Consider the following 103,660-nt stretch of genomic DNA (forward strand, 5'->3'; position numbering starts at 1 on the left):
GCTACTCACTCCTCACACCTTAACACAATATTCAGAATAACTGCAAAAGGGGCTGGTATCACAAACTAAAGGTTCCATGGCAGCATTAGCGTTTCTCCTTTGCACAGCTGCCGTGTTGTTTTTGGTTTCTGTATACTTCAATTACAGTGGCTGCTGGAAGCAGCCACTGTAATTAAGACTGAAAAATAGTTTCTATTATAACTTTGTTTTCGGATGGGAACATGAAATTTGACACACAATAGCCCCAACATCTCTGGGGAAAGAACACATGACGTTAAATCATTGAGGAAAATCTGAACATGCTCAGTGACATTACTACGTGTTCCTTCCATAAAGCCAGGCTTAAAGGCTGCTGCTCTGAGGTAACTTCCTTCCTACAAACTATCCAGGCTGTAAAGTGTCTGAGGGTGTGTCTACACTGCCAGCATTATTTCGGAACAATTGACATTATTCCGAAATAACGTGGTGTGCATCTACACAGCAAGCCTATATTTAAAAATGGAGAGCTGGAGGACTTCTTACTCCAATTCATGGTAACCCTCTTTTCTTGCTCCTTGTGAAATGTTGAAGGAAGAATGCTCTTCCTTTGACTTCCAGCTCTGTTGACAGCACCTAAAGTCGAGTTAAGCTATTTTGACTTCAACTAAGTAATCAGCACAGCTGAAGATGCGTAGCTTAATTTGACTTTAGACCTGCTGTGTAGATGTACCCTGACTGACACAGCTGAATCCTTTCCTGATGCCCTTAAAATACTAGTGGTTTTCAAGCTGTCTGCATCTGAGAGATTCTTTATAAAAAAGTTGATGAATTTTCACTTCATACAGCTTAATTCAATGCTTTGCATGGTAACAAGTCTCATGCGACTAGCTTGTTTTTGCAGATAGACTAATATGGGTACCCCTCTGAAACAAGGGTTTCAAAAGAATTTATGCAATGTTAATTTGAGAAACAATAGTGTAATTAAAGGCTGTGCTTTACATACATATGCACAAAAAGAGGAGTTTAAGTCTGAACATTCTACCTTGACTTGTCATTTCCTAGCTTAAAAAGCTTGATTTTCCCCAGTGCAGATTTTTTTTTAAATGAAGCACTGCATGGATATTGTAGCAAAGTTGACAATAATAGGGGGGAGCCAGCTTTTTAGTTAAATATTTCGCTTTTAAGCTACGATCCCCACTACAGTTGCTAACCCCTCTGGATTGTCTTGGGCTCCAGGAATTAAAGTTTAATCTTTTTTTAATTAAAAATTGTCATGTGATGAAGCCTCCAGAAAAAGGTGCAACCAAAATGGACAACCCTATAAACACTGCTTTAAGGTACTACCTTCTCACATTTCACAGAAGAATGTAGTTAAACTCAGCCATTGTATCATTTTAGTGAGAGAGAGAGAATGAATTACAAGTGAATACAGTAATAGTTGCTACCAATTGAATAACATTCATTTTGTGATCAATACCAGCTGCTTTTTGTTTGCTCATTATTGAGTTTGTTAGCTCACTGTTAACATGTGAAGTAAAGAGGAAAAAACATGCCCAGAGCTGTATGTCGAACAACTTTGTGCTTTTATCTTGCTATGGTAAAATGAAGCACTCTCACTTGCCTCCCTCTGGGCTAAGCAGCAGAAAAAGACTGGACGCTCTTTTGGGCAGGGGACTATCTTTTGTTTGTGTTTTGTAGAGCACCAACACTTCGAAGGCTCTGCCCTTTAATTGACGCACTGTAATATAAACAGTACTAGGTTACACCCAGAGGATGTCCTCGAGACACTTTAGCATAAAAACGAGGCACCTTTCAGCACTGCAATAACAATAGCTAATAGATCTGAATGCTTCCCACTGCCAGCCATTCTCCCCCCACTCACCATGTCACCCTCATCAGACATAGGCAGAGGGATGGAGTGCAGGGTCAGTCTCCAAGACTAGAGTCCTTTCTGTACACAGGCGGCTGACAACATGGTGTAATGGCAGAAAAGTGTGTGTGGGCAGAATGAAGAATCGAATCACTCCACATTTAAGGTCTTAATCTTTATTAAGTATCAAACTGTCTCCAACATAAATTACATCCTGATTATGATAAGTTTCAAGAAACAGATGGCCACTTAAGGACAAATTGTTTTATGTACAATATCTTTGACTTTAGTCTAAAATATAGTATCTTTTATCATTGGATTTATTTTAAACTTTGTAAACATAAAAAGCAGTAAGTAAAACATCAATACCAAATAAAGCATTAAAAAGGTAACAAATATATAATTTTAGAATGCGTTAAGAATGCTAACATTAGTGACAGCCATTTCTAGAATGCAGAGATCTTCTTTGTTAAATCCCTTAGACCATTTCTCGGTTTCTGCGGACAGCACAGCAGAGTATCATACTGAAGATCATGCCAAAGATCTGGAAGAGGAAAGCAGACTCATTTCGCATATTATAAGTTTTTGGGAGCTTTGAAGCACCAGAAAGCCAAAGTGCAGGTGCTCTTGTTTTCCCTAGCCCATGAGCCAAATTACTTCCATAGGGCATGTTCGTTTTTGTAGCTATTTAAACAAGACACCCCCCATTATAAAAGTCACCACCATGACCTCTCTGATCTTAAAGACAAGGGAGGCAAAGAACACTCCTCAGAGAGGAACAGATAGACTGAGGTGCCCTCTGTTAAAATTAAGGTCCTCACCCCATTCTTGGGCAGCAGTGTGTGAAGCAGGTTGTGCAGGTCCACCAACAGGAATTTCGGGCCCCAGGACAAAACACATTCTTCCACTCCCCCATCTCCCTCCCTTGGAGGGAGCCACAAGCCACCCCCACCCCAACGGAGCATGATGCCTCAGAGGACCCTCTGATCAGTCACTGTCCATATCCCACCCGCCTGAAGGTGCCCCTCTCATCCTCCTTCCCCTAACTTCTCCCCCCATTCAGCTTAGCCCCCCCTTTTTCCCAGCTGTCCCTACCTACCCCTATCTGCACCCTTTTGCTCTTTTGCATTCCTAGCCCAGTTCCTCTGTCCCCCTTGACACTTGCTCCCACTTCCTCTTCCCCGCCAGGCTTCCACTGCTCCCCTGTTCCCAGCCCAGCTCTCTCTGCCCCGCTCCCTCTGTCCCACTCCCTCCACCCTGCTGCTCTGTGGACCCGGATGGGGCCTCAAAACTCCAGGGAGGTCCTGCCACCACTCAGCTGACTTGAGCGGGACTTATAAAGCAGCAGAGAGCTCCACTCTCTCTGCCTTACTGCTCTGCAGATCTGAACTCTGGGGCTCCCCACAGCTACTGCTACAGCAGCACTATTTAAAAGGCATGGGTCAGAGTTGCCCCCCCTTCATTCCACTGGGCCCCTGGGCTGTTGTCCCCTGCATCCTCCTCTTCCAGCCTGGGTGGGCCTGAGGTTGTGTATGGAAGTGCTGTTGTTCCACCAGTTTCAATAAAACCCTGCATACGGTCTCCAAAGAGTGATAAAGAACAGTTGTTCTTCGAACAGCTTAGCCTCGTTCTCTGCCTGGCACAGATTTACAAGTGCCTGAGCATGATGCTGGCAGGGAGAGAGGCAAGATACTCCAACTTCACACTAATTTTATTTTATATTTTTAAGTAATTTTCTTAGCTCAGGTTTCGGGATGTAACTGGTTGGGTATGTGAACAGCTGGCAAGAAAGGGAACAAACTAGTCTCACTTTTCTCTGGGGTGAGGTGGGAGAGGAAAAAGATGCAGTTTGACTAGAATACAAATATCAGTTTTCAGGGCAAATATAAACGGGAAATTTTTGCTCTTGGATCACAATTCTAGAGAGTCTTTAGAATGAAAGCCGAAAGTACCAAAGCACAGTTGTAAATACCATTTGCTCAGATGGCTGACTACACCGTTTAAATCAATACAAAGCACACTGTGTTGTCCTGAAGTCATAGAGGCAGGATTGTTCTTGATGGCATTTGTGTGTGGGGAAGCATGAGAGGATTGGCTAATGATCATATCACATCTTACATGGAAAAGGCCAATTGCAATCCCCCCCCCCCCCTCAGATGCCATTGACCTAAAGGATCCCAGGAACTTACCATTACCACAGCAATGCCAATACCAACTGCTCCAATAACATTCAATTTAGAATTAAAGACATCCTCAATGGCTGCAGGGCATGACTGGAAAAAAAAAGGGGGGATGGGGTGGGAGAGCAGATAAGCTTATATTTGAAACGGTATTTTAAGATAGGCAGTTTGGGCTTACAAGATTCTGTGGCACTATGAACAGCACTCCACCCTGACCTGATCAGACAGCAAATGTTAAGCCTGATCCAATTACAATACACGCAAACATTTATCTCCTGAAAGTGGCCTGCCAAGAACGGGAAAGGGAAGATGGGTTGCCTTTAAAAACAGATGCACAATTCTCTCCACCCCCTCTTCTTTTGTATACTAGAACTTTCAGGTTTTTTCTATGGGGTGGGAGAGCCTTATCTGGGGTAGGCTTTTCCCATGCTAGAATTTCCAGTCACTACCCTCAGTCAATGGAATGTGTATACATTACCAGCAGCTACTAAAGTTTTAGCTGCCACTTTTCCTAACCCTGTTTAGAGCAGGCCTCTATAGCATGGTGGTTAAAACTATAGCGGCTGACCTTTGCTAGCACCTGAACTGTTACATTTTAAAACGCTAATATTTTGTGTACATATAACTGCCACCAGGCAGATTGGAACTTAGGGCCTCTGGAGCTTAGAGTAGGAGGAACTACAGCTTAATCTGTAAAGCCAGCTGGTTTTATAGCTCAAGCTTATACCTTTCAGGTATAAGCTTGAGCTCCTACACTAAGCTCCAGAGGCCCAGGTTCAAGTCTGCCTCGTGGCAGTTACAAGCAGGGGCTCATCCAGGATCTTAGCTGGTGGGGGTTACCTCTCATGGCAACTGGAGAATCAGTGAAACCAATATTGCAAATGACAAAGCCAAGCAACTGTGGTCTTATCTGTATTCAGTGTTGCATCAAACTAAATGTTAAACTAATTAAACCAATGCAAAGCCTTATGTGGAGTCTCTCTAATAAGCTAAAGCTATTTAGTTTCAAAATTTAGGATTGAAAGCTCATTTCCCACAGTGATTGGTCCTGTTTTAGGCCAAAAGTTATGCTGAATTAAGGATGCAGTAGTGCGAGTTTCTGTAATCTTTTAAACAAAACCAAACCCCCCCCCCAAACAATAGCCACTCCACCTGCCCCCCACAAGAAGCTTTTCCAAGACATCCAATCGACTGCCATTAGCTAGCTCCGACTTTTGACCTGTTTGGCACCAGTGACCCTACCAGGAGATGTGGTCCCACCAGCATAGCTCTCATTTTATAGGGAAGTCTTACCCTTCAAATTAAACATCAGCTATTTACCACACTAGGGAAAGTTAGTCTTACAATATGATGCTGAAAGTTGGAGACATAAGACCCTACCATTTAAACTCCCAAGTTTTCATAAAAAGCTATCTTGGACAACTCCTCAATATCATATGGGCATAAAAAAAATTCACACATTAAATAACTCTAGTAAAAGACAGGAAACAACCAAATGGAAATGAGTAGGACATACATTTAGGTAACACCCGCACATCATAAAACAGGCATTAGTCTGAAACTCTCAGGAAAAAAGAAAGGATGAGGTGGGCCCTGGATAAAATGGAAATGCACCACAGACCGTTACCAGAATTACAGAGGAAGAAGCTAAAACTTCAACAGAAGACTGGAAAAGATGGAAGTCAGTGGTGCATGGAATACAGATGCATAAAGGGGGTGGGGGTGGGGAAGGAGAAAGAAAAGAGGCCTGATATTTCAACTTCCTTAGAAACTGGAGAATGTTGCACTCAGATATAATTCATACACAAAAATAATTGTACTATTAGTAGAAGCAGACATCAGAGCATGCAATTGTTCAGTCAGTGGAATGCTTATAAGATTTTAAATTCTCTAGTGAGGTCTAAACACTGAGGCGTAAAGAGGAAAAGTTACTTGCTTCTTATTTACAAACACTCTTGCTAATACATCCCAGAATGATGTTTCGAAGTACTCCTGTCCCATTTTGTATATGTTAACTGACTATTCCTTCTCAAGTACTTTGTGTTTGTCCTTTTAGAATTTCATCCTATTTACCTCAGACCATTTCTGCAACTTGCCCAGACCATTTTGAATGATGACCCCATCCCTGAAAGTACTTGCAAGCCCTCCCAGTTTGGTACGGTCCACAAACTTTTAAGCGCATTCTTTATGCCATGATCTAAATTGTTGAAGACACTATTGAACAGAACCAGACCCAGAACTGATCCCTGCAGAATCCCACTTGTTACACCCTTCCGGCATGACTGCTAAGTAGGGATGTAAAATCCCATTCAATGAGTCAACTGGTTAAGTATTTAAATTTTAACCAATTAACTGATTACATGGTGGCTGCTTCAGCCTGGCTGCTTCCAGTGGGCTAGAGCAGACTGCCGCCTGCAGTTGCTCCCTGGGTACAAGGTAACCGTTAAAGTCTCATGAAGCACCGCTAACTACTCTCTGGGAACAGTTATCCAACCAATTATGCACCCACTTTATAGTAGGTCCATCTAGGTTGCATTTCCCTAGCTTGTTAAGGAGAAGTCTCCCTGAAGTCTAGATATACCACTAGCTCGATCAGGGAGGATGAAGACTTCCTCGATATCCTGTCAGAGAAAGCCATCAGTTTGGCTTGACATGATTTGCTCTTGACAGATCCCATACTGACTATTTCTTAGTCACCTTATCTTCTAGGTGTTTGCAAATCGATTCCTTAAATTACTTGCTCTGTCATCTTTCCTGGTACAGAAGTTAAGCTGACTAGTCAAGCTTACTAAGCTGACTAGTCATTCCCTGGATTGTCCTTATTTATCTTTTTATAGATGGGCACTATATTTGCCATTTTCTAGTTTTCTGGAATCTCTCCTGTCCACCAGGACTTTTCAAACATAATAGCTAAAGGCTCAGGTCTCCCTCGGTCAACTCCCTGAGTTTTCCAGTATGTATTTCATCAGGCTCCAGTGACTTTAAGACATTTAACTAGCTTAAGTAATTTTTATCTTGTTCTTTTCCTATTTTAAACTTCTGATCCTACCCCATTTTCACTGGAATTCACTGTTAGGCAGCTGATAGCCAGCAACCTTCTTGTTGAAAACCAAAACAAAGAAGTCATTAGGAAAAGCTTCCTAGCTGTCAGGGTGGGAAACCACTGGAATAAACTGCATGAGGAAGTTGTGTAACCTTCATCACTGGAGATTTAAGAGATGGGTAAACACTGGCTACAGATGAAGCTGGTATTTGTTCTGCTAGGAGTGCAGGGGACAGGACTTGGTGACTTTTTGAGGTTCCTTCCAGTCCTATGATTCTATGCTTTGCCATTACCAGACTAGTTGAGCCTCCCTACAGTTAGCAGAGATGCAGAGTCACTTGTATTTATCTGGATACTTGTATGTATAAAAAGTAAAATAACCTGGGGGACGGGAGAAGAAGGGAGTTGTTAGGGAAGGGGATTATTTGGCTCATAGTTCATTATTCACATGCGTACCTCTAGTCTGTTCCCTGTCAAATGTAGGTGTAATGGCAGGGAGACACTACATGCAATGAGTTCAGTCTTCAGTTACCTTAGTTGTAAGAGTCTCAAGTAAGTCCTTTTTGGGGCAAGTGTCCAGGAATGTCTGTTCAAGAACTCCTGTGAGACCACAACAGTTTAGCTACAAGAGAAAATAAAAAAAATCTTTAAGACCTTTGAGATTTTAGATTATCTAAAACAAACACAGGTTACTCAAATAGGAGCGTTTCAAATATTTAAAGTACATCAATAATTTTGATTATGCCACTAAATGCTTTATATTAACATAATATCTTTGTTAGCCTTACAGTAAGAGAATTTGAACAAGTCAGGAAGTAAAGAGTTTTTTAACACTAAAAATTACTGAATTCACATGTACCACCAAAAAAAAAAAAAAAAAAAAAAAAAAAAAACACCCCTCATCAAAACCATTGTATAAGTGACAACATTGCTACAGGAACCTTAATTTCTAATGTTCCGTTTACATTTTTAAAATTTTTTAAAAGAGCTTGTTCAATAATTTGGTTGGCTTGTGTAGTTCCACATTAGTGCAAAAATGGCACCAGACTGTTTACACATCCTGTTCCATAGCACTATGGATACGCATCTAATGTAACAGAGTCATTGCATTGTACCCAACAATTATATGCATCTTGTCAGCAAAAATTGCAAAATTGGGCTCAAAGATAATCCTGTAATCTAAAACATGATTTATGTTTTTTTCTTCCCAGTCTTAGCCGTGAAACTTCCTCTGAGAATCAGTGCCAAATTTTTAGATTAAAGATGTGTGAACAGTTTTGTTTTTTTTTTTTTAAACAAAAAGTAAGTTTCTCAAATGGTAATGGCTCAAATGTAAAGAAACACATTAATTTGGGCCAAGACCAAGTATATGAGGGATCCTTAATTCCTGACCCAAAGGAAAAAGTTTTCAGATGTTCACCAAAAAATGTAGGGACCGTGAGGGCATGTTTACACCAGGCAATTATTTCGAAGTAGTTCTTACGGGAGTTATTTCTTCAAAATAAGTTATTTTGAAATATTGTGTCCACACTACAGCGAAGCCTTGTAATTAGTCTGAGGCAGGCTCCCTTAATGTGGACATACTACCTTGACTTAAGAGCCCCAGGAAGAACCGGGGAGTAAATACTCTGAATGACTCTGGGGAGTATTTATTTCAAAATAGCAGCTGTGGAGTGTCCACATTAACACTATTATTTCAAAATAAGTGTTATTCCTTGAGGAAAGCAGGTGTTATAATATCAAAATAACCAGCCCTTTATTTCAAAATAATGGTCTAGGTAGTGTGGACGCTCCGCTCATTATTTCAAAGTAACTCCTTAGTGTAGACCAGGGCTTAGAGTTAAAATCTTTTTAACCTTCACTATACAGTCTTTGCTACCAGGTACACCATGATTAGGAGACTACCCACACAATGCAGTTTTTTTTTTAAACTTGGTTTCTTTTCAAAGTCTGCCATCTCTCTGTAGACCAAACTTGCTGAAACTGAAGGTTAGACATCATAAATAAGATGGGATATTTCACTTCATTCTTAATGTATTGTCTGGCTTTTAAAAATAGACATTGTATGCATTTAAAAGAAATAAGTGTGATTGTACACTTACCGCATGTTGAAATGCTCTCAAGGTTTCTCTAGCTGCTGGCTGGCTCCTCTTATCATAGGTTTCTTTGTAAAATTTCTTGACTTCGTCAATAATCTATCAAAATACAGCAAAGCTATAATCCTGTTTTAATCTTGATTTATGGTATTTATTTTTTGTCCTGAAGAAGTTTTTTATACTTAAATCTGCTATTTTACAGTTTAAATGTTCCATCCCATGAAGAAGTAATCACCCTCCTAAAAACTCAGTCCTATGCACCTCTAAAAATATGCATGAACCTTAGAAAAGCAAGGAGATAACTAAAGGAGGAATTGAGAGGATAGGTATAGCAAGATAAGAGTTACAACAGTGAAAGATTGTTATGGATACATCATGCAGTTCTTCCAGGTTCTGTTTTTTCTCCAATATTTGACTAAGTAAGAAGATACCCGCTTTAGAGTGTACCTCTAAATCTTGAGGGAATTTGAGGGGGCTGAAAACATGCCTCCATAGATACTTACATCTTTAGGCCCATATCATGCAAGCACGTATGTGCCTGCTTACCTCTGTGCATTTGAGTACTCCTGTTGAAGTTAATAGACCTACTTACAGGCCTAAAGGGCATGGCTACACAACCTGTTGCAGCTAGCCTTTGAGCCTGGATCAACAGACTTGGGCAAGCAGGGTTCACACCAGTGGGCTAAAAATAGCTGAGTATATGTTGCATCTTAGGTTGCATTTTGGGCTCTGAAGCTTAGTTAGATGGATGGACATCAAATCCTGAGCCACAACTTAAAAGCACTGATGACCCAGCTACTTTTAGGGTATGTCTAGATTACATGCCTCTGCCGACAGAGGCATGTAAAATAGGCTACCTGACATAGTCAATGAAGTCGGGATTTAAATATCCCCGGCTTCATTAAAATAAAAATGGCCACAATGCTGCATTGGCTCAGTTGATTGTTGGCACAGCGCGGCAGCCATTTTTATTTTAATGAAGCCGGGGATATTTAAATATGTCAGCAGAGGCATGTAATCTAGACATACCCTTAGAGTGCCACTGCTCTGTTGACCCAGGCTGGGAGACTTGCTCCTTTATAGAAAAAGGCTGAGAAACACTGATCTAAAGTACCCCTTTAAAAAAAAAAAAAAGTCTAAGTATAGTAGAGTCCCAATTATCCTACCTAAACGGGACCGACAGGTGGTCAGATTACCGAAAATGTCAGATAATAGGGAGTGCAGGGAAGAAGGGATAGCTGCCAGCGCCGCTTGCTCCCCATCCCTGCAGCTCCCAGGCACAGGGACATTCTCTCGGCCCACAGCCGGGAGCTGCAGGGAGGGAAGGGGCCAGGCAGGGATGGGGACCAAGCCGCGTCGGGAGGAGGCTCCAACCCGTGGGAGGCTGCTGGAGCCTCTTCAGCCAGGGAGGCTGCATGCGGCATAGCAATCCAGGGCGGCTGGCCTTGAGGGCCGCATACTTGCTCTGCGCTCGGCTGACAATGGTCCCTCAGCTATGTCAGAGAAAGCAGAATGTCGGATTACCAAAGGTCGGATAACCTGGACTCTACTGTACCCCCAGTACCTACAGTTTTCGGACACAATTTTTGTTCTACCATTGCAACACATTTGTTTAAACAACTTAAGCGTAGCCGGGCAGGTGATGAAATTTTTGGTGTAAAAAGTACAAAACTAAAGCATTGTAAAATTTGAAGAAAAAAAAAAAATCAGTTCTCTCCAAATTTCAGTTGTGTTGATGTACCCGCCAGACTTTTCTCGAGTACTCCTAAGGGTACTTGCACCACTGGTTAAGCAACAATGCTTTAGATGTATCTTAAAGTGTTCGCAGGATTGGGACTAAAGTCAATTGCTGTTCAAGGATTCATTCTAGTAAAACAGAACCTTGCTAATTTGGCCCAATGCGTGGAAGTTCAGTGCCAAAAGCTTGTAAAATTCAAAACCTACCGTGTCTTTATTTGCAAATCCCCAGATGGCAACAGCTACTTCAATGGCAAAAATTACAAGAAGAAAGACAAAGAACTGGAAGAGAAGAGAGATTTGAAATAATTAAGTCAAGGTTGTTTATTGTAACTATTTTTCAATTACCAGTTTTTTTTTCAAATTAGTTGATTCAAAATCCTAAATATCCTCTCTAAAATACAATTACTATCATATCAAATCATGTGATATTTTAATGCATGAATTGTGAAGATTTTCTGGAATAAAGTAAATGTCATGGAAGAAAGGAGGAAATAAAACTATACTTTGTTCCTAATGGTTTTTATTTTGGGGTGTGGTATTACTTTAAAGCCACTTCCAAGACCTTTACTTCAGTGGTGGATTTAAGTGGTGCTGGAGACACGTTTTCCCTTTAATTTGGCTCTGCAGTATGAATGGAAAAGTAGTAAGGATGATGGCAGAGAAAGATTTTATAGGCAACACATTTGTATGCTGAATGAGAGAAGCCAGTTTTGGTCACTCCGGGTATGTCTACACTACACAGTTAATTCGAACTAACAGACGTTAGTTCGAATTAACTTTGATAGGCGCTACACTAGCAAACCGCTAGTTCAAACTTAATTCGAACTAGCGGAGCGCTTAATTCGAACTAGGTAAACCTCATTCTACGAAGACTAGCGCCTAGTTCGAATTAAGTAGTTCGAAGTAAGGGCTGTGTAGCCACTTAATTCGAACTAGTGGGAGGCTAGCCCTCCCCAGCTTGCCCTGGTGGCCACTCTGGGCACCATCAGGGAAACTCTTCTGCCCCCCTCCCGGCCCCGGGAGCCGTTAAAGGGGCACGGGCTGGCTACGGTGCCCGTGCCAGGTGCAAGCCTGGCAGCACCTGGCACAGCTCGACCCTGCACCTGGCACAGCTCGAGCCAGCCACCCGCTGCCACCCAGCCCTCTGCCTCTTCCCGGGACCAGGCTGGCGGCTCCCGGGAGCCTGCCCAGGTCCGCAAGAGGCGGGCGCCCGCCTGGTCTAGTGCGGACATCATGGACCTCATCCACGACCTCCTCACTAGGCACAGGAAAGTGGCCGTCTAGGGCAGGTATGCATGAAAATCAAGGTGGTCCAGTGAGACCCCCGACCCTGAGCTTACAATGGCCGTACTGGGTCAGACCAAAGGTCCATCTAGCCCAGTAGCCTGTCTGCCGACAGCGGCCAACACTAGGTACCCTGAAGGGGATGGACCGAAGACAATGACCAAGCCATTTGTCTCGTGCCATCCATCTCCAGCCTTCCACTCCATGGACCCAACCTCCAGGCTGATGGAAGAATTCTCCCACTGATTTAGCTACTGCCACTCAGGGAGGTGGATTAACTACAGCAATATGAGAAGCACTTCCATAGCTGTAGAAACTATAATTAATGGCTCAGAGGTCGAGCCCCAAGTGGGTGTACCACTCTACTATACACACAGCCTAAAGCTATATCCTCCAATAGTGTGTGTGTGGGGGGGGGCGGGGGACGGACACCCTGATGCACACAGCTATTCTGACATCCTCAAGTAGATGGAGCTATGTCAACAGAGCTGCAGCGAGGGTAGCCCCCTCCCCATCACGGGCAGTCCGGCTCCTCCTACATTTAAAGTGTAGAGCCGCAGTGGGTGTAGCCCTAGACACAGCGCAAGCCAGGACAGGGCACCTTCCCTTATCGACTAATCGTGTAGTCAATACAAATTGTATCGACTACACGATTAGCCAGTGACCTGCCTGTTAACATCCTTAGTCACTACCACTCTCAGACCCATCATCTCTGATAATTTTAGGCAATAAAAGTTGCACTTTGGGACGTTACAGGACCTTAAGAAGTCAGGAGCTATATACTGCATTTCACATAAAAGGAAGTCTGGGTGTTCAACTACTAGGGAGAATCAAATTGCTGCTAGCATTTAAAAGCATTAAAGACAGGAGCAGAGGGAGGAATTACATTGTCCAAGAGCTAACACGTATCACTTGACTCTTCTGAAAATGAATTTCTTCCTTGACACAACAAACAATGAGCTGTTCTTTCCTCCAGATGCAACTGCATATCAATACAGACTGCCATTCATCTTGTGATGATGGACAGAAGACTTTATGCCCAGATATTTAATTATGAGGCAGAGATGCTTGGAGGATGTACTGCTTTTGTATATAGAAGAGTAATGTTTGCCCATAACTCACTCTCAAAGAGTGAGACATACCCCCAACTGGTAACTCTAAGGGTACGTCTACACTGCACAGTTATTTCAGGATACCAGAGGTATCCCGAAATAGCTACCCTGCATCTTCACAAACCACCCATTATTTCAAAATATTTTTCGAAATAATGGGTGTGGTATTTCAGCATCCCAGTAAACCTTGTTCCACGAGGGATAAGGGATAGCTCGAAATAGCCAATTTCAAAATTTAATTAAAATAAGATACAAAATTTGTGCTATGCAAATTGAGTATCTAATTTTGCGTTTAGGGTGCTGTGTAGACGTACCCTAACAGTCCTTCTACTGGTTCTTAGGGTAGAGGCCTGTGCTTTTGAAGATGAAAAGCCAACATTCTAATCCCATGTACACAATTGACATAATCGCCTGTTGTCTGCATCACATGCACTGCATAATAGTGCAGTTGTTAACATGGTGTATCTGGTCTGAATTCACACATCCCTCATCCAGTCTTTTACCCTTTGAACGTTGTGGCACATGTCAATATTTTATTCTGCTAGGACGAAGCACACTATGATTGATGGGGAAGAGAGTGAAAGTTGACTTAAAATGCTGGTGATTTACATTATTATGGTACACACATCTATATTAAAAAAAAGTGAAGTAAAGCTCCAAAACAAGTGATAGCCAGAGTGAAACTGAGCTAGAATCTGCTGCCCATTGTTCTTATTGCATGCCTGACATTCTCACCCTCTCCTTATTAAAATGCTTGAAGGTCCCATTTGGGTTAGGCTGGGATGTGTAAGATCAAATATTACAGTAAACAAAAACACTTACCAGGCCGAGCATGCACTGCGACTCTTGCACTGCACCACAACATCCCAAGAAACCAACTAACATCATGAGTGCGCCAGCTCCAATTAGAATGTAAACCCCTGGGGGGGTAAAGAGAAAACAAAGCTGGTCAAGTACCCACCAATAAGGGACTGTAAAATTGCAAGTTAGTTTTTAATAGATTCCTCAGGGCAATAGCATTCGTAAGTGGGTTTGCCTTGGAATTGGTTTAACTTACTATGGCTGAAATTTTCAAGGCAGTGTGCAGGGGTTTATTCTTTAGAGTGGATATTTCTAAACTTGCCGCAAAAGGGTAGTAAGGAAGCAAATGTTTCTCTTCAAAGAAGCAATGAGATGGAGAACTCGTTTTCATAAATCATTAAGGCCAGAGTTTGTTTAGGCTTGGTAACAGTAAATGTAAAAAGAGACTGATGTCAGTAAATATGATTTCAGAACGCACGCACCTCTCGCAATAATGGCAAAATATCCACTGGTAACAGCTGGTGTGAATACAGCCTCTATGCCAGGGGTCTCCAACCTTTTTAAGCATGAGATCACCTTTTGACTTGAAGTGCAATCCAAGATCTACCTCAAATATAAATAACCTTGCCCTGACTCCTTCCTGCCCCTTCTCTGAGGCCCCACCCCTGCTCACTCCATCCCCCCTCTCTTGCCCATCCTCACTCACTTTCATTAGGCTGGAGCAGAGGGTTGGGGCGCAGGTTCTGGTCTTGGATTAAGGAATCTGGGGTATGAGAGGGGCTCTGAGCTGCTCTTGGGACAGGCTGTTGAGATGCCAAAGGGAGTTGTAGGTGCAGGCTCTGAGAGGGCGTTTGGATGCAGAGATGCTTGGGGCTACGGCAGGGGTCTAGGGTGTAGGAGGGGGTTCATGAACTGGGGTAGGAGTTTGGCATGTGGGCTCCAGCTGGGCCCTGCTACCTCGGGTGGCTCCTGGGTGGTGGTGCAGTGGGGCTAAGGTAGGCTCACCCCTATCCTGGCCCTGAAGCACTCCCTAAAGCAGCCAGCCAACTCCATCCCAAGTCCTGTTGTGCCCCCTCTCTGCTTCCCTCTCCTGCCCTGCACAGAAAGCAGGAGGCTCCCAGGGAGGGGCAGCTCCAAGGCAAAGGGCCAGAGATGAACAGCAGTGTGGGGACGGGCAGCTGAAGTGCAGGCACTTGATAGTCATGGGGCCAAACCAGTCAGGATCACCTGTCAGAGGCTCCAAGATCTACCAGCAGATCCCAACCTACTGGTTGGTGACCACTGCCTATGCCCTCATGCACACACTCTGCCTGCAGAGACTGGTTGTCACTGGCCATGAAGCACCATCACAGGAGTGAGCAAGAGGGACTATGGCAGTGAAGCTGCAGAGGGCTTCCTGCCTGGTTACCAGGCCCACACCACACTGCTCCCTGCAAGTACAAAATGTGGAGAAGACCGGCATGCTGATGGGGTGGGGGAGAGCAAAATGTTCCAGCAAGAGCTGTAAGAGGAAGCCGCCCTGCTGTGGTAGCTTCCTTCATGACAAGACTCACTAGCATCCTCCTTGAAGCTGTGGCTCCTGGCCACACAGGATGCCCCTTGAAGCTCCAACCTAACCTCCCCCACAACTGTAAAAGTAACATACTGTGGTCAAGAATGCAAAGCCAAAAATCAACCAAAAAAAAACACCTACCCAAACTAGTTCTGCCAAGCCTATTAGGCAAGATATCATAGGGGTGCAAATTGTCTCGTCCCAGGTCTGGGTCTCCAAACCCAGACAGGGAGAAGTTGGAATTTATGCCAGAACTAAATCCTGCAAATTGTTCTTTGTAAAACCACAGGGTGTGCTCCACTTGTTCTGATTGAAGGCAGATGAGGATGGCAATTTACCTTCAGCTGAGGGTTTACTGCATGGGTTCCCAAACTGGGGGGGGGGGGGGGGGGGGGGGGGGGGGGGGGGGGGAGTGAGGTGATCCAGCCTCCCATCAATGTCCCCCAAAGAAAAAGCCCGGTCCATCTGTCCACTTGGGTGTCTGCCGGACCACACGCAACTCAGACTGGCTGGGGCAGACTTCAAAATGGCCACCTTAAAAGGGAGCAATGCCTGCTCTGCTCTCAAAAGGGCAATCTTTTTTTGTTTTTTCTCAACAAGTTTTGCTGCTATTTTGGAGGCGGGGGGAGGGGAACATGAGGGTTTCTCAAAAATCAAAAAGGGGGCCTGATGCTGAAAAGTTTGGGAACCACTGGTTTACTGGCTCCACAAGAATGTGGGTGGAAGGAAAAAGGAGCCATAGCTGTCTGGTATAGAGCTTAAGAGTTGTTTTTCCTTTTTTATATGAACGATTGCCTTCTGAAATCCTCTAGACACATGAGCAGAACAACAACAACGACAATTTAACTAGCTGAATTGGCATTCTTTCCAACCACAGCAAATTCAGCCTCCTCTGCCTTTTAAAGAGAAGAGAAAAAAAGTTTCAGACACCCACGCACAATGAGAATCAGGTGACTGAGTAAACCAAGTATGATGCTGTCTGACTTAGGAAATGGCTACTTGAAAGGAAGGAGATTATCCCTGTTCCAGAGTAGGGGACCCTCCAGTAAAGACTTCTTACTCCCAGGACCTGATATACTGATCATTTTCAGGTAGTACTGTGTAAGTACTGTAGTTGATGAACAACAGCATACTTGCCATTAATAAGGGGTAGAGACAGCTAGGGAAATCTATGCCTTATACATATACAAAAGTTTATATAAAAGATATAAAAAATTGTGCGCTATGAGGGGGGGGGGGGCATATTTCAGACCTAGAAATGGAGATGGCATCCCAAAACAAATGAAATATTTAGAGTTGGTTTGAAAACAGGTACTGTAAACACTGATAGAGCCAAGCCATAACTTCTTCAAAACAATCCCTGGGATATGTTAAAAACAACAAAACAAAACAAAAACCCCACATATCTGGATTTCAAAATTGGTGGTGATGGAGAGTCCATCATGACCCTTGGTAAATTATTCAAAGGTTGATTACCCTCATTGTGAAACAATTACACCTTATTTCCAGTCTGAATTGCCGAGCTTGTATTTCCAGCATTGGATCATGTTATATGTCTGCTGCACCATGTCGGGCTCCACGCAATATTTCAAAGCGGCAGTATCTCATGCAGTCCAGGGTAATCGAGAAGTCCCCAGCTGCATGCAAAATTTCAAAGCGGCACTGCCTCTTCTCCCGGCCAACCCTTGCTGCCTCTAATAGAGGCAGCAAGGGGGGTGGGAAGCAACTAGCTAACTACCCTGTCGACTAGTTGTTCACATCCCTATCCCTGGTAGGTACATATAGGTTGTAAATCAAGCCATCCCTTACCCTTCTTTTTGATAAGCTATACAGATTAAGCTCTTTTGAGTCTTGCTCTACAAGCAAGGATAAGATAATGTCATGGAAGCATCAGATTCCATGACTTCCAGGAACCTCCACAATTTTGTGTGTATTGACTCCCATAAAGGGGCCCCAGATTGCTAAGTTCCCATGGGATGGCAAATGCTGGCTTCCCTTTCCCTCCCACCAGGCTTAAGCTCTTATCTCCTCTCCTGCCCACCATCACCTCGTTCAGTCATCCTGTCAACTTCCTTCCTCTGTTTTTAGCAAGAGTCACAGACAGGTCACAGGTGTCTATGAATTTTTTTTTAAATTGCTTATGACTTGCTTGTGACTTACTAAAAATAAGGGACCATAACTAGAAGGCATGTTTTCTAATCCTTTAATCATTCCTATGATTCTTCTCTGAATCTGCCCTAATTTACAAACATTGTTTTGGTGGGCACCTGAATTGGATGCAGTATTTTAGCAGCAGTCAGAGCAGTGTCAACTACAGAGGTAAAATAATCTCTTTATTCCTACATGAGCTTCCCCTTTCTATGCATTTTGTGGGCTGGATCTGGCTCCCAGCTTAATTTGATCTAACCTGTGGCAAGTCTCCATGCCATGGGCCAGCAGCCCTGAGCCTTAGCACCACCCTGGAACAGGCAAGTGTTGGGGGGTAGGGGTGGTGCGCGATTTGCTTGTGTTGTCTCTCAATGGCTTTTTGTGGGAGTCAGTGGCACCTGACACAGAACAGGTGTGGAGAACCTTTTTACGAAGTATATGTGAGGGATGTAAAAATCCCAATTAATCAGTTAACCTATTAAATGTTAGGTGAGCCTAACGTTTAACTGGTTAACCGATTAAGTGGAATCCTGAGCTGGGGAACACTCCAGGCTGGCTGAAGCAGTCCCAATGTGCGGGGCCCACGCTGCCAGCCACTGCATGGGAACTGGAGCTTGCTGGCAAGGCCAACTCCCAGCCCCCTCCCACGCTGGAGCAGTCGTCCTGGCAATCGGTTACCTATTCACATTCCCAGTACGCACTTACATTTAGCGGTATTAAAACCCACGTATTTTGTTTGCCCCCAGTTTACCAAACAATCCAAAAGGTTAACATTGCAACTGACAGATAAGAAGTCTCAGAACAGTTCAGAAGGACTGAATACTTTAACCAGCTCTAGTTCTTGTCCCCATCCCCTTTGTGAATCCACAGTTAACAGAAATGTGAGTAGAGGAATTGGGGATTTTTCCTACTAGCAGCAGCAAAATGGTCCTTCAGCTCCCTTCAAACCAGTTTGTAACAACAGGATGCAATGAATCTGTGAGCTTATGAACAAGTATGTCAGGTTCTATGAAGGCTGCCTCATGTAAATGTGTGCCAAGGCTATCAAACATATTATTGCTACAGTGAGGCCCAATATGCATGCTCCTTGCTGAGACTTTCTGGTTCTGGAGCATCTTCTGTGCCTAATCACTAAGGACAAACAAAGAGGCAAAACTGATCTATTAGGGCTCCTCTTCTATCGGATATTTTAGATCTCCATCACATGCTGTGTACATGTAGGAATCCCCTCAGTACAAAGCACATAGCTAGGTGGTTCCCTGAAAAAAGTGTGTTTATTCCATATTCACCATATTTACATGAATATATCTTAAAATCTCAAACAAATGAATATTGCACGTTGGCAAGTCTTTGTGAAAGTTAAGGAAGAGAGAACCTTCTAGGTACAAAGAGAATTTATAGCACTCAAATATTTTACTTCACCACTTACCAGTATAGAAGTTTGAATTGTTGGATTCCATGTCAAAGATACTTTTTGTCTGTGTATCAAACCGAAGCCATAGTCCAATGGCGAGGACTGCAGTTCCTGCAAGCTATACAGAGTAAAAAGAGAAATGTTCAGAAATAAATAAGCATTATGCTGTTACAAATGTAGGTGTGGATGATAATTTTACATGTTTTAGAAACAATGAGTACCTTAGAGACTAACAAACTTGTATCTCTCAAACTTTTGTGACCAAAACCCACTTCCTCAGGTAAGCCCATCTGAGGAAGTGGGTTTTGTTAGTCTCTAAGATGCTACAGGACTACTTGTTTTTAAAATTACAGACTAACACAGCTACCCCTCATTTAATTTCCAAAACTAACTTATTTTCACTTTGACAAATTTACATTCCAAGTCAGTCCTGCATTAGTCTCCAGTTTTGTACATATTTAGTAGGACATTTCACAACTTTTACCACATCGTAATTTACAGATCAAGCTGAATGTCCTTCTTGTTTCATACTGAAGACATGTTATGTATTGGACTGTGTCAACTTGCTGTTCTGTATATTTCCACTTATCCCTGAACCCCACACAGTTTTACAGAGGAACTATTGTAATCAGGTTGAATACTGCAGCGTACCGAATAAAGACAACCTTGTAATGTGTTTAAGACAATGCTATGTAGACAGTTTCTTGGCTTCCTATATGAAGGCCCACTAGAATAGTGGTCACCAACCAGCAGATCGGGATTTACGGGTAGAGCTTGGAACCTTTGACAGGTGATCCTAACAGCTTCTTGGCAAAACCTATCAAGTGCTAGCAATTCATCTGTCCCTCCCAGCACTGTCATGTTGCTCCTGCCCTCTGCCTTGGAAGTGCCCCTCGCCCCCCCTGGAGCCTCCTGCTTCCTGTGCAGTGCACAGGAGGAGGAGGAGGTGGTGCTGATGTCAGGGAGCCCTTTCCCTCACTCTGCCCCATCTCTACAGAGCAGATGTGGGGCAGGGATGAAAAGAGTTTGCTGGCTGCTTTTGGGAGTGGTGCAAGCCCAGAGCAAGGGTGAGCCTGTCTTAGCCCCACTGCACCACCACCCAGAAGCCAACTGGTAAGTGGTGCCCAGCTAGAGCCTGCATTCCAAACCCCAGCCCCAGTCCTGAACCCCTCCTGCACCTTAATCCCCTGCCCTAGCCCTGAGTCCCACCCACGGCTGGATTAAGGGGTGGGCTAGCTGGGCAGCTGCACAGGGTTCCAACCTACGGGGGACTCCCGGCGGGCTGCAGCAGCCGCCTGGGGCAGGGGCCATGTTAAGCCCTGCAGCACCGGCCAACAGCGCCCTTCCCCCCGTTGCCGCAAGGCCCTGCACAGCCAGGCGCAGCCCTGCCCAGGCTGCGCGCCATCGGCGGTGGCCGGGCTGACTGGGCACTGCATGCACCATGCGTCCACCCATGTGCCCTGGGGGCGGGCCCACACATGTGCTGTGCGCCCGGAGATGGGGCCATGCGTCCGGGGTGCTAAAATGGCTCGGGCCGGCCCTGGTCCCACCTGCACCCAAACTCCCTCCCAGAGCCTGCACCCTGAACCCCCTCCTGCACAGGGTTCCCTGCCCCAGGCTCAGCTCAGAACCACACTCCAACTCCTTTAGCCCAAGATCAGGGTCTGTATCCTCCTCTCCCACACCCTAACCCTCTACCCCCTGCCTGATAAAAGTGAGTGAGGATGGGGGAGGGAGGATGGAGTGAGCAGGGCCTCGGAGAAGGAGCAGGAAGGAGATGGGGCAAGGATGTTTGGGTTTGAGGTAGATTCTGCATTGCACTTAAATTCGGAAAGTTATCTTATGCTTAAAAAGGTTTGGAAACCAGTTCACTAGAAATTTCACTAAACTAAGGGAATAGCCAGATTAACGCCTGGTAATATTCACTGTTTGTGCACTGTGGTTAAACAACAACAACAACAACAACAAAAATAATCCACTCTTCATATGTCTGCTGCACTCATCAATCCAAGTCTTCCCACCATACAATAGAAGCTAAGCAAAGGGGATATATGGACACATTGGAGAAGGGTAGAAAATACAAAAAGCAGTAACAGGAACATTGATGTATCCTAATCTGAAGTTCTGCACCCAAAAGTGGACCAAAAATGGTGATCTGCAAACAAAAACAAGTTTGTGGTACCCAAGGATCCAGCCAGCCTGGCTATTCACAGATTAAGATCTGGAACAGTCATTTTGTCTCCAAAACAAGGGATTAGAAAGTAGATTTAAGAGAATTAGGGGCTATCTACACAAACACGGTTTGCAGCAAGCTGGCACGTGACACTAATTGTCTGTCTAGACCCTTTTGCCATGCCCTGAAAGTTCAGTACCAGGTTATACCTCCAAGAAGCCAGCACTCTCTGATCCAGCAATGTCTGTCGTCTGGCAGGATCGCAGATGCTCCTGGACCAGAGAGCCTGGGAGCCTGAGGGCAGGAGGGCCAGCCAGGGCCTGGGCAACAAGTTCAGTAGCTGGCTGGGAACAGAGCTCTGCAGCAGCCCCACAGCTATCCGCTGGAGCAGGCAGCTGGGGCCAGAGTCTGTGTTGCCTAAGGAGCTGGCAGTAGCTGGGCAAGCAGTCCAGCCAGTCTGGGGTGAGGGAGAGCGAGGCAGCAGGCGATGGGCTTAGGGGCAGCATAGATGAAAACAGACAACAGGCTGGACCTCGTTTGGTCCAACAAATTCTCTCATTCGGGATTGGTCAGGTCCCGAGGGTGCTAGATCAGGGGGGACGGGTCCATCCTTGGTGTGTTTTCACCTATGCTGCTTTGAAATTGGAACAGATCAGTGCACACTAGGAAACTCAGCAGCAGCAGGGTCCACAAGGACACCAAGAGCATGCGAGGTTAACGCAGAATAGATTTACACCCCAGCTTGCCACATACTAAATGCTTGGGTAGCCAGCCCATTCGCTATTGCCTAACACAGAGGTGGGAAACTGTTTTTGGGTTGGGGGCCCTGGACTCACAGAAAAATCAGTTGGGGGCCGCACACAAGTGAGAAGCAAAAAAGAAAAAACAAACCCTCACTGACGTGGCCTCTCAACTGAGAAGGAGGAAGAAACTCCTCACATTTCCTTTGCACACCAGAGCCTAGGAGGACCAAGGCTAATAGATTTTGTGTGCTTCCATCCCACAGTGAGACAACAGTGGTCTCCCCAGAGCTGTGGGGGTGGAGTCCCAAGCCTCGGGCGGCTGGATCCAGGCACCGGGGGCCGGATGGCTCTCCACCATGGCCTTAAAGTTTCCTAGGGAAAGCAAGCAATGGGAAGTATAACCAGTTAGCCTTGAACACACCCAAGGAGCCCAGTCAGTCACTTACCCTCCTAACATTGTTCATTTTCTGTGGGGTGTGTCTGTTACAAAACAGGCACTGTTATAAGAAAGTTGGCAAGTCAGGTTAGTAGGAGCTGAGATTTTTCATTCTCGAAAACCAGTGATTTCAAGGACAGCCAAAGTAATGCCAGGAAACGCTCAGTGGGAAGGGAGAGATGTAAAGTTAACAGCAACAGAACAGAGTGCTGACGAAGAGAAGTTTGGAGCAGTTGACTCAAACTAGCAACAGTTAGGCCTAAGGTTTGAGAAGTGCCAGGGAAGGGTTAAGCTAGCTGAAACACATGAGCCAAGAGAGAACAGATCCTTTCCAGAACAGAGTGGCATTCACAGACTTCTGTACCCAAGAGAGACTGTTACAAAGGCTCAAATTCTTGTCCCCTCTGCAGACAGTTGAGACAACCCGCCCCCACTGATCTCCATAGCTGTGCATGATTCCCTCTAATCACATCATACCCTATTCTCCTGGACCCCAGTGAAGTCCTGCACTGAACACATGCACAGAGAGAGGGAGCAAAAGACCTCTCTTCTTCCTGTGTATTACAATATAGGCATTTCTTGGAGTCAAAGGAAACTTTTTCCAATTTCCTCTTCCCTGGTCTCTCCTCCCAAAATGATGGAAGTGTATGGAGTTCCTTGAAGGAACCCTACATGGGGTGAGTTAGGAAGTCACTAACAGGGGTCAATGTTTGGCTTTTATTTCTAATAGTTTAGAGATTATTTGCAATTTAAAATAGTCTCATCTTAGTAGAGACTGTCCTTAAATGAGGGTTTAAAATACTTTAGGAGGCAGGAAAAGGGGGCATTGAAAAATGACCCAGCCAAAGACTGGAATAACCTGATCAGAGAAAACCACCCATACCTTTAAAGCAAGCATCTGAATAGACCAGCGGTTCCCGACCTTTTCCAGATGGGGACCCATTTTGATAATTCAGGAAGACTTGGTGACCCAGGGCAATTAAAAAAAAAAAAGTGTGAATGGCTTCTTAAGAGCCACCTGAGGAGACACTTGGCAACCCTTTTAAAGTGTTTGGCGACCCATATTTGGGTCCCCACCCAGAGGTTGGGAAACCCTTGAATAGGCTAATCAAAGAAGAGCCTAAAGGTTTAGCTGGAATGCACCATTACACATTAGTTTGTTCTCTGACCAGGACCAGTCACAACCAGACTCCCAATCCAACCAAAGATACATTAAGAAGTCTTGACACCTCAGAGTTAAAGTGCAAAGAGACAATCTTCTTCAGTTTGTACCTCATCTGAATAAGGGTAAGGCCTGGTCTACACCTAAAGAGATTTACTGGTAGAACTATGTTAACGCAGGGTACAATTTTACCCCCCACTAATATAATTGCCAGAAAAACCCTACTGCAGATGCAATTGTAACAGCAAAAGGTGCTTTATACCAGCACAGTTTATTCTGCGTTGCTGATTGGCAATTAGCTGTACTAGTATAACTGCATTCCACAAGGGATGGGGGAGGAGGAGAGTTTGTGGTATAGTTAAAGCAGTGGAAAATTTTAAGTGCGAGTAGAGGTCAATATGATTTGACTATGTTGACGTTCATAGGGTTATAAAAGAAAGGATGTCCAGTAGATAATGCTATTCTACTCCAGCACGTGCAGGCAGCAAGAGTCATAATTAGAGGACTTTTAGCAAGAGTCATGATCTCTTCCAGGCTCAGGAAATTTTCTTCTTACTTTTTTTGCCCACCATATCCTAAATGGGCATAGGGTTGCCAGATGTCCAGTTTTGAACCAGACAGTCCAGTATTTGAGCTCTCTGTTCAGGAAACAAATGGAGAAAATATAAATGTCTGGTATTTTCTAAATAAGATGTAATGTAGATTGTGATGTAATGTCAAGTATGTCCGGTATTTTTGTTGAAACCATCTGGCAACCCTAAATGGGCAAAGAAGCAACGTGGAGTTTTCAAGGAGTGACTCTCATCCATCAGCAAGCATTCAGGACTACTCACTCATTTCCGCATATACAGGGTTCTTATTAAGGTTGATTTTAAAATGGCTCGTGTATTAATAGAAGTTCCAAACCTGTTACAGACCCAGCTAATGTGTATTGTAGAGTTATAACCTTGCCAGTGGACGGTGTTCTAGAGTTACCCACCATAATCACTCCTAGTCGTATTTTGTAACTACTCCACACTGGCTGGAAGGGGTTAAAGCAGGCTGGAGGGAGCAGCCCTGTATGTAAGGAGCTGCCCAGCAGACAGAGTCAGTTGGGTCCTGACCAGAGAAGGGGCAGAACCTGGTTTTCACAGAAGTGCCTTTGGGAGACCAGTACTGGGCACGCTTGGGGGTGAGAAAAAGGCAGTCTCTAGCTTGATCCCTACCAAGCTGCAAGCCTTGCTACAAAGAGCAAAGGGTCACAGGGGAAGTGGCCCAGGGAGCTACAAGCAGTAAAGGAGAGTAGAGGAGGGCAGGACAAAGCTACTACCAGAAGATCCTCTGCTTCCCTCTTGCATCAGAGTGGAAGTCACCTCAGGGGCAAGCCACAGTGTGTAAGGGGCTAGCCTTTGGGGCTACAGTTGGTCACAGTGGCAGGTGAAACTGAGTACTGGTGATACCCTCTTGGGAAGAGGGTGTGGCCCATACAGACTGTGGCTTGACCCTGAGACAGAGGGGCTAGGCTTAGCGGCAACAATTGGCCACAGTGGCAGCAGAGAGTCAAGATTGCTGATAAACCCCCAGAAGGGGGCGAGAGATCATTGAATGGGCACCGCCAGAGGGCAGTGTCCTGAAGAGGATGCTGGTGTTGGGGGTCCAGAGTCTAAGTGTGAACAGAGCAGAGCGATGGGAGAAACACCAGCCAGGAGGAGGCGGCCAGCTGACAAAAGAACTACATTCCCTGGAGCTACCAGCAGGTGGTGTCATAGTGGAGTCAACCAGGTAACAGTGATCTACTGACTAGGGAAGTTAAATATTGGTTAATTGAATAGTCGATTAACCTCATGAATTCTTATTGGTTAGTCGACTAGTCTATAGTTCCCAGAGGTGGGGCTGGCAGCCAGTGCACCCTAGCCCCACTCCCAGGGAGCCCCCTGCCATGCCGCACTGCTGCCGCTCTATCAGAGGGAGCAGCACAGGGTGCCAGGCGGGAGAGGATTCATGAGGGGGGCTAGTTTAAAAAACAACCCCCCTTGCAGATCAACTGCCTACCACCCCACACTGCAGCAACCCCTGTCCGGGGGTGGGGTCTGAGCTCCTGGACCTAGCTGCCTGCCCACCTGGCTCCTAATACACTTTAAATGCAGAGATACAGTGGTGGGTAGGTCCCAGACCCAGTACAAGCCAGGACTGAGCAATGCGGCTGGCCAGCCTGCTAAAAAAATCCAGGTAGGGGGAAGAGAGATTGATTGTGTGTGGTCTATATCATTAACCTATACGTTTTGCTTATCGGTTAATCAACTACACTATTACATCCCTACTACTGACCAGTTGGACTGTAACCAATTAATAAACAATTAATGTTGTAATAAATGGTTCTGTGTTAGTGTACCCTTAGTATAATCTTTGAGCAGATTAAAGTTGTTGACCTACAACACCCCAGCTCTTCAATGCAATGACATCTACCTGCTTGGTTCCCAAGGCTAAATATTGCTGTTTGGTTTTCAGGAACCCTCAAGCCTTTTGTGACTAAAATGACTGAAGGCACAGACTGAACATTCAACAGCCTTCCAATAGAGATGGGCTCTTACCATCGAGTTGCCAACTTTCTGACTGCTGAAAAACTCAACACTCTGCTCCTACCACTCCCCATTCCTCAGGGCCCCACCCTACCCTATAGTCCTGCCCCAGCTCACCCCATCTCCCCTTACCTCCATCACTTCCTCTCCCCCACATTTTCCACTAGGCTGAGGCAGGGGGCTGGAGTGAGGGCTTCGGCTGGATACAAGGGAGCTAAGATACTGGAGAGGGCACCAAGGAGTTTGGCATGTGGGAGAGGGCGAAGGCGCTGGCTGGGGATGCAGGCTCCAGGCTGAGGCCAAGGATGAGTGGTTTAGAGAGCAGGAGTGGGTGCCAGCCTGGGGTAGGAGGCTGGGTTGAGTGAGAGGGTGTGGGCTTTGGGCAGCACTTACCTCAAACATGTCCCAGGAAGAAAGAGGCAGCCAATCTCACTGGTTCCTAGGTACCGGGTTGGCCAGGGAGTGCTATATGCTGCCTCCATCCGCAGGTGCCAACCCTGCAGCTCCCATTAGCCGTGGTTCCCAGTCAATGGGCTCTGCAGAGTTGGCATTCAGGGCGGTGCCTATGTCCTGGGCAGGGGCAGCATGTGGAGTCAAAAAGACAAGCCAGCTGCTTCCAGGAGCCGTGACTGGCCTTTTAGTGGCAGAGTCACCAGGGTCCCTTTTTTGACAAGGCATTCCAGTCCAAAACTGGACACCTGGCATCCGTACTTACCAGTATTTTTCTAATTCCAATCCAAGACAAGGAGACAATTTGGCCTTATCTTTCAAACTAGAGCAGAGCAGAAGAGTCTGTCTCCATTTTTAGCTTTGTGTCAGAAAGGGAAGCTAGACAATAGTTTTGGTCTATAAAAAGAGTTGACTGCTACAAAATCCAAGGCCAATTTAAAAAACAAACAAAGTTTGGTTTTTTGTAACCACGTTCTTCTCAAACCAAAAGGATGCTATTGACTTTTGTCTGGCTACCACAATGCTGTAAAACTCCACCTTAAAGAAAAATCAGTGATAATTTAAGCTACTTTATGGAGTGGCATGTTTTCTGCCTTGGAGTAACTATAAAAATGGCATGACAGAGCTCTAAGCTTACTTACTACCTTTCAGTGACTACATATCAGAAGACGCTCAATTTATAAGTAAAATGGATCATCAGTAATAAAAATGCAACATTTAGAACATACTTGATGATCACCAAGAATCTAAGCTCTCTCACACAGACGTTATAGGACAAAAATAAAAAGGAGATTTTGAGAGGTGTTTTGTTGCTGTCAGAAGGTTAAGCAGATATATCTGAAGGCGGCAGATATTATATTTTGTGTCCTTTTTTGACCATAATTTCCTGTTTTTACTTTGCAACACAAGATTACTAAACATGAACAATAAGCTTATAATTTAAGCTCGTCGATATGCACAAGAAAACAACATGTAGAGTTATTCAGTTGATAATCCTAGTTTGACCGCTCAGTTCCATCATTTCCTCAACAATGCAATTGTTCAAATTGACTGGTTGAATCCAGAGATGATAAAGAAATGCAAAGTGAACATATATTTATAAAAGTGATTGTTGAAATAAAGATCGTAAGCTGAAAGCCATTGTACTGGCAGAACCTGGACAGATCTTATTATGTGAACAGGCCTATCACAGACACTGTTTCAGGTCTACACAAAAATGGAAGTTAAAAACGGATATCCAACCTGATGGATGAAAGAATTCCAATTTCTAAAGAGGACTCTAGTAATGGCAGGAACTTAACTTTAAGACTTCTCTTCTTTGCCATTTATATTAAGGCTTCTAAGCATCCTATTGCTTTCTCCAAAGTCATCCCTTATCATATTTCACTTCTTAGAACAGCAGCTTCATCCTACAGAACTCACATCACTCCTCTATCCAAACAAATTAGCTATGGTTTGTTTCCAGGCATGTTTCTCTTACTACATCAGATCTTCCTATTAATTCCTGCATGGGCTTCTAGTCATATTCTGTATCAAGTGCAAACTCGCCTTTGTGGCTTTGTATACTGCGCCCAGTATACAGGCAGTCCCCGAGTTACGCGGATCCGACTTATGTCGGATCCGCAGTTACGAACGGGGATTTCTCGCCCCGGAGGACTGGAGCGGCGGGACGCCTGGTCCCGCCGCCCGCCTCCTCCGGGGCGAGAAAAGCTGCTCCCCGTCTCCCTGGTCTGCTGGGGGAGCCAGCAGACCAGGGAGACGGGGAGCAAAGCGGCGGAGGACCCGGGGCCGGACCCGCGGCCGCTTCCAGATCAGCTGGAAGCGCTGCGGGTCCGGCCGGGTCCTCAGCGGCTTTGCTCAGCGTCTCCCTGGTCTGCTGGGGGGGGGGGATGCAGCTAGTGCCCCCCCAGCAGACCAGGGAGACGTGGAGCAAAGCCGGGGGCCTGTGGTAGAGCAGGTGGGGCACTGCCGGTTGGTCCCGCAGCACCGCTCCTTGGCGCTACTGGACCAACCCAGCAGCACCCCAGCTGCTCTGCCCTAGGCGTCCAAGTCAGCCGTTGCTGAAACTGACCAGCGGCTGACTACAGGAAGCCCGAGACAGAGTTGCTCTGCCCTGGGCTTCCTGGAATCAGCTGCTGATCAGTTTCAGCAGCAGCTGACTTGGGGACGCCTGGGGTTCTTAAGTTGAATCTGTATGTAAGTGGAACTGGCATCCAGATTCAGCCGCTGTTGAAACTGATCAGTTTCAGCAGCGGCTGATGCCAGTTCCGACTTACATACGGATTCAACTTAAGAACAAACCTACAGTCCCTATCTTGTACGTAACCCGGGGACTGCCTGCATTCCGAAATGTCCCTAAATCCTTGTAGAACGAGGTTTACTGGGACATTAGGCTATAGTGAGCCCATTATTCTGAAAGATATTTCGAAATAACAGGCTTGTTCAAAGACAAGGAATAGCTATTTCAGGATACCGAAGGCATCCCGAAATAGCGCCACAGTGTAGATGTAACCAGAGTGGGGTGTTCAGCACTTTCTGAAAATCAAGGTCTTTTGAGGTGTTTCATGTTAGGTATCCAAAATCACTTGTTCATGAAAAAACACTAATCACTTGTGAACATTTTGACAGATTTCACTGATTCGTAGATGTTCAGTTCCAAAGGGACCATTAGATTATTTAATCTGACTTCAGAATATCACAGGCCATGGAATTTCACCTCATTACCCCTGTACTAAACCTAATGATTTGTGTTTGACTGAAGCATATCTTCCCCAAAAGCATTCTCTCTGGTTTCTCCACCCAAGTGCCCCTTTATGCTAATTCTGGTAATTTTCTGAACAGTGAATGAACTATAGAATAATTTGGGGATGTGGCCAGGTTTCTGTAGGGAAATTGATGGATAGCAAGGGAGGGGAAGATTTGTGTTAGTTTTCAGATGGGAAAGAATGATACTTCAGCTTCTCTTTATTATTACCAGAAATGATTTAAAAGGGGGCATCAAATGAGGGCTTTAGCCATTGTGCATCACAAAAGACTTATGGTTCTGTGTGAAGACAGTACTCCTCAAGAAGGGAGTTGTAATATCAACAACAGAGTTTGTTCCTTGCTTTAGTCTCTGATTATCAATTGTTGAGGTATAGTTGCTATCTGGGACCTGGGCAGTAATGCTGGGTCAAGATTTTCCATGCATATTGTATAACCATCTCTGTTCTAGGACTGGTGTAAATTCAACAAATTACACGTACAATATAACCATTAGAAAACACTGTCTCCTGTGTGCAATAAGCACAGCGGAGAAGTATTCTGAATTAGAACAATAAAGAGAGGCAGAGACCATCTAGCAGCCAAATTATGTTTCATCTTAATCAGTTGTGGTAAAGTAGAAATTAGTTAAGTGGGAAATCAAATCAAATCAAAGATGTTTTAGCGGGAATTATTGCATAGGCTTTCAGCATAAATAACTGAAAACTATTGCATTCTCTACTGAATAGCCTCTATTGTCTTCATTAAAAACTCACTTAAAAAGCAATGTTCCCTTTAATAATTTCCATTCATGTGTAGATTTTTTCCATTCTTGCGTGGAATAAATTTTTATGTGCATCAAGGCATGTGTGAATGTACATCACCAGTAGAAACAAAAAACCTATCAGGTGGGAGGCATCTGAATCTCTTCTGAGAGTCCCCACAAGTGCACAGCTTATAGGGAACTCTGTTTATAGGTAACAATTTACATTATGAAATAACAGACTTTGGTTTGAGAAAATATAAGGCATGAGAACATAAAACCCTCTGTTATACACTCCCTTTTCAGTTTCTCAGTTTTCAGCCTCTGTAAGAACAAAGTTTGCAGGGAAAAGTTGTTAGGATATTTAATTACATCTTGAGCAATCCTCTTCACTGTTTTAAGTTCCAGCTCAAATAAAGACATGTACAGGCAGTCCCCGAGTTACACGGATCCGACTTAAGTCGGATCCGCAGTTACAAACGGGGTTTGCTGCCCGTCTCCCTGGTCTGCTGGAGACCAGCAGACCAGGGAGACGGGAAGCAAAGCCTCTGAGGACGCCGGCAGCGGGACAGCCGCGGCGCGTCTGGGCTGTCCGCTGCCCGCGTGCTCTGCGGCTTTGCTCCACATCTCCCCAGACCAGGGAGACGGGGAGCAAAGCTGGGGAGCACGCGGGCAGCGGACAGCCCAGACGCGCTGCGGCTGTCCCGCTGCCGGTGTGCTCCGTGGCTTTGCTCCCTGTCTCCCTGGTCTGCTGGTCTCCAGCAGACCAGGGAGACGGGGAGCAAAGCCTTGGGGGACCCGGGCGGCGGGACCGCGATGCGTCTCGGTCCCCCGCCCGCTTCTCCCTGGTCTGCTGGGGGGGGAGGGGCGACGGCACAGCTAGTACGCCCTCCCCCCGCCCCAGCAGACCAGGCTTTTCTCCGGACGCCTGTGGTAGAGAGCTGGGGCGCTGCCGGTTGGTCCCGCAGCGCCGCTCCTAGCGCTACTGGACCAACCCGGCAGCACCCCAGCTGCTCTGCCCCAGGCGTCCCCAAGTCAGCCGCTGCTGAAACTGACCAGCGCTGACTACAGGAAGCCCGAGGCAGAGCTGCTCTGCCCCGGGCTTCCTAGAATCAGCTGCTGATCAGTTTCAGCAGCAGCTGACTTGGGGACGCCTGGGGTTCTTAAGTTGAATCTGTATGTAAGTCGGAACTGGTGTCCAGATTCAGCCTGTTGAAACTGATCAGAGGCTGATTCCAGGAAGCTCGGGGCAGAGCAACTCTGCCTTGGGCTTCTTGTAGTCAGCCGCTGGTCAGTTTCAGCAGTGGCTGAATCTGGACACCAGTTCCGACTTACATACAGATTCAACTTAAGAACAAAACTACAGTCCCTATCTTGTACGTAACCCGGGGACTGCCTGTATCTATTCTTGTCTCCTACTATGGCTCACATCGTGCCCTTTCTTCTCTCAACTGCATGGATCATTACTCTCTCAGCTCCCACTTCCTTCCTGTACTTGTGACCCATGAAACCTCAGTTTTTGCAGTCCCTTCCCTCTTTGAGCTCACCTCTTTCTGTTGGTTATGGGGGGGGGGTAGCCAAATTAGTCTGTGTTTGATCAAAACCATTTGATGTGTTTTAAGATTCTCTCTTTCTGTTAGTGTTCCAATGCTGAATTCAGCTTTACTATTAAAAGATTCTGTTCCCACAAACTCATTTCTTTGTGTATGAGCGTGTGTGTGTAAAATTTAAACAGACCAGCTACTATCCACGTAAAAGTTATCGTAGTATTTAATGTTCTGACTTGAGTCCAATTAAATAATCTGCTTCCTTCCTTCTACTCTGCCCAGCCATCCCAGATTGTAAACTTGTTTGGGCCGGAGTTCCAGACTGGTCTTATTTTTTCTGTTGAAAGCCAGGCACACCTATAATGTGGGAGACGGGGATGTGGCAGAACAGAATGTTCTGGATAACCAATCTTGAGGAAGATAAGGTAGGAATGGGGAGAAGAAATTAGCTCTATGACAGAGCTGGATGTTCAATGAAAGTTATAAAAACGGAGATTGTACACAACCTATTTTTACCTCTTCTTGAAAACACTTTGTATTTGAAACTTTGCTAGTGGTTTGCAAGGAAAGTGTTAATTCAACAAGGAGATATCAGGGCACACATCTGATTTTTTTAGCATCATGTCTCACCACTTGAGCTATCTAGACTAGAAATTCCAAGTTTTATTCACTATCTTATGCAAGAACATACTACAATACTCTGTTAGAAGTTCAGGCAATCAGTTTTGGAGTTAATCACTCATGAAGTCTGAGCCTCTTGGATCACCAGGTCTTTTCTGAACTTAAATACTTCACTACTCTTGAGAAGGGCACGACCTCCACAGGCACAGGTTGTAAGGGTGAGGTAGGTACAAAAAACCCCATACATTCAGGGGAGCCTGTGAGCTGTTGGATAGAGAGAACTCCTGTTCCAGAAACTCAAAAACATAAAAGTAAGGCCTCAGTTTGTAGATGTTGCATAGAGGGGCTTAAGTACAGAAACAACAAGGAATCCAGGAGCACCTAGAGACTAACGTTTATTAAAGCATAAGTTTTCATGGGTTAAAACCCACTTCATCAGATGAATTAGAGTGGAAGTTACAGAAGCAGAGGTATATAAGGAAGAAATTGCTCCTGTAAATGAGGCTTAATCAATTCTGGGTGGAAGTGGCTCATTCACAGCTTTGGTGTGGAGATGTGAATATCCAGAGGGGATATTACCTTTGTAACGTGTTAACTAGTTGAAACAAAACTAGTCTTTTGTTTTAGCTAGACCAGACTAACACGGCTACATCTCTATTATTTAACTAGTTGAGATCCTTATTTAAATCCTAAATTGATAGTGAATTTGCAGGTGAATTGCAGTTCAGCTGTCTCACTTTGTAATCAGTTTTTGAACTTAGTTCCTTCCTTAGAGCTGGCTAGGTATGCATAATGTACCTGTGAGCCTTCTGTATTTGCTGCTACAGAACCAAGCTCCATGCTGACTATTACAGACCTCTCAACTACCTCAGTCGCATACACCTGCATAAGCTCTCTAAACAAAAGAGCTTACCAACTCTGAAGAAACCTATTTAATTAATTTTAAAGTCATGACTTCTGTTTAAAAGCTTGAAATCTGCTCACAAAATGGATAGGTTAAATTTCATGAGAGGGATTTAAAAAAAAAAAAAAAAAAAAAAAAAAAAGTACTTCTCTCACAATGCATCTATATACCTTACCAAAAAAAAAAAAAAAAAAAAAAAAAAACCTACCTTTTTTTCCCCCCCACTCCATCATCAACAAGAGTTGTTTTATGATATTACACATTATGAATGCAAGGGCAGAAGTGGATTTTACTTCCCAGTTTGCAAAATAAGATACAAAATGATTTAGTTCTTCCACAACTATGGAACTCTTGTCTTTTTTGAAGAGATTGGAACAGCTTCTGAAAAAAAAAAAACCACTCATCTGAGGCTATGTTTACACCAAGAATCTAACAGTGTAGTTGATTAACTGATAAGCAAAAGCTTATAGGTTAATGCTATAAACTACACACATTCCCTTCCCCCAGTCCCAACCAGTAAATTTTTAGCAGGCTGGCCAGCAGCCTGACTTAGTTCTGGCTCATACCAGGTGCAAGCCTACTCCTGCTGTGACTGCATTTAAAGTGTATTAGGAGCTGGGTGGGCAGGCAGCCTGGCTCAGTTCTGGTTTGCACTGGGTCCAAGAGCTCAGATGCAGCCCCCACTGCAGACAGGGGCTGCTGCCACTCTGCACTGCTGCCTCTCTATCAGAGGCAGCAGCACAGGGCAACAAACAGGTCGTCTGCAAAAGGAGCTGGTTTTTTAATTGGCTCCCCTCACCGACTAGCTCCCTCCAGGCACCCTGTACGGCTGCTGGCCCTGCCTCCAGGGACTATAGAATAGTCAACTAATCAATAAGAATACATGATGTTACTCGACTATTCAATTAACTGATATTTAACATCCCTAGTTTACACCACAGATCCTATCCCAGTGTAACTATGTCAGCAAAGCTATAGTCTCTACATAACCTACATAATCTTCATAAATAGAAGGGGCTCTCTGTCAATGTAGGAACACCACTTCCCTGAATAACATTAGTTAGGTTGACAGAAGCTCTCTTCTACCAACACAAGTGTGTCTATGTAGGAAGGGCTTGTTGGCATAAGTAAGTTAGTCCCGGGTGCTGTTACTTCACACCCCTCACTAATATAGTGTGCCCATATTACTCCAAGTGTAGAACAAGCCTTGTGCACAAACCTCCATCTAGAGATTGAAAGCTCCATTTTTCCAGAGCAAGGGCAGTCAACAGGCAAACCAGCAGCCAAATCCAAAACCACCAGATGCTTACCAGATGGTTCTGAAGGGACCACAAAAATCTTTTTACTTATGTTCTCTGGAGTCTGGACTTTGACCAAAAAGTTTGGAATTTGACCAAAAAAAAAATATATATATATTTTGACTACCCCGGTTTCAGAGGGAAATAGCTGTCATGTAGGCAATGGAAATGAAGTGGTCCTTCACTTCACCTTTCCGTGCCTCAGTTTCCTATCCCATCCTTTGTCTGTGGCATCTATTTAGACTGTGGCATCTTCAGAGCAGGGATGGTCCCTTATGAAGCATGTAGAAGTGTGAACATACCATACCACCCATGATGGATAGGAATAGTGCTGGCCAGCACCTAGGTTGAGTCCAGACTCAGGGGTTTTTTCAAAAAAAGTAGCCTTTTTTCGAAAATACTTCCCCTGCGTCCAGACTCAAGCCGCATTCTTTCGAAATTAATTCGAAAGAACGCGGCTTTTCTTTCGATGGTGGTAAACCTCAATTTACGAGGAAGAACGCCTTCTTTCGAAAGTTCCTCTTTCGAAAGAAGGCTTTCTTCAATGTAAATAGGGCGTCTTCGAAAGAGAGCATCCAGACTCACTGGATGCTTTCTTTCGAAAAAGCAAGCTGCTTTTTCGAAATTTCTCCGTGCAGTCTAGACGCTCTCTTTCGAAAGAGGCTCTTTTGAAAGATGCTTTCGAAAGAGCCTCTTTCGAAAGAAGCCTGCAGTCTAGACATAGCCCTAGTGATTAAGAGGTTAAACTCAAGTAGCCAGCAAGGGTGTTGGCCAGGGCGCTGGGGAACCAGTTGAGACAGATGGTTGACATTTTAAATTGGATCTAGATACTTTGCCTGCTTTCTTTGTGTGGGAGAGTTAAACCAGGAGTTGAGAGAGACAATGATTTAAACTCAGGGAGGAGTACCATGCCTCCAAGGAACTCGGGGCATGGAAGTGGACTGAATAAAGAGAGGATCATAAGTAAGGTAAAGGGGAAAAAGAGTATTTTCTTTATTTGGTGGTTAGGTTTAAACAGTTCTGTGAACCTATGCCTCCCTTCCCCATTTACCATCTAAGCATTGTTCCCAGAGATTTTTTAATAAAAAAATTGACCAACCCTTGTGTAGAATAAGCCAGGATAATAACTCCTTCCCACCTTCAAACAAGAAAACTACCAAACCTTTACCTCAAACTTTTGACTAGTAAGGAAACCACAATCACTGCCCCCACCTGAGGGCCAAGACCAGCTGTGATTTTACAGAGCATGTAGAAAGATGCTTTGAGAATATTAGGAGCAATTTAGGGATGTGTCTGGTTTTGAACAGATGAAAACTGCCGGTACAGTATCAAAAACACACACCCACTGAGAAGAAAATCAAATAAGGTTTTGAATGGACTGAGGTTGAACCTTAGTAAATGTTTTTGTCAAGCTGTTGGAAATACCCTCATAGATGCATAATGCATATCTGGCAGTTATAAAAGAGGCAGCAACTGTTTACTACAAACATGTTTGCCCCTACTTTGCTTTGAAAATGCATGGGTTGGAAAACAGATATTTTCTCTCTCTCATTAAGGAAGTTCTAGTTTCAAAAGTGTTCTTGCCAACGTTAATGCAATGCCTACAGAACAGCATTTATTGCAATTAAGCGGCATAACATTACACAGAATTCCTGACCCATAGGCAAGACTAGTGGCCATTTTATTCAGAAATCAGTTTACTGACTTTATTTGAAATTTAAATAAATGTAAAGTTAAACCTGCTAGAAATCTGAATATAGATAACTTCATATTGGGCTTCTCGGGACAATATAGTGCAATTGTGCTCCTAACCTTACATGTAAGTACAGGCAGTCCCCGGGTTACGTACAAGATAGGGACTGTAGGTTTGTTCTTAAGTTGAATCTGTATGTAAGTCAGAACTGGCGTCCAGATTCAGCCGCTGCTGAAACTGACCAGTGGCTGACTACAGGAAGCCTGGGGCAGAGCAACTGTGCCTCGGGCTTCCTGTAGTCAGCGCTAGTCAGTTTCAGCAATGGCTGACTTGGAGACGCCTGGGGCAGAGCAGCTGGGGTGCTGCCGGGTTGGTCTAGTAGTGCCCAGAGCGGCGCTGCGGGACCAACCGACAGCGCCCCAGCTGCTCTGCCCCAGGGTCCACAACAAAAGCCTGGTCTGCTGGGGGGGGGGGGGGGCACACTAGCCGCCTCCCGCCCCCCCCCCCCCCCCAGCAGACCAGGGACACAGGGAGCAAAGCCACAGCGGCGGGGTGCCTCACCTCTGAGGCTTTGCTCTGGCACGGGACCCGCCGCCGCTGCGGCTTTGCTCCCGGTGCCCCTGGTCTGCTGGAGACGGTCCCCAGCAGACCAGGGGCACCGGGAGCAGCTTTTCTTGCCCCGGAGGTCAAGGTGGCGGATCGCTGCCTGCGAGCTCTGGGGAGAGAAAGCCCCGTTCGTAAGTGCGGATCTGACGCAAGTCTGATCCGCGTAAATCGGGGACTGCCTGTACTCTGTAAATTAACATTTCATATGGACACAAATAGTATTTTGATTCAGATTATGCTAACTTAACTACATTCACCATTACACAAAGCGGAGAGGAAATGCTTGGGTTTGTATGTTTTTGCTGAATGTCTCTGTTCTGTGAGGAATCATTTTCCCCAACTTGTTCGAGTGGCTTAAAGTAATCTGTTCTTCATTTGTCAGTACACTGTAAAAAAGCTGACAGTTTTTCATACAATCATAAAAATTATGACTTCTCAAGGTCCCCTCCAGTCCTACAAGTCCAGCCCTCTGCACTGTGGTACTACAACAAACAGACTGACTAAGTGCTCTGTCATGTAGGGGATCAGAGATGCCCCGAAAAAAGAAGGCAGCTTTCAAATTCAATCTTACTAATAGCCAGGGCTCAACAAATTCACTTAACTACTCGCCCGTGGCAAGTAGATTTCAGCTGGTCGCCCCATTCACTGGCAGTTTGCGCATTCACAGTGTGGGTCTCACGCACGCGCAGTATGGGGCTAGCGAGTGGTTTTCACCGTGATTGCTGAGCCCTGCTAATAGCTATAGTTTTACTGGACTCATGGTCCATGTAAACAAGGGAGAATTTGTGAGGGATACATACAAAACAGTTTCAAAACAGTTTCAAAAAATTTAAGATAAAATGGAGTTATTTTAATTCAGATCAGGTTGGTGCTTTGTAAAATTAATTTGAGCACGTGCTATTGCAACTTAGATTAAAAATTAGTTATACATGTTCTTTTCAAGTGCTACTACTAGGAAGGTACTGTTGCAAATTTAGCATAGTCTCTCAAGTTATTTATAGCATCCGTTACCTCTTAATTCTCTCCTTCACTCACGTCACTTCTTTACTTCTAACTTCTTTCCTCTCTCACCCACTCCAGCTGTTCTGCTCCCAGTTCTCTTGGGTATGATGTGGGAGCCAGGGAGCACAGCAGCTGGAGCCACCAGGTCCTTCCAATACCAGTGCTGGGCCATTCCCAGTTCCATTCCAATTGACCCATCACTAAGTCCAGATACAGAATTTCAAGACAAAACTTTGGCTCCGTAAGCCAATTACTTTTTAGGAGAGCACTCTTAAGCAGCAGTGAAATAAATTTAAAATTTCTTACAGCTACTGTCCTATTGCAACTCATGTCCCTGCTAGCTCTTTAATTAGCTCCCTGTTGGCTTTTCCCTCAGCTCGGAAGGTTCTTGCCGGAGTTGCGTACCAGAGTGCACCTGCTTACTTTCACTTCTGCTCTTTGAGGATAAGTCTACACTACAGAGTTTTTGCGGAAAAACTCATGAAGCGTCCACACCTCAAGCACATTTTTGCACCAAACAAACAAACATTGAAAGAGCAGAGGGATTTTTGCGCAATAGGTATTCCTCTATGAGGAATAAGTCCTTTTAGCGCAAGAGCTCTTGCGCAAAAAGGTGTGTGGACGGGGAACAGGGGTTTTTTTGAGCAAAAAGAGGCAACTGAAAAAAGGACAGGTGCCCTGGTGGCCATTCTGTAAATAGCAGTCAGAGTTTCCTTTCAGGAGAGCGTCCATGCAGTCTGGACGCTCTCTTGCACAAAAGCAAATCACTTTTTGGATGCGCTTTTGCAGTGTGGACATGCTCTTTCACAAGACGTTTTTGTGGAAGATCTCTTCTGCAAAAAGCTTCTTGTGCAAGAAGCCTGTAGTGTAGACATAGCTAGCGTGAGTAAGTCATGCATTTTATTACAATAATGCAGAACAAAAGAAATCTGTAAGGCCTTATATGATTCACACTTGCACTAGTTCAACTAAGGGTACTGTTTAAAACCAATTTACAAGCCTAATGTAAATACCATTAAAATGGCAGTAAAGGAGTGAGCTTCTCATGGGTAATTCCTTCATATGGAGAAAAATGAGAGTATGATTAAACCACCACCCTATTTATATCTTTAAGACTGACTATCAAACTTTTAAGGGTTCCCCACCCAAAGAGGGAAAGTGCTAGAATGAAACTACACCTTATAATTAGATGAATAAGCTAACTAAATGGTAGTCATCCATTTACTGCTGCTGCACACTGTATGGAAGTTTTCAGAGAACTGTCCACGATAACTCCAAGATCTCTTTCCTGATTTGTCATAGCCAAATTAGCCCCCATCATACTGTACGTATAGTTGGGGTTATTTTTCCCGATGTGCATTACTTTACACTTATCCACATTAAATTTCATTTGCCATTTTGTTGCCCAATCACTCAGTTTGGTGAGATCATCTTGGAGTCCCTCACAGTCTGTTCTGTCTTGACTATCCTAAACAGTTTGGTATCATCTGCAAACTTTACTACCTCACTGCTTACGCCTTTCTCCGGATCATTTATAAATAAGTTGAAAAGGATTGGTCCCAGGACTGACCCTTGGGGTACACCACTAGTTACCCTTCTCCAATCTGAAAATTTACCATTTATTCCTACCCTTTGTTTCCTGTCTTTTAACCAATTCTCAATCCAAGAAAGGACCTTCCCTCTTATCCCATGGCCATGTAATTTACACAAGAGCCTTTGGTGAGGGACCTTGTCAAAGGCTTTCTGAAAATCCAAGTACACTATATCTACTGGATCCCCCTTGTCCGCATGTTAAGGTAAACTTCTTAAAAAGCTTTTCTTCAATAGTCCTGAACCTGAGCCACAATATGCCTATACACCTGTGTTTAAAACAGTTTGAAGGCAAGGGCAATGGGGTTCCATTCCAAGGCAGACCAAATGAAATTGTCACACAATTCAAGACTCATTAGATACTTTTCTGCCACTGTAAATAAACCTTTCATTCACTTTTTCTAGCATGCACCAACACAAACCCCACCCAAAAGCATGGTCTTGTAGTGACCCCTTTTTTAAGCTAAGGATTGTTAGTATGTGTATAGGCATGAGCTGCTCCTGATTAACTGTTTCTTGTTAACTCCATGTGTGAAGGCTCTTTGGACTTGTCTACAGATCAGCTGTGGCAGATTAAGCTATTCTACAATAGCTTCCAGTCTGGATACTCTTATTCAACACTATGGCTAATTCTACACTGGCGGCTTCTTGTGCAAAAACAGCTATTCTTGTGCAAAAACTTGCCTGTTGTCTACGCTGCAAGCGTGTTCTTGCGCAAGTAAATTTACAGGAAAGCGTCAGAAAACAGGGCTTATTCCGGAAGAGTTATTCCTCTCCCCACGAGAAATAAGCCCTCTTGTGCAAGAGGGCAGTGTAGACAGGCAACTTGAATTTCTTGCACAAATGGCCATCAGAGCTTTCTTGCGCAAGAGAGAGTCGACACTGCCATAGATGCTCTTGCGCAAAAGCACATGGCATCGTAGACGCGCTTTTGTGGAAGACTTTTTGTACAAGAACTCTTCCGCAAAACAGTTCTTGAGCAAGAAGTTGCCAGTGTAGAGGTAGCCTAACTTTAGGTCTATACTGCAACACTATTTTGAAATAATGAGTGCTATTCTGAAATAGTACACTGCAGGTAGTTATTTTGAAAATGTCAAAATATCGTCAAGCTGGAGGACTTCTTACTCTGACTCCTGTAACCCTCACTGTAGGAGGAGTAAGGGAAGTCAGAGGAGGAGTGCTCTATTTCGAAATAAGTGCTGTGTAGATTCTCCCAATTTCGAAATAAGCTATCTTGAAATAAGATATTCAATTGACGTAGCTCAATTTGAGAAACTTATTTCGAGTTAAGACCTGCTATGTAGACGCACACTCAATGGCTTTAGACAGTTTAGCTTAATCCACTTTAGAACTGACCTAAACAGGAACGAAGATGTTCTTATTCTGGAACAAGAAACGTTCCACACAAGCACTTACAAATGTACAGCATCGTAGCTGTTCCTGAGTAACTCCTGAGCATAGACAAGCCCTGAAACAGGCACCTTGGGAAACAAAACTGTTAATGTCACTTTATTCCCAGTCCAAAATGTACCTGTCCATAATCAAGAGAAACTGCAGAAAAAGGAAGTATTAAGAGATAGACATTTTAGTTTAATTATTGATAAAAATCAGTTGGTCTTCAAGACCCCCTGGCTACTGCTCATCACTCCTACAAGTGGCAGCATGGCTACACAGGAACAAGAATTTCTCTCTCAAGTCCTCAGTTTAGAAACAGTGCTTGTCTGCATGGTGTCCAGCTAAATTCCAACTCCAGCACACACCTCCCAAAATCTAGAAGTTGGACCAGCTACAAATGCAGGTCCATTCTCTAGATTTAAATTCTGTTGTAATACCAATCAGTTTAAGAATGAGACTCTCAGCCTCTTAGAGTTTTGAGACAGAAGAGCGTCCTATATTTTATTTGCCTTGAGGGTCAAAACAATCTTATTTTATCCCAGGACATGTTTATGAAAATATGGATTCTCTCACTAGTTATTTGTATCACAATAGCACCTGGAGGCCCTGTTCTGGATTCAGATCCCCATTGTCCACTGCACACACACAGTAAGAGACTGTCGCTATGTCTGGACTGCAGTGTTTTTCCAGGATACCGGCGGCATCCTGAAAAAACTCTGCTATATCAAGGAAACACGTCAGCTTTTTTCCAAAAAAAGTGGGCACATTCTTTCAGCATCTCTGTATTCCTCATTTTATGAGGAATAAGGGATTTTCCGAAAGGAGGTTTTTCTGACATTTGGCCCCATGTAGATGGACCAAATGTCGGAAAAGCCTCTTCTGAACCCCCTCCCCCCCAGAAAACACCCGGCAGTGTAGACATAGCCTGTGTCTGCCTCACGGTACGTCTAAACCACAACAATTTTTTTGAAAGATATGCAAATTGTGGGAATTTGCATATCTTCTTCTGATCGCATTTTCGAAAGAACTTCTTTTGAAAATGAAAGTAGTCTGGATGCAGTTTTTTTTCCAGAATAAAAACCGCTCTCTTTTAAAAAAAAAAAAAAAAAAAAAAAAAAAAGGAGGTTTATGTGTTTTCAAAAGGTTTAAAAAAAAATTGCATTCCAGACTTTCATTTTCGAAAGAGCCTCTTTCAAAAATGCGATTGGAAGAAGATATGCAAATTCCCACAGAAATTGCATATCCTCTTTCGAAAAATCTTTGTAGCCTTAGAGGTACTAAGGAAAAAAGACTGTTTTGTTGCCTCCTGTTAGCTACCTATAACTTTCCATTGAAAGCTAAGCAGTGTGTAGCTTTTACATGTGTTTGCAGGTCAAAATAAGCACATGCAATTGTGTTTTCCGTGCCAATACTATATTTACTCACATAATTCTATTTTCCTATTTTCACTATCACTAGTAGTTTGCATATAGCATTAATAATCAAAAAGGTATTATGTGGATTTTTGAGGGGAACTTTTTGATGAGGGCAGAGAAAAAAAGAGCAAGTCTGAAAGCTGATGTTTTTTTAATAGATTTTCTTTCTTTTTTGAAAAAAATACATAAAGTTGTACCCAGACCTGACTGACTTTGAGCCACATCTGACCTGATTTCCTAGAGCTTTACAATGATCCTGCAACGGGGTCTACTGTCTTCCCTTTGACTTTAGCACAAACATGACTACAACAAATACAGATTTGTATTTAGCAGTGTAAACAGCCAAAGTACTGATATTCTCTCACCGATTAAATAGAAGCTATAAGTAAAAGGAAAATTTGAGAAGTCACTGCTTCAGAATGACAAATGCAGTTCCTTGAGATATTGGCTTGTAGCTGAGCCCTTCACAATGCTCCCTAACTTTCTTTTCCGTTGCCTTGCTCCAAAGGGATAAAATTCTCTGTACTTCCTGGGTAGATGGCACTCTGAAAATGCACCAAAGTGTCCCAAAGAGAGCCACCAACTTCAGGTGAAGGTTCCACCAGCAAGATGCACAGGTTAGAAGTTTAAACTCAAGGGGGGGAGGGGGAGAGAGGAGGGCAGAACTGTCCTAACTATGTGTTTATCTGTTACCATAAGAGCTTACATATATCACTGGTTTCCCTTCCCCCATGTTAACATGCAGGCTGCTAGGTATGTTTCCATTACAGTTTTGTAGAACTATGGGTAGAAACTACAGTGACATTCAGTTTTAAAAAATGAACTGAGGACATGCGGTGGGATGAAGTCTGAAAGCAGTAAAATTCACAAACAACAAAAGTGATAAGAAAAAATAGGCTACAGGTAAGTTTGCAAAGCACAACTGTTGCCGAAAAAAAAAAGCCAGCTTTGAGCTGCACGCAGAACTTTTGCCACAGGATTACGCATGCAATGCATTTAACCCAAAGTACTTTTCCAAAGTAAATCAATGCTTCTTTAGTACTTTCTTCAGCAGATACTAAAGAGTGACTCTCTAAAAGTATACAACAAGCAGTCTGATAGCACTTTAAAGACTAACAAAACATCATCGACATGTTTTGTTAGTCTTTAACGTGCTACCAGGCTATTTGTTGTTTTTTACCCCATGAAGCTTTAAAAATATACAGTTAAGAAAGGTAAAAAAACTTGGCCGAACATTACAAATCACTTTCCACTTGTAATCATATCTACTAACCTATGGAAAACGAGTCCCCAAAGGAAATGTGACATCAATAGTCTGTACTAGAGGAAGGAATCTTAAAACCCACCGCATGGGTTAACGTGTCTTGCTTTTTTATTACGATGATCGTTTGCTAGCATTGACTTAACATTCAAGTTCTACAAGATAATTTAGTTTCTGGGAGTTTGGTTGCCTCCCCCACTCAGTCGCTCCAGCAATTAGCCAAATTAGGACATGTAGAAACGTCAGTGGCCTTTTTTCAAAGCCAAACTCGGGGAAACGGAGCTGAATGGCAAGTCCAGGGCGGTGAAACCGTACTTGACATGCCCCCAGGCTGAGGTGCGTTAGCCGGCCGCCGGAGTCTTTTCTGTTCACACGCTGGTCCTGCGAGCAGCTGGCAGCCTCCAGCAGAAACATACCGGGCGTCCCCATAGCACCCCCCCGCAGCCCCACCCTGGATCATGGCGCGGCGCTTGGGGGCGGAGCGGAGCCAGGCACGCGGCTGAGACGACGGAGAGATCCCCTTGAAGGTCCAACAAGTTCTCCCTACGGGACACAACTCGCCCCCCCCCCAAGTCCCAGGCGCTCGGTTCCCTGTGCGGACTCCCCCCGGGGCCCGTGCGCTTGCACCCCGCTGGGTTGGGGGGGCGGTGGGGCAGCGCAGCAGGGCCCCCACCTGGGCAGCGCAGCAGGGGAGGAGACGCCCGCGGGCAGGGCCAAGCTGCGACTCTCAGAGCCAGCCCCGCTGCGGCACAGGCAGGTCTCCCCCGCGCGCCCCTTCCTCGGGGCGGCGCCTGCCTCGCCCGGGCGTAGCCTGGAAGCGCCGCCAGCCACCCCCTGCTGCCCGCGGGGCAGAGCCCGGCCCGGCCCGCGCCGCAAGCTCCTGCGCGCCTGGGGAGCAGGGGGGAGACCGCCGGGACCCACAGCTTGGGGGGGGGGCAGGCCACGTGCTCGGGGAGCGGGGCCCGGCTCCAGGGGAGCGAGCCGCGCTCCCGCCCCGCACTTCTTCCCTCCCACGCCGCACCTGGCCGGGCTCCTCCCGGGGTGGGGCCGCGGCGGGAGAAAACGGGGGGGATCGGGGCGCGGAGCTCTTACCCAGAAAACGAAGTTGAAGCCGAAGAGCAGGTACTTGATGCACTTGGTGCCGCCCTTCACTGCCATTCTGCGCGAGGGTCGGGGCGCTGAGCAGCTGCCGTGAGCGGACGGGACGCAGAGGATACTTTGAAAAGTGCCACTCCTTAAATCCGGGTTTCCGTTGAGCTGATCCCAACCCGGCCCTCTTCACCGCTCCTCTGCCTGCCCTGCCCCTCTTCCCTCCTTCTAGCCCTGCCTCTCAATACCTGCCCTGCCCGCTAGCCAGTCACGGCTCTCCTCCCACTGCCCTGCCTCTCTCCCCACCCTCCCCTTTCCCCTCCTCTCTGCTCTTCCCTCTGCTTCTCTGCCCACTCGTCTTCTAAACTGCTGCCAGATACTTCTGCTTCTACACCCTCCTCTGCCCGGAGCTTTTAGCATCTCCTTTTCCTCAAGCCCTTCCCTCCAGCAGCCTCTAGGCCTGCCTTTACTATGGATTACACATTATGCCTAGTGATAGAAATGTAGCCCTGTTAGTCTGGTGTAGCTGAAACAAAATATAGTCCTGTACATTATGCCTAGGTGTGTATACTCTGGGCCAACCCCCACTTGATACACATGGATCAAACAACTAACCTGCCCCACCCCCACCCCACACACATGCCTCTGATTTTCATGCTGAAGGGGAATAGTGTCAATACTTTAACAACAGCAGTTAATCCAGAAACAAGCCAGCATCTGAGTGGGTGCTGTCCCTGTAACACTTGATCTCTTCTAGGATTGAGAGGGCACCCTGGGAAATGTTAAAGTTAGGGGAATCCAGCTAGAGATGTAAGAGTGTAGTTGATTAACTGATAAGCAAAAGCTTGTCGGTTAATGCTATAGACTACATGCTTTCCCCTCATCTTTGCCAGTACATATTTGTTGTTGTTCAAGTTTTATCTACTCACTGTCTCTCTTTTTCTTCCTCCCTTCCCCTTTTCCCCTGACCCTTCCCTTATTTATCCTTGGATCTGGACTCATTATACTCCGGTCATCTGAAGAAGTGGGTTTTGCCCATGAAAGCTCATGATACCATCTATATGTTTTGTTAGTCTTTAAAGTGCTACTAGACAATTTGTTGTTTTTTTAGTAAATTTTTTAGCAGGCAGGCCTGTAGCACAGCTCAGTCCTGGCTCACACCAGGTCAGGAACTTACCCCTGCTGCAGCTCTGCATTTAAAGTGTATTAGGAGCTAGGCTGGTAGTTAGCCCAACTCAGTTCTGTCTGCAACCCCTGCCCCTGCCCGGACAGGTGCTGCTGCCACCCCATGCTGCTGCCTCTGTATCAGAGGCACCAATGCAGGATGACAGGCAGATGGTTCTTGAGGGGAGCTGGTTTTTAAACAGGCTCCCCTCACGGACCAGTTCCTGCCTGGCACTCTGTGCTGCTTTGTCTATATCAGATGCAGCAACACAGAGTGGCAGGGAGCTGCTCGGGAGTGGGGCCAGAGCACACTGGCTATCAGCCCCACCCTGGGGACTGTAGAATAGTCCAGTAACCAATAAGAATATATGAGGTTAATCGACTATTCAATTAACCGATATTTAACATTCCTAAAGTCAGCTAGCATAGAAGTATAAAACCTGTGATTCTTTGAGTGCTTGCTCATGTCCATTCAACAAAAGTGTATGTGCCTGCCACATGCACCAGTGCCTGAAGTTTTTCTCTAAGCAATACCCATCAGGATCAGTACCCCCTGGAGTGATGTACATATGCCACACTACGTTGGACACTCCCTGGCCCCTCGCTCCTCAGTTCCTTCTTGCCAGATCTCCAGCAGAGGGGAGGAGGGTGGGAGGTTGAATGGACATGAGCAACACATCTCCAAGAACACTAGTTACAGAAAAAGGTAACTGTCTTCTTCTTCTTCGAGTGCTTGCTCATGTTCATTCAACATAGGTGTGTGCCTGCCATGTGCAAAGGTGCTGGAAGATTTTCCCTAAGCCATACTTATAGGAGCTGGGGTCCCCACTGCCCCCTGGAGTGGCGCACACACGTCATTCTAGATAGGGTGCCCCTGTTCCTCTTTTACTACCAGTGAAGGTGCTTGGAACAGCATGCCCCAGCTTTGGCTCTGGCAAGCACTCCCTTTGTATTCAAGTTCCCCATTAACGAACTGTGAAGTGCCTGTGAATAGTTAATCTGTAAATTCTGTGAAAGACTCTGCCTGGGGGACTGGGCCCTGGGCAGGGTGGTGTTATGAGGTAGTCACCAAAATTGCGAAGGCGCTCTGGCAGACACTCTCCTCCAGTCCTCCAGTAGCCAAGAGGGCAGAGTGGAAGTACTTTGTCCCAGCAGGAGGCCACAACTACCTTTATACCCACCCCCCACACAACTCCCTCATGGTGGAGTCCATGAACCACTGGGGGCAACAGGGCCAGCCAATGCCCACCCCCAAGAATAAAGACTCCAAATGACTGGGCTTGTTTGGTAGAAAGGCATATTTCTTGGCCAGCTTCCAGCTGAGGGTGGCAAACCACCAGCCCCTGCCTACACGCTACGGCGTGAACACCTGGGGGGTGCTGGCAAAGTTTGAGGCCTCTTTGCCCGAAGCATTTTGCAAGGAGTTGAGGAAGGTTCCTCAGTGGCGCTGGCAGCCTCTACAAACAGTGTCTGATGCTGCAGACTCAGCAGCTCACTACATGGCTTCAGCTATCTGCATGAGGCGAGCTGCTTGGCTTCTCCAGTCAGGTCTGTTCCAGAGGTGCAGAACTCCTTTCAAGACATGCCATTTGACACAGGGGCCCTGTTCACAGAACAGACGGACACAGGGTTGCACGGGCTTAACAACTCCTATACTACCTTGAAAAGCTTGGGCCCTCTACATCCCCAGGTCTCAGAAGAAGCAGTTCAAACTGCAGCCCCAACAAAAGACCCTGTACTCTTGCCTGGAGAGGGCCAATTCACGCCCTAAGCTCCAAAATGCAAACAAGGCCGCCACCCCCCATCTGGCCACTGTTGATTAGCCAGATGAAGTCCCAGGGCAACACCGCTTCTTTTGAGGGTGTGCTCGAGGACGACATACAGGACGCCTGGGATCCTGCCTGACTGTTTTCTGCCAGGCTACGTCCCTTCCTTGTGGCATGGAGGAAAATTATGTCAGATTGTTGGGTCCTGACCCTTCTCCAATGTGGCTACACCCTCCAGCTATCCTCTATGCTGCCTTCCTGCCCTCCGCTCTGGTCCCTCTTCAGGGGCCTCCTCTCTCAAGCAACTCCTTGAACAGGAGCTGTCCCAGTTCCAGTTAAGCCTGGTAGGAGTGGTAGAGAGAGTACCACCAGAATTTGAGAACAAGGGTTTGTCTCACTCCTTCCTTATTCCCAAGGCGAAGAGGGGCTTAAGGCCTATACTGTACCTGCGAGGCCTCAGCAAGTATTTGGCCCACTTCAAGTTCTGTATGGTCTCCCTGGCCACTGTTGTTCCCGAATTAGATCCTGGGGACTGGTATGCTGCCCTCAACCTCAAAGATGCATACTTCCCCATCGCCATCTTCAAAGGCCACAGGCACTTCCTGAGATTTGTAGTTGCAAGGACACACTTCCAATTTGCAGGCCTGCCCTTTGGACTGTCTATGGCCTTGAGGGTCTTTAACGAAGGCATGTCAGTGATGGCGGAATACTGGAGGCGTCTGGGCATCCAGGTGTACCCTTACCTGGACAATTGGCTCATCAAAGGGTTGTCCCAATAGAAGATTCAGAGAGACGTTTGCCTCCTCTTGGACACGTGCCATCAGCACAGCCTCCTTATAGACGAAAAGAAATCCCTTTTGGTGCCTACCCAGAGGATAGAGTTCCTAGGAGTGGTCCTGGACTCCACTACGGCCAGAGCATATCGCTTCCCCAGGAGAGATTTGAGGTCCTTTCCACCCTCATTCGTCAGCTCACGCTCACCCCATTACTACAGTGCGAGTATGTTTGCAGATCCTGGGCCATATGGCAGTGTGCATACATGTAGTGCCCCTGGCCAGACTCAGGACTCTGAAATCACCCTCTGCTTTAACAAACTAGCCTTCCCTTCCCCCAGCTGGGGATAGACCATTGACCCCTTTAGCATCGCATCAGAGAACTGAGGTCAGCGTTAACCAACAATTCTTTCTGAAACCCACTGAACAACTGTGCAGTGCTGCTTTTACACAGCTCCACCCAAGAGGTGGCTGCATCTCAGCACTGAGCAGGGGATCCCTGTCCCACACCAGGGCCAGCTGCTTCTCTGCACCAGGTGAGTGATGCCTGTATAACCAGCCTTAGTGTCAATGCTACACAGTCCCTGGCTGTCTCATAGCCTGTGAAGCATCCCTAAGGGTCCTGCTGTGGTGGGATGCTGGGAGCCATCTTTAGCAAGGTAAATGAACTGGACAGTCATGGGAGTGGGGAGACCAGGTTTGCATTGAGCCAGGTGGTCCCCAGACCATAAAATTTGAGAACCACTGTGCTAGAGGATGAGTGCTGCCTTGGTTGCAGCTCCATGGGAGAGGAAAACATGGAAAACACACAAGTCCCTATCCAGGATATCTGTAGGGCAGCAACATGTTCATCAGTACATATGTTCATGTCTCATTATGCCATCAATTAGCAGGCGAAGGTGGATGCCATGTTTGGCAAGGCTGTATTGCATTTATATAAATCCTCCCCACCTCCACAGACACTGCATATAATCACCTATGCAGGGACGCCATTTCAGATTTTGGTGGGGGGCGGTGACCTGTGCATGCCGTGATTGGGGGCAGAGAGTGAGAGCATGGGAGGCAGACTGAGGACAGCAGCTTCAGCAATGTTACTGAGCATGCTCAATACAAGCCAAGCACCACATGTCGGCTACGTCTACACTAGCATGATTTTCCTCAAATGCTTTTAACGGAAAAGTTTTCTTTTAAAAGCATTTTCGGAAAAGCGCATCTAGATTGGCAGGACGCTTTTCTGCAAAAGCACTTTTTGTGGAAAAGCGTCCGTGGCCAATCTAGACGCGCTTTTCCGCAAAAAAAGCCCCGATCGCCATTTTTGCGATCGGGGCTTTTTTGCGGAAAACAAATCTCTGCTGTCTACACTGGCCCTTTTGCACAAAAGTTTTTCGGAAAAAGACTTTTGCCCGAACGGGGGCAGCATAGTATTTCCACAAAAGCACTGACAATCTTACATGAGCTCGTCAGTGCTTTTGCGGAAATTCAAGCGGCCAGTGTAGACAGCTGGCAAGTTTTTCCGCAAAAGCAGATGATTTTGCGGAAAAACTTGCCAGTCTAGACACAGCCGTCGGGAACCAGTTCCTCCCCCTACACACACACACACACACATCATTTGGGGATACTAAGGTCTTGGAAAACTCCTTTTTTTTGGGGGGGGGGAGGCAGATTACTTAGCTGGTGGGAGCATAGTATCTAAATAAAAGAAAGAAAATTAAATAATTATTAGACCCACTCAGCTCTAACACTAACATATTCTGACATCTGTGGCATGTCACTTAAGGCAGCGGTTCTCAAACTTTTTGGGCTCTGGAGCCCTTTACATGCGTAAAAATTTATGCGGAGCCCCAGCGGTCCACTGATTGTATGTGTTGTACCTATCGATGTTTCCAGTTTGTCAACCTTGCGGAGCCCCTGGAGATGTCTTGTGGAGCCTCTGGGGCTCTGCGGAGCACAGTTTGAGAAACATTGACTTAAGGGACACTAGTCAGCCTTTAAATGTTAATGTCTATTCTTACTTTGTTACTAACTCTGGGGGAAGAGAGAGACCCTATCAGGACTCCTGGGTTCTCTCTCAACTCTGGAAGGGGAGTAGAGTCTAGTGCATTAAAGCAAGGGGGCAGATACATTTCAGATCTATATAAGAACATTAGAACGGCCATACTGGGTCAGACCAAAGATCTTTCAATCCCAGTGTCCTGTCTTCCAACAGTGGCCAATACCAGGTGCTTCAGAAGGAATAAACAGAAGAGGCAAGCATCATGATCCATCCCCTGTTACCCATTCCCAGCTTCTGGCAAACTATCCCTGCCCATTCTGGCTAGTAATCATTGATGGACCTATCCTTCTTGAACTTATTTTGTTCTTATTGGAACCTTGGTATGATTTGCGCCTTTCTACCATCTTATGACAAAGAATTCCACAAGTTGACTGTGCAAAAAATTGTTTTGTTTGGTTTACATTTGCTGCCTATACATTTAATTGGGTCAGCTTCTTGTGTTATGTTAGTGAAGGAATGAATAACATTTCCTATTCTATTTTTCATGATCACCTAATGATCCTTCAGTTATCTTAATAACCAGCCTTTTGTTATTCTTAATCACCCTGCCCCTTCCTCTTTTCCATAACAAAGTCCCTGCCCCAAATGCAAAGCTGCAAGCAGCCCGAACTGTTGCATTTAAGAACTACCTTTGGAGTCAGGGCATGGACTTTAAGTAGACCTCACGCATGAAATTCACAGTCCTCCCCCTCCCCCCCAATCCTCATAAATGGTGCCCCTGCATCTGTGTTGAATAGACATGAGCAAGCACTCGAAGAAGAAAAGACAGCTACCTGTTTCTGTAACTGGTGTTCTTGGAGATGTGTTGCTCATGTCTGTTCAACTTCCCACCCTTCTCCCCTCTGTTGCATAAATTGCAAGGTTTCGTCCCCTTGGAGGCTAGTCTGATTTACCCCAAGAAGAGAGTCACACTTTCAGGCTGGGTCCAACTCAAGTTTATTGGTTGCAACCAAGGTACGGCTAAGGAACTCAATGTTCAAAGCAGAGCCGACCCCCAACATCTCATAGGCAGGGGTTTTTATAGGGTTCACATCTTTCCTGGTTTAGGTGCCTTAACATGATAGGTTACTTCGTCTTTGACATTTAGCATTCCTATAGGTCAGGTTAATTTTCCAAATGAGGTTAAATACAGTGCCTACTTGCTGACTTTGCAGTTACAGCTGTGTTACATTCATTCACTTTTGCTGAACAATGGGCGAGCCATACTTCCCTTTTTCCTTTCCTGCTTGAGCCGGTCACAAGTTTAAAGGATGTGGAATCTATCCATATCTCTACTTAACAGAAGACTGGTTTCACTTCCCCTCGTCTCCTTATTATAAGTTATTACCTGTGACAGGCCTTGACCTTTGTCATGTCTTACTCCTATACAAATAGCAAATATATCTAAGCATTAGCAATGTATGTATATTGTACGTGCCCCTCATAGGGGAATCAATGGCTCCGGGGGATTTGACTTCCCTTTTACACATCACCTCCGCTGGAGTTCTGGCAGGAAGGAACTGAGGAGGGAGGGGCTGGGGTACCCTATATAGCGCGACATGCGTGCGCCACTCCAGGAGGCACTGGGGACCCCTATGGGTACTGCTTAGGGAAAAACTTCTGGCACCGGTACATGTGGCAGGTGTACACACCTATGTTGAATGGACATGAACAACACATCTTGAAGAAGAAGAAGACAGGTAGCTGTCTTTTGTTCTGTTATGCGGTTGCTGCTCTCCTTTCCTATTTTATCTTTGACTCGATTTTTCTATTAAATAAACCTTTTGATTTTTATCCCAAACATATCTGTGGTGTGTAAACTGTGTGGAATATGCGTGCCCAAGTGCACAGGTAATCGGAGGCAGGTTTCACTCTTCCTGGGTGTTGACCCAGAGGAGAAAAGTGTAATGTCTGGTAGTTAAAAGCTTGGGGAGATGGATTTGGAGACTCAGGCCCAGAGATGGTTGTTAAGGTCACTCTGCAAAGAGTAACTAGGTTTCTCAATGTCAGGCTTGAGACTTTTATGCTTGATAGCTGGTTACTGGTGTCATAGTTCTGAACCACAGTAACATAGAATTAAAAACAGTAAAAGCAGCAATAACTTTTCAGTAACTGAACAACACTAACATATCTTACTACTCATCCCAGGGAAGAATGATATACAGACTGAAAGCAAAGATGAGGTGGCTCTGTGCCATTCACCATTTGCTGCAGGGGCATATCTAGGGCAAGTCCTCTTCTGCTCACTTCTCCCTTTCCAGGGAAAATAGAATCTTGCAGCTTGTTTGCACTTGTCAGTTATTTCAGATGATGTTTTTGTTCACTAATTAATAGTCTGAAAATGGTGTTTGCACGGCTTTGTTTCTGCTGTGTTTAGCTACTTGCCTTTGGAATCATTGCATCCACACAAGCATGCAACTTTTGGGGCAAAAGTCCCATGGTGCAATGTTCTGCCACTAGGCACATGCATTCTTGGATTTTTCTTGCACATTATGGAATCAGAATTGGAAGCCACTGAAATTCAAGAAAGGGGAGGGTCAAACTAAAAAATTCTGTAATTCCTTTCCTGTCATCCCATTATTCAGCTGGTGTTTGCAAACTAGTATCAAGTATAGACGAACTCTCAGATTAGTAAAATTAGAAGGATTTTTTCTTCTTATTGACATAAAAAAGACCTCTCAGACTTTGACACCATGTCAACCAGAGCAGTATATACTGCCTTTACTGCAGAGCTCTAAAAGGTCAACAAGAAAGGGGAAAGAAACCCAAAAAACCTAACCAAACCCCACAATCTAGTTCATTGCTCTCAGTTCCATCAAGCCTTCTCGAGAAACAAGTAGTGCTCATGATGCAACACAAAATCCAAAGAAAGTATGATAGCACTAACTGGGAAGTATAAATAAAATATCACAATGAATTATATTTTCATAAATCCTGGAAGTGGAGGGTTACTCTGGCACAGTAGTTCTCAATCAGGTATCCAAGACCCTGTGGGGGGGGGAGGTCATAGCAAGTTTTAGTGGGGTCTACCAAGCAGAGCTACCAGGCAGTACGCAACAACGCGAGTGGGGGCAGGGCCGGGGTGGAGGGAATCCCTAGGGCTGGACTCACTCGTGCTTCGCCAGGACCGTGTGCGGGACAGGCAGCACCCCGGGATCTGTGTGTGCCCTGGTCAGTCCCGCTCCTTCCCCCCGCCTCCCCGGCTAGCCCTGCTCCCTCCGACCCCTTCCCGGCCAGCCCCGCTTCCCGTCGGCTGGTCCCGCCCCGCGCCCCGATCTCCCCCAGCCAGCCCCGCTACCCCCGAGAAGTCCTGCTTCCCACTGGCCAGTTTTTCCCCTCCCGCTCCTCCCGCTCTGCCCAACCCCCTCCCAGCCAGACCTGCTTCCCACCAGCTGGTCTCCCCCCATCTTCCCTGGCCAGCCCCGCTGTCCCCGACCATCCCCTCTCCCCCTGCCAGCCCTGCTTCCCATGAGCTGGTTTCCCCCCCCACACACACACATCCTTCCAGCCAGCCCCACTCCCCTCCCGGACAGTGCTGCCCCCCACCAATCTGACATCAAGTGTGTCCAGTATTTTTTTTGAGGCCACCTGGTAACCCTACTGGCATTAAACACATTGGCTACGTCTAGACTGGCATGATTTTCCGCAAATGCTTTTAACAGAAAAGTTTTCTGTTAAAAGCATTTTCGGAACAGAGCGTCTAGATTGGCACGGACGCTTTTCTGCAAAAGCACTTTTTGCGGAAAAGTGTCCGTGGCCAATCTAGACGCGCTTTTGCACAAAAAAGCCCCAATTGCCATTTTTGCGATCGGGGCTTTTTTGTGGAAAACAAATCTGAGCTGTCTACACTGGCCCTTTTGCGCAAAAGTTTTGCGCAAAAGGGACTTTTGCCCGAACAGGAGCAGCATAGTATTTCCGCAAAAAGCACTGATTTCTTACAGTAGGAAGTCAGTGCTTTTGCGGAAATTTAAGCGGCCAGTGTAGACAGCTGGCAAGTTTTTCCGGAAAAGCTGCTGATTTTCTGGAAAAACTGGCCAGTCTAGACACAGCCATTGGGGTTTAAGGCAGAAAGCCAAAATGCTGCACACCTCAGGGCTGAAGCCTGAGAAATTGGTTTAGGGTCCTGGACAGTTTTACTGCTTGCTCTCCCCTAGTATCAGTCCTGGCTTTCATATGCAGAAAGCCAATTGCTGGAGTACAGGTGGGCCGTGGAGTGTCTGGTTGTATAAGAAGCAATCCCATTCCAGACACATTCCATTTTCCTGGCACAATCAAACCCTTTCTTTGCTTTAAGTTATAAGAGGAAGCTGAAACCAGCATTGGAGGTCCTAGCTCTTACAGTTTAAGAGAAGTCTTTGCTCAAACAGACAAACTGTTTAAAAATATATCGTACATTTCATCCTGCTAACATAATTTGCTATAGAAAGGGTTCTCAATTGTGCTTATGTCTTAGCTTAAATCAGTAATTTACTAGCAAACTAAATAAGAGTTAAACCAGTAAGTGCATCTGCTTTAGGGGTCTGCAACAGTTTAACTGGGTTGATTTTAAATACGCCTATTTGAATTGGTGTCCTCTTTTATAATGGACAAGATCAGTTATTGCAAATGGTAAAAAACACACAGAGGCCCATCTCCTCTGCTGGTGTAAATTTGCCCTTGCCAAAAGACAATTTATACCAGTGGAGGATCTAGGATTGGGAATCACAAAACAAAATCAAGTGTAGCCCAAGGTCTAGTGTGTTTCAGCAGCAGCCCTGGGAACGACAAGTTGTGGACTACAAACTGCGGCATGTTGGGAGAACTTCCTGGTTCCTGCCAGGATGTGCCCTCTGCCCCCAGCAGGGTCTCAGCAAGGAGAAGCAGCACACCGGCTGCATGCTGAGAGAAGGGGCTGCTGAACTGTTTTCCTCTTCTATGTTTTTTTTTACAGGTAGGTCCAGAAAGGGCTATAGGGCACCCCGAGAGGAGTTTAAGTGACACAAAGGGAGAACCTGGACTTGGTTACGTGGGGTTTAGTTACTGTGGGAGTTGGAACATGTGTTCCAGGGGGGCTGTGTTGTGTGCTGTAAGCTCTGCCCCCAGCAGGGTCTCAGCAAGGACTGTGCTAGAAGCAGCACACAGGCTGCATGCCGAGAGAAGGGGCTGCTGAACTGTTTTCCTCTTCTATGTTTTTTTACAGAATAAAGCCTGTTCCTGGTGATTTGTTGGAGTGGGTCTGGTCTGAGGTGCACTCACACATACACAACGCAGAGCACACCAAGCAGCCTCAGGCCTAGCCTCCTCCCCCCCCAATGGTGTAAGAAGTCACAAGCTTCCCCTATGCTGGATAACCTCACACTGGGCTAGCCAACAGGAGGGGTTACACAAGTAAGGACTCTTTACAATAAGTGATGTGGTAATTTAAAGGATGGTAAAACTGAATAGTTTTCAGAACTGTCCAGGGGCAGGCTTACCAATGTTGAAAACAACATGACTGAAATGGCGAGATCTCCTATAGTCAGTTTCCAAATATGAAAAAGAAAGAGATTCTCCCATTAGAAAGCAAGAAAGAAAAATGCATAGCACTGGGAGAAATGAAGGAGTTGGCAGAAATGATCCTCAGAATAGACAGAAATGAACAATGATAATAAATTAACACATGGGGAAGACCTCCAGTACTGGAGCACCTGTGATCTTGAGTGTGGAGTGTAGGGTTGTAAATCAGAAGACCTGCTTTTTGTTGTTGATTCTGTGGCTAGGTTTGTGTGTGTGTGTGTATGTTTTGGGCAAGCCACTTGTCATGGTCACGAGGGATGGCCAGCAGCCTGGGGACCAAGGGGTTAACTGCGTTCCTGTACCTAGCCAGGTAGCATTCAACCGATAGAAATGCAGATAGGGATTTCAAACAGACAAAGGAATTTGAGGGTTTTCCCTCCTTTGTCTCTGAGCCAGTTTTTTGCTCTCTGGGTACTGAGGGGGACAGAGGACATGTCTCTCTCCAAGAAAAGACTCTTCACCATCTGTAAGTAGGGCAAAGTCTAGATAAATCCATTAGGTTTTATTGTTTTCTGCTTTGGGAATTTGGATCTGAGATCTGTGTTATTAGGAATGTTTTTCCCCCCTTCTGTAACTAAGTCCTGAGCCCATGGGAATCCCCCATGAGTTTATTAATTTGTGACTCTTACCATCCAGTCACCTTGATTATGCTTGCAATGGTAGTATTGTTTTGGTAATAAAAGTTTTCTTTTTTATTAACCGGGCATTGGTTCAGTTCTGTGTCCTGGAAAATCTGTCAGTGGGATCTGCATGCCTCTGACTAGAGGGCAGCTACCACAGACTGCAATTGGTATTTTCTCTTTTCTTTTTCAAGCTCTTTGGGAAAAGAGCTTGGGGTACCCTGGGGTTGGTTTCAAGTGTCCCCCTCTGTTGGTGGATTTAAAAGCACTTGATGGTGGTAGTGGATTTTATCCCCAGAATCTAGGTGTTTAAGATTTGGGGGGGAAGTTTTATACCAAAGCCTGAAAAGATAAGGTTTTGGGGTTGCTTTTGTGGGCCCCCCACTTCTGCATTCATCCTGACAGAGTGGGGAATCAGCCTTGACATGTGTGGAGTATAGGGTTGTAAATCAGAAGACCTGCCTTTTGTTGTTGATTCTGTGGCTAGGTTTTTGTGCGTGTGTGTGTGTGTTTCAGGCAAGCCACTTAACCCCTCTGTACTGTAACAATATGTTTTTTTCTGTAGCCATGTTGGAAGGCCTGTACTAGGCCTGAACCCAAAGCCTTCTTCTGTAGCCAGACTGAAGAGCAGCAGCCATTAGCTGTAAGGCCTGGAGTCACATACATTCCATCTAAATTGTATTAAAAAGGGTCACACCAAGCTGTGAGGAGAGGACTTTTCCCTGATAGCTCCTCCACTGTCACCAGATAAAGAAACAGATCTCAAGATGGGTAAAGAAAACTTAAGTAACACCATTCTGTCTGGCAAGAAACTGCTTATCAATAAAGAATGTTGTGGAATCCTCATTCTATGATCATTGTCATTACACTTTCCAATTGTTTAATTGTGTGATCTCTGTCTGGTTTGTAACTGTTTCTCTCTGCTGTATAATTAATTTTGCTAGGTGTAAATCAATTAAGGTGGTGGGGTATGATTGGTTAGGTAATTTTGTAATGATTGGTTAGTAAAATTATACTAAAATAATGGGTTAAGGTATAGCTAAGCAGGACTCATGTTTTATTATATAAACTGGGGTTCAAGATGGAGACCAGGAAGAAGATCAGAAATAAGAGAAGCAGAAGGAAAGAAGAAAAGGCTGGAAGAAGACCAGGAACACCAAGAGAAAGGGGAAGACCTGGAAAAGAAGAACTCACCTGCAAGATACAGCCTAAGACCAGAGACACTGATATTGCCTGGCCAACAGGGGAAGTCTGCCTGCACCCGGATTGGTGAGCATAACACTGTGTGCTTAGCATGTGTATTCTGCTTGTTTGGGAATTGTCAATAAATAGAGGATAAGAATATTACTGTGTGAGGCTCTTTCAAGTGGCTAAAGATCCTGCAAAACCCGCAAGAAGATGTGCTCTGAGTCCTACAAATTGGGTAAGGGTGGGTGTGTAAATTAACAGGGTTGCACCTTGAGCCCTAGGAACTGGGTAAAGGTGTGTTTCCCTACAGTGTAGAAGGGATAGAGAAATTTGTGCGGGTAACAGTTCCTCTATTTCCCCATGTTGCCAATGTGGTTTTACCTTTTGAAGGTGCTTTCAGAACCACAGATGACAAACACTATACAAGAGCTAACTATTATTACAGTAAAGCCTCAGTATTAATTGGGACAAAACGTGTGTATTTTGAAATGCCAATAAATATCTAGACTATGAGATCCAACCTGCAAAGACTACTAATGACTCACATTTCCCTTTTGTACCTCTCTTCTATATTCACTCCCACACAGAAACAAACACTCACCACTCATACATACTTCTTTTCCAGCACCTATTTTTCTTAAAAATCTCATCCTTCTTATGTACGCCGCCCAAAGCAGATGATATTTTGTATATCTTTGATAGTTGAGGGAGGATATTAATTGCAAGGAATATGAACTCCTGGATGTACCAATCAGCTTGAAGTTCAGGTTGGAGAGGAGAGACAATGGAATTTTCCAGTGACATGGCTTTAGGTTATGTCTGTGGTTAAACCACTACAGCTGCAGCACTGTAACTGCTGTATTATGGGCGCTCATGACAGAAACAGGAGGGGCTCTGCCATTGCTGTAGTTAATTCATGTCTCTGAGAGGCAGCAGTTAGAACATAAGAATGGCCACACTGGGTCAGACCAACGGTCCATCAGCCCAGTATCCTGTCTGCTGACAGTGGCCAATGCCAGATGCCCAAGAGAGAGGGATCGCAACAGCTAATCCTCATGTGATCCCTCCCCTTCACCTACCTCCAGAGAAACAGAGGCTAGGGACACCATTCCTACCCATCTTGGCTAATAGCCATTGCTGGACCTAACCTACATGAATCTATCTAACTAAGTGTCGCCAACCAGTAGATCAGACTCTTCCGTTAGATATCGGAGCCTTTCACAGGTGATCCTGGCTGGGAAGCTAAGAAGTGCTGGCACTTCAGTTGCCCATCCATCCACTGCCCTGCTGCTCCTGCCCTCTGCCTTGGAGCTGCCCCCCTGGGAGCCTCCTGCTTGCTGTGCAGGTATGGGAGGGAGAAGGGGGTGCTGATAACAGAGTGTCCTTCCTACCCCAAATCCTGTATTCTATCTCCACATAAGGAATGTTAAATTGTGGTTAACTGACTAGTTGAGTAGTCGATGGAATTTCCATCGACTACTCAACTAGTCAATAGGCCCTTCCACATTCCCCTTTGGAAATGTACAAGAGCCCCCCCGCTGGGGCTCATTCAAAGGAGGAATGTGGAACTGCACGTACAGCCTGGGCCCAGGGTGAAGACCCGATGACTTTGGGCTGCGTTCGGATGCCTGCTTTTAAATATACGTGAGTCCCAAGCGGGGGCTTTTGTGCATTTCAAAGCCATGGAGCCCGGGGTCAGCAGGGGACTCAGGGTATGTCTACACTACAAAGTTAATTTGAATTAACTTTGATAGGCGCTACACATGCAAACCGCTAGTTCGAACTTAATTCGAACTAGCGGAGTGCTTAATTCGAACTAGGTAAACCTCATTCTACGAGGACTAACGCCTAGTACGAATTAAGGGCTGTGTAGCCACTTAATCCGAACTAGTGGGAGGCTAGCCCTCCCCAGCTTTCCCTGGTTGCCACTCTGGGCACCACCAGGGAAACTCTTCTGCCCCCCACCCAGCCCCGGAGCCCTTAAAGGGGCATGGTCTGGCTACGGTGCCCGTGCCAGGTGCAAGCCTGCCAGCACCCAGCCAGCAGACCCTGCAACTCGCACGACACGAGCCAGCCACCCGCTGCCATCCAGCCCTCCGCCTCTTCCCGGGACCAGGCTGGTGGCTCCCAGGAGCCTGCCCGGGGCCGCAAGAGGCAGGCGCCGCCTGGTCTAGTGCGGACATCGTGGACCTCATCCATGACCTCTGCACTAGGCACAAGAAAGTGGCCGTCTAGGGCAGGATAGCTGCCAGCCTGGCCACCCAGGAGCAGGTTTGCATGAAAATCAAGGTGGTTCACTGAGACCCCCGACCCTGAGCCCTGAGCTTAGAACGGCCATACTGGGTCAGACCAAAGGTCCATCTAGCCCAGTAGCCTGTCTGCCGACAGCGGCCAACACCAGCTACCCCGGAGGGGACGGACCGAAGACAATGACCATGCCATTTGTCTCGTGCCATCCATCTCCAGCCTTCCACAAACAGAGGCCAGGGACACCATTTCTACCCCTGGCTAATACCACTCCAGGGACCCAAGCTCCATGAATTTATCTAACTTCTCTTTAAACTCTGTTCTAGTTCTAGCCTTCACAGCCTCCTGCAGCAAGGAGTTCCACAGGTTGACTCTTTGCTTTGTGAAGAAGAACTTTCTGTTGTTAGTTTGAAGCCTGCTACCCATCCATTTCATTTGGTGTCCTCTACTTCTATTATGGGAACTCATGCTTTTATAGACCTCTATCATATCCCCCCCCAGTCTCCTCTTTTCTAAGCTGAAAAGTCCCAGTCTCTTTAGCCTCTCTTCATGTGGGACCTGTTCCAAACCACCTGTTCCAAACCTGTTGCCCTCCCCTCTCCCACCCTCTCTCTTCCCCTCTCCCACCTCCTTTTCCCAGTCTCCCCGAGTTTTGTTCAGTAAAGAGAGTTTCTATTTTTGAACACGTGTCCTTTATTTTGTACATCAGGAAGGGGGGCTAGGGAGGGGTAAGTGGAAGGAGGTGAGGGAGGAATGGGGTATGAGCCCCCAATGGGGAGGACTGGGGTGGCTCTGCGGGCTCCTCGGGGTGGAAGCTCTCCTGCAGCCCCCTGATTTACACCCCCCCCCGGATGGCAGCCTGCGGCAACTGCAGCTGGGCTGATGGCCGAGTGCTGTGATGTGCCGAGTGTGGGCATTCAGGGCACTCCAAGCCAGGACTGCTTTGCTGTCCCTCATCGAATTAGACAAGCGAGCAGGGAACTCCTGAGAACTGTCTGTCTGGGGTGGGGGTTGGGTCCCTTTAAGCACAGCCCTCGGCTAGCCTGAGGCAGCAGCTCCACACACTAAGTCCTAATCTGATGCCCTGCCGGCACTGCTTCCGGCCAGCTTTAACCTCGGTTCAGGGTCCACTCAATGTAGACATGCTAGTTCGAATTAGCAAAATGCTAATTTGAACTAGTTTTTAGGTCTAGATGCACTAGTTCGAATTAGCTTAGTTCGAATTAACTAGTTCGAATTAGTGCTGTAGTGTAGACATACCCTCAGAGTCCCCCACTAATCCTGGGCTCCATGCTGCGCTGCATGCCACGTGGAACCCGGCGTCAGTTCTGAGGAAATGCTGCATGGAGCATGGGATCAGCTGGGGAGTTCCCAGCTGACCCTGGGCTCCACGGCTGCCCCTTTGAAGGCAGAGGCGGTGCTTCAAAGGGGCAGCTGCTGCATATCTGATCCCTGGCTCAGATGAGCAGTGCTGCCGCTTTGAAATACCCCTTCTCCTCCCCCTTTGCTGCCTCTATCTCATAGGCAGTGGTCCCCAACGCGGTGCCCATGGGCACCATGGTGTCCGCCGGGGCATTTATGTGCGCACGCCGAGTCGGGGTCACTATGGCTACATCTAGACTGCAAGCCTCTTTCAAAAAAGAGCGTCTAGACTGCAAGCAGTACTTTCGAAAAAGCAAGCCGCCTTTTCGAAAGAGAGCACTCAGGCAGTCTGGATGCTCTTTCGAAAAAGCTCTGTTTGCATTCAAGAACGCCTTTTTTCGAAAGAGCACTTTAGAAAAAAGGCGTTCTTCCTCGTGAAATGAGGTTTACCGCCGTCGAAAAAAAAGCCGCGTTCTTTCGATTTAATTTTGAAAGAACGCGGCTGTAGTCTAGACGCAGGTGAAGTTTTTTCGAAAAAAGGCTACATTTTTCTAAAAAACCCCGCAGTCTCGACACAGTCTATGTGGGATGGCTGGGGGAGGACAGGTCGCACAGGCTGCGGGGCCGAACTCGCGCCGTGACGGGGCGTGGAGAAGCGCCGGCGGTGGAAGAACCTGCCGGGGGAGTGCGGCCGGGAAGCTGCGGGAGCAGGGCGGCCGGTCCAGAGCGGCGAAATGGCCTCAGTGAGGGGTCTGGCACAGGCGCACTTGGTACAGGGCTGGCTGGCTGGGCGATGCAGCAGGATGACGTCACCCACCGGTGCGGCGCCTGCCACACAGAAAGGTTGGGGACCACTGTCATAGAGGCAGCTGAGGGGGCAGGGATCAACTAGTCAACAGACTTTCCAATAAGCAAATGCTTAACATATAGTCTACCAGTTGACTAGTTCTTATCATCCCTTCTCCACATTGAGAGAAGGGAGGGAGCTTGGCAATGCATATGTCACGCACACAGTGGGTGTGTCTGTCATTCTCACAAACACACACTGTCCTTCACTCTCATCTTCCAACCCAACACATATGTGGGGGGATTATTGTTACTTGTTTTACTGCTTGCAAAGTGTGTTACTTTGGGGTTTTGACTGGTCTGTGTATTTCATCATTTTCATTTCTCTCACACATATTTAAATCTTCGAGTAGTGAGTTCTAAAATGCCTAACCTGTCATGTCTGGAGTCATTATCCCTATCATAGGCATGTGCAGCACATTTCATTAGGGTGTGCACCCAAAGAATTTTTTTTAAATGTACTTTGACCCCCCATTAGCCACACCCCTAACCCCTGTTAACCACGCCCCTGACCCCCATTGGCCACACCCCCTGACTCCTATTGGCCATACCTCTGGAGGTAACACTCTGGGGGCAAGATGGGCACATAATCAGAAGTAAAAGGTGTCATGTGACCCCCCCCTCTAAGGACTTTTCCCACCATCCTCCTACCAACAGGGATTAATTTGGCCCCCACCAAGTCCCCTCATGCAACTATCCTGCATTAACCCATGTGTGTGACATTAACTTGGGGGCAGAGAGGCTAGAGGAAGTGTTCCCTCTAAGAGTTTCCTCCCATGAGCAGAATGAATTTTGTATTGTGCACCAGTATTCAGTTCATGCTTGTTTGGATGTGCCACTGTGGCACCCAAGTTATTCATAAATATCTCATAAACCTTTACCTTTTCCCTCTGCTGCCATGTCTCCTTCCCTCCATCAGCTCCCCTGGTGCCTGCTGCCCCCCAACCCCTCACCCTCCTCTGCTGTCCTGACTCCTGCCCTTCTCACTGCCCTGAGAAGGGGTGGAGCAGGGGCAGGACCCCAGAGAAGGGACAGGAAGGAAGTGGAATGAGGATATTTGAACCCTGTTAAAGTCCTAGCCTTCACCACATCCTCTAGCAAGGAGGTTGACTGTGGGCTGAGTGGGAAAAAAAACCCCCTTCCTTTTGTTTGTTTTAAACCTGCTGCCTATTATTTCTATTTGGTGAACCCTAGTTCTTACATTGTGGGAATAAGTAAATAACATTTCCTTATTCACTTTTTCTATAAGTCATGATTTTGTAGGTGTCTGTCAAATCCCCCATCAGTTTCCTCTTTTCTAAGCTGAAAAGTCCAAGTCTTTTTAATCTCTCTTCATATGAGAACTGTTCCAAACCCCTAATCGTTGCCCTTTTCTGAACCTCTTCCAATGCCAATATATCTTTTTTGAGATGAGGTGACCACATCCATACGCAGTATTCAAGTTAGGTAGATGGAAGGGATGTGGCCTGCTTAGCTACATCACTCAGGGCAGGGTGTGAACTTTTCAACATCTGAGGGATGTGCTGGGTCATCCTAATTTTTTAGTGTAGTGTTGGCCTTAGACTTGGTGATGTTGAGCCCAATTCTCTCTCTGAATCTCCCATTGAAGTCAGTGGGTATTGTACTTTTGGATTCAGGGCAGCATTGGGCCAGTTGGGACAACTCTGCTTTAAGTTGCCTCAGGTTAAATCTGGAGTAACTCCACTGACTCACTGATTTGGATCAAATGCCGGTTGAGAAATCTGATTAATTGCTTCACTTCTAAGTATTGCCAATGAACAGTGGGACTGTGTGCTCACAGTCCTTCGTGTACCATTCTCTGCTCTGATAATTAGTACCAAATTGCATTTGGGAGGCACTTGGTACAGGAAGAAGCTCTGTCTTGCCTCGTGATGTAATTCACAAGAAACTGACAGAATGTGTCCTGTTTCAGAGATGGCTTCTTTAGGCTTATTATTGGAAAACAACAACAACATAGTTTAGGAAATACATTCATGGTCAAAACTAAATTTCTCAAGGACTTAAAATAATACTGGTAACTTGACAGATTCTTTGGTCAACAGCCAACTTCTTGAACATTGAGGATCAGGAGAAGCTCTTTGAGATTCAGCATGGGCTGTGCTGTGATTTAGTCACACAATTTTGTTTCTTGTTGATCTTTCTAAACTCAATCTAAACTGGTCCAAATGAATATTTCAGGGTGAGACAATTCATAAGCTCTTATGTGATGATTATATACATTTGAAAGAGAGATTGGTCAGCTTTTTTTATTATTTTCCTTCCCAGAATCACAGTTATGATTCTATCATAGTGTCTTCAAGGAGAGTTGCTAGGGAGAAAGAATGACTTACTATAAGGAACTTCCATAGAGAAATCTTGATAGTCAGGAATTTACCAAAACCAACTCCATAATCCTCTACACTTGAAGACTTGCTAGTTTTCATGGGTGATAGTCTGATTATTTTGTCCTATGTCACTTTTACACTAAACAAATTGATAATATTCCCATAGGGGTCAATGTTGCATAAGACCAGTGCTTCTGCTTTGCATGGTGAGGTTTTGGTCACATAAACCAGTTGATTTCCTCCTCAAGATTGTGCAGAAGACTTTTTTTTCCTGGTCATTATAGTGAAAGAGAACAAGGGCCTATTTATAACCCTTGTATATCTATGGGATGTCATAATTTTAGTTAAGAAGAAGTCATAGTACCATGGCTGGCAGCAGACTTGCCAGTGGCAGGGCATGTGGGAGGGGGTTGGCCAAGGGCTAGCCTTCCCCAGCCATCCCTCAGTGCCACCAGAACCACACCTTGTAGGGCTTTAGTGGTGATTTAAAGGGTGTGGGGCTCTGGCCACTGCTGCTACCACACTAGTGGCAGTGGTGTCTGGGAGCCCCGGACCCTTTTAAATCACTGGGCCCCAAAAGCAACTACCCCTTTAGTGTACCCCTGGTGGTAGCCCTGCACTGGACCTAAAATTTAGGTAATATAAAATTGTCATGGGAAATTAGAAGAAAGGTTAACTAGTTACCTTTATTTTACAATAAACCTTTTTTTTTATCTGTGATTGAGGCCTTATTTAAATTATGATGAATTTACTGGCATAACTATTGCAGAATAAACTATTCCACAATAGCTATTGCAGAATAGCTCTCCATGTGGACACTCAACTGTGGAATAAATGGGACTTTATTTCAGAATAATTACCCTACTTTTTGGCTACATTTACACGGCAGCACTATTTTGGGATACCTCCGGTATTTGTGACCACTTTTGATTTTCACAATCCTTTCTCATGATTTGAGATTGAACCAGTCAATACATTATTTCAGAGCAGCTGCATCTCTTTCTTCCCCAAGCATTTAAAAATGCAAATAGCCAGGGCTTGACAAGCGGTGGCGATCCTTGCTTACCAGCCATGCAGTTTGGCACACTGCGCATGCGCAGACCGCGTTACGCATGCGCTAATCATGCTGCGGCGCCGTGCCGGGCTAAAATCTACTCGCCACGGGTGATTAGATTGCCCTAATTGTTGAGCCATGCAAACAGCAATAATCAAAATCCCCCTTTCTTTACTTTCTCAATTTGTAGGAGAAATAGCTTGATTTGTTTTGTGAAAAGAGAGCTGGATTCACAGTGTAAGTGTGAAGCAGAGAAACAAGAAGCAATGGACAGATACTGGTGACCTACTCCTGAGAACAGGAGTAAAGGAGTCACAATGGCTGTGTCTAGACTGCACCCCTTTTGCGAAAAAGGGATGCAGATTAGACACATCGCAATTGCAAATGAAGCGGGGATTTAAATCTTCCCCTCTTCATTTGCATGACCATGGCTGCCGCTTTTTTCCGGCTCGGGGCTTTGCCAGCAAAAAGCGCCAGTCTAGATGGGATCTTTCGGAAAATAAAGCCTTTTCTGAAAGATCCCTTATTCCTCTTAAAATCAGGAATAAAGGATCTTTCGGAAAAGGCTTTATTTTCCGAAAGATCTCCGTCTAGACTGGCGCTTTTTGCTGGCAAAGCCTCGTGCCGGAAAAAACCGGCAGCCATGTTTATGCAAATGAAGCGGGGAAGATTTAAATCCCTGCTTCGTTTGCAATTGCGATGTGTCTAATCTGCATCCCTTTTCTGCAAAAGGGGTGCAGTCTAGACACAGCCAATATGTATAGCCGAGTCACATCAAGATTAAATTTGACCCATAATGCCAAATTTCTGTCAGTGAAGGATTTCACAGGACTCTAGCTGCTATGGTCAGATCCAGTATTGCAGCAAGATTTTCATGGTGCTTGTGAATGCATTGCAGTGTGCTCTGCATGCCTTTTAACAGAGCTTGGTCTTCTGTTTCCAGTAAGGACATTTTTGCATAATATTCTTGCAGAGTCATTGTTTTCTGGCCTTCCTTGTTCAAGCAGTTGTCTCAGCCTACCAAAGGATTTTTTCTTCTTTTTTTCTGTGTATTCCTCTTCTTTTTGTGGTCATTACACAGCTCATATCATACAGCTGCTCTGAGCTTGTTTCTTTTATAACCCACTGGAAATACTGCAACAAGGTGCACCCACAGGGGCTTGCTACAATTTGATGCTTCTTTCTCTTGTGATATAAAAAACAAACAAAAAAAGGATTCTCAAAACCCCTAAACCAGGATGTCTATGTTCATTTCAATTTTTACTGCCTAACATTATTTGTAAGGAATTGGTGATTTTGACTTCCATATCTCTTGGTTTAATTTTTCCCATAGAGAACAATTAACAGGTAATAACACCATTTAAGCTCTCTCAAGCTGTTTCACACTGGGAAGCCAATTGTTGCTCATTATTTTTATTTTGGGGGAATTACATTAAGCTACAAACAAATACTGAATCCAAAAGGGTTATAATCTTCTGTTTTTTTGAACAGATTAAATATTACCTTCTGGGCATGCAAACAAAATAAAATATGCAGATTCAGTTTTTAGTTCTCAAAAAATATGGCCCATTCTCAGTAGGGATGTAAAATCCCATTAAAATCCCATTAAACATTATGTTTGACAGTTTAACCAAATGGAGGAGGTGCGGGCAGGTTGGAATGGCCCCCTTGCCACAGCCCAATCCTGTCCACGGCAGGCTGAGTGTGTTGCAGGCAGAGGCTGCTCCAGATGCCTCCAGGGTGCCCGGGCCTGCTGTGGACTTTGAAGTAGGAATAAGAGATCCTCCGGAATAGGGCTTTATTCCGGAGGATTGGGCCAGTCTAGACGATTTTTTCCGGCTTATCTACAAGCTGGAAAAAAGCGGCGGACATCTTTATTTAAATCCCGCGGGGGATATTTAAATCCCCCGCGGATTTCCCTATTCTGAAGTTTAAAATTAGCATGCCCCTTTCGGAAAAGGGGCCAGTGTATACGTAGCCTCTGGGTGTATGACCAGATGAAACAGGTGGCTGAAATAGACAAATGTGTGTTGGGGAAGTAATGGAGGAGGAAGATTGAATGAGCACAATAGAATCTTCCCATTGACTTCAGTGGACTTAGGCTCAGGTGCAGTAGCATTCTCAGTTTACCACCCGCCTCACTAAGGGTATGTCTAGACTACATCCCTTTATCAGCAGGAGGCATAAGGGATCTGTCGGAAAAGGCTTTCTTTCTCAACAGAACCCCCTCTAGACTGGTGATAGAAATGTAGCCGTGTTAGTCTGGGGTAGCTGAAGCAAAATGCAGGACAATGTAGCACTTTAAAGACTAACAAGATGGTTTATTAGATGATGAGCTTTCGTGGGCCAGACCCACTTCCTCAGATCAAATAGTGGAAGAAAATTGTCACAACCATATATACCAAAGGATACAGTTAAAAAAAATGAACACATACGAAAAGGACAAATCACATTTCAGAACAGGAGGGGGATGCGTGGGGGGGGGGAGGAAGGAAGGAAGGTAAGTGTCTGTGAATTGATATTAGAGGTGGGGAGAGTGGGATGTTTGTGAGTTAATGGTATTAGAGGTGATAATTGGGGAAGCTATCTTGATAATGGGTAAGATAGTTCAAGTGTTTGTTCATTCCTTTTTGGAGAGTGTCGAATTTTAACATGAATGACAGTTCAGAGGATTCAAGTGCAGATGTAAAAGGTCTTTGCAGCAGAATGCAGGTGGTTAAGTCATTGAGAGAGTGTCCTTCTGGTTAAAATGGCAAGAAACTGTTTTTTCTTTGTGATCTTGTCTGATATCTGTTTTGTGGGCATTAATCCTTTGGCGAAGTGTCTCAGATGTTTGTCCAATGTACATAGCAGACGGACACTTTCGGCACATGATAGCATAGATTATATTTCTGGATGCGCAGGAATATGTGTTCTTGATCTTATAACTCACTTGGTTAGGTCCAATAATGGTATCAGCAGAATGAATATGTGGACAAAGCTGGCAACGGGGTTTGTTGCAAGGGAAGGGAGCAGGGTTGGTATTAGTGTGGTATGTCCTGTGGTTGTTGGTAAGAACTGCTGCTTTTTGCTGACAAAGTGCTGAGTCGGCAAAACGCAGCAGCCATTTTTATGCAAATTAGGCTTGGGATATTTAAATCCCTGCCTCATTTGCAATGTCGACCTGCTTAATCTGCATCCCTCTGCCGACAGAGGGCTACAGTCTAGACATACCCTAGGAGTCTAAGTGCCTCATGGCACTGCAGCTACTCTGTATCCACAGAGCACAAGAGGATTCCAGCTAGACAGCTTTGAAGGAACTGGTGCTTTAGGGCTGTATGAAGGCCACCGCAGTGAAGTGGGGTAGTACACATGCATAAGCAGGCAGAGTTGTTGACTCGAGTCCTACAACTTGAATTCGAGTCCGACTTAAGTCGCCTAGGTGACTCGACTTGAGACTCAGCTCGGGTTCATTGTTTGTGACTTGAGACTCAACTTGAAACTTGCAAATTTTGTTAAATGGACTTGGTGAACAAATTGTCCGAAATTGCCAAGTTAAATTCTCTGCCACTTCCCTTTCCCCTAACGCCTGGCGTCGGCCCCGGAGGAGGGACGCGACGGCTTCCCTGCACCACAGGAGGGGTGAGTCGGCCCCGGAGGAGGAGCGCGCGGGAGGGGGGGAGTTGGCCCCAGGGGAGGCAGCGTGCAGGGGTTTCACTGTGCCGCGGGAGGGGAGGGCGCACGGGGTTGGCCCCGGGGGAGGAGGTGTGCGGGGGAAGTTAGTCAGTCCCGGGAGAGGCACATGCCGGCTATCCTCGGGGGATGAAGGGAATCCTGGGAGGAGGTGGGTGCAGGGGACTCTCTCCCGCCACTCTCCTCTCCCCACTCCTCTGTCCCCAGCCACAAAACTCTATCCCCAGCCCCCCTACTAGTAGTTCGCAAGTACGGCAAGTATGATTTATGTTAATAAATGAAAACAGATAGTGGTTATTGTTATTTATCGATATTGATGGTTTGTACAAAAGTGACTTGACATTTTTTAAATTAAGCCTTGAGACTCGACTTGGGACTTGACTCAAAAGTGACTTTAGGGACTCGAGACTCGACTTGAGACTTGAACTGTAGTGACTTGAGACTCGACTTGGACTTGACAATGGCGACTTGAAGGCAACACTGTAAGCAGGGCCTGAAGGAATTCTCCCAGGCCAGGTAGCTGGGACAGGGAGACACTTCAGGAGCAAACTTTATTTACATGAGCTAGTCTGCCTAGGTATTCAGCAGATACTGATGTTGCTCAAAGTGGTCACCTGTGGCTGGTGTTGGATTACAAATCATTGTAGTGCTGAATGGAGGAGGTGTGAAATGTTATCAACCTCATCTTCATTATGAACTGTACTTCACAATCCCCCTCACACTCAGCTGAAAAGACCTTGTTAAGCCAGGGACTTGAATGCCAGAACCCTATGAAAGTAAGGGGGGAGGGAGGGAGAGACAAGGCCTTTTCCATAACTAATGTCATGTGATTCCCTCCTTTCATTAGAAGTTTCTGTTCTACACTAATCACACGCTGTGTTTGGGAGTGGGGAAGTATTACCTCTCAGGGTATGTCTACACTAGCCACCTTAGTTCGAACTAGGGTGGCTAATGTAGTCATTCGAACTTACAAATGAAGCCCGGGATTAGAATATCCTGGGCTTAATTTGCATGTTCCCGGGCGCCGCCATTTTTAAATGCCCTGTAGTTTGAACTACTTGCCCACGGCTACACGTGGCACGGGCTAGGTAGTTTGAATTAGGGGCTTTAGTTTGAACTACCTAGCCTGTGCTGCATGGAGCCGCGGGCAGGGAGTCCGAACTACCGGGCATTTAAAAATGGCAGCGCCCGGGAACATGCAAATAAAGCCCGGGATATTCTAGTGTGGACATACCCTCAGAGATACCCAGAGGTGGGGTGACATTTTCCCAGGTCACCAGGTGGAGGCTAGAGCCAGTTCTGTGTTGTGTTGAAAAGGACTCCTAGGCTATGTCTAGACTGCAAGCCTCTTTCGAAAGAGAGCGTCTAGACTGCACGTTGAACTTTCGAAAAAGCGGCTTGCTTTTTCGAAAGAAAGCATCCAGTGAGTCTGGATGCTCTCTTTTGAAGAAGCCCTATTTACATTGAAGAACGCCTTCTTTCGAAAGAGGAACTTTCGAAAGAAGGCGTTCTTCCTCGTGAATTGAGGTTTACCACCATCGAAAGAAAAGCCGCGTTCTTTCGATTTAATTTCGAAAGAACGCGGCTTGAGTCTGGACGCAGGGGAAGTTTTTTCGGAAAAAGGCTACTTTTCCCGAAAAAACCCCTGAGTCTGGACACAGCCCAAGATATTGAACCTGTCCAAGCCAGGAGACTTGGACTTTCTGTAAGGGAGACTCTCCCTATCACATTAAACCTTGGTCTGGTTTAACCTTTTCAAACATACAGCTAAATAAACTCCATTAAGAGCCTTTGTTATGCTAAGTGCTCACTAGAGCTGAAAACATTTCTGGTGGGACAGCATTTCTGCACAGCCTACTTCACTAAGAGCTGACAGTCACAAGAGACTGACTTGCAGAGATTACAGCAGAGAGGCAGGCAGTCATTAGATAGGAATAACAGCAGCAGGGCAGCCAGCCAGAACAAGTGCCTCCCTGGTGGGGAGGTGAACTCAGAGAGATGAACCTCTGAACCCGTGGTCCTCACTGACCAAGGACAATCATAATGATGGAGAAGGTGAAGGAACAGAGAGAGGCAAAGTAAAGGAATTTTTGGAACTCAAAAACATGAGGCAGAAGACATTGCTCCATACACCTTTGGGTGGGCATCCTGCTCACAGTTCAATCATTATGAATCCTGCTTGAGGCCTTTTCCATAATGAATGTCATGAGATTCCCTCCTTTAATTAAAAGTTTCTGTTCTACACTAATCACATGCTGTGTTTGGAAGCAGGGAAGTATTACCTCTCAGAGATACCCAGAGATTGGGGTGATGTTTTCCCAGGTCACAGCTGGAGGCTAGAGCCAGTTTTATGTGGTGTTGAAAAGGATTTCTAGATATTGAACCTGGCCCTATTTGTTGTTGACTTCAATGGGCAGAAGTGTTACACATGTCTTTCATGGCTGCACTAAATATGCTGGGTAGGGAATAAAGCCAATGATAGGCTTAATGAGAAACCATTACATTTGAGTGGGATGGTATTTGAGGATGACCATTGCTCTGTCACATGCTCTCCTCGGGTGTCATTGGTACTCTCATTGGCATGAGTGTCATGTAGTCTGTAACTAAAAAAACTTAAAAAACAATGGCCCTGTAGCACCTAGAGACTACCAAAAATATATAAATTGTATCATGAGCATTCGTGTCATCTGAAGAAGTGGGCTGTGCCCACGAACGTTCATGATACAATTTATATATTTTTGGTAGTCTCTAGGTCAGTGGTCCCCAACGTGGTGCCTACGAGCACCATGGCACCCGCCGGGCCATTTTTATGAGCCCGCCGAGTGATCGGGCTGGCCCTGCCCCAGGATGCGTGGCGCATAGGCGCTGCTGGCTCCTGGGCGTGCAGCGTATGGGCGTCCCTGCCCCTGGGCACAAGGCACAGGAGCGGCACCGGCCCCAGGCATGCAGCGCATGGGCACTGCCGGCTCCTGGACGCACGGCACAGGAGTGGTGCCGGCCCCGGGCATGTAGCGCATGGGCTGTTCTGGCCCCGGGCACGTGGCATATGGGTGGCCCTGCCCCTGGGCGCACGGCACTGGAGTGGCCCCGGGCACGTGGCGTATGGGCAGCTCCACCCTTCGGCGTGTGGCACAGGACCGGAGCTGGCCCCGGGAGTGTGGCGCCGGCACCGGGCACGCGGCGTTGGGTGGTCCCACCCCCGGGCACGTGCGCGGCCCCACCCCTGGGTGCCCCGCGCGTGAGTGGCCCTGCCTCCGGGTGCCCAGCAGCCCCGAAAGGTTGGGGACCACTGCTCTAGATGCTACAGCGCCATTGGCAGCATGTACTTTCACATGTACCTTATGCAGAAGGCATAAGGAATCTGTTGAAAAAAGGCTTTCTTTCTCAACAGATCCCCCTCTAGACTGCTGCTTTTTGCCGACAAAGTGCTGAGTATGCAAAACACGGTGGCCATTTTTATGCAAATTAGGCATGGGATATTTAAATCCCTGCCTCGTTTGCAATGTCGACCTGCCTAATCTGCATGCCTCTGCCGACAGAGGGATGCAGTCTAGACATACCCTGGGGGGTGATTAAGGAAAATCACCCCCCTGGAAGCTTCATGTATATTGATTCAAACTGGGTTTCAAGAGACTAGGAAAACACTGAAAGGGCTTTTGGATTAAAAGGGCTACGTTTAAATTGACGCAATTCTATCTGATCTAGTAAATGGCCAGGACCCTTTGTCTAGACAATGTAAGGCAATGACCTGGGCAGCCTTCAGACTTTCAGTCAGGAGGGTGAGCATGAGAGTTGCAAGTCTCCACCCAGGAGAGATGATGGTTGGATACAATAAGTGGGTGCCTGTAAGGGACCACAGAGGGAAATACAGATTCTTTTAGCAGGAAGCTGTGAGGGAAACCAAACTGATCATACCGGGTACGTCTAGACTACAAGCCTCTTTCAAAAGAGGCTTTTTCAAAAGAGCTCTTTCGAAAGAGCCTCTTTTGAAAGAGATCGTCTAGACAGGCACAAGAGTTTTGAAAAAGCGATCCGCTTATTTGAAAGAGAGCATGCAGGCAATCTGGACACTCTCTTTCAAAAAAGCCGTTTGTGTTCAAGAATGCCTTTTTTCGAAAGAGCTCTTTCAAAAAAAGGCATTCTTCCTGGTAAAAGTACGTTTAATGATTTTGAAAAAAACACCACTTTCTTTGGATTTAATTTCAAAAGAACGCGATGACAGTCTAGATGCAGGTGAAGTTTTTAAAAAAAAAAAAAAACTTTTGTGGGGTAGACCCATTTCTTCAGATCATATTCTGAAAGCAGATTGGCATGACCTTTATATAACAGAGGGATACAACGAAAAAAATAAAAAAATTATAAACCAACAAATCAGCTACGTAGAACAGAAGATGGGGACGCGGGAGGGGAGTGACAAGGAAGGAGGAAATTGCTTACTGTAAGAGTCAATTAAGTGGCTGTCTTTGTAATGTGTAAGATAATCATAGAATCACAGAATACTAGGAATGGAAGGGACCTCAGAGGTCATCGAGTCCAGTCCCCTGCCCTCATGGCAGGACCAAATGCTGTCTAGACCATCCCTGATAGACATTTATCTAACCTACTCTTAAATATCTCCACAGATGGAGATTCCACAACCTCCCTGAGCAATTTATTCCAGTGTCTGACTACCCTGACAGTTAGGAACTTTTTCCTAATGTCCAACCTAAACCTCCCTTGCTGCAGTTTAAGCCCATTGCTTCTTGTTCTATCCCCAGAGGCCAAGATGAACAAGTTTTTTCCCTCCTCCTTATGACACCCTTTTAGATACCTGAAAACTGCTATCATGTCCCCCCTCAATCTTCTCTTTTCTAAACTAAACAAACCCAATTCCTTTAGCCTTCCCTCATAGGTCATGTTCTCTAGACCTTTAATCATTCTCGTTGCTCTTCTCTGGACCCTCTCCAATTTCTCCACATCTTTCTTGAAATGCGGTGCCCAGAACTGAACACAATACTCCAATTGAGGCCTAACCAGTGCAGAATAGAGCGGAAGAATGAATTCTCATGTCTTGCTCACAACACACCTGTTAATGCATCCCAGAATCATGTTTGCTTTTTTTGCAACAGTGTCACACTGTTGACTCATATTCAGCTTGTGGTCCACTATGACCCCTAGATCCCTTTCTGCCGTACTCCTTCCCAGACAGTTGCTTCCCATTCTGTATGTATGAAACTGATTGTTCCTTCCTAAGTGGAGCACTTTGCATTTGTCTTTATTAAACTTCACCCTATTTACCTCAGACCATTTCTCCAATTTGTCCAGGTCATTTTGAATTATGGCCCTATCCTCCAGATTAGTCGCAACCCCTCCCAGCTTAGTATCATCTGCAAACTTAATAAGCGTACTTTCTATACCAATATCTAAATCGTTGATGAAGATATTGAACAGAGGCGGTCCCAGAACAGACCCCTGCGGAACCCCACTTGTTATACCTTTCCAGCAGGATTGTGAACCATTAATAACTACTCTCTGAGTACGGTTATCCAGCCAGTTATGCACCCACCTTATAGTAGCCCCATCTAAGTTGTATTTACCTAGTTTATTGATAAGAATATCATGTGAGACCGTATCAATCGCCTTACTAAAGTCTAAGTATACCACATCCACCACTTCTCCCTTATCCACAAGTCTCGTTATCCTATTAAAGAAAGCTATCAGATTGGTTTGACACGATTTGTTCTTTACAAATCCATGCTGGCTGTTCCCTATCACCTTGCCACTTTCCAAATGTTTACAGATGATTTCTTTAATTACTTGCTCCATTATCTTCCCTGGCACAGAAGTTAAACTAACTGGTCTGTAGTTTCCTGGGTTGATCTTATTTCCCTTTTTATAGATGGGCACTATATTTGCCCTTTTCCAGTTCTCTGGAATCTCTCCTATCTCCCATGATTTTCCAAAGATGATAGCTAGAGGCTCAGATACCTCCTCTATCAGCTCCTTGAGTATTCTAGGATGCATTTCATCAGGCCCTGGTGACTTGCAGGCATCTAACTTTTCTAGATGATTTTTAACTTGTTCTTTTTTTATTTTACCTTCTAAACTACCTCCTTCCCACAAGCATTCACTATGTTAGGCATTCCTACAGACTTATTGGTGAAGACCGAAACAAAGAAGTCATTGAGCATCTCTGCCATTTCCACGTTTCCTGTTACTGTTTCTCCCTCCTCATTGACCAGTGGGCCTACCCTCTCCTTGGTCTTCCTCTTGCTTCTAATGTATTTATAAAAAGTCGTCTTGTTTCCCTTTATTCCCGTAGCTAGTTTGAGCTCATTCTGTGCCTTTGCCTTTCTAATCTTGCCCCTGCATTCCTGTGCTGTTTGCCTATATTCATCCTTTGTAATTTGTCCTACTTTCCATTTTTTATATGACTCCTTTTTTATTTTTAGATCATGCAAGATCTCGTGGTTAAGCCAATGTGTTCTTTTGCCATATTTTCTATCTTTCCGACACATCGGAATAGCTTGCTTTTGGGCCCTTAACAATGTCCCTTTGAAAAACTGCCAACTCTCCTCAGTTGTTTTTCTCCTCAGTCTTGATTCCCATGAGACCTTACCTATCAGCTCTCTGAGCTTTCCAAAATCCACCTTCCTGAAATCCATTGTCTCTATTTTGCTGTTCTCCCTTCTACCCTTCCTTAGAATTGTGAACTCTATGATTTCATGATCACTTTCACCCAAGCTGCCTTCCACTTTCAAATTCTCAACCAGTTCCTCCCTATTTGTTAGGATCAAATCTAGAACAGCTTCCTCCCTGGTAGCTTTTTCAACCTTCTGAAATAAAAAGTTGTCTCCAATGCAGTCCAAGAACTTATTGGATAGTCTGTGCCCCTCAGTATTATTTTCCCAACATATATCTGGATAGTTGAAGTCCCCCATCACCACCAAATCTTGGGCTTTGGATGATTTTGTTAGTTGTTTAAAAAAAGCCTCATCCACTTCTACCATCTCGGTAGGTGGCCTGTAGTAGACTGCTAGCATGACATCACCTTTGTTTTTGATCCCTTTTAGCCTAACCCAGAGACTCTCAACACTTCTGTCTCCTATGTCCATCTCCACCTCACTCCAAGTGTGTTCATTTTTAATGTACAAGGCAATACCTCCTCCCTTTTTTCCCTGTCTATCCTTCCTGAGCAAGCTGTACCCTTCTATACAAACATTCCAATCATGTGTATTATCCCACCAAGTTTCTGTGATGCCAACAATGTCATAATTGTACTTATTTATTAGCACTTCCAGTTCTTCCTGCATATTTCCCATACTCCTTGCATTTGTATATAGGCATCTAAGATCCTGATTTGACCTTGCCTCCCAGTTTTGCCCTGACCCTCCTTTCTCTCTGCCATTGTAGCCCACGCTCCCTCCCATTTTTGATCCCTCTCCCAGGTCTCCATGTTCTCCACTTACCTGTGGGCTTTGCTCACCTGTCCCCGTTGAACCTAGTTTAAAGCCCTCCTCACTAGATTCATCTTGTTTAAGGCCCATTCGCAATGTGTTGAATTTTAACATAAATAAAAGTTCTGAGGTCTCCCTCTGTAATCTGGTCTTAAAGTCTCTTTGTTGTAAAACGCATGTTGTCAGGTCTTTAAGGGAATGGCCAATTTGATTGAAATACTGGCTGACAGGTTTGTTTGTGTGGAGATTTCTGAAGTCTGATCTGTGAGCATTGATTCTCTGGCTAAGTGACCTACCAGTTTGTCCAATATACATCGCAGAGGGGCATTGCTGGCACATGATGGCATATATCACATTGCTGGACGTACAGGAATATGTGCGAGATCTAGGGTGGAGGTTGGGTGAAGAATTGCGCACACGGTAAGGGAATGGGGTACAGTAGATGGTGTGAGGGCTGAGAGGGTGTTTGGATGAAGGAGGGGGTTGTGACCTGGGTCAGGGGACTGGGGTGGAGGGTCAAGAATGGAGTATGGGTGCAAGAGAGGATTCTGGCCTGGGGAGGGTGCAAAGTCTGGGAGGGAATTGTGACCTGGGAGAAGGGGAAAAGGGGGTGCAGACTACAGAGGGTTTGGATGGTGACCTGGGGCAGGGATTAGGGTGCAGGGTCTGGGAGGTTGTTTGGGTGCAGGTGAGGATTCTGGGTCTGGAGGAAGGATGTAGAAGGGCTACAGGATCTGGGAGGGAGTTGTGACCTGGGGCAAAGGGTTTGGATGGTGACCTGGGGGAGGGAGTTGGGATGCTGGAGGGGCAGGGATGCAGGAGGGGCAAGCTCTGGCTGGGAGGCACTTACCTAAGTATCTCCTGGCCAGCAGCCCTTCAGCACCCCCCAAGGCAGGCTGGACTCCCTGCCTGCTGCAGCCCCAGATCACTTGAAATTACAGACTGTTCCCTGCATGTGACTCTCAGTTCCAGGAAAGGGAAAGAGGCTTGCATTGCCCCCAGTCCCCAGGCCAAGCTCTCAGCTCCTATTGGCTGGTTATTTCCAGCCAATAGAAGTTGAGGATTGGGCTGGTGTCAGGGAGATCACTCAAAGCCTCCTTCTGTCTGCAGAGCAAACAGCTGCACAGGCTGAGCTTTAAACCTGCATGCCTGAGGCTATGTCTACACTGCAGAGTTTTTCCGGGATACCCAGAGGTATCCCGAAAAAGTTCTGCTGCATCCAAAGAACGCTTCTGCTTTTTTGAAACAGTTTCAGAAAAAGTGGATGCGTTCTTTCGGCATCCCTGTATTCCTCATTTTATGAGAAATAAGGGATGTTCTGAAAGAGGAGGGTTTTCCAACATTTGGCCCCATGTAGACGGGCCAAATGTCAGAAAAGCTCTTCCGAAAAAAAGCGGAAAAAGATATACAAATTGCAGTTTGCGATTTGCGTATCTTTTTCCAAAAGCCCCTTTCCTCCCTTCCCCCGCAGTGTAGACATAGCCTGAGAATCCCGGCAGAGTAGTCCGTGGGCCAGATCCGGGCCCCGGGCCATATTTTGCCCAGTCCAGTGCTACGGGAAGGCAGCTGCACCTTTCAGAACAGCACATGGTTTTAGGAGAGTGGTGGATTCAAAAGCTATAGAAGGCTGGAGGGAGTTCAGCACACCAACAAAATATGATTTTCAAAGCTCTTTTAGGCCTGCCTAACTGCTTTTCATCTAAAGAAAGTAGACATGGGACAGCGTCACCATTAGCCAGCAATTTGTATTGTAATTTGCTTCAGTGCAAACACTAATGGCTCCATTTTACACCTACTCAGCATAGTTGTAAATTGCTACAGAAAAAGCAGGGCTGACAAAGGGAAGGAGCACGGAGCAAGTTGCAGCCACTTTAAAAAGTTTGAAAAGCTTAAAAAGGGTAAAGGTTTAAAGTTTAAAATGCTAAAATACAAGTTAAAATCAGCGACTGAATAAGTGGTGTTCTTATAGACTTTAAGGTCAGAAGGGACCATTATGATCATCTAGTCTGACCTCTTGCACAGTGCAGGCCACAGAATCTCACCCACCCAGGCTCCGAAGCGTTCCCTGCTGCTGCGGCGGCTGTAAGTTTCCCCATGTTGTTCTGTACCCAGCCCGGCAAAGGCAGTGAAGGGGGGGGAGGCGGGATCCTCTGCCATTTCTGTAAAAAAAAACCCAAAACCCTATATAATCCACGCACGACGATAGCCCGCGGAGTGGGTGTGGGGTTTGTAAAAACGAATATAACCCGCGGGTTATATTTGCTAAATTACGGTAATATTCCATTCGCCTTCCTGGCTACAAGGGCACACAGTTGACTCATATCCAGTTTCTCATCCACTGTAACCCCCAGGTCCTTTTCTGCCAAACTGCTACTTAGCCAGTCAGACCCCAGCCTGTAACAGTGCTTGGGATTCTTCCATCCTAAGTGCAGGACTCTGTACTTGTCCTTGTTGAACCTCATCAGATTTCTTTTGGCCCAAACCTCTAATCTGTCTAGGTCACTCTGGACCCTATCCCTGTCCTCCAATGTATCTACCTCTCCCCCTGGCTTAGTGTCATCCGCAGACTTGCTGAGGGTGCATCCATCCCCTCATCCACGTCATTAATAAAGATGTTGAACAAAACCGGCCCTAGAACTGATCCTTGAGGCACTCCATTTGAAACCGACCGCCAACCTAACATTGAGTCGTTGATCACTACAGTTGGGCCTGACAGTCTAGCCAGTTTTCTATCCACCTTACAGTTCATTTATCCAATCCATACTTCCTTAACTTGCTGGCCAGAATATTGTGGGAAACCGTATTAAAAGTTTTGCTAAAGTCAAGATATATCACATCCACTGACTTCCCCATTTTGACAGAGTCAGTTACCTCATCATAGAAGCTAATTAGATTGGTCAGGCACAACTTGCCCTTCATGAATCCATACTGACTATTCCTGATCACTTTCCCCTCTTCAGTATGGATTCCTTGAGGATTTTTTCCAGGGACTGAGGTAAGTTGACTGGTCTGTAGTTCCCTGGATTGTCCTTCTTTCCTTTTTTAAAGATGGGCACTACATTTGCCTTTTTCCAATCATCTGGGATCTCTCCCGATCTCCACGAGTTTTCAAAGATACAGGCAGTCCCCGGGTTACATGGATCCGACTTACATCGGATCCCTACTTACAAATGGGATGAGGCAACCCCGCACTAGCTGCTTCCCCCCAGCAGACCAGGGAGACGCGAAGCTAGCGTCCCATCCCCCAGCAGACCAGGGAGACGCAGAGCGGCTTTTCTCAGCAGACACCTCAGCTTGAGAATAAAGGACTGAGGGAAGTGAGGTGTGGGAGAATAAAACTGAGCTCTGGAGAAATGTTTGGCTAGAGTTTCCCCTACAATATGTACCAGTTCCGACTTACATACAAATTCAACTTAAGAACAAACCTACAGTCCCTATCTTGTACGTAACCCGGGGACTGCCTGTAATGGCCAAAGGCTCTGAAATTACATTTGCCAACTTCCTTAGTACCTTCGGATGCATTAAATGCCTTTTATAAATAGTTCTTAACCTATTCTTTCTCCACCAATGGCTGTCCACCTCCTTCCCATACTGCATTGCCTAGTGCATTTGTCTGCGAGCTGACCTTGTCTGTGAAGACAGAGGCAAAGAAAGCATTGAGTACTTCAGCTTTTCCTACATCATCTGTCACTAGGTTACCTCCCTCATTCAGTAAGGGCCCCACACCCTCTCTGATCACCCTCTTATTGCTAACATGCCTGTAGAAACCTTTCTTGTTCCTCTTCACATCCCTCACTAGCTTTAATTCTAGTTGCCTTCCTGATTACTCCTCTGCATACTCAAGCAATATATTTATACTCATCTGTCCAAGTTTCCACTTCTTATAAGCTTCCTTTTTGTGTTTAATCCAAGGATTTCACTGTTTAGCCAATCTGGTTGCCTACCATATTTGCTTTTCTTGCTGTGCATCTGGATGGTTTCTTCCTATGCCTTTAATAAGGCTTATTTAAAATACTGCCAGCTCTCCTGGACTCCTTTCCCCTTCATGTAAGTATCCCAAGGAATCCTGCCCATCAGTTCTCTGCGGGAGTCCAAGGCTGCTTTTCTAAAGTCCAAGGTGTGTATTTTGCTACTCTCCTTTCTTCCTTTGGTCAGGATCCTGAAATCTACCATCTCATGATCACTGCTTCCCAGGTTGTCACCCACCTCTACTTCTCCTACTAGTTCCTTCTTGTTTGTGAGCAGCAGGTCAAGCTGTGCATGGCCCTTGGACAGTTCCTTCAGCACTTGTACCAGGAAGTTATCCCCAACATTTTCCAAAAACTTCCTTGATTGTATGTGTACTGCTCTATTGGTCTTCCAACAGATGTCACAGTGATTGAAGTCCCCCATGAGAACCAGGGGCTGCGATCTGGAAGCTGCTCTTAGTTGTCTGAAGAAAGCCTCATCTACCTCATCCACCTCATCCACCTTGTGGTCTATATCAGACACCAAGCACAACGTCACCCCTGTTGCATCTGCCTCCAAACTTAACCATAGACTCTCAACAGGCTTTTCTCCCTCTATATACTGGTGCTCTGAGCACTCATACTGCTCTCTTACATACAGTGCAACTCCTCCTCTTTTTCTCCCCCACCTGTTCTTCCTAAACAGTTTATACCCTTCCATGACAGTGCTCCAGTCATGCGAGTCATCCTACCAAGTCTCCGTTATTCCAATCAAATCATAGTTCGTTGACTGGGCCATGACTACTCTATTACATCCCTACTCTGAAGTAGCGCCCTTGGTTACAGTGCTGCCTTTTCCTGTTAAAGAAAATCTGCTTGAATTGGTCAGGCCACTAGGCTGATTCTTTTCTATTATATCCTTTAGTTAGTATGATAAGTTTTAGACTTTAATACATATTGGAAGCTTCCATCTATCTGTGCCTAAGGCTGCCAGGTGTCCGGTTTTGAACCGGACAGTCTGGTATTTGAGCTTTCTGTTTGGGAAATACAGTAAACTTCAGATAATCCGGCACCTTTAGGACCCAGGGGGTGCCGGATTATCAGATATGCCAGACTATCAGAAAGGGGGGCTATGAGGGGTCTGGGTGGCATCCACCCCACCCCGGACCCTTCATAGCCCCCCCTTCCGATAGTCCGGCTCTACCCCAGGCGTCCCTGATTCAGCCGCTGCTGGTCAGTTTCAGTAGCGGCTGAATCAGGGACGCCTGCAGCAGAGCAGCTGGAGTGCTGCTGGGTTGGTCTGGTAGCGCCGACCCTTGGCGCTGTGAGACCCAACCTGACAGCACCCCAGCTGCTCTTGGGGATGCCTGGGGCAGAGCAGCTGGGGTGCTGCCGCATTGGTCCTGCGGCGCTGCAGGGACCAATGCGGCAGCACCCTAGCTGCTCTGTCCCAGGTGTCCTCAAGTAAGCCATTGCTGATACTGATCAGCAGCTGACTCCAGGAAGCCCGAGCCAGAGCTGCTCTGCCCTGGGCTTCCTGGAGTCAGCCGCTGGTCAGTTTCAACAGCAGCTGAATCGGGATGCCTGGGACAGAGCAGTTGGGGCGCTGCTGGGTTGGTCCCCGCAGCACCGAGGTGCAGCGTGGCGGGGACCAACCCGGCAGCACTCCAGCTACTCTGTCCCAGGTTTACCCAAGTCAGCTGCTGCTGAAACTGATCAGGGGCTGATTCCAGGAAGCACGGGGCAGAGCAGCTCTGCCTCGGGCTTCCTGGAGTCAGCCGCTGGTCAGTTTTAGCAGCCGCTGAATCGGGGACAGCTGGGGTGCTGCCGGTTTGGTCCCGCAGCCCCGAGGGGCAGCGCTATGGGACCTACCCGGCAGCACTCCAGCTGCTCTGCCCCTGGTTTCCCCAATTCAGCTGCTGGTCAGTTTTAGCAGCGGCTGAATCAGGGAAGCTGGGGGCAGAGCAGCTCCAGTGGTCCGGCTGCCTGGAGCACTTCCGGGTTCCTGATGGTGCCGGACCATCAGGAATGCCGGACCATCGGAGTTTTACTGTAAATTGAGAAAATATAAATGTCTGGTATTTTCTAAGTAAGATATAATGTAGATTGTGATGTAATGTCAAGTGTGTCCGGTATTTTTGTTGAAACCATCTGGCAACCCTTTCTGTGCCTGAGACTATCAGTTGCTAGCCTCTGTTTCTTTGCAGGATTCCTGTATTCTTTTTCAAAGGCCTGGACTGTGGAGATTGCATGTCCCTTGCTCCTTGCTCCAACTGCAGGTTTGGCTCTTCTGATTTGGATCCTCACACATGTCTAAGGCTTTGTGTACACCAAAAGCTATAATACTGCTCTACTATACTGGTACAGTGCAAGGAGCACAGCAGCTATAATAAGAGATCTGCCCCTTGCAAGGGCTATGAGATCTGGAGCCAATCAGCCCTACTCTCAGGTGGAGGGCTTTTAGTAACAGGTGTTTGTGTTTGGTAGAAGGGAAAGGTCAGAATCCTCTGGGAAGGGGGTCTGGTGATTGCCTGATGAACACCTGATTCCTATAAAGGCCAAATGGGTTGTTTCCTGTGAGAGGGAAGTATTTTCAACCAGATTGTCTTAAGGATTTAGGAAGAGATACTGGGAGTAGGAAAACTTTGGTAAATGGTAGTAGCTGTTGGATTTATGGGGAGTGTTTTTATTTTGGGGTTTGATACTCTTTGTGGTGCAACCAGAAAATGATGCCTTAAGGAAAAAGGCCTGAACAGACTCTGGCCATGAGGTTTAGCTTCACCTGGATGGGGGATGCAGGCTAGTAGCCTCCTGCTCCTGCCCATGCTGATGCCAGTATATCTGTGTAAAGGTGCTTAAACCAGTATAACTTATTTCTGTGACATTGGAGACAGAAGACATAAAAATATAAGCTACCCTTATCGGGTACAACTGTGCTAGTATGAGGGATTGTTACCCAATTTTTAACTCCTAATTTTGAAAAAGCTATCCAGCTGAAACAGGTTCTCCAGGTGTTGAGTAGGCCTCAACCTGCACTACTCATGTGGTATTTAATTTGGTCCTTTACTGCGCAGGATGCTATAGACTTGCAATTGTTCCAGAGGCTGTTTCCCTTCTTTCTGCAGATCTCTGAAGCTCTTATCAAAACAAGAAGTGGTGTGGATTTAGTCTTGGATTTCATGTAAATGGGAGTGATGTAGGCTTCTTTTACTATAGGAGCCTCTGACTTTTACTTGGAGGATCCTTTGTGCTGCACTCTAGCCCCTGAGACTACAACTTCCATGAGCCCTTGGGGGAGATGGAAAGAGGAGGGAAACTGTTGGGCTACGTCTACACTGGCCCCTTTTCCGGAAGGGGCATGTAAATTTCACTAGTCGTCGTAGGGAAATCCGCGGGGGATTTAAATAAAAATGTCCGCCGCTTTTTTCCGGCTTTTAAAAAAGCCGGAAAAGAGCGTCTAGACTGGCCCCGATCCTCCGGAAAAAGTGCCCTTTTCCGGAGGCTCTTATTCTTACTTCAAAGAATAAGAAGGTCAAAGTAAGAATAAGAGCCTCCGGAAAAGGGCACTTTTTCCGGAGGATCGGGGCCAGTCTAGACGCTCTTTTCCGGCTTTTTTAAAAGCCGGAAAAAAGCGGCGGACATTTTTATTTAAATGCCGCGGGGGATATTTAAATCCCCCGCGGATTTCCCTACGACGACTAGTGAAATTTACATGCCCCTTCCGGAAAAGGGGCCAGTGTAGACGTAGCCTTGCTCTCTTCCAGGTAGTGCAGGGAGAGAGCTGGGGGGCTTGCTCACAAGTGTCTGAGACTGAGTGTCTGGGACTCTGAGATCCAGAGGAGTGCATGCTCTCTGTTGGGATAAATGATGGCAGTGTAAATGCCAGTTAGACAAGTTTCCTTTATTTCTGTGCCCTTTGTTAATTGATTTTATTCATTTTTAGTCTGTTCAATCCTGTTTGAGTTAAAGGTGTGTGAATTCTAATTTAATCAATTAGATGTCTATCAGTTATAATTGTGTTGGAGTTAGATCCAGACTATTACTGGAATAAGTGTATTCATGGAGTCTCCCAAGGAACACCATTAAGTGTGTACAGGGGCCAGCCAGGTGCTGGCACAGTAATTCTTTATTCCTTTAGAAGCAAGGGACTTCAGCAAGGGGGTGGGTAGGAGATCCCCATCTATTCAACATCACCACTGGGCTACTCAGCGTCTCCTTTAATGTTAAAATCATCAGGTGCCCAAGCACACAGGTGAGCATGGCCTGCTCCCTAGTAACCCCGGGAGAAAAGAGGGGATTACAGTGAAAGTTGCACATAGGTAAGATGTTACTTACAGGTTGTGTGGTTGGATGGGGTGACATTTCAGAAGGCCTAAAGTTAAAGCTGCTCACTGGTGCCTTGTGCCCTTCCTGACTGAAGGAGAGAGCTAACTGTACATCTCTGAAAGCAAAATTCAAATACTTTCCATTCCCCCAAGACATCCTTAATCCTGCGTGGGTCTGAATGATGCCCTACGGGGTCAATGACACCCAGCACTCCATGCTATGTGAGAACTGTAGAACACATTCTGACATCTTGGAAACAAAACTTGGATTTAGGTCAGCTGTTACAAATGAGAGATGCCTTCACCCTAATACTCAATCTACCTTACACAAACCACCAAAAGCTTGCAGAATCTTAACCCTGTGTGCCCTGAGGATTCTTATGGAGATGCGACCTTCATTTACCCCCCATGAAGCCTTGGTGGCCTCTGTCCTGTATCTCCAAATACCTATGGCCAGAAGTCAACTTTATCCACCTTCACTGAGCCAAACCATAGAATTCACTGTTGAAATAAGGCACACTTTACCCTTCATGGCACTGTGCACATCCCCTCAAATCAGAGTGTGGCTACACAGACATTCAATATTTGGGGCTGGTCTATGGCTCAGGTTGCGGGGCTGTAAAACTGTGTTGGAGCTTGGGCTGGTGCCTGGTCTCTGGGGCTCTGCCCAGTTGCATGGTATCAGAGCCAAGCTCCAGGCGGAGCCTGGATGTTTACACCACAGTTTTATAGCCTTGTGAGTTTGATAGGGGCTAGCCACAGGTGTTTAATTGCAGTGTAGACATGCCCCTTGGGACAGCTCTGCTAACTTGCTTCAGCGAATCCCTCCACCTTGCCATGCAACTGAATGCCATGGAGGCAGCTGGAGTCCATGCAGGTAAATGCTGAAATATAAACACAAAAAATAGAACATTCTCATAGTCCTTCATCTTATCAGCCTCTGAGCTAGTCATATATCTTTAAATGAAATAATGGGCCCTTTGGACCTTAGTCTGAACTCCTGTGTAACACAGGCCAGCACCAGAATTTTGCCCCCTTACTCCTTTATTGGGCCTAATAATATGTTTTTTTCTAAACACATCTTCCAGAAAGGCATCCAGTCTAGAGCTGAAAACTTCAAGAGGCAAAGAATCCACCAATTCCCCATGAAACTTAACAACCTGGAATAGTTCAAAAGTTATTGCTAGCTGAAGGGGGGCAGCATTAAGATTGTATTATGAGGGTGGTAAGTACCTTTACTTAGTATTCCTGGACTTCAGAGACTCCAATTTAGCTATTCCCTGTGTTTTGAAAGCTGGGTAATGTTAACTCTGAATTAATTATGTTTCGGGACATTTGATTTTCTTCTTTTTTTAAATAACTTTTTGGCACTCAGCTCTCCCTTTCAGTTCCCTGGCTCTTTGGCAGTGGTTAGCCTAGCCATAGAAGGTAATAGCTGAATGTTCATCCATTCATTGCATCATCTCACATTCCATTTCTTTGCTTGCCCAGGAGTGTGCAGTTCTTCCTCTCCTCCATGCAAAGGTGGGCTTGGGTGTGGAGGGGTGTAGGTTTGAGAGGTTTTTACGGGACATTGCTGAAGTTCCCCAGTATCCCCTGCTACAGTACCCTATCTGAGGTAAATGGCTTTTTGGTTGCACCCTCAAACTAACGCATCAATTTAGTTTTTATGTAATAATCACAATTTTCAAAGTATAGTTCTCCCATACTCCCACTTGAACTGCTTAGACATGCCAGAATCTGCTGCAGCAATACGCCTCTTCTCTGATCTACATGCTGTTTTTGTACCCACTGAACTATTTGAGTTAGGATTGATTTTTAAAAAAGACAACGGACAAAATAGTTAATCACTACAGTCTGTAGTGTGGAGCTGGTTAGTAATTTACTGAATTTAGGGGAATAAACTGTATGCATCCTTCTACCAATACAGCTGCAGCTGTGTTGTAGGCTGTAATTATACTGTTTTAAAAACAGAGCAAATAGGGCTTGCATGTGCTACAGCAATACTGTTAGCTGTTTTGAGTCAAGATTTCAATCCAAGTTTGGGTCCATGTAGGGCTTCCTGTTTGGATTAGAAACTGGTTGTGATCAGAAATTCTTTCGATGCAAAGAATTATGAAGAAAATACCAAGTCCCGGGTCTCTGAAAGCAAAAGGAATCAAATAACAGGAAACAGCTTCTTTTGCTCAAAGTGACAATAGCGCAGTTTTTATCCAGTATTGATGCTCCCAAAACCTCTCCCCAGGTTTTTTTTTTTAGGGTAGTTTACTGTTTTCTCTGCTTCTCCTTTCCAGCTCTCTGGCTTGTCAGTTTTGCTGTGTTCTGCCTTCGTCCTCCTTCCCCACATGCATAATCAACCCAAAACAACATTCAGCCTTCATAAGACCTGGTCTATACTAGAAAATAGGTTGGTTTATAATTATGTCATTCGGTATTGATCAGGGATGTTAAAAAACACCCTGAGCAGCTTTATGACACTCTGCAGACAACATTAGATGATGGAGGAGCTCCCTCGGGGAGGTTGAGTGCCCATGCTGATGGAAATCTCCCACTGTCAGTATAAGCAGTGTCTACAGTCAAGGGCTGCAGTGATGAAGCTGCAGCATTTTAAGTGTAGACAAGTCCTAAGCTCTGCAATATTTACTTATGAGATGTGACTGTGATCTGCTCGATCACACTTTCACAGATGAGTCTGACATTCAAAAACACAAGCACCTTCTCTTTCTTTTTGCCATCTCTCTTTTTAAACAAAGATTCTTATTAATGTGACAGATCAAAAACTTACACACAAAAATCAGGTAATTTACAGCAAAATGTTTCATAGCAGTGTTAACATTTAACATGGTCATATTTCAGCTATGTTTTGGGTCATGCATTTGGTGGCAAAGTTACACTATCAAAGCTCAGAAGAATAAAACCTGAAATTAGACAAACTTCAGCACTTTTCTTGTTGTTCATCAAAGAACTCTAGAACCAAGGATTTTTTTTTCATTTTCTTCCAAAGTGTATGGTTTCACCAAAATAAAAAATTGCTAAAGGAGTCTTTTTTGACTAGTTATTTATAACCACCTTTGAGCAAAGACCGAGCATGAAAAAATCTCCAGACTAAAAAGTACTTGTATTGGTACAAGCAAGAAAAGATGGGGAATTACAATGCAATTTGTTTTGCAGTCAACTTTAGTGGATGTAACCTTTGGACACTATAAAACTGCTTGTATGTAGTGTGGTTAACATATGCTGTGAGAGCCTTATCTTCTAGGGTACATCTATACAGCAGAAAACCTCCTAACATAGAGGAAGGAAGACTTAGTGCCTGGGTTAACTGATGTGGGCTCTCCAAAGGATTCAAAATAGTACTGCAGATGTTACCAGCTCTGACACCCTCCCCTCCATCACTGAGGGTACGTTTACACTGCAAGCTTATTTCAGAAAAAGCTATTCCTGGAGATATCATCCAGAATAGTTTATTTCGAAATAGAGGGCCCACACTACAAAACTAGGTCGAGGCTTAGAGCCCCAGGAGGAATAACTTAGAATGGCTTGGTGAGGAGTTATTTTGACATAGCAGAAGTGGAACGTCCACACGCACCCTCTTCTGAAAGAGCTTTTTCAGAAGAGGCGTTACTCCTTGTGAGGCCTATCAATGTCGGAAAAAGTACCCTGTTATTTCAATTTTCTTTTGAAATAATGCAATTGCTGTGTGGACACTAGTATTGTTTTTCCAGAATAATGGCCTTTATTCCAGAATAATGGTGCAGTGTAGACGCACCTGAGTTTCAGAGTCCAGGCTCCTGCCCTAGTAGGGAAAACCTGCACTGCTCTCTTTAGAGCCATACTGTGAGCCTGAGTTAGTTCACACCTGGACTCACTGCTTTGGGTGAGTGGGTGGATTGGTTTGTTTTTGCTGTGTAGATGTACCCTAAATGTCCTGTTTTTTAAGGTATTTATATGTTCAGATTAGGTGTTAAATTAGTTTAGAGTGAGACCATGAATTTCAAAACTGACTAATGAGTTGTTGCCTAAGCTTTTGGGTGTCCAATTTGAGATACCTTAAAGGGGCCTGATTAGAGGACCAATGGTCAGAACTTTCTGAAAACTAGCTCCTTTAAGATATCTCAAGTTGGGGACCCAAAATTGCTAGTCATCTTTGAAAATTCTGTCAATAAGCAAAGAAAAAGAACCCTAAAATTATCTGTAGAATCTCATAACTCTAGTCTCATGATTTCAAGTTCTGTTTTGCAGCTGAGTCTGCTGCCGCATTTATTTAAGATATTGTAGAAAAAGGAAAAAATGCTTGTGAACATTTGATGACAGCATAATGGTGCTGATTGTTCTCTGTGATCAGCAAACATTTCTGGGACTTAATTGTCTCCCACAATAAGTAACATGCTCTGTCTTGTACTAGGATAAACTAGCATTTCAGAATAAGAAACATGTGATTCTGCTGGGAAGCCTGTTTGTTTATAAAGCATGCTGGGTGGGAAATAAGCAGCACAGGGAGGTTGTGTTTCAATGGGATTCTTCTCGCTCAAAAGCAGTACCTCTATCGAAACAAGGCACTAAGGTGAAATCCCCACTCCAGTGTTGTCAATGCCAAAACTCCTAGTGACTTCAATGGAAACTGAATTTCACACTTGGTGCACATTTCTGCTTGTGGAGATCTCCAAGATCCTCCTTCATCCACTATAAACAGAAGTCCTTATACTTTGTACATCCTAGAAGTGCTGTATGCTAGGTTTGCTCCTGTATGGAAAGCTGTACTCTAAGGCTGTGTCTAGACTGGCCAGTTTTTCCGGAAAATCAGCCGCTTTTCCGGAAAAACTTGCCAGCTGTCTACACTGGCCGCTTGAATTTCCACAAAAGCACTGAATTCCTACTGTAAGAAATCAGTGCTTTTTGCGGAAATACTATGCTGCTCCTGTTCGGGCAAAAGTCCCTTTTGCGGGGCCAGTGTAGACAGCTGAGATTTGTTTTCTGCAAAAAAAGCCCCAATCGCGAAAATGGCGATCAGGGCTTTTTTATGCAAAAGTGCATCTAGATTGGCCATGGACACTTTTCCGCAAAAAGTGCTTTTGCGGAAAAGCTTCTGTGCCAATCTAGATGCTCTGTTCCGAAAATGCTTTTAACGGAAAACTTTTCCGTTAAAAGCATTTCCGGAAAATCATGCCAGTCTAGATGTAGCCTAAGGGTATATCTACACTAGCCACCCTAGTTCGAACTAGGGTGGCTAATGTAGTCATTCGAACTTGCAAATGAAGCCCGGGATTAAAATATCCCAGGCTTTATTTGCATGTTTCCGGGCGCCACCATTTTTAAATGCCTGGTAATTCGAACTCCCTGCCCGCGGCTACATGCGGCACGGGCTAGGTAGTTTGAATTAAAGCTCCTAATTCGAACTACTGTTAGTCCTCATTGCAAATATGTCACTAAAAAACCACGGTACACCCACACCTTGAACATTGTGTGCAGTTCTATTCATCCCATTTCAAAAAAGCTATATCGGAATTGGAACAATGGTACAGCATTGTTGTACAATGAACAAAGGTACAAGATTGAGGTGGCAACAAAAATGATTGAGGGTGTGGAATATCAGGAGAGGTTTAAAAGACTAGGACTGTGGCTACAATAGAGAGTTTCCAGCAGGGTAGCTGTAATCCAAATGGAAAAAGCTCTCTTATTGACTTAATTAATCCACCAGCAACCAGCGGCACTTGCTATGCTGAAGGAAGTTCTCCTACTGACATAGTGTTGTCCACCCTGGAGCTTGTCAGTGTAACTTTTGTCACTCAGGGTGTATGTGTGTGGGAATTGGAGTTGGCTTATTTACAGCTCTAAGTGACATAAAATATACCAACATAAATGGTAAATAGACCTAGCCTGGAACTGTTTAGTTTGGGGAAAAACAGCTAAGAGGGGATATGATAGAGGCCAATAAAAGCATAAGTGGTGTGGAAAAACGGGAAGTTCATGCAACACAAGAACCAGGGGTCACTGTCATGGGTTGGGTTACAGAGATCCCCTTGAGACTTTCACTGGCTCAGTGGTGTGGTATGATCAGTCTATCTGCCCTCTTTGGTGCCCTAACACCCTGTTCTGCTGGGCTAGAAGCTCTGGACTTTTCCAGAAAAGGCACAGATTTGGAATAACAGCCCTGCAGCAGCGTAAGACACTGAGAACAGCTCGTCTCTGGGAGGGCTCAGTTACAGGGACTTGATGTCATCCTGGAGCACAGCCCCAATGGGACATACACCCCAAATAAACCTGTCTTACTCTATATGAATGTTTTACCAGAGAAAGCTCGTAAGTTCACTTTCTTGACCAATGCAAGAGATGCGCAGCTGTTGTCCGTCTTCTCCACCCCAGGTCCCTAAGTAACAAATATTTACAATGGGTTTAATAATAAGCAAAAGTGGCTTTATGTTGGGGGGGGGGGGAAGAGAATGTATACACAACCTTAGTGTTACTAACTAAGTCACTTGTGAGATGGTCACTTCCAAAATGAATTAAGCCATTAATCAGAAGTTTAACAAAACTAAACCCAATCACCACCAAACAACACAGCCATGCTTTCTTTTCAAACTTTCATATGTTAAAAAGTAATGACCAGATTAACCTCAGACTTCCTGGGAACAGTCCTGTCTGCCAACAGACCACACACATAACATCAGGCAGAAGAAGGCTTTTTTTAATGAGAGGGTCAGAATTGGGCATCAATAAGGCTGTTTTAAACCTTTTAATATTGAGTCAATGCATTGGCTTCAAAATTATTTGCTTTTCTAACTGCTGTTCCCACAAATGTTCTGCTTAGTGCTCACCCCAAGTGTGTGTCTGGCACTACTTTATCATAAGCAGATCTTGCACTGAATAGCTTTTTATTTGAAGAAACTGCTGTGATCGTTTCATCTGACTTCTTGCATAATGTAAGCCATACAATTTCAGATTGATTGAAATGACCTTGTTAAAGATCCATAATTTTAAAAAAGGGAAAACTCCTAGTGGTGTCTCCTGCTTTCTCTTCTGATGCTTCCTATCTTCCAGCCATTCCCTAATGCTAGTGCCTTGCTGTGCTTGTAGTCCTCTGCCCATCCATGATGCTGATGGCCGTGTTCTAGTCATTCTTATTTATTGCTGCTGCTTCTGTCTTTTGTATGTTCTATGTCCTGTGATTACATATGAGACTGACTGTGTCCTATGTAGCTGTATCCTAGCAACTGTGAAGTGCAAAGATTGGTAACTAAAACTAACCTCATACCATCAGACCCCTTCTAAGTGCCTGATCTAATGTCCTTGGAAGTCAGTGGCCTTTGGATTGACTCCTGATTACACAAATGGGACCTTGGTATGTTTTATTTGATGGCCATTCAAATAAATCTCAGTTTTCCTGGCCTCTCCGCCTGCTTTGCGGTTACTGTTGCTATCCCCATTCCTTTCTCCATCAGAGTTCATGTTTTACACAGGTTCATTCCTATGAGTTTATCCAAGTATTCCTAAATATCATCTGAAAACCAGCACTAACCTCCCTGCTGGGACTTACTTGTTACACTGGTTTTGTGTGGCCCCTCTGTACAGCGTGAACTTCACCCCATGCAAGGACTTTTAGGCTCCAGGCCTATGCATGAACATTTTCCAGCCATAAACAAGCTCCTCCATCCTCACCCTTAGCAACAGTCACATTCTGAGCATCATCTCTCTCTCTCTATCCAACTGGGCTGGATGCGAAGTACCATTCTGCCATAGTTGAGAGTGGCATGGAACCATGCCAGAGCCTGAATTAGTTAACCTTCCCGCTATGCCACAAGGCCCATCTCTGTGCAAATATGTACAAGAGACAACACTCAGATCTACCTCAAATGTGTTGCCAACCTCTTCCATTTTCACCCATAACAAGTTTACATTCAGCAAGGCTTTGTCAAAACTATAGGAACAGCCAGGGGTGCTAGGATGGCTCCCCAGTATGCCCACCTCTTCATGGTCCACCTTGAGGCAGAATTTCTAAACAAATTCACCAAAATGTCAATTATATCCATGAGACACATCAATGATGATTTTCAGCCTCAAGACTGATAACTTAAACTCCCTCAGTTCTGCACCACAACTTCAAAAACCTCCTCCTATCCATCAAACTTTCTCTAGAACACTCACACTTGAACATCCTCTTCCTGGACACCACAATTAGCTTCAACACTGGAGCTTTACAGCTAAATACACACAAGAAACTCTTAAGTCATTGTATCTACCTTCACAGATCCAATAACCACAACAAACATACCAAGAAATATGTTATTGGACAGTCCAGCACTCAGATACCACAGATTAGTCTGAGGAAAAAGTCCAGCTTATTCGCTTTGGTGCAGTTAAAATCACCTCATTGAACAAGGATATCCCACCAGAACAGTAGAACACCTCATGGAATGGACCACCAAAATACCCAAAGAGAACCTGCTTCAAGAAGGGATCTCTCCCCCCACACCTCTAACTGCACACCCCTGGTTGTCACTTATCACCTCACTCTGGAACCCAGGGGCAATTCGTATAGTGGTAAAAAAACAACACATGGTCTGGTAGCACTTTACCATCTACGTGTTTTGTTAGTCTATAAAGTGCTACCAGATCATGTGTTGTTTTTTTCTGTAAGACTAACTTGGCTACCCCATGAAGCTTCGTATAGTAGTAGTGAGAGCTATTGTACTCTCCCTGTGCTGGAACCCATCTGGGGTATTGTCAAACAGTCACAACCCATACTCAGTACTGGCTGTGTCTAGACTGGCCAGTTTTTCTGGAAAATCAGCCGCTTTCCTGGAAAAACTTGCCAGCTGTCTACACTGGCCGCTTGAATTTCCGCAAAAGCACTGACTTCCTACTGTGAGAAATCAGTGCTTCTTGCGGAAATACTATTCTGCTCCCGTTCGGGCAAAAGTCCCTTTTGCGCAAAGCTTTTGTGCAAAAGGGCCAGTGTAGACAGCTCAGATTTGTTTTCCGCAAAAAAGCCTCGATTGCAAAAACGGCGATCGGGGCCTTTTTTTGCAGAAAAGCACGTCTAGATTGGCACGGACGCTTTTCCGCAAAAAGTGCTTTTGCGGAAAAGTGTCTGTGCCAATCTAGATGCTCTGTTCCAAAAATGCTTTTAATGGAAAACTTTTCCGTTAAAATCAATTCCGGAAAATCATGCCAGTCTAGATGCAGCCAGTGGGGACATCCTGAAAGAAATCTTTCCCAAATACCCTCTTTTGCTCTTTGTAAAATGCCTCTAGCCTCATAAAGATCATCATCAGAAGTAAGCTCCCCATAAATGAGACCACCACAAAGCAGCATGTTGAGGGACGTGCTTCCCCCTTGACGGTACAAGGGTCTCTGGTGCCTAGTGCAAGACCCCCTTTCTTTGGGGCAAACACAGTCTGCAGGCTGATTTCTGACCTAGTTCACAGGTAAGCTGCTCCCAAGGTCTTGGGAGCTGGATTGGAGTGGGGTGGGGAAGGAGGGAGACCTGGGCCCTCCCACTCCACCAGGTCTCAGCCCCAGGCCCTGTAGACAGCGGTGAATTCCACTGCCTGCTCAGCAGGGATTCCTACCGATACATGCCGGGCCCCTGGAGAACAATCCTCCGCCCTGGGCTACTTCCTACCACGTCGAGAGTCCTGCTTCATTCCCGTCTTACAGCTCAGCAGGCCTGTTCCAGTCCGATGGCCTCCTGGTCTGGCGCTGTCATGGGGGCAGTGGCTGAAGCAGCTGAGGCTGCTGAGTCGGCAGCTGGGACAGCTGCTCAGGAGCTCCTACCTCGTGTAAGGGGACTGTTAGCCCCTTACTATAACTCAGTGGGAGTTTTTGGTTGGCCAGCTCCCAGTACCAAAAGGGGAAGGGTTCATGAGAAATTGGGGCCCTGAGACTGACAGACCCCAGGGACAATGGAAAGAGGCCAACACTCCAGCTCAGCGTGATTGACAGGTTGGACAGGCCAATGAGGAAATGAGGAGGCCAGGTCCCGTCCTCTATGTGAGTTGGGATTTTCTGGGTCTCTCTGAGAAAAGGAGAGAGAGCTGAGAAGAGCAGCAAGGGGTCCAAGCTGTGCTGAGGGGCAGACCTGCAGTGTCAGAGCCAGACACACAGCCCAAGGAGCGCAGACCCTGTGGTGAGGAGCAGACCTGCAGTGACCAGAGCGCCAAAAGGGTCAGAGGAGCAACACAAGGAGCTGGAGGCTGGCAAAACAGCACAGTCTGCAGCTGGGTGTGGTGAGCAGCTGGGACAGCAAAGTGTGGGGAGAGGCTCTGGGCAGGGAGACACCACCAGCCAAGAGGCCCTGCAGGCCAGACTTGGAGAGGGATTGTAACTCCAGTTTGGAGAAGGGTCCTGCCACCTAGAGCCTGAAGTCGTGTGGTCACTGCCAGAGCAAGCGTGTCCAACCTGCAGCCCCCCCTGCAGCACAGCCAGGGCCTGAGAGAGAGCCCTGGGACCTATAAGGAACAGACTGTGAACTGTCCTTACACTCTGCAAACTGCTGTTTGTGATGTCCCCATGCTACAGAGCAGGACTGTGTGTTCTCATTTAACCTTTCTCATTTTTTCCTTATTCTTTTCTTTTTAATCAGTTGCTATTTAATAAATTGTATTCACTTTGAACTGTATGTAATGATCAGTGGGTCAAGGAAGCATCTAGTGTGAAGAGAGCACCCCAGAGCGGAGACACCCTAGCCACTACCCTAAATGACTACAAGGTCGGGGATTAAGCTCCAGAAAACCTGGGCCCAGCCTTGTTGGGATTTTGAGGACTCTGCTACTCAGGAGAGTGGAAGGGGAGCCCTCAGGGTCAGGGAGGCCTTTAGGTAAAAAAAGTGGTAGCGGGGACTCAGATTCTTTCACTGGTCCATTTCACTGGGGTAGTATAGAAGCCAGAAAAGTTCCCCACAATAGCGGAACCATTTCCCCACTTACACTGAGCTCCTTCCCTTCTGATGCCCTCCCTCGAGTGGCTGGCTCCCTGGGCTTTTATCCCTGGTCTCTCTTTTGAGCATGCCCAGCAGGGCTACAGGGGTGGAGTCTGCTCAGCCAGTTGGGCTAGGGAAACTTCCTGTGGTTCAGTACAGGGTAGCCTTTCCCTGTCACACAGCACGAGACCCTGCTAGAACAATGGATGCAGAACCTGCAGATGTTTCTCCACTGCTACAATAGTCAAACCCCTTTTCCTCTCCCCCTGCAAAACACACCTTTCAAGATCCATGAACCCTACAGATGTCTATTACAATGTGCTGCACTTCCTCCAGTGCACTACATGCCCCAATAACAATGGTGTGGGTGAAATTAGACAATCGCTAAATAATAAAAGAACGCCCCCCCCCCCACCCTATTGCCTGTGGGTGAGAATTTTTCACACAGTGGTCATTCTGTGTCTGACCTATCTGTCCTCATTAGGTTACGGCTCCCCGTAGCTGTCTGTGGCATAGGTCGCACCAACTGAGCGGTGGGTGGGAAGCTTATCTCCATCTCTTCCTCCTGCTGCCCCAATGAGGTTATAGCTGTCCTGGTCCTCTTCTCTGGCCCCTTGCTGCCCCACTCTGGTCATTACACAGTTTAATTTTCCCTGATAGCAGCCCCTTCCCTTTCCATGGATATGTCTACACAGCAGTGTTATTTTGGAAAAACTGACGGGAGTGGATTGCGGCTGGCTGCGGCAGCTGGCGCCCTAGGCAGAAGGTGCGATCGGCACCCCCACCTGCTCAGCAGTGAATTGCCATGATGTAATTATGGGGCGCCCCAGCGCCCTGTGACATCATCAGGCGCCCAGACCGGCGGCACCCTAGGCAACTGCCTAGTCTGCCTAGGCTCACAGGCCACCCCTGGTAACTGATATTATTTTGGAATAACAAAGTGTGTGTCTATGCAGCAAGCCATTGTTTTGAAATAATGTTGAGCTGGAGGACTTCTTACTCTGACTCCTGTAACCCTCATTTCACAAGGGCTGTGTCTAGACTGGCAAGTTTTTCCACAAAAGCAGCTGCTTTTGCGGAGAAACTTGCCGGCTGTCTACACTGGCCACTTGAATTTCCGCAAGAACACTGACGATCTCATGTAAGATTGTCAGTGTTCTTGCGGAAATGCTATGCTGCTTCCCGTTCAGGCAAAAGCCCTCTTGCGCAAATGCTTTTGCCCAAGAGGACCAGTATAGACAACGCGGTAGTTTGCGCAAAAAAGCCCCCATCGCGAAAATGGAGATCGGGGCTTTCTTGCGCAAAACCGTGTCTAGATTGGCACGGACGCTTTTCCGCAAAAAGGGCTTTTGTGGAAAAGCGTCCGTGCCAATCTAGACGCTCTTTTCCGCAAATGCTTTTAACAGAAAAACTTTTCCGTTAAAAGCATTTGCGGAAAATCATGCCAGTCTAGACATAGCCAAGGAGTAAGGGAAGTTGGAGAAAGAGTGTTCTTCTTTTGACTTCCTGCTGTGTAGACAGCGCCAAAAGCTGAATGAAGCTATTTGGACTTTGGCTACGCAATTGACCTAGCTGAAGTTGTGTATCTTAATTCAAGTTTTGCCCTGTTTTGTCGATGTTTCCCATGTTACAATCAATCGCAGTCCAGGCACATTCTGTTGTCTTGCTACAACCAAACCCTGACCTTGCTTTAAGTTATAAGAGGAAGCCGCACACCAAATTTGGTGGTCTTAGCTCCTACTGTTTAGGAGGAGTTCTTGAACAAATGGATGGACAGACTTGCTCACAAACTCTCTCAAACATATAGTAGATTACAACAATCTGTAATCCACTAACAATCACACCCCCCTCCCCTCCACAGCTACATTCTCCCGCTCCCCCCCCCGTGACTGGATGGGTAAAAATGGGTAAAAATATGTCAAAGGAGTTTTCAACTACTTAGCTAAAGAATATGTTTCATCTTGTGTTTAGCGGTGATGCTCCAAAATCGGGTCTACATTACAGATGTGTAACAGTATAACTACCATTCAGCTGTGTGTGATACATCCTCACTTGAGTGACACAGTTATATGAAGCTAACCCTCTGTGTAGACAGTACTATGTTGATTGGTGAATTTCTTAATCCACCATCTCCCAGAGAGTTGGATTAAGTACGGTGAAGCTCTCTTGTTGCTGTAGGAGGTGTCTTCACTAAAACGCTGCAATGCTGGGCAGCTGCAGCCCTACGTGGAAAAATAAGCCCATTTTATGTTTCCCAGACTTGAAGAAGAGCTCTGCATAAGGTCCAGGGTGTGTCTCTCCTCTCATCAGAAGCTGGTATTACCTCACCCACTTTGTCATACTGGATTTATAGCTCATTACAACAAAGAGTAACCCACCAGTCCCTCCCCTCACCTACCTTTTTCTTTTGTCTGGTAACTACAGAGGTATTAATTGTCCACTTCACTAAAACCACTTTAATAATCACTTTTTAAGAAATTCAAAATAAAAAATAACTTCATAAAAATAACCCTATTTTTCAAAAATACAATCATTTAAATAAAGCATGCACATTTTCTCCTTTTATTTATAAAAAGCATAATTGAGTTAATGACCCAAGCAACACTGGGTAAATGCACTATTGACAGAAAGATGGACGGAGGAACTCTCTAAAATATATAATGGATCTTATTCTCACAGCAATTTTCCCAACTAAATTTTTTTTTTGGATCAACTACAGTTGGTTAATAACATGGTGAGAAATTCTGGTTAGTTAATAACTTAGGGTATGTCTACACTACCACCCTAGTTCGAACTAGGGTGGTAATGTAGGCAACCGGAGTTGCAAATGAAGCCCGGGATTTGAATTTCCCGGGCTTCATTTGCATAAAGCCGGGCGCCGCCATTTTTAAATGTCCGCTAGTGCGGACTCTGTGCCGTGTGGCTACACGCGGCACGGACTAGGTAGTTCGGAATAGGCTTCCTAGTTTCACGAGGAGTAACGGTAGTTCGGACTAGGAAGCCTAGTCCGAACTACCTAGTCTGTGCCGCGTGTAGCCGCGCGGCATGGAGTCTGCACTAGTGGACATTTAAAAATGGCGGCGCCCGGCTTTATGCAAATGAAGCCCGGGAAATTCAAATCCCGGGCTTCATTTGCAACTCCGGTTGCCTACATTACCACCCTCATTCGAACTAGGGTGGTAGTGTAGACATACCCTTAGAATGGTTAATAATTAAAACACTGTGTGATTTAATCATGTGTTGCAAAGAGCTGCAGGAGACACATTAAGGAGTCACTTGCGACTCATGAGCCTCTGTATGAATATCCTTTGCTGAGAGCTAATTTAGCAGCTATAGGATTACTACCATGCTCAGTGATGTGATGTATTTTTATGCTGGGGTGGGACCTTTTTGACTTTGTGGGCCACTGACCAACAGAAAAATCAGTAAGGGAGCATAAGAACAGCTATACTGGGTCAGACCAAAGGTCCATCTAGCCCAGTATCCTGTCTTCTGACAGTGGCCAATGCCAGATGCCCCAGAGGGAGGGAAAAAAACAGGTAATCATCATGTGATCTCTCTCTTGACATCCATTTTCAGACAAACAGAGGCTAGGGTCACCATTCCTACCCATCCTGGCTAATAGCCATTGATGGACCTAACCTCCATGAATGTATCTAGTTCTTTTTTGAACTCTGTTACAGTCCTTGTCTTTACAACCTCCTCTGGCAAGGAGTTCCACAGGTTGATTGTGCGCTGAGTGAAGGAAAAATTTCCTTTTGTTTGTTTTAAACCTGCTGCATATTAATTTCATTTGGTGACCCCTAGATCTTATTATGGGAACAAGTACATGACTTTTATTTATTCACTTTTTCCACACTGGTCATGATTTTTATAGGCCTTTATCATATGTACCATGGTTTTAAATAGAGGCAATAAGATGTTCTGTGTCCCTTTTTAAATGATTCCTAACATTCTGTTTTCTTTTTCGACCTCCGCTGCACACTGAATAAATGTTTTCAGAGAACTCTCCACAATGACTCCAAGTTCTCTCTTGAGTAGTTGTAGCTAAATTAGTCCCCATCATATTGTATGTATAGTTGGGATTAGTTTTCCCAATGTGCATTACTTTACATTTATCAACATTAAATTTCATTTGTCATTTTGTTGCCCAAACACTTAGTTTTGTGAGATCCTTTTGAAGCTCTTTCCACCCCGTCACTTACTACACAAGTGAGAAGCAAAAACAAACAAACAAAACCACCCTCACTGACTTGGCCTAACATGAAAAGAAGAAAAACAAACAAACAAATAAAACCCCACCGCACAGATGTGGCCCTCAACAGAGAAAAAGAAGAAGAAAAAAGAGAAAGAAACACTCACCTCACTTCCTTGGTGCTCCTTTAGGGCCTCCCTCCAGGGCAGTATTAACTTTTCTGGGGGCCTGGGACTAGTAGATTTTGTGGGACCTCCCTAGGCTCTGGGGTGGGGCCAAAATGAGGAATTAAGTGTTCAGGAGTGGGCTGACAAGGAGTAGACTGAAACTGGGGGTGCAGGAGTGGGGTGAGGGAGTGGGTGTGGTCTGGCATAGAAGTAGGGCGCAGGAACAGGCTGGGGGTGGGTCTGTGTGGGAGGCTGTGCAGGAGAGGGCTGGAAGTGTGGAGTTTAGGTGAAAGGTAGGGTGCAGGAGCAGGGTGAGGAGTTGGGGTGGGAGTTCAGGGTTTGGATCTTGGGTTGCAGGAACAGGGGGAGGTGGGGTATGTGTAGGAGGCAGGGTGCAGGATTGGGTTGAGGGTACACAGTCTGGTGGGTGGTAGAGTGTAGGAGAGGAGCTGGGCAGGAGTGGGCGATTATCTGGTGCAGTTCTTGGGGTGGGGGGGAGCAAAGGTGGCTTTGCCTCATGCTGTGCTTGCAGGAATTGCCCCCACCGCTCCTTTTGGCAATAATTCCCAGCCAATGGGAGCAGCAGGTGTGGAAACCATGTACAAGTGCAGGGACAGAGCTTCCCTGTGCTGCCATTTGGCTGAGCACAGAGCCACTTGTTCCTCTGCCACTACCAAACTGAGCCCACAGGCTGGATGTGGCTTGTGACTTGCCTAGTCCAGCTTGCAAGGCTCACAGCTCCTCCAGGTGGCTGGACTGCCAGCAATGAGTCACTCTGCGGTGGCAGGGGGAGCCCTGGAACACGTGGGACAGGTTCGGCCCATGGGCCATAGGTTCCCCCTCCATGTTTTATGTGGTCCAGGCTTGTAGATACTATGCTATTGTCTAATATGTGTTTACCTTGCTGTTCTCTTTCAGACACAGATTTCAGAGGGGTAGCCATGTTAGTCTGTTTCCACAAAAACAATGAGGAGTCCTGAGGCACCTTAAAGACTAACACACTGATTGTCAACTACATGACGTAGAAACTTCAGTTTGGCAGAGATACATGCAAAGATGATAGGTGAATTATATTACTATGGTGAGGACCAGTGCTTAATGAGGTCAATTCAATCAGGGTGGATGTGGCCTACTGCCAGCAGTTGATGAGAAGGTGAGTACCAAAAGAAAATGTCAAGTTTGCATATGCCTTCCAGCTCTGCAGTTTCATGCTGAAGTCTGAAGTGTATATTTCAGCTCTTACTTCTTTCCATGTCCTACCTCTTCTTGAATATCCCTAGTTGGCTTATGTCACCCCTGAAGTATTAACATACATTTATTAAAGATGAATTTCATTTAAATTTAAGTTTTGTCTATGTGGCCAGTTATATATCTCTATACAAGTATAGCTCTGTACACTCTTATTCCAAAAATAAGAATGGCTTTTCAATTTAGCTTATACCCTTTCCCAAATGTCATAAGCTACGGGGGTGGAGAGAGAGGCACTTTTACACTGAAATAAGTGCTCCCGTAGAAGAGGTTGTCCCAATGTTATTACGTCAAGTTTAAATTCACATCTAGGATTACACTGGATAAAAAACTTTTCTGTGTAGATAAGGACTTCATTATTCTCTGGCCCCCATCTCTCCTTTTAACTTCTCTAGATTCCTTTGTGTGGTGTTTTCTGCCTTCACAGGTGTTCCAGTGACCCCCTAATTTAGTTTAATCATTAGTATGCTATTACTCTGCCTCCACTACCAGATCATTAACAAAAGGTTAAATAACATCAGCCCCAATGCCAATTGCTGTGGAAACCCACTGTTACATATCTCCCCAGGGAACATTATCTTTTCCATTACTCTTTTTTTATAACCCTTAAGATAATATTCAATTCACATATCAGGGCTTGTTTTCAAGCCAATTGTGCTACATTTTTAAAACAAAATTTCATAGAAAATTCTATTAAGGACTTGGTCCAAAGTGCATTCAAGTCACTGAGAGAGTTCATTGACTTCATGAGCTATGGTTCAGGCCCTAATGGCTTTTAAAATCCATCTATATTACATCTACCTACTGCATTCTCTTCATCCAAAAAGCTCAGTTGTGTCTGATAATTCATTCTGATAATTCTGAAGAAGTGGCTTGTGCCCATGAAAGCTCATGATACCATCTACTTGTTTTGTCTTTAAGTCTTTAAGGTGATACTAGACTATTTGTTGATAATTCATTGTCACTTTTATCTCTCATCTCATACGTATATGGTAGACGTGTAGGTATAAAATTCTTCAGTGAAAGTTCTTTGCTTGTGTTTATGCCTGGAACATTCCTGGAACAATGGTGGCAATTGTTAATTATTTTAATGTTTTAATATACTTTCAACTTATTAGGACTAGTGTCATGTTTGATTAATTTGATTGAAAGCACTGAGAGGACTAAGGGCATCTGCAGCAAAGTAATGTTTATTGGCTGAAAGTCTTTCTTTCTCAAAACTAATCCAATTATCACAGAAACTGGCTATGAAATGGATTTCTAGGCACTCTACGCATCATCCCAGATTTGTTCCCATTGTAAAAAATGAGTGTAGTTCCTGTCATGCTAACACTTATAAACAAACCTCAGGTCTAGGCAAACATCACCATGCTTCATGTTGAAACAAAAATAACAGTCAATATATGTACTCTTTAATTATCACTTCCTTTCTTATGGGAAAATTGGGTCAGATGCAAAACAAAGGAAGTGTGTCCCTTGTATCATGGCTCAGTTAGCTTTTTTTTCTTTCTTTCTTTTTTCTGATGTCTCTCCTTAACGTATCTAGTGCATCTAACATGTTTCTATCTATCTAGCACACCTTATCTAATCCTTAAAAGTTAGGCACTACAAAATGTTCCACTGGCCTTGACTAAGGCTGTGATTTGGCACAATCAGCTGCAGGATTTGCACGAAACTCCTGGCCACAGTGCCTTTTTGTGCATTTCACAAAGGGAAGAGGATAAATGAAACAATTATCTACTATTTGGTTCCTTTGTGGAAAGGTGTATGTGTGCTAAGAAATTATCTGAAAGAAAGCATGTCTTTGGGTATTGAAGGATACACCTTCCTGGGAGTGAACAGAAGGTGTTGACAACCATTCACAATTATGGATTTCATTGAAGATTGAAGTTCTGGGGGAAGCTGCCATGAGTCACTAAGGGGTTGTTAGCATCTCTCCAGGATCTTGCCTAAATCAACACGTCCAACAATTGTGGCAGGTATGCACACAATTACATGTAGAGCCACAAATAAAAGTGTTGTTGAGAAAAGTGAAGGTAGATAATGTGTTTCACTGGAATCTGTCTAACTCCCTAAAGCAGCGGTTCCCAACCTTTTTCAGATGGGGACCCATTTTGACAATTGAGGAAGACTTGGTGACCCAAGGCAATTCA

General features: G+C 45.6%; 1 protein-coding gene and 1 long non-coding RNA gene across 4 annotated transcripts; one reads left to right on the forward strand and one right to left on the reverse strand.

The window, feature by feature from the left end:
- Positions 1 to 2,009: 2,009 nt before the first annotated feature.
- On the reverse strand, positions 2,010 to 44,869 carry CD9 (CD9 molecule). The gene is given in 8 exon segments (NM_001286914.1): positions 2,010 to 2,393; positions 4,039 to 4,122; positions 7,605 to 7,694; positions 9,175 to 9,267; positions 11,113 to 11,187; positions 14,127 to 14,224; positions 19,235 to 19,337; positions 44,671 to 44,869. Coding segments are annotated over 8 exon segments (675 nt in total). The 5' UTR covers positions 44,737 to 44,869; the 3' UTR covers positions 2,010 to 2,327.
- On the forward strand, positions 43,607 to 101,386 carry LOC142818901 (uncharacterized). 3 transcript variants are annotated; one of them, XR_012896598.1, is made up of 4 exons: positions 55,181 to 55,332; positions 55,582 to 55,769; positions 57,123 to 57,826; positions 101,178 to 101,386. It is a non-coding gene; the product is annotated as an uncharacterized LOC142818901 (long non-coding RNA). The 3 variants fall into 3 exon arrangements; XR_012896596.1 differs by lacking the exons at positions 55,181 to 55,332; positions 101,178 to 101,386 and adding an exon at positions 43,607 to 44,105 and having other exon boundaries at positions 57,123 to 59,671; XR_012896595.1 differs by lacking the exon at positions 101,178 to 101,386 and having other exon boundaries at positions 55,018 to 55,332; positions 57,123 to 59,670.
- The last annotated feature ends 2,274 nt before the right edge of the window (positions 101,387 to 103,660 follow it).

This window comes from Pelodiscus sinensis, chromosome 1 (genome assembly GCF_049634645.1).
Source record: "Pelodiscus sinensis isolate JC-2024 chromosome 1, ASM4963464v1, whole genome shotgun sequence".
Lineage (NCBI taxonomy): Eukaryota > Metazoa > Chordata > Testudines > Trionychidae > Pelodiscus > Pelodiscus sinensis.